The sequence below is a fragment of the Sander vitreus genome, chromosome 3 (assembly GCF_031162955.1).
Source record: "Sander vitreus isolate 19-12246 chromosome 3, sanVit1, whole genome shotgun sequence".
In the NCBI taxonomy this organism is placed as follows: Eukaryota; Metazoa; Chordata; class Actinopteri; order Perciformes; family Percidae; genus Sander; species Sander vitreus.
The window spans coordinates 2,836,489-2,940,844 of record NC_135857.1 but is presented as its reverse complement, the minus strand read 5'-3'; the positions used below and the strand labels follow the sequence as shown (position 1 = coordinate 2,940,844).

Below are 104,356 nucleotides of genomic sequence, written 5' to 3'. Positions count from 1 at the left end.
TCTGGCTTTATTTTACAGTGAAAAAGCTGTAAAACTGCAACCCACCATTGAATCAAAATAAAACGTTCCTCTTATTTGTGAAATAGGCATGTGACCCGTTTCAACTCCACCCCTCAAAGAATCGGAATCGAGAATCGATGAGAACCGGAATCGAAAGGAAGAATTGGGATTGGAATCAGAATCGTTAAAATCCAAACGATGCCCAACCCTAGGCACAGTGGGTCCACTTTTTGGTTTACATTTAGCAGACTTGAAAAAAGAAAATCCCGCACTCCGCTCTGGATCTTGGCCGAGGTCCAGAGGGACCGAAACGTTAGTTTCTTCAATTAATGGTGATGCTGTAGCAAAAGCAGAGTGCGGGATTTTCCTTTTTTCAAGTCTGTGATATTTTCCAACGCAACTGCACAGAAGAATTGTTAAATGTGCAAATTGTTTCCAGTGGTTTACAGTGAGCACAATTGTATTTTCTTCACAAGTTCATAATCCTGAAATGAATGAGAGCGACCTCTGAACAGTTTGTAGCTTAGTGTACATTTGTTATGGCCTTGCATGTCTCTTTATAGAAGTCCTTATAAATAGCATTTTAACATAAAAGGGACTGATGCTCAATTGGATCAATAGGTATATTTATAGATTTACATACAGGTATGGCAGTGGTTACATCTGATTTTGAGCTTTTTTTAGTCAAATCTATCAGCCATTCCATTGACACTGCCTAATAACAGCTTCAAGCTAAAACATATGTTTCATCAAAAAACATACAATGTATTGAAAAATTATTTATTTGCAGACCACGCTGTGCTTCTGGTCTATGTTACAAATACTTACAGCACATACAGTATGCATTTTTTAACAGTAACCGTTCCCAAAACATCCAAATGGTATATTTATAGGTAATACATATGTATATACATACATACATACGTGTGCATTAAAAAAAAGCTCAGAACGCACTCAAAGCATTAGAGTGGACTAAAAGACACAGTACATTGATACAGTGTTAAACCTAAATCAGCAAGCAAATTGTGCACTGAAAAAAAAAAAAATGATACTTGGGGTAAACATTTCATGAAGGTATGATATTACAGGTTGCATAGAATTGTTTTTAATTTCAAAATAAAACTGCAAATAAACATGACATTTGTAAAGTAGTGACTGTGAAGTTAGCGTCTAGCATAGCATATACAGTAGTATGAGGTAATCAGATATTATGGCAATCCTGTGCCTGGATCTGGAAAAAAAAAAAAAATACATGGAAAGCTTGTATGATCTTCATCTTATGTGCACATTCACAATGTTCTAATGCAAACATGGCACATAAGTGTATTCTATATTAAAATCCCAATAACAAACAAGTTATACAGTTTGTAAAGCGAGGTTAAAAGCAAAATTAAAAAGGGAGATGAAATGATAGACGGTTTATGTCGGCACTGAGTAACAAGCATTGAAAAATAAATAAATGCATTTCAAACTAATGAGTCAGGGAGAGGAGAACAGTTCTGACAGCAATGAGGATGGTTGAGGGTAAAACATTGTATTCCCTTTAAGTGAAACCTGCTAAACTTGTTAGAAGATATTTCGAGGTTTGATAAAATGTAACAGCACAGTCAACACAACACTGCGTTGTGAGAGGGATCTGGGGTCCCAGCTATCGCTACTAAGCTGCAGGAGTCTACAGTTAGAAATGAAGCATACCTGTGATTGGAAATAGTTCCTGTTGGAAATAGTGGACCTGGAACTACTACTATACAACACTGTACAGACCAGCTGTCTTAAAAGTCAATCAACCACACACTCTAACAGTTTCACTTTTCTCATTTGCTTAAGTGCCACGTGGCAATTATAAGGTCTTAAAATCATCCAGTGTTTTAACAACTAAATATTAGGGGGGATTTAACAATAACAATAATTGGCCATTGATAAATATTATGTTTCATGGGATCCACTGTAAAACGCAAACTGCTTGAAATACAGTAGATCAGACACATTTGTCACAATTCCATTCAAATCAGCATTTAGACTTTTTTTTTTTTACAATGTCAAACAAAAATAAACGCATGCAAAAAGATGAGCACAATGTGAAAAATATTCTTTCACTTGCACGGATGTCTTACAAATCACACAGGACAAAAACGTAACATACATCATAAAACGTCAAAAAAGTGTGATTTCTTAGGCACGCACTGAATCTAAGGACAGGTCGCTATAAGAACAGACAGGTTTACCCAGTGTAAGCAAACTATGGACAGTATCTTGATGCAGCAAATCAAACATTGTTGACAACTACTACAGTATGCAAAATATCCGCCTGCTCTTCGTCTACTCAGTAAAACACCAAATGCCATTCAAGTTAAGAGGCATCAACTGTAGCACCTTTGGAAATGTAATAACACAGGTTTAGTTTTTTTTGGATCAAGTGGCATTAAAAGCAAATCAATAAGTGAGTGCTGACGACTTGACTAGTGCCTTGAAACAGCTGCTAACAAAGCCCGTCTCCTAGTTAGTGTCCAGACCACTCCCCGGCCGTGGGAGGGACGCAGTATTTCAAGTAGTATTTCTGAATAGAATCAAAGCTCTTGTTGCTTGTGTTGCTTCACACACAATCTTCGTTTTTTTTTTTTTTTTATCTAAATGTGAGGCACTTGCAAAACAAAAATATTAACTAAAGACTCTCAATGGTCAGTGTGTTTGTTAGACCTCGGAGCTGTCACTGAGGGCTTGGGTCACCATGGGCTCTGCGCTGCTGGAGCACTTGGGTACGCCTTTCTTCTCTCGCTTGGACCGGACCAGTAACACCACCACGATGACGACGAGCACCGTGAGGAGCAGCCCGACAAAGACGCCGATGATCAACACTAGTCTGTCGTCGCTGCTGTCTCTCTGCTGGAGCTCACGGGGGAGGATTCCTCTGGTGAAGATCTCCCTCTCTGGGCTGGTCCTCTGCTGGCTGCTGCGGTCCAACGCGATGTGGAGGATGTTGGTGCCGCGGTTGTTGCTCCGACCGATGTCCTCTATTATGTCTGGCACGTCGTCGGCTGATCTTCTGCTGCGATGTTGACCCTTTGGAAGCAGATTTGAGTGCTGGCTCATCACGTGGTACTCCAGGCTTCTCTTCCCTATGCCACGGTTGGCGTTGTCTCGAGAACGGACAGTGTAGATGGTGTGAATGTACCACTCTCTCCCTGCAGACACCTGGAAAAGAGCAACATTTTGTTATTTTTTTAAATGATACCCGTGGGTCATTTTTATGGCACATCTTTCGGCAGTAAGTCGGACTCATTTCAGGTGAGAGTTGGCCTCCGCCAGGGCTGCGCTTTGTCACCAATCCTGTTTGTAGTATTTATGGACAGGATATCGAGGCGTAGTCGTGGTGGAGAAGGGTTGCAGTTCGGTGGGCTGGGGATCTCATCGCTGCTTTTTGCAGATGATGTGGTCCTGATGGCATCATCGGCCTGTGACCTTCAGCACTCACTGGATCGGTTCGCAGCCGAGTGTGAAGCGGCTGGGATGAGGATCAGCACCTCTAAATCGGAGGCCATGGTTCTCAGCAGGAAACCGATGGAGTGCCTACTCCGGGTGTGGAATGAGTCCTTACCCCAAGTGAAGGAGTTCAAGTACCTTGGGGTCTTGTTCGCGAGTGAGGGGACAATGGAGCGGGAGATTGGTCGGAGAATCGGCACAGCAGGTGCGGTATTACATTCATTGTGACGTTGTCGTCGTTGTGACGAAAAGAGAGCTGAGCCAGAAGGCAAAGCTCTCAATCTACCGGTCAGTTTTTGTTCCTACCCTCACCTATGGTCATGAAGGCTGGGTCATGACCGAAAGAACAAGATCCAGGGTACAAGCGGCCGAAATGGGTTTCCTCAGGAGGGTAGCTGGCGTCTCCCTTAGAGATAGGGTGAGAAGCTCAGTTATCTGTGAGGAGCTCGGAGTAGAGCCGCTGCTCCTTTGCGTCGAAAGGAGCCAGTTGAGGTGGTTCGGGCATCTGGTAAGGATGCCCCCTGGGAACCCCTAGGGAGGTGTTCCAGGCACGTCCAGCTGGGAGGAGGCCTCGGGGGAGACCCAGGACTAGGTGGAGGGATTATATCTCTAACCTGGCCTGGGAACGCCTCGGGATCCCCCAGTCGGAGCTGGTTAATGTGGCCCGGAAAGGGAAGTTTGGGGTCCCCTGCTGGAGCTGCTACCCCGCGACCCGACCCCGGATAAGCGGATGAAGATGGATGGATGGATGGACCTTCTGCAGGACACTTTTATTTTTATTTTAAGATAATTGTTTTGGGGCCTTTTTTCCCTTTATTAGACATTGACAGTGGATAGACTCGAAAGGGGGAGCGAGATGGGGGATGACCCGCTGCAAAGAACTCATGGGGCGAACGCTCTTACTGGGTGAGCTAGAGGCCACCTCCTGCAGGACACTTTTGTCACTGTTATAGCTTCACATGACTGGATGACTGTTTCAGATTGATGATAATCCAGAGACTTGACTTTAACTGCATGATCTCACAGATCCCACAGTAAAACGTTACATGCCTTCATAGGTAGCCTGGATCAACGGAAGTACATTTCCAGGATAAAGCCCGAAATCGGATGCCCCTCTCCTTCCGCTCTCTGTGTGTTACCGTTCTCAAACTCAGTTTGCTTCAGGAAACAACAACCTTCGAGCTGAAATCTACACACTGAAAACTTTTCAAGAAAATGTGAATAATGCAACAAGGCAGGCCTGCTTGGTTCTTTCTGTGAATGATTGTAAAGATTTACAAAGAATATGTTTACAACTTTTACTATCAAACTGGGACATTTTGGGAGCGATTAGTGGGATTGCTGTGGATGAAGTACACACGGAGATCCACTGGAAAGAGCCAATGAGGTTTTGAATGAAGATTGTGAATGGTTTAAAGAAATGCAAACAACCCAGAGTGTTTTTTTTTCTCCTATCCTGGATTAACCCGGTCTCACGCCAGTTCGTGAAATGGTCACGTTATTTAGATTTATTGATTCGTGTACAGGTCACAAATTTCTGGTTTATTTCGTGTACAGGTCACGATTTTCAAACGTGACCCTTCCACGAACTGCCATGACACTGGGCTGCTCTGGGGGATGCACCAACGGAGAAATGAAACGCCACACGCCGGCCACAACAACGGGACGGACCGCCACACGCGGGACGCGATCCCCAGGCGCAGGGACACGATCTGCGATCTCTGTGGCACGCAACAACGGGGACATGAAACGTGCCACACACCGGCCACAACAACGGGACGGTTGTGGTTAGGAAAAGAAGAACGCGGAAAGGAACTGCAACACGCGGGACGTGATCCCCGGTCTCCGTGGTGAAAGTCCTGTGCAACCTCCCTACACGGATTTTCGCTTTATCAATACTGCTCGCTACCGTAATCGTTCTGTGATCACGAAATAAGCTTCCCATTGAAATACATTACTTTAAAATTCATGCTCACCACACAAAAATAACGACATTAACGTGTTCAGTACACAAATCAATAGATTCAATAACGTGACCATTTCACGAACTGCCATGAGACTGGGTTGCCTAGATCATATGTGTGGTGTAGCCAGACCTTACTCCACAGCACTGTGGAGATTTAGCTGGCAATGCGAGACTACCTAAGAGGTAACTGGACTACTGTAATCACACAGTCTAAGTTACTCCGCCTCCTGCTAAGACAGCAACTCCATCACAACAGTATAAGTGTGGCACTATATACTACAATCACTGTTAGAAATGCAGCTATACTGTAGCTTCCCTTCATGGACCCATGTGTGTTGTGGTATTTCTTCTGTACTAGTGTATATCTGGCCAAACATATGATGCCACCTAAAAAATATACAGTGCAGTTACTGTACAATGGAGTTTAAAAGCAGAAAAGATTTTAGCCATTGGAAAACACTCATCAGGCCTTTAGACAGATTGATGCTGACCTTTACTTCTTTACAAGCCAAGAAACACAGACTCACTGACCAGAGGAAGCAATCTGGACTCCATGAAAGGGAGAGAGTCTAAGTCATACATACTGTATGATTGTGTGATCAGAGGCCATATAAAGGCCAGCCCACATGGTGATGGGATTGTTCACTCGCAATGAGGTAATAATGAGGACGCAGAAAGTGTCAGGTCAGTGAGTCTTTTCTCTCATCTCAAAACTTTTAAGGTCACTGTTACGTAGGGATTTGTATTTTGAGAGTAGACCCCGCAACTTTTGCTCCCCCCTTGGCCTTTGTTGACGGCAGCAGGCTGTGCTGATCCAGTGTGTATAGTTGGTAGGTTTTTACTCCTTTTTTCCTCAAAAGGGAGTGTGTTGGTCTGTGCTTTGGTTTTGTTTTCAATTTAGTCTTGTTTTGTCATTAACTTACGCTGTTGTTCTGTTTCATCGTTAATCTGCATCTGCCTGACCTGTCAAGCTCACTTTTGTTTTGGTCTTTATTTGGTCATTACAATCTTTGTTTTCTTTTTTTAACTAATTGTACAGAATTTTATTACAAGCGCCTCCCTCCCGTCCGTCCGTCCTTCCTTCCTTCCTTCCTTCCTTCCTTCCGTCCGTCCTTCCTTCCTTCCTTCCTTCAGTTATTCAAACATCAATGGTTACTCTCTGCTTTCTAAGGACGTTGTTGTCACTTTGTGGGACTCTTATACTGACCTGGAAGAGAGCTGAGGAATCAATTCTGAACCCATCTGACCCAGGTTGTCTCACTAGGGCTAACGCGCCGGGGTCATCCATCGCCAGGAAGGCGTTAAAAGCTACATTGCCAAATGACCGGGCCTGGGTCTCTGGCTGGGCTTTGTCCTGGAGTGAGAAGATGACACAGGAAGGAATAATTCGGTTTGAATGGACACAAACGCACATGTGACATGATGACAGATATCATTTTGTTACTTACAATTATCTTGAATCTGTAGAGTAGTGATGGAGCATCCGCCAGACAGCCAAACTCAAAGTTGCTGGGGTTGTATTTAGGGACATATCCATCAGCTCCAGTACACAGAAACACTTTCTCTATGTTACAAATAAAGGAGTCGCCCAAGTTCTGCACTGGATCCACCATCACTCGGCCGTAAATTGTATCCCCTGAGGGAAGAGAAATACAGTTTCCATCACTGCAAAACACATGTAACACATCACATGTGCACAAACTGGATGGTGTAATTAAAAGTTGTAATATAAAATATTTCAATATGTACACTTATGCAGATCTCTCAAATGATTTTATTTTGCTCAGACAACACTATTGAGAACAAAAGCCCAGCTAAAACTACTATCTCAATTTTGGCATGATGAGTGTTCCACACTCATTTGGACCGCAGCTTCAAAAACTTTCAAGATCTTGTTGAGAGAAATAAACTTCAGGCTCTCGTAAATAGCTTCTTTTGGGAAAAGACATGGAAGTGGTGAAGTGGTCAAAATTACACTTCATGGAACCCTCATTTTCATTTCAATGTTATAATGTTGGGTCAGGAATAATAATGGGGAACATTTCTGCTAAATCAACACATCACACAGGGACTTCTTTTTTGATCTGTAGGATAATCTGTAGAAGGAGCTAAGCAATAAACCACACCCATAGCCATCCATTCGATGTCAATAACTATTTGGGCCCTGTTTGTTTGTGGTTTTTTTTTTGTCATCCACAAACCTTCGAGAGCAGTGGACATTTTCTGACTGCATGTTATTGCCTTACCTTGTGAGAAAGCAGTATCACTCTCCTGACCAAAGCCCATGGAGCCGTCTGACAGCCAGAGCGTCCGCTTAGAGAGTAAGATCATCTGCGTGTTCAGACTGAATTCAGCCGCCACGGGGTCACTAACCTAGAAACCCATACACGACAAACACACACAAACCATATTTAGAGACAAAGCCAATATAGACAGCACATACACTATGTCCGATCAATATGATTGACATTTGAAGACAATGCTCAAAAGTCTAAATTCACTATCTTGCTTGCATTTGCAAATACTTCCAATATTCTCAATATTCATATTCTGGATAACCAGACCAACACCTTTGTAAAGCTGTAACCAGCAAGGTGCTCACTTTTCTACATGTTATATAATTGTCAGTGGGGTACTTTTCTTTACTTTTTTTTTTACTTTTAGTCAGACAAAATAAGAAATGTATCACTTCTGTCTTTATTTCTGGCACTTTATTGGCAAACACATGAATGAATTTAGCCAGGAATTATCACTATAGATGGTGTTTTGATGCTGGGGTGATTATATGTTAGCGTCAGCATCAGGAGCTGGACACGTTGCACTGCAGGTGCAGCTAAATGGATTTAAATGGGGCTGTTGATTAGAGATGTGTTCCTGTCAGCGTCAGTGAGAAGAGTTGCAGTGTTACTGGAATTGTTGGGACTTTATAAATTATAGAGTGTGGTCTAGACCTACTCGATCTGTAAAGTGTCTCGAGATAACTCTTGTTATGATTTGATACTATAAATAAAAGTGAACTGAATTGTTATGAGTAGTTGATTAGATGGAGTGAACCAGGAGGGAGTTTCCTCTCAGATGTTTCAAGTGATGTGATAACAGAGAGACGCAAGAAAATACAGGAAGCTACAGCTACAGCTTACAGGAAGTAATGAATGAAGGAGAATTTAACAAGTTTAATTTTAGGTTGACAAGTCTTTCATTAATTCACCCACTCCTTCATTCATGACTTCCTGTAAGAGACATTTGGGTTAATGTTTTTTATTCGTGTTTGCTTCAAACCTCCCACCACTGGGGGCAGTGTTCCACTGTCCATCAGACAGAAGGTATTGTACAGTCCCTCCAGAAAAACGGGATCATGCGATCGCATAAATCAATGCATAATCAGCCAAAGTCTGCACATTTACCACGCAAAATACGCGGGGTTTGCATGATTTCATAATGCCCGCATTTTCGTTGCAAAAAAGTCCCATATATCTTAGCAGAACGTTGAAAAATGTTGCGTTTACTTCACACAAGAGCAGCCATTTTTCCCTGTTGCCATGGGAACGTTATGAAGTGACGTAATCACGCGACGTGAACATCATCGAGAAGCTGTAAACCCCGCGATGAAGCCACGATGAAACCGCAGTTTTTGCAAGTTCCCGCAATTTCATCGCATAAAATTGCATAAATATCCCGCATATTCCATCGCATTTTTTAAGAAAACGGGCCGCATAATAAAGGATTTTTGCCGCAACAATCATAAACATTTTTTCTGGAAGGACTGATTGTAATCAGGAGGTAACTGCACACAAGTGTGACTGACTCTGGAACTCTCACACTGGTTTTTGACCATGCAGTAATGACAGTAGGTGAATGTTACCTTATGTTTGTCTATGATTGGATAGATTAGACAGATAAACAAATAAACTGGCTGTACTGCTGATTACGAACAATAAGAAATGAAACCGCCTTTGTGTTGAAAACCCTGCACATTTGATCGATACACGTTGTTAAATTCTTAATTACCATTAGTGTAGCTGAAATAAAATGTTATCAATCTTAAAAACCCTTGCAAAGTCAAACCTCTGGTGCACTTGAGCCATGTCATGTGGACATTTTGGTTGGATTATGTGGCCTTGTTTTGAGTTGGACATTCAAGTGGACATTCAAGTGGACATTATAGTTATTTTCTTGCACATCATATGGAATTAAGGGGAGACGCTACAAGCAAAACCATAATTTTTCAATTTTGAGTTTTGGGCTATTTTGCTTCCATAACATGTCTTCTTTCAGACTGGTGGCAGAAAACATCCCAAATACACGTCAGGGTTTATTTTACTACACTTGGTCTACTTGCGCCTGTAGATTTCTCCTAAATTCACCAAAAGTTAGCATTAGATAACTCCTTATTTGCATATTTTTAAAATTGAATGTACAAAAACATTGTCTTTATGTGAGTTAACTGGTAAAGATTCATTGTGATATCTGTTGAGTGACAAAAAGAGATCCAAAATTCCCTCTGTAAAGTCTTTGACTCTAATATGTCAACAAAACGAAACAAGAATTTTAAACCTGGCTTCATCCAATGTTCACATTTCTGGTCTGTAAATGTATGCAAATGAGCGCATATTTAGCAAGAAAATGCCTCATTTGGACATTTAAACATAACATTTTAGAAAACTTGTAATACAAAAAAATATTGTCCTTGTGTAAGTAATCAACTTTTCAAAAATGTTCTCTCTTGACCAGGTCTTGGTATCACAGTAGCTCTTGAATTGTAGTTAGGGTTAGGTTAATCTGATTGTTAAAAAATGGCAGAGCCTCACAATGTATCTTTAAGTTCATGTTAATTCTAGAAAAAAAGATGCTCCGTTTCTTTCAGAATGCTGGTTGTGCTGACTACATTTCCTCACGATGATCAACAAACCTTCCTACTTTTCCCTCTGTAATTTTAGACAAGGCGAGGTCACCTGCTGAAAGCGGATGTCCATGTCGAAGGTCAGAGGCTCTCTGGGGTTGCAGACAGGAGGGATGGTGTACTCCAGGCTGGGAGGGGACGTGCAGGGGACCAGCTTCACTGTGTACGTCCCAGAGTAGTCACGCACCTGAGAAGGGAAAATATGTTTGCTAAGAATTAGGTGTAAAAACAATTAAACTGGAAAATAGGTCTGCACGATATGAGGATACTATCTAATTGCGATTATTTTGACTGATATTGCGATTGCGATATGATTCACGATATTGGAGGGAATGATCATTTTTGTATCATTATTCTCATTTTCATTTTCATTCATTGAAAAAAAAAATGGGGAGTCTGCTCTGTATTTTCTAATGCACAAGAGGCATGATCAACGGGCATAGGTCAAATGACTCTGTACGCAATTGGATAGTCCTTCAACCAATCAGACCAACGATCCGGGGGACGTAACAGCGACAGCAGCATCAACGGGTTGCTGCCAAGGAGTGCTGCACTTCGGTGGCCGGCTTGTTGAATGTAAACAAAAAGCTGCTTGGTCGCTTCTCTATCGTCATCGTGTTAAACCCACCAATAGCGCGCCAGGTGGATAAGCCAGTTTGTGATTGGTTCCCGCAAATTTGTAACAGAAGCAGGATAGATAAACATACAGGTTTCCAGCCTGAGCTGCAGGGAGAAATCAAATCGCCAGCAGATCGGGCTGGGTTTACCCAGTCTAATTGCACCCCCACCCCCCCTGCGATTTAGATATTGGACTAGTTCATATTGCGATTAATTGTGCAGCCCTACTGGAAAACAAAAACATTTTTTACTCACAGCAAAATCTGAGACAAATGTCCACTGCTGGATGGGCTGGTTGTAGGTTGGCTCATTCCTCACAAGACTGAGGTTAAAGGTCAACCCAGGGTGGTCCGGACACATGACCATGGAGGTGAGTGGTGAAGCTGATGGAAAAATACATCAGTTAAAGAATATGTAGATTTAAGATTCAAAAACTTTGTCTATTCAAGATCAGTTGCAAGTTAAAATAGTTTAAAAAAAAACAAGACATAACTGACAGACAAATACTGTACTCTTGAAAAATAGGAAAAATGAACATATATATGAACTACTTTACCATCTTATTAACCTGTGCCATATTAACGCCTCCCTCATGAGTGATGTAGCCTATTTCATCTTTTTATTACTGCATGTTACCTGCTATGCATGGTTGAATGGTGCTCGGGTCTGTGTTGCATGGCTGTGTTTTGATGCTTGCATGGCTTCTTATACTGAATGTGGATACTGTTGATGTGTAACTGTGCTAATGTCTTGCTGCTTCCTGTAGAAATGGCTTACTTATTTGGTGCTCTAGCTGTCTGTATGGTGTCTTGTTGACTACTGTCTGTATAGTTTAACCTGTACTAGTGTCTTGCTGCTTCCTGCTGCTCTGGTCTAAAATCATCCGGCCAAAGGACTACAGTTGAAAATTAGCCGGCTGGCTAACACTGGCACATTTACAGAAATGTTAATTAATGTGTGTTGTCCTTTATAAAATAAAGAATAAGAATGATTTTGAAGAGAATTATAGTATAGCTTGAAATACATTGTCACAGGTAATAGCCAGACATTTAAAAGCTGAGTAAACCCAACATATTCTATCACTTTCAACAATTATTTTTGTTATAAACAATTATGAGTTGTTATACAGCAGCATCTTATAAACGATCATATTTCAAATGTTAAACACAACTGTGCATCCCTTCTATATGACAACCCTTACCTGCATGAGCAAACACAAACAGGCCTCTGAATCGAGCCTCAGTGCGGAAGTTGACTACTAGTCGTCCCTGGCCATTTATACGCATGCTAGTTGGGTACATGGCACCTGCAAAGACAATCACAGGCGGCTTTAATTTGGCTCCTTAACTCATTTACAATCCCACATTTAGTCAACATAACACATTTTGAAGTAGTCCTCAATTTTATATCACAAAACCACTGCTCAGGTCTTACCTTGCAGCTCAGCCTCTGGTGGGCTACCGATACCGTCCCTCCATAAGATGGCAGTGTCGTACACAAAAGTGAGCCTCAGCTCTGACTGTAAATCAAAGTGCTGCCATCCTCCTGCTCCTACAGGGGAGTGGAAGACATAGGACACATGGAGTGGGACTCGTAGGGTCACATAGGACTGGACCAGATTCAACACCTGCAGTGAAAAGCAACATGTTTTAGAGTGTAAGAGCAAAAACATTAAATCATATTTCACAGATTAATTTAGCTTTGTTATAAAGGTATGAGGAGGAAAACAGCAAGACACCCTGAATAAAGTGCATGTACAATACCTCTAAAGATAAACAATATTCTACCATCATGGCTGATTTAAGCAAGGTGTTATCTGAATAGAGCATCAGTCCATGGATTAATTGGACTTGGCAACTCATGTATTAGCAAACCCAAAGCCCACTTTCCTGGGATATCATGCTGATAATGGTAACTTCAAGTAGGCGTCAGTAAGTTCACTTGATGTTTTATAACATCCTGAATGAAGTGCAATACCTCTGGAGATAAATATTCTACAATTATGGCTGATTTGAGTTCTGTTGTGAGTAGTGCTTCAGTCCACGGATTGATCGGAACTTCAAGTAGGCTTCAGTAGTTCACCTTATGTTCTATAGCTGTAAGAATTAATATATTTTCTAGTACTTTTCTAAGTACTGCAGTTTTTTCAATTTCAATTGCAAATCTATTGTATGTATTGCTGTAAATGGTTAACATAAAAAACAAACACAGAATGGCCTACATTTATATTTGTTGGGGATATTGAAGTGCTCCAAACTTCCCATCTCTAAAACAGCTGCCCTAAAATGGTTAAAGGATTCCAAGTGGTGAAAGTGGTCCGAGGGAGAACTCTCTGGTATCTGCACTTTGCTCTGACCTGTGAGAGCCTGCACCGGCTCTGTGTTCATGTGGAGACGTGCCTATGCCTCTGGGCGCTGAGCGATCAGGCAAATAATTTGTAGAATGGCCTTCTGACACATCCTACTAGGCCTTAATAGATTCCTATGGTCCTGTTAAGCTTGGGCACTAAGCCCTCCGCTATGACATGACACTGGCCCCCGGCCTGCACAGAGCTGTCTTCCCTCTGCCACTTAGAGGAGCACTCAGGTCACAGGGCACCCACAAACAAAGGCACTTTCTTTTCCCATTGATCCTGCCTTACATATCCTGAAACTGAACCTGTGATGTCTACGTCTATGCGTCTACAGTACATACCGTCTTTTGCTCTGTTCAGTAACCATAGCAACACATTCTACATACAGTTATGTGCAAGACCTGAATGTACGCCATTCTCCCAAGAAGAGTTTTTTTGATTGCTAGATGTGTGTTCTTCAGGAATGACTTTTATGTCTGTCAGGGGTCAGCAACTTCAGGCACGAGTGCCACCATTAGCTTAACCAATGGCACACATGCATCAAGTGCACAAGAGAGGTTTTTGGAAATGTTCCAATCTGCATGCGAAATGACCTCTTTCACAGCCATTGGCAGGAGCACAGCCTGTTACTATGGTAGTATGATTGACTCTTTCCCATCCGCATTTTTTGCGAAGACCCGTCCTACTCTGCCTCTGATTGGCTAGTACACGTTGCCTTCTTCACAGAATGCGGCACAAAAAAGATAACACTGCCTGAGCGGGCTCCGAATATGATGGCAGGTTGCCGACCCCCGCAAGTAGTCCGAGGGTCAAAACCATTCATCTCTTTTATAACTTTCCGTTATTTTCTTTTATAAATGATTGGATTATCTCTGATCAATACGGCCAGTAAGATAGTGCTCACAATTTATTGTAAAGTATGTGAATTATTGATTTAACCTCAAGGTAAAGTTAATATTGCTTTGCATGCAGCAATCTTGCTTACTTGTAAAGACATGTGTATTACTACCACATTCTCATCATGTTACATCATGTAGCTACTGGCAACACAGTTCCACTTGTTGAGAAAGGCTGTTATCACCTGGGTGATGTCTTTGTTATTAAATGAACCTGAAGCCATGTAAAATGAGAAACTCCATTAAAATAACAAACCAATTTACACTCCTATAGCTGTATATCTACAGAGCCAAAATATACTAGCGAGTGCTGTAGGGCTTGAATTAATAATCCTCAGTGGGGAGCGTAGCGGAGGTTTTCACCATGCAGTGCCTTGTGCACTCTTACGGCCTTTATATCAACACTCTACTCTAATTAACTGCAAGTCACCTAACAGTGGGTTTCCAAGGTGAATGCAAATGTTGAAGGCTGCAAGGTTTGTGTGCCAGGACACAGAGGGCTTTAAGATATTCTTCCTTCCAGCTCCATGTATCTCAGCTGCTGCTACAATTAGCACATTGTACACGTAGCAGAACAGGTTAATGCAGATTGTTTTGAGGCTGCTGGTTATTGACTCGCCATTTTGACAAGACAAGTAACTGGTCTTGAGGTCAGGAGTTGAAGAGAGCACGGTGTCGGGTTAGTGATTACTACAGGGCAACACGGGTCTCCAGACAATAATGGATGACTTCTCCACAGGTGTATATTTACTTTAGGATCTTTAAAGGAAAACCAAGTAGGCAGAAGCAGGGTTTTAAAATGCCTGTAAATGATTAATTGGGATTGAAAATCCAGGAGGATTTTGAAATGAAAATGGGACCAGAAAAGACCAGAAACTGCTGAGTCCACATCGTCAAAGGGGTCTGCTGCTTTATTGAACTCATTGCTCCTCATGTCTAGAGACGACAAAAGGGGTCAGAGGTGAGCTAAAGCTCAAAGGTGGGGCTGCGTACCTGTCCATCAGTCCCAATGGTGCCTCCACAGTCACTGAGCAGCTCAGACATGTCGTAGTAGCTGGTGAATTCCCACAAACACGCCTCCAAGTTGAGGTTTCTGTAGAACCGTAGTGTACTGGATCCCCTGAGGAAAGTGCTGTATTGGTAAGAGGCCGTCTCGCCGATCACTTCTGGATTTTTGGTGGCTTCAGTGAGGAAGCCGTAGCGAGTCTTGACCTCGGCGTAGTCCAACAAATTGGAGCAGCGATGGTTGCCAACACGGGTACCGTCGGGGCTCAGCGTGAGCTCGAAGTTGGACAGGGCTCGGGTGGACACTACAGGCAACATACCTGAGGAAGGATACACATATGGCAGGCAGAAAAGTAAAGCATAGAAATGTTAGAAAAACTAACTGAAGTACCTTTTTTTCCGATTGCTAATATGTACTGGTTCAAAACTAATGTCACATTGTCAAAACTCTTCGCAGTCAGCGAAACAAAAGTCTGTGTGGACCAAACTGTGACTGATTTTTCAGGGCTTTCACGCAAAATGCATTCAGTGACCACATTTCTCAAAATCTATGAACCCTATGAACCTTGTTCCATATACTTTAGTACAGTTAATAAAGTGAAAAGGTGTTTTTTTTATTCTTTAATGAAATACTGATTTATGTGAAAAATCATTCAGTCAGTGTGTTATGAGCGACGATATTTGTTTTCCGAGTGAGAGGTGTTGCCAGTGTTTTGGTCCAACGGGCTTATTTTGAGACAAGTATGAAGTGTTTTGTTGGTTTGAGTGAGTTTTGGAGGTGAGTTTAACTGTTTGGCCAAGATACATGTTGGTTATGCTGACTGTATGATGAAGAGTTTTGAAAAAGTGGCTCCATGTTGGACTGATGCTTGTTAGTGACGACCGTAAACTGTAAAAGACGTTGGTTAATGAGAGACATATGGAACCAAGACTTTCCCGTCCCTGCTCGAGAGGGGTTTCAAACCAACAACCTGCGTCCAAGTGATATTTCCACTGATGAAAACTATTCTGGACAATTAATCTGCTGTTCTCACCATCAATGTGGGGCATGGTGACGGTTAGTTTGATGAGATTGGGGTGATCTGTGTCTTCTGTTCCAGTGTACCGCAACTTGGCAGAGAAGGGCTCGGCCCCCACTGTACCGGCGACACGAGGCTGGCACATTCCTGCAACCACGCCATACACAAACAAACATCAAACGTTTTGTTCCCGCTAACTATCTTCCACAGAAATTTCTTTCATGTTTCAATTTTCTGTCGGGGAAAGCAGAATACAGCCAGCAGCAGCTTATCGCCTTTTTCATGAGAGAGAATAAACACTTCAAGCTAGAGAGTGAGCTGCACTCACCCTCGTCCACGCTGATGGACACTATGGGGCTACTGAGCTCCAGACCCTCATCCCCGTTAGTGTTCACGCCCCTGGCGGCACACTGGACCCTGGAGCCAGCCTGAAAGTACACTGAATCCAGAGTGATGAGCTTGGAGGAGGTGAAGAAGGTATCAAAGTCAACTTCCCTCATCGGGCTGGTGACGCCATCGGGGCCGGTGGGGGCGCTGACGAGCCAACGATAACGAGTCAGGGTGTTGTTGATGTTCTCGCTTACACAGATGGAGCCTGTTTTGTCATAGTCTGGGTACTTGGGGTTACAGGCCTGGAAAAGAGACAGAATAAATGATGCTTGTGAGTGAAATGCACCCAGAAAATGACTGCATTACTCTTGATGATCCCTCAAGGTAGCTGATAATTGAGTAAAGTGGGCACATCAGCTAAATACTACCTCATTAACAGTATTTACCTGTAAAGCTGCACTGACAGAAAGTCTTGCTAAATGAATCATTAGCAGAGTAAATGACTGAAAAGTATGCTCCTAAGTATTCATTGGACTATCACTTGGGACATACAGTGACACAAATGACAGGGTATCCAGCCACAGGGAGAGAGTCGGCAGTCCTGTCGATGTCATCGTAGTGCAGCAGAGACACCACTCTGGGCACCGAGGGGAATGTGACATCTGCCATGCTGTTGGTCTCCTCGATGTAGATTATGGCTTTGCTCATCTGTTGATTGACAAGCAAGGGCAATTGGGAGGATGTTCATGGAGAAGGTAGTTGCACACTTGACATTAAATGATATGTTAATTTGGTGTAATTTTCACCTTTGTCTCCGCCACCATGTTTTCATCAGGCTTCAGGTGCACAGTGAACGCCTCCCGCATTTCTCTGACACTGTCGTATAAAATCTCCACGTCCACATAGTGCTCTGTGTCACCCTCTTTGAAGACAATTTCTGCAGAGAAAGGAGAGATATGATCAATATTTTGTGAGCATATTTCAAATAAATGCTGTTCTGAGAAAAGTGCTAGTGTTATTTACCTTCAGATATGGGATGGTAGTCCTCCCCAGAGGTAGCAGATCCGTCCTTGGTGTGAACTCGGACAACAGAGACCTTGGAGGTGTCTCCAATACGCAGCACTGGGATCTTCACCACAGACACTTGGCCGCTGTTCTTTGGCTCATTCACACTGAATTTGGTCTCTCCAAACCTAATAATTGCCTCTGGGAAATCATAACATATAGTTTCAATCATGCTGGTAAACTGTAACTCTAACATTACAGCATACCACATAACCCTGTAAAAGCCCCTGTGTGTGCAACTTTCAGTATTTGTTGCGCCAGGGGTGATATCATAAAAGACACTATGGCAGATCTTTGGAAACAGAAACACACAGATCAAACAAATTGTCCAATTTTTTTGTGCAAACTAAATGTATGCCATTGGGATAATTTAAAAGCCACACATATTTTTCAGTTAATCTGGCTGATTAGACCTCTTCCCATGACAGTGTTAGTGTCTATAGACTGATTGATTGACATCTTCCTGAGTCTCCTGTTAGCTCTGTTGCATCTGTTAGGACAGGACAAATGACAGCTTTACCATTCTTATTGGTAGAAAGGATTTGTGACCTAATAAATGCCCATCTGAGCCAGGCCCACCTGCAACCTGAGCAGAGGTCTAATCAGCCAGAATAACTGAAATCAGCTGTGTGGGTGTTCAGAGGCTTTAAAACATGTTCTACTTGTGTAAATGTTCTGCACATGGGGCACAAACAGAACTATTGCAAGGGACAATGTATAACCGTAAAACAAAGCATTCTTACTGTCTGCATTGTCTTTTATCTTGATCAGCGTTTCATTCTGCCTTCCAATAGATGCTCCGAACGGAGATTCACTCTTGGGGCTTCCCAACACAAGACGGAGCTCTTCCTCTTCCTCATGTTCTGTGTCATCAACTAGTACCAGTAGACAAGGCTTTTCAATCTCTCCTGAGAAGAGAGAGAAGGAAAAACAGCTATTGGATGACATGTCCTTGTAACTGAATTGGACAAGTAAAGATCAACACAACCCATGCAAAGGGACGTGTGCTAGGTTTTACTACAGCACCTGGTAAGAAGGTGATGATGGAACCATCTGTGTTGGGCCTCTCATTGAAGTCCATCATGACCTGGGCTGTCCCCTGCCGACTGTAACAGCGTACTGTGGACTTGTAGCTGATATCTCCACTACGGTATACAGTAGCTGAGATCTGCCCTGCATTCTCATCGCCCACATACACAGCATCACGGAACTGCACCTTTGGCACTAGAAGAACATAATTAAACCCAGTATGAATAATACAGTGTAAACATCTTTAATCGAGAAGTGTACCCTGTTTAAATGAATTTTGATTACAGCCAAGATTTTTTTTTAACTCACAGTCTGAAACTGAGTCATTGATGAGGATGGTAGTCTTGCTCGGCTCCCCGAGGATCCCATTCATGGGCATCCGGAGTACCAGTTCAAACTTCTCTGGCCCCTCCAGCACCGGCTGGCCCAGGTCATCCAGGATGGTCACACGAAACGTCTGCATGGTGACCCCCGGTGCGAAGTCCAGATTCCGACTGATTCCAACGTAATCCACACCAGCTGCTCCACAGCACAATATAGGTCAGGAATGTTTCAAAGAACATAGTGCTTATGGGATATAGTGGATACAATACAAACGGACTACAGGACTTGATCTCATTTCGACAGCAGTTCTCATGTTACTTCATAATTCCTTTGTGAATGTCAGGCAGCGAGCAAGATGAAAGGCTAAACCATGTGTGCTGACAAATTGACGCGATCTATCTCATGGTTGATAGCCATGAACAGTTGGAATTTGTTGCGTGATTAAAAGGAGAGCTGCGAGAAATTGGATATCTCCCCGAGCGCTAACAGGTTATTCATTTGCCATTCTTTGAAGAGTCTTGAGTATTGAGAGCTCACCCTTTGCCCGCAGGCTTTTCTCATGTACTTCTGACCCAGTTATGTGCATACGTGTGGGCTTGCATTTCCACTACTCTGCATATGATTAGATGCTAGTTATTATTACAGTTATCAGGGGGCAAGAGCAGAGATGTTAAGAATCTGTACAAGAGGGAGAAGAAGACTGCCCGGGGGCTAGAGATAACAGAGGCTGTAGGGAAGGCTCGAGGAGATATAGCCACCAGTCATATATATCAGATGCCTAGAAGGCATAGGCCCAACAGAAAATGCCCTGACTTCTCTCCCCCTAACCTTAAACAATGTTTACATTCCTCAGTTCATCCACCTAACATTGTGAGAGTGACAGGGTGATGACTTAAGTCTATTGTTTCCTGTGGTTTACATTTCTCTAAGCGCTAACTAGCCAAATCTGTCAGAGAACGGCGCCTCGCGGAGACACGTACCCTCAGCCGAGACAGGATCTGTCTTTCTGGAGCGCACTGTGACGGTTCCACCTTTGGAAAGATCGGTCCCCGTCCTCCATACCTGCACCTCCACGAAGCCATCACTCTCATCCACGTGGTAGTCAGTGTTGCCAAAGTAGAAGATGGGAGCTGGGAAGAACAACAAAGCAAGGAGTGAAAGAGATGAGGAAAAAGCACATGGGAGGATGTAATCCATAATCATCTTTAAGCTGTTTCACAATAACCGGATACTCGACCAGCCTGTTGAAATTGCTGAGTTGAATCTATAATAGCCAGCGTACTCTGTGAGATTACCTCCGATTACAGGAGAAATTGAGAGAATGTTTCCATCGCAAACGTCAGAAGGTACTCAACACTGTAATTGTAGCCCTTAAAACAACACTTTCTAACTTCCTTTTGGGAGGGGGGATTTCTACATCTGTATTGATTCATTGATTCTTAAAAGATGAAAAGGAACCTGAAGGCAGAGCTGAGTTTGGTTCTGGGGGAGCTGATTTTGAAAATGAATGGTCTGAGAGGCAGACAGGAGGCCTGACAGGAGGTCTGGGGGATGTAGAGCTCGGTGTGCCAGCCCAGGCCTGCCTGACTGCAATTAGTATTTCTATGAGCTGAGATTCCACTGCAGCCAAACTCACCCACTATTTTTCTATTTAACCCTTTCAGAGTCTGTTTTCTCTCATTTCATGCTGCTTGTGAAACGGTTGCTTGAGGGACCTCTCTGTATACGAGGTGCAGTCAGCGACTGTAACACTGTAAGAACTGCCATCACAAAGAGACAATTTAACTGCAGGGAGTCAGTCCCTGACAGCCATACAGAAATAACTTGAGCAGCCACAAGCTGAAACCATTTCGAAAGAGAAGCAGTTTTTAGTTACAAAATGCATACATTCTCATAATTGTTCAAATACATCGTTGTTATGATAAGTAATAGGAACAAGTCACGGCTGAGCAGGAAAAACATTGCGCTTTTGAAAGCAACTGTGACCGAATAATGAATAAATTAAGTGAATAACGATGGCCATGGGCAGAGTTGTGGTTTCCATGACAATGGAACTCTGCATCAACAAAACGATACTTAGCTGCTTCTCATCACACAGTGAGGAGGGTGGGGATGTGGAACTGAGCAATAACTGCTTGGAACAAAAACAAATGCATACTGTTGTAACTGTGTGATGATAATGTTATCTAATGAAACCAAAATACAAGAGCAGGAAAAAATAAAGGGATTCAGTGTCAACAGTGCTGCCAGGCACAATTAGTGATCAAGAAAAATGTGTTTATTATTTTGCACTGTGTCATTATTCTTCCAAGTAATCTGAGTCTCATATGATATTGCATATTTTGTTGCAGTCTGCCTTGTAACAGCTCTATATTAACAAGATAAGACACGTTCTAAAAGGGAAACAGTCTTTGTAGGCAAAGCCTTTTGTGGTTCTCAGAGGAGCCACCTCTGTGGTTAAAGTAATATTTCCCCTAAGAGCAAGCAAAGGACAGCAAACTTTTACGCTTTAATCTGTCCTGAGAGCACAGCCGGGACAATGAGTGCTGCATCAAGAGGCTTGAAGCTGCCAGAATTTCTCCCCACAGAGAAACCAAACAAAGATGGTTTTGGCTGCCTGCACAGGCTCCCCAACAGGAGGAGTAATCAGATCTACTAGCCGGAGGACGGCAGCCAGGAACTCAGACCCTGTTGTACTAGTCCAGTAATCAGATAAGGTTTGTGAAGCAGACAAACAGTGAGCTTCAAAGAGCTACGGCCCATTAACTGAAAGGTAAACCACTGGCTCCTGGGCTCCATCAGCCCAGCCAGCAGCAGCCTTCTATGCCATACAGTCCATCTAGGGTTACCTCAATGGAAATGGAGATGATCCAGATTTAGACCTAGCTATTTTGTACTTATGTAAGGTGTAATCACTTTCATTTCTTCCAAAAAAAACAACTAATTTAACTGATTTATAAGATTTGATTGTATATAGTTAATACATGACTTGTTAGGACTGTCATTGAGTAGCTTAACCACTCACTTTTCTTCTTAGAAATTCAAAATACGAAACCTACAGTAAGTCAGCTTTACGTGTAGTCATTATGTCGGACAATTTGTTGTGCAATATGCCATAATAGCAAAGCCAAACACAGGCAGTATCTTCACTGTCGCATATGTGTGAACATAGAATAAAATCAGAGGCACAAGGCGAGGCACAGGCATCCCAAAGGGGACTGTTACACTCCCACTGACTGCTTGATTCTACTTGAACTTTGTATGACATTCCCACAGCACTAAGTGGCTTCTCTAATGGTGAGCTCTAAGTGAGCCCTGGCAAATGTTCCTCTGCACTGTGTGCAAAAGCATAAAAAGCAGCTCCATATTCAATACAGAATAATCTACAACGTTAACCGTTGATGACTGTGAGAAACATTTGAATTTTCAAAGGAGGCTCTGGATTGAGTGTCTTAAAGCTGTTGATTAAAGTCAGCACCTTTCTGCTTAAGTACTTTGGACATCTGTTTATATCAGAATGAATGGAAATCCAGGTGAGACATAATGACAGGGTTTGTGGGTTCCCCCTTATTTCATCCTCATCCAGGATATACTGCACACGCACAGAAACCGCCCATCTTTAAAACAGCTCCTAATCATACCTTCAGAACCAGAGGAAAATTTACAGGAAACTGACACAAGACTATAAAAACACGAGTGAAGACCTGCTGTACAAGCATTCTCATGTCTTACAGCCCCAACCACCAAAACATTTTCCCGGAAGCAAAGTCAATATCAAACAGCAATTATCTTTGCAAGAAAAGACAAGTTTCTCCGAACCCATGGTAGCCAAACGTGGAAACTGTGTGGACGTTTATGTGCAGATGGTCTGCCGCTGGGAAAATAGCAGGTATTCTGTGGATAGCAGCTGTCCATGCATGCTACTGTAGAATGCCTGGACCGCTTGTAAACTTTGCAGTCTTAAGTGCCAAGTTACCAGAAGATTTACCTTTTTTATACAGAAAACAGGGAAACATAACTAGGGTTGCACAATTAAACACAATTTTATTGAAATCGCAATATGGACTAGTGCAATATCCAAATCGCAGGGGGGGGCGCAATATTTATTAAAGGCAAAGTATGTGTCAAACCATTCTGAATGTAGTATTGTGGTGCTGCAGAGACGTCCGGGCCTACAAATCCTATCCTACAGACTAAAGGAGAACATCTTTGTTTGGTACAGATTCTTGCAAAAGTCACACTACATGACTATAGTAAATTTTTATTTGTGGGAGGGAATGATCCAATAAATGTATCATTCCCTCCAATATCGTGACTCATATTGCAATCGCAACATCAGTCAAAATAATCGCAATTTGACATTTTCCTCATATCGTGCAGCCCTAAACATAACTCATGTCCCTCTTGTAAAAACTGTCAACATTAGCAATAAGCTTGGCAAAAACACATTTTCAGCAGCAGCTCCATAGTATCGTGTATCTATTTTGCATTAGTTGGAGGTGTCGGTGTGTGTGTATGGTGTTGAGAAGAAGACAGAAACAAGGGTGTGAAAGGCTATTAGGCTATTAGGCAACATAATACAACCAGCTATAACCTTTTGCATACATAGTTTCCCACTAATCACCATAGTCCTCATGTTTACTGCCGTTATTTCGATTCTGTTCACCAGTCCTGTTGTGTCCTTACTTGTTATCTTGAGTTCTTGGCCTCTTTTTATCTTTTTTACTTGATTCCTTGTCTTTATTGTTTGTTTTTACGGTAGAGACTTTCTACCCCTTTGTCCTCTCCACTTTAGTTGTCTCTGACATTAGCCACTTCTACATCGGAGTGTCTACACATCCACATGCCTCCTCCTCCGGTAGTGGGCCCAGAGCTAAACGACCTGCTTGGTGCCTTTTTTTAAACCCATTCCTCCCAATCTCTGTACACGGTGTGTGGTATTCCTATGCTGACAAACACCCTTATCATGTCAGTTTATACTTTGGTGTAGTAGTGCATATTTTTAAACACATTTTCAATAAATTAAATTAGCACAAGACCAGGTGACACACATAGGGTCTAAGGTTTACAGAGCCCATGATCTTTACCGCCTTGGTAATGTAGCCAAGTGTCACCAGCTGATCATTTGTACCTGGGTTTGCTGGGTTTTTACTGAGCAAACAACCTGAACAAGCAGTAGGGATCGAAGGTGCAGGAGGCAGACAATGATCCCTCCCGACCGTCGCACCTGTGTAGCCTGACAATTGTTTGTTGGAGGTCTTGAACAGCTGGAGGCACAGCTGTTGGGAACTGAACCTGCATGGATCTCTGTGACTGTGGACAAATATTGTAACTTTACACTACCTATATATGCCCAACAACGTGTTTCTTTGCTTGCATTCTCAGTGTAGCAACTGCATCTTGTGAGGCACACACAAACACACTGTGTACCATGAAATGAGTGTCATCCATCAAAAAGTCTAATATATCATATATGCCAAGGTAACTATCCCTTAAATATCTGCTTATATTATAGTATTGCTGGAAATGTTATTAATCAATTAGCAAAAGTGCTTTGGCAGTATTTGATTTAAAGGAATTTTGCATCAATGTGATGAAGTACTACTGAAGTACCAACTGATTATTTTAATTGTAAATGGTTTTCTTAATTGAACTTTCATACTGACAATGCAGCAAGCAGTGATTGAATATCACTGATCACTGATTTAATGACTGCAATTCTAAGGATTAACATAAGGCATATAGACTTAAACAGGCATTTCAAGTCAAAACAAATTCCACTACTCAATTATGGGTTTATACATAGGGGGACATTAAGCAAATTAACTCAATTTAATACTATTAAATGGTTTGTTTCTGAAGAAATGATGTAGACCCAGATATGTAAAAAGGGAAAAGTCTGAAGACCACCCAGTGGGATTTTCTTGGTTTGGTTACACTTACTGTCTGAGATCAGTTGCCAACAATGTTCCTTCAGAGGCAGAAATAACAATTCCTGTGCCATGTTAGAGCCTGATGGTTTTCATTTCAAACTGAGCTAATTTTTAATACACTCACTCTCTCTCTCCCTCTCCCTCTCTCTCCCTCTCCCTCTCTCTCTCTCTCTCTCTCTCTCCCTCTCTCTCTCTCCCTCTCTCTCCCTCTCTCTCTCTCTCTCTCTCTCTCTCTCTCTCTCTCTCTCTCTCTCTCTCTCTCTCTCTCTCCCTCTCTCTCTCTCTCCCTCTCTCTCTCTCTCTCTCTCTCTCCCTCTCCCTCTCTCTCCCTCTCTCCCTCTCCCTCTCCCTCTCTCTCTCTCTCTCTCTCTCTCTCTCTCTCTCTCTCTCTCTCTCTCTCTCTCTCTCTCTCTCTCTCTCTCCCTCTCTCTCTCTCTCCCTCTCTCTCTCTCTCTCTCTCTCTCTCTCTCTCTCTCTCTCTCTCTCTCTCTCTCTCTCCCTCTCCCTCTCTCTCCCTCTCTCCCTCTCCCTCTCCCTCTCTCTGTCTCTGCGGGTGAAGGTGTGCTAATTAGTGAAATGAATGTTTTGTTTGGAAAGAACATTTCTTCTCTTCCATGGCACAGTTACAAAACTGGTTATTACTGCAGTAAACTTCAACTAATTTAGTTATCAAAGCTATAAACATTCTCAATATAGATTCCCATAACTTGTAACGGTAACATCAGACATTTGGCAGACAATACGAGCTCCGCCTCCTACTGCACTTGTGTGGTTTCTTGCACGTGCTCGTACCTACGTAGGTGGCCACACAAGGTGCATGTTTGCACCGAGCAGGGAGTAGGGAGTGCATACATTAGTGCCCTGTGGCTTCTTATTTCATCATATTGTGCTACTCTGGTTTGCTGGCTTGAAAAGAAGACATATTGCTGACATGTTTTTTTGCTGATATTAGTAGTGTGTGTTTCTAAACTATTTGAGCCCACAGTTCGGTGAAAGCCCTCCTGGGGAGCCCCTGCATAGAGCATAGACCTCAGGCAGGCAGGCCCAGGTGCTCGGCCAGGCACCGACTCCTTCCTCCCATGTACACCCAGCTACTGCTGCAAGAGGGATGACAAAGAAGGATGTGATGCCCCCATTTGCCTCCCTTTCCACATATACTGGAGTGAATTTAGGAAAGAAACCTGGAGTATGTATGTACTTACATTCAATACCAAGCCAGGATAGCTAATAAATCTCCTGCTGCCGTTCTACTCGGCGTCTCCAGACAGGAGATTGGTCTTGTACTGCTTGCCTCAGAGCTATTTACCATTTACTTTGCCATCAGTACTCTATACATTTCATTATCACCTCCTTCAGGGAGACGTGAAGGCTTGGCACCACCTTATTCCCCCCCCACCCCTCCCTCTCTTCACGTTCCAATTATTCAGTGGGTGCAGGCAACCTAAACACCTCGTACCCCTATGTGTTTGTGTGTGTGTGTGTGTGTGTGTGTGTGTGTGTTCAGCAGTCAAACTGATGTCAGGTACTCGTGTCATTATAATAAGGAACCAAGCTGTCGGACAACAGCTCCAGGCATTGCATGTCTCAACGTCACTGAAAGTCTTGACAACAGTAAGAATCACAATTTGACAAAAACAACAAAACGCACACAATGAATGTTTCCACGAAAGGAGGCTGTAGTCTGGCCCTTACAATCATGCTGTATGAGGCAATGGGCACCCTTATGAGTGTGGTGCTTTCTGACAACGGATATGCATAAGAAGATATTGATTCAGTCACTCAGCCACCCTGACAAAGCCAGAGGTTCAGATAACACGATTGCAGATAAAGCAGAAATAACGCCGAGTACAGACTGCTAACGTTGGTTGTCAGTCGGAGTCAAGTTAATCCTATAATGCACTGAGCCTTCTTTTCTCCTCTTTCTGTGTGATAATACGACTGACGAGATCTAATGTAGGCAAATGCCTGTCAGGAAGTCTCCTTGGAGATATGCAGAGCAAGAACGTTTCTTAGTATATTTTATAAAGAATTGACTTTTCAAGCTACAAAAATGTGATTACGCAGGCAAGTCATTGTTTCTAACAGTTACTCACTGGCTGACTCTACGAACCAGAGGCAATCATAAAAAAAGAGTTTGCCTTCCAACACTATGAAAAAGCAGCAATGCATAAACCTGAAGATGCTATGTAGGCTATTAATAACTGAAAACTGTGCCCCACTGAAGGAGTAGTTTCTTAAACCATTAACCCTTTACCTTTGTTTTTCTGAGACTACTTCTAAAGCAATCTGCAAGTTGGCTAATCTTATCTAGTACTTCCTAATATGTATGTACTTTATTTGTCAGCCTCCCTGTTTCTCAAACAGCCTTGACCCTTATCCTAAATGTAAATGACAAGCAACCGTATGTGACAGTCAGACAGTCGTAGCAAGACATTAATCAATAACTTCTCCGAACAATGAGCTCTCTGGCAGTTGTAAAGACACGCATGACTTACACCGTTAGAGTCAGAGCCATCCATAATTGGAAATGTAATAACTGCAGTGGTAAGAGGCTGAATGCCGGAGGACCGACTGTTGTACATCCTATTAAAAACCTGTGTCTCAGTAGCTGCCTTGGCAGTGTGGAGTCAATACTGAGGAGCAGCGGAGGTCAGAAGGCCCTGTACTCACTCTCAGGTTACACCGGGCGGACGCTGCTACAGTCAGAAAACATTCCAGCCACGTAACCTCCGCCCTCCTAAAGCTGGTCAAATCCACTAGAAGTGTGTTTGCCTTGAATCTCACGGGAATATAAGAGGAGAATTACCTGTTACACAACCTGGAAACTGCTGCTGACAAGACATCCTCAGCACAGGTTCATGGACACATGATTCAAATCCTTATGGCTATGATATGATCTAAAAAAAATGATTGTAGAATAATGTTCTTACTATTTGCAGATAAATATAATAATAATGTAAAAGGTTTCCATAAGAGATGATGTATGCTTATTTAGCTGAAGCCATAACTATAAGATAGTTAGGGTTACAGTGGCCTCGAGCAAAGTACATTGAGAAATTCTAACAATGAAACAGGAGCAGAATGTACCGCTTCGAGTGAGAGCAAATGAGGATGAGACATAATACAGTGGCCCCCACCCTGGCAAGTGTTGTGTAAAGATAGCAGTCCCTGTGACCATCGTCACTGACCACAAACAACAACCTTTGTTTCAGGTTGGACGTTGGTCATTATCTAACTGGATCAGTGCTATGCTGTGCTCAAATCCAGATATTCTTTTACTTTAGTTAACATTAAAGTCAATGACATTTTCAGCAGCATGTAATGGGACTGCCTCCTGCCAGAAGACTCTAATTTTCAGTAATTTGAGCAGTTGGAGAAGCTAACTTACTTCAATTACATTATTCATTTCCCAATGGTCATGATTTTCCGTACTTAAACCAAGCAATTAGATAACGGAATGCTGAATTGAATATTGCACCATCACCCCAATAATATAGCATGAAATGGTTTTGATTCAAGAAAAAAAACAGACAGCAATCATGCCGGGTTTTTTTCAGCTCGTGTTGCCTGGCTGCGATCACAGACTGCAGTGCTTCCGGAGATCGTCAGAGCGATAGGGAACTAAGGAATGGCCGTCAGGTGTTGGGAAACAAAGAGGCGTCAGGAAGATATGGGAGACTATCAGCCCTCCAGCCTAAGCCTGCAGATACGAGATAAAGGCTTCGCCTCCAGGAAGGAGGCTCGCACACTCAAACGCTTGCTCTCCGAGGCATTGTCAAGCAAGCACAAACGCACACAGAAGAAAAAACACCAACACGCATTTCACATGCACACAAACATATCTGCCATGCGTCTGCCCACCTGCCCAACTGTTTCAATTACTCTTAAAAACATTTCGCACTTTTTTCAAAACTTTTTCAAAACAAATTTTCAGCCATTTGAGCTACCAGCCATAACATATACACAAATACTCTAGCACCTCAAGCTAAATCCAATAAAAGCCCTTCTTGCCAAGAAACACATTGCCTTTTGTTGGAGGCTTTAATCAAAATTGAAAAACCTTACGTCTCTAAATGCCACGAAGTGATTCAATAATCAAAGCCCTTTAATTCATTGTACCTGCACAGACTAGATGGCACCATACTGCATTCCATTTCACACTTATGATCAGTGAAATGTCATCTTACCGTCTTCCATATCGGGAATGATTGTGATTCTAGCTGCGGGGAACTCTAAGCCCAGACGGCCCCCCATGGGCATGCTGAGGGTGACATTGAAGCTTTCCTCGTCTTCATACAGGGAGTCATCAATGATAACAACCCGGCAGGATTTCTCCACCTCTCCCTTGTCAAAGCGCAGGATGCTGCGATGGTCCTCAGGCCTGGAGATGTAATCAGAGTAGGACAGCACTGTGGTGGGGACCGTGCCTGTGGCCGAAACTGAGCGGGCAGAAAACAGGATTAAAGAAAGCAAAGTTAATGATCCAGACTCTGCCATAATACAGTGTGTTTTTCACATGACAAATCAATACATGAATGTGGTTTTCTTTTCCCCCGAAATTGTTTTTCACGAGCAACGTGCGTGCGTGTGTGTGTGTGTGTGTGTGTGTGTGTGTGTGTGCGGGTACGTCTGTGTGTCCGAGTGTCCGGTTGTCTTTTAAATACCTCAACAACCCTTCATCTGATCTACTTCACACTTGGTGGGTTAATTGCTGGGTGCCCAATGAACTTGGTGTTTGGAATTTGGAGCAGTTTGGACATTGTTGATATGAATAACCTGTGAACAAAACTAAGCTACCGCACAATAGGTTGAGGAAAAAGAAGAAGAAAAAACAGTGACCTATGTGCGGTGGCGGGGCTTCGGGGCTTAACGGCTTTCAGTCAACGTCTTCCGAAGCACTGCTGCCCCGGATTAATACGCCTATTTGTAAATGAATACCTCCATATTTCACCTGCGTGTTTCTGACTGCTGGATATAGCCTTACTGACCTTTACAACTGAACCTTTCTTCACTTCCCTCAACCGGCACAAGCAGAAATCCTTCAGGTTAGGAACGTAGTCACTCTGCCTGCTCAAATTGTAAGTTTGCCAACGAAATTACCTTATATAACACTAATAACGTTACCGCTGGCAAAATACCTACGCTAATTAAAACCATGCTTTTAATGTTACTTTATAAGATCCTATGTCCACTTAAAGGGGAACTATGCAGCTTTTTTAGCTTAATTTACCTTAACTGAACAGCTTCGGGGTCATTGGAATGGTTATATAACTTTTTTTTAGTTGAATGGTGGTCGTCTTGCTCCCCCCTAGCGCCTGTGAGCGGAAAAACCACCTTTGCAACTTTCGGCCGGCGAGCCGGCGGCCTCAGCATCAGGAAGTAACGCGTGATATCAGGTCTCGCGATGTAACGAATTGCTTCACGGAACTGTACACATACGCCCATTCAGGAACCGGCTAACAAGGTAGCGATGGAGTTCTTCACACTATCATCACGGCTGAGCCGGCAAAAAAGAAACAGAAAGCTAGGAAAGCATTGTCGGAGGAACAGAGAAAGAAGAAACGGCAGACTGACCGAGAGAGGAGTCAGACACAAGTAAACATAGGAGCTGCCAAATATCTATTCCGAACCTGTAGGGGGGGGCTCTATAGAGAAACCTGCGAGCGAAAAGCCAGAAAACAGCCAAGAAATGGCCAAAACTGCATAGTGCCCCTTACAACTCCAAGGCATAGTTCTTGTGTTACCTTGCTGAGTGTAGCAGATGACCATGAGCTCCTGACTGGCATCTCCACTCCTGTGCACTGGGATAAGGAGCTCACCAATGTCCTCCTCTATGTTGTATGCAGCTGAGGGTATGAAAACTGTTGACTCTGTACATGAGACAAAATCAACCACATTAGATCATTACTTTGACATGCGTTAATATTGTTGGAGTTAATTACCTTTTATGTTAAATCTTATCTAAATTTTGGTACGAGGAAATCGCTTGTGTGTTATCGGTGTTCTGGCATATTGAATGTGATAAATTGAATGTCAAGTGAATTGAACTGAATGATCAGAGATGGAGAAAAGGAAAAAGCTTCAAAGAGGATGTGACAGTTTTTGCGATCATAACCTTTAATACACATGCTTGTAGGCGTTGCAGCTTACACACTGGGACCAATGACGGCTCTCATTAAAGCTCCTCTGATGGTGCTTCCATCACATTTAATCAAAACCCATCTACTGTTTATTCATCTGCAGCAAATATTCCAACCCAGTCGGCTTACAGCGATACACAGAATAACAGAGACGTGAATGCGGAAAAATGTTATCTGTAACAATGCTGTTTAGGAAAAGGGTAAGGAATCCATGTGTACAAATCAGCGTCTCACACACTTTCATGTAAGAAGTCTAGTTGCCCACCTAAATTGGCTAGAATAAAAAGGTGTGTTAATTCGGTTTGCATGCAGAGACGCATTAAACAATTTGTTTTGTAACTCAACAGTTTTACTGGCAGCTCTCCATCTCTTTGTGTCCTTCCTTCTCTGAGCTGCACATGACAACCAGAAAGGTAATGAGCTTTCAACATTTCAGCCCTGAAATCCACCGAGCTCAGACAGAGGCTTTGTCTGCCTCTCAGTGAGCATCATGGTCAGCCACATTCACACGGTTATGACCCGTCTTTTTCCCTCCTGAGGACCAGGATGATGTGGCCACTCTTCACTTCTTGATTCAAACGCTAAGCTCATTTCAGTCTGAGCCACTTTAGCCTGTCTGGTGTGAAATCATTTATTTTTCACATTTTCATGGTGGCAGCCCCTGGGCTATTCTATTATTCCGCTCTCAGTGAAAAGAAACAAAAAAAATACATTTTTGCCTTTAGCCTTCAGAGTATATTTGACCTTGCAAGGCCAAAATCTTTCAAACTTTTGAACCAGTAAACAGTATAATGATATGATAATGGACATATGGCTGTAGGAATACAATGTCTGTTCAAGGCATAAGGAAAACAAATATATAAATTCACATCTTGCAGAGAGATAGCTGCCAGTTTTGTTGATTGCCCTCCAGAGACAGGTGTTTTGGCCAACAATGTTCCAACTAAACTTGATAATTAGCATACATCGTTGACAGCAAATTCTTCCCTTTCACCCAATGAAGCCCTATGGGATGAGGAGGATAATTATCCATATTTATACGTCGGTACAGTAACTAAGCTCTATCACAGTCAAGCTGTTTCCACTGCTCATCTGCTCTTGTAGAGCTCATTTCAGATGCAAGGGCGGTCAGCTTGGTTATCTCCATATATCCTTTTCACCTTGTTTATCTACAATTGTGGAAAGAAAAATACTGCCCATAAACATGGTTTGCTTTTTACTCATTATTTAGCTGTTTCCATAATTAAGGTTAGGTTCAGGATGTTGTTAGCTCTCAAAGCATTCAGTCTTCATGTAAATATATTTTGTATTTAAAATATTGAGCTCTGATGCCCTCAGAAGATAGACAGAAGCATTTAGCCAGAACATGATTACAGCTGAGATGAGGGCAAAATGATATCTCTATATCTGAAATCTCTGCTGCTAGACAAAGATTCACCTTTAGGATCACAGAAAAGAGTGCACTTTGCAAGAAATGCACTTAAAATGCAGTGCATTCCTTAAGATATTCAGTGCATTCCTTAAGATGTAGCCTATTTTAATGACTTAATGATATTGTTTTATACTTTCCCTAAAGTGCATTGCCTTCTTTCTCTGCCTTTACAGATTTGTCATGTTCTAATGTACCGAGAAAGCACATGCATGTGTTATTTGTTGCTGGCACTTAAAGTAGCCAACTAGTTTATCACGGGTGTGCCGGCCATTGAGGCTGCGCCCGCTCTTCAAAATATAACTGACATCCTCATCCCTTTCTACAATGGATTTCTTTCTGTATGATTGTTGAACATCTGTGCAAAACAATGTCACATGATTTAAGGCACCCAACATCAAACGCTAAACAATATTTCACATAGCTGGAAAATGTTCTGCTACGAACTCAAACTCTATTGTAGCTCCACTTATGACCTGAGTGTGTTGCATTATAGGCAATAACCCCCCCCCCAAAATGCAAAAAGCAAAGTACCTTGCCAATTTTGTTTTAGATTTTATTTTTTACGAAGGAACGTATTTTAAACGTCAGCACAATCAACATTCTAAGCAAGATAAATAAATATAAACGTGTCATTACTGACCATCGTCAGGGTCCAGGATCTCCACAGTAGCGAGCTGTGGGAATTCAAGGGCTGCCATCACCGGTTCAGACAGAACGATCTGGAAGGTCTCTGACACTTCATACTCGCTATCTGACAGGATCCGGACCTTCCAGGTGGCCTTGGTCTGGCCTGGGTTGAACTGCACCTGTTTCTGAGATTTCCCCTGGAAATCTTTGTCCTTTTCTGCAGTGCCATCCGTTGTGCCTATACCTTTAGGAATGACATGGAGAAAAAAAAGAGTTATTATTATAAAAATCAGGTAACGTATGCTACACCTGTGAAAATACCAAACATCAGGCATATCAGAGAATGTATCACCTTGGTCAGTTTTTAGTACCGGCAACCATTAATATTATTTTTTCACATATACAAGCACTTTTCTTGAAAGTATGTGCATTCTGTGAATCCTAATATGTGTAACTATGAAGGATCATAGTTAAACAGACCATCAATCAGTCAATTAAAAAGATGCAATTAAACTCCTGTCTTTCATCGGAAAAAGTCACGTCCCAGTTGGTCTAACACGACAATATCTGCCCATCTTCTGGCTGCAGTTTCCCACCCCGTCAAATGGCCATGGTGGGAATAAAGCCAATTAACCCTTATGTCCGCCTTGTTATGTTGCAGCAGCAGTGGATTGGAGGCTGACCTTCGGCATGCGAGCTGTTTGATGGGGCTACAGTCTCTATAGCTGTGACACTGGCAGGGTTCCTGTCGAGCAGGAGCACTGAGAGCAGCTGAAATGTCACACAGCCTCTCCATTGTCTTTGCTAACTGGCCACGCAACAAGCAGCACGGGTCTGGCAGTCAATAGAAAGAGCATGGCTGCATACCCTAAGGCAATCCTGTAGGCTTCCAAAAATGTAGGAAATATTAAATAAATTAAGCATGAGTATGAGCACCATAACAGGAATAAAACAAATAAATAAATGCTGTTTGTTTACAACCCAGGAAGGAAGAAAGAGAAGAGAAAAACTGAAGTATTCAAAAGACCACAGACTGAGAAATGCATGAGTTTTGGCTTTTAGGAAAATTACCATTCTTCTCTTTGATGAATATAAAAAACGTGGGCTTTGATATGCAAGTACAGACAGAAGGAGAAGGCCCCTGCACATATGTGCTGAGATAAAATGGTCAAGTTCAATGGAGCTTGAAAAATCAGCAGTGTTCAAAGACTAGCTAGGAGAGGAGAGGTATGATTTGCTCTTAACTCTCGTGCACAATGCCTGGATTGGATGGTCCAGATCACTCACTCACTCACTCACTCGGAGGCTTTGCAGCAGGTGGGCTCGCTGTAGCCTCCAAACTGGTGACACCTGCACTGTGCACATTGACCAGTGAACCACCAGTGGGCTCCTCTGATCAGTGTTCACTCAGGCAGGGCTGGGCAAGAGGAGCTATCCCCAGTCTTCATGAGAAGGTACTGGCCTAGGATCAGTCACTATCGCATCCCACCGCTGAGGCAGATGGGAGGCTTGAATTGTCAGACTTCTCACATTTATGCTTATTTTGAAAGAATCCGGGCCAGCTGCGTCGAGGAGTAAACCTCTATAGTTTGCTGCTTTTGCTCTCCTGTCCTTAAAGCAGCAGAAAAAAAGAGGGAAAATCCAAATGATCACTGTGAGAAAGTAATGAACGCTCTTGTTTTACCTTTAGTGAGACAGGATATCTGTATTTAGTTGTGTACCTGCAGGGGGAATACTGCAGAGATGTTTTGAAGCGTGTGAAAAAATAATCTGTCCGGATTAATTATTTTTTAGGTAACATGTTTCTCACTGAAACCCAAATTAATTATTAAAAATTCAAACATACTCATACTCATGTTACGTCCCAAAAGTGGCAGAAAAAAAGGCAAAAGGTTTTGGCAGGTGAAATACAAGAAGACATTAATCTAATAGCACACCAAAACCATTTTCTGTTCAATCTTTAAATTAGGTCTGCAAATGTTTTTCTTGGCAAGAAATTGGAAAAACTATATTTCCAAAGCCATTTAATAAGACTGACAGAAAGAAAAGAGTGGTGCATAATCAAAGAATCAATGTCTGAAGATGTATACATGTACTCACTTAGTGTAATGAGAAATGGACAACATATTAGCTTTCACCACTTGTGCATTTAGAAAGAGAAACTTTATTGGTATCCTTTGAGGGCGCCGTAAAGCCCAATTTAAATTGCAGTTTCTTTTGTGTGCTTTCGGTCACCGGCATGGAGAGGTACATCACCCTCCCTCATCCATTATCATTCTCCTTCATGCTGCCTCAATCATAAGAAAACTTCACTCTGAACAGCTATGGTTTGGCCTTAAAAGCACACAACACTAATGTTGGATGTTATGAAAATGCGAGGCATGTTTTCTCTGGGCACTCAACACAGAGTGCATCCAAGGTTCAATGTAGCACTTCTTTAATTTATAATGCAGCCATTAATAAAACAGTAGCGATGCTGCAGAAAATCAAAACAAAGGACAATTATGTGATTGCTCCTCATCAACCTCTTTATACAAGATATACTATTTTGTTGTTTAATATTAATTTGCAAAGAGATTACTGTGGGGTCATCACAAAGGCATTTCAGTTTTTTATTTTCAGTTTCTTTTGTTCGTGTACCAACATAAACAACAAATATTAAGTGTGTTCTTGTTATCACAGTTACTTACTTCTCACTGTGGATTATTATCGTCTAAATCTGCCGGCATATCTGTAGAGTGTGATGATCTGCCTTGAGATGTGTATTTTTAATTTGAGTGGCAGAGATTGCGCATATACGTATACTGTGCAGTGCGAGGCACTATAAAGGTCAGCAACATTTGCACATCACCTCCGAGATGTTAGTCTGACACCCTGGGGCATACAAATATAAAGTTGACGGTAGAGCCAATGATCCCGTGGGTTTTGGCCTTTAACATCAGCTCATTTTAATGACACCTCATATTTATGGACAGAATACATGGCGGCACTAAAAAAGGCCAACGGTGCCAGCAGTTAAAATTCCTGCCACTCATAAATGCGTACAGCAGCTTGTATTTTTAAAACAGTATTAACAGTTATTGTCTGTTTAGTTCCGGCCAGTAACATTCCTAGAACTAACATTTGGAATGGTGTCTTTTAATGGACACTAACTTTATGTGACCTCTCTTCTGTGCGCATGCGGTCCTTGAGGGATTGTCCTGTGCTATTGTGTGATTGGAACGTAAATACTGACCGGAGGAGACAGGTGAAAGGTCTAGACCTGTGTAGTCTCGCTTTGCCCGACCCTCCTCCAAAGCGCGCCGAAGGAGGGTCTGGCTACTCCACATAGCATTCGGGGATGGGAGGAAAACATGCTGGTTTATTGGCATTTTTTTAAACCAATCACAATCGTCATGGGCGGTGAAAAGCGCCGCACAGAGCCGTTGCAAAATAGTCGTGTGAAAGAAAACTCCGATTGGACAGATAGTCTAGCTAGCTGTCCGGATTTACCCTGCAGAGATCTGAGGAGCAGTTAACCATAGTCCTCACAAATCCACTGAATTTAAAGTTCCAAACAAAAAAGCGGAAGGAAACAGAAAATACATGCAGGAGCAATCCCTGAAGTGGAAGGTCAAGGATATAGACTACGACCTGTGTGACCCTAAAGGGTGTCTAGGCCAGCCTTAGACTTGTCCTAAAATATATCAAAGTTTGCAAATCTGTGCACTGTGTGGGCTGTGGGAGCTTGTCTAAAAGTAAAACCGATAGTAGGTGTCCAAAGAATTAAAAAGACAGAACACAAACGACTTGAAGGGAATCAATATCTTCTGACAAGGAGTGTATGTTTTTCATTTTGTTATTTTGAGTTTGAGTGTTAGCTATCAGGATACCTGTCAGCAGGTTCACTCAAAGTTGGTGTAAGTTAGTTCCTGAGCAAAGTAATAAGTTAGATTATGGTGTGGAGGAATATGTCCAGTATGTCACTACAACACAAAAATATGTACATATTTTCTTGTGATCTGCTTACCTTAAAGAAAGAAATCTGGCACATGTATCTGGTCCTTTTATATTTCTTTCTCACTCCTTCCTTTTATTTTGTAGTATCCATGTAATATGTTTCATAGATTATTTTATATTTATTTATTTTCTTATTGATTTTTGTTGTTGGTGCAGATCTACGTCCAGATCAAGATAAAGATCCACATTTAAGTTAATATAAAATAGAAATGTCTGAACAAATGAAAAGGCTGTCCGCTTATCAGTGCTGTCTAAACTTTAGTAATGATCAGGGCCACACATAATTCCGGACATTTTCTACAGATTTTCCGCAGATAAAAAAATAAATAAAAAATAATACTAAGAATGTTAACACATCTCCACGTCAAGCGGAAAAAACATTCCGCTAAATTCCGCTGATTTTCTTTCTGGATCACCGTCAAAAACTCTGCAGATTGGGTCTGGTAACGATCATTGATATCACCCTGGACGGAATTATTACTACAAGTGACTCGATGAAATCAAAGGCAGTGTCTGCTTACTAACGAAGGAGGTCTCCCCCAGGTAGCCTCGCCGTTTCAGCACCACCTCCAGGAACTTGACCTCTTCGTCCACCACGTAGTGTTGCTTCTCTAAAGAGATCCAAGCCCAGTTCAGACGGTACTGCTGGTTCTTCAGTTGGTTGCCTCCTGCAAACAAATACAGTTGAAAGAGTTAAAGGAACTTGAAATGGCTCCTTAGAAATCAGCAAGGAAAAGTCAAATAGGCTCACTGTTAATTAATAATCTAAAACATCTTTTGAAAATTACCATAGCTATTTGTTTCTGGGGTGGCACAGGAATTTTCAACACCTCATTAGAATCATTTCTCGTTAACCTTTAGGACTTTATGACTCCGAGCCAGCACTCAGTGGGAGGTATGAGGGGTGCGCAGCCCTTATGCAAAATGTATAGTTTGTGCCGTCTAATTGCGTCATTCCTAATTAAGATAAAAGGGGTCCGTTTCCTGTCCGAACTGGGTCATTTTATCCTTGCCCTTTGAAGTTGGATTCAAAGGCCGAGGCTACAGTCCTGGAGGGCATCGCGGCTACCGTTTGACCATAAAGACTCAAAGCAGAGCCACATACACCGGCATCAAACACAGACTGACAAAAACGTTGCAAAGATGTACTCACACTGACTCCTACAGAAACCACAACACACTTTAATTTTAATTTCTAGAGCACTGAGTAGCAGTCCAAATAATTATCCACTGATTCCTAGAAATCAGCAGGTGTCCACCAGACTGCACAGTGAGAGCTGCTGCCTGCTGCTGCAGATGACTGAGCCACTAGACAGCTGGCAGTTCTGAAAGTGGTGGTATAAAAGCAAAACTGCCGGGAGGGTGCAGACCCATTGTTCAGAGGTTTCAGTGTGTTGCTGTTGTTTGTGTTAGGCGCGACTGAGAGTCTCTACCCTGCCCCACCCTTGTGGTTATGCTCAGTAAATCTGTTAGGTCCAGCTGACCGCTCCACTGTGTCCATTTCCTTCCTCGATGGTCACAGTGAGATCCATACACATTCACCCTGTGTGTTTTATTATGCGTGAGGGTGCATGCATTTACGCGTTTCTGTGTCTTAAGTGTGTGTGTGTGCACATGTGAAATGTCCTCTGGACTTGTTCAAAGCTTTTTCCTTTGGTCTAATAGTGTACATATTTCCTCGCACAGAGTAAAATTGTGTCTCAATGCCCGTACATCAATGCTTTTTGACAATATCGAGCCATAACTGGGACAAAGTCAGCGTGACACACAAGAAAAACGGGGCGCACAATGTGTGTCTCCCCCCCTCTCCGCCCGTCTCACACAAAACCAACAACTTAATTAAATCAGTGAGATGATTAAAGTTGACTAATCCATAATAAACACATAGGGGTACTTTGACGTTTTCTACCAGATAGAGGACTTAAAGTTGTGAAGACGTATGAATGTGGTGAGATGCTATAGAAACATGATTTTCCCTAATTCATCTTTGTAGCTCTGGTTTGCCGCAATAATGGGCTTTGTCAAAAATGCTGGAAAGAAGAAGAAAACAGAAGAGCAATGCCGCTGTTCCTTGAACTCGTAGATTCAGGTCAGAGTGAACTTCAGACAGACTCGGTGATGTCGACACTGAGCTGTAATTGGGACAAAAAGCGGCAGAAACTGTGGAGCTTGAGCAGAAATGAGACGAGAAACTGTTCAATTTTCTCTCTCCTGCAAAGTGAACTAAATGTTTGAATCTTTTAGATGTATACATTTTATGAAATTCTCATTAACACAGAATTTCTTTGTATTGGAAAATGGGCTTTTATTTCTCCTTTAGAGACACCACTTCATCGATGGTTTAGTCTCTGATTTATGACTCAAAGCATTGTTTCCTTCACAATTCCTACTATGAGAAGAATTTGTCTCAGTATTTCTATGAAAGTCAATATGGTCCTGTGATGACTTTTTTCTCAAATGTCTATAGTTGGTGTTTGTCTGCTCAGGCATCGGTCCCTGTTAATGTGCACAACCCATAATAATAATTTGCATCATAAACAGCATGAAAACTATCATAGGAGACATGCACTGAATGCAGTAGGCTCGTTCGAGATGAGCCAGGTCTGAGCAGAATCGATCATCGGCGATCGCCGCCCAATGCATGCTGGGTAGATTTGTGTCCAACTTGATCCCGACTTGCTCTGACATCATGCACGCGTGGGCAACGATAACCTCACGAGATCAAGGCGGCCGCAGTTCTGAGACGCAGGCAGCGCAGTTGCTTTTCACCGACTTCAAGACCCACGGCATGCTGGGAAACGCCAGCCTCTCAGCTGATCTAACAGCTGATTGGTTCAGAATAGACTCAACATGATGACGTTTTATATAAACTTTTTATTGATTTTGAATTGGAGGGATTTGAACTGCTATCTGTCTGATGTAAAGGCTCATTCTGCACAGATTACCTGTTATGTGGCTGATAGTTATGTTTAGAAGTCAGAGAGACTAAATCCACTCAGATTACGGATCATCTACAGTCTGTTAATAAAAATCAGCAACAGATCGCATGTAGAGTATTTTGAGAGCTACTCTGTCATAATTAAAACAACTGGAGACTGTGTAGGAGCTGATATATGGGTCGATAACATTTGATTAAATAGCAATCAGACCACAGTGTTTCTGTGACTTCCTGTTCAGCCTGAAGGCTGCTGGAATCAGCTGGAAACTGTCCGACTTGACAGCAGATTTTTGTCACCGCCCCCGACTGCTGCTGCCTGCTCTCGTCCACTTTACAGGTGAGGCGCAGCTCATCTCGAACGAGCCTAATTACAGCAGGAAAAGGTCTGATGTAATAAAATGACACACAATTCAATCTGAAACCTAAAATGCTGTGTGCAAAGAAAACACATTTTGTAGGGTGAACAATTTTTGGCAGATCACTGTGTGCTTAAAGCAACAAATGTTGCAAATGTGAAGGTTGACTGGTAAAAGGAGAACACGTGTGCTTTGTATGAAAAAGTCTCAAGTGATACATTTTATAACTCGTACATTCTTGAGGTCTACCACAGTGTGAGATTTTTGCTTCCTGTGTGTTCCACATCATTCTTCTGGAGACAGGTGACCTGTGTATGACAGGACCTCCCTACTCCATTTGGATTAAAGCCAGCCGCATGGCATGCATGCCACTGGTAAACACTGCATGTGTGATCTCTGAGTCGTGAAGGAAACCGTTCTCCGCTGAGGTAATGGAAACAGAGAAGGTCTTGGCTATTTATCTAACTTCACACGCTGGCATAGGCTTTGTAATAGCTATAACACGCGGAAACCCTTGAGCTCAAGCATAATTGATACAAATCGAGAATATAAATGATATGAATCCTCATCTCTCTACAATCAAACACACTCGGGCAGGGACATTTCAGAACTGGTTATTGGTGGGGATTTATCCCAGATACCTCATACATTTCAATAAAAGCATGAAATGGTTACATTTTGCATAATTACTGACTGAAGAAGATTATGATGAAGAAACAGCCTACACGTCAAGCTAAGCCTCAAAGAGGCAGCTCTCCCTTTCAAGATGAATCCCGTTAAACACATGTTTGCTTTTAACAGTATTCACAAACAGAAACAGGCTCTATTAATTATTCATTTTTTCATATCTAAGATCTGAGGACGATACATCCAGCAGCGTTTTCAAATCTCAGAAAAAAAAGTCATTTATGTTCACAGTTTATACTACGTACAATCCCACCGTGACATGAGTAAATATTTATATTGGGCTTAAAGTCCGCGCAAAGCTGCAGTGTGGCCTTCAGGGACCCGGGGAGTGGAGGTGCTTGTTTCCAGAGGACCACTTCACTCCTCCAGATTTCTTTCTAATTAAGATAAGCAGGGGTTGGAGTAAGTCCACTTCAAAGAGGCCCCAAGGAAAACAGCAGAGTTAATCTTTAACCAGCGCTCACAGTACCGAGACAGAATTTAGTGAACAATATTGGTTTCTCTGATGTTCACTCTTTGCACTGCTATGCAGTTTAGTGCAGAAACATACATCATTTGCAGTGACTACATTACATAAGACAAGGTACATTATATTAGACTGTATTTCTACTTCATATCCATATTCTCATTAAATGCATATGGTAATAGCAGGAATCCTACAAATCCCAGTGGCTAGTCATCTTAAATTATTGGACTGCCTGCCTGCACTCTGTCTTGTTGGGTTCTAGTAAACCTTTTAACACTCGTAGTGTAGTCTCTCTAAATAATAGTGTCAACTTTAGTGTCAGCCTGTACTATATTTAAACCACTAAACCCTAACCAGCCTTGTACATGAACCTTTGCACAAAAGAAACCTTTGATGTGTGATGAGGGATGGAAGCCTTTTAAGGGAGGCCAAAGAGTGTAAGAGAGACTGGAATGTGCCAACTTAATGCACTCTGTCTTGTTGGTTTCTAGTACGGCTGCACGATATGAGGGAAATATGCGATATGCGATAACGGTGTTGAATATCGCGATAACGATATTACTTGCGATAAATGAACCGATATTAAAATGTACTCAGTTCTGCCTTTCTGCTGCCTTCAGTATACTGCTAAAATACAACATGCTTGTTGTATAAAAAAAAACGATTTCCAATATTATTTTATTGAACAAATTAAAGATAGAAATGAACACAAAAGGCACCATTTACAAAAGAAAATAAAAAAAAAATAATAATTTAAAGTGCAGTTTTCTACCAAAACTCTCTTTCAACTAACTAAAAGAATTCCTGAGTGTCTTTCACGATGCGTTTATTGCACAGTTAATAACACAATTAACCGATTTAAAAAATAAATTAAAAAACAGATTACTATACAGCACTAAATTCTAGTAAAGTTTTTAGCACTTTAGCACTCTCTAAATAATAGGATCAACAAAGTGTCAACCTCTACTTTTTTAACCACTTAACCATAACCAGCCTTGGTTCATGAACCTTTTTACAAAAGACGTTGTACAGTTCATGTAGTTTCACTTCTTAACACAAGTTGTGTCCACTCACACAGTGAGTGATGTGTGTAGATGTGTGATGAGGGACAGAAGCCTTTTGAGAGAGGCCAAAGAATGCGAGAGACTGGGCTGTGCCAACTTAGTGCCCCTGGCTCCTCCCAGCATACATGTTGCAGACTGCCCTTATTTGGTCACCGTGAAGCATCGTGGGGCCGCGATGCCCCATGGACCCTCATCTGTTCATTCAACCAGGCAGACAGACAGGCGGCCCTTTGCCCACAGAGCCAGCCCCACACTGATTAGGCAGGGTAAATTGGGATGAGCACACAATACATCTAAAAATACTTAATGATCATGTACTGCAAATGGACTTTGTGTGCTAACAGTTTCCACGATGTGCAATAACTGTATTCCACTGCAGCATAAAGTGACAAGCGACATACTACAGAGATAGATTGGGGACCAGCAAAGTGCTCACAGGCACCAGATTTTAGTTTGGTTTTAGGCATATGATTTATATATAAGGAATCCTCTTATATGCCATTCAAACAGACCACACTGGAAGATGTATGTAAAAAACAATTGGTCAGATCTCCATGAAATTTCCTGAGGTTGTTCATGATCCCCAGAGGATGAACCATTTAGAACACTCCATGATGTTTCCCTTAGCAAACCTGTAGCAATATTTACTTAAAGCCCCACAAGCAGTAAGGCTCAAATTCTAGAACTGTCACAATATCATTCCATCTTCCACTTTAATATTGTAGTGTTTGATGAACATTGCCATGTCTAGGGGCCGTTAGTGGGTCTTTAGTATTTGAATGTGGTGCATTTGAAATGATGCTGTAGTAGTAGATGCTGCTTTCAGGACAAGGAATAAGACACAAAATGGCTGGAGAAAAATCAGCTGACTTTACTTAAGTTGGTAAATAATCAATAGCAAATACTGTTCTAAAGAAAATCTGTGATGAAGCTTCAAAGAAAATACTAGAACTGCAAGCAGTTATGATGGGGCCCAAGCCACCCACGCCAGTTGCCCCGGGGAGCGAGTGAAAGCGGAACCCGAAGCCGGGCGGCTGGGAGGCAAACGTCGGTAAATATCGAGAGGCGCGAGCCGCGACGTCTGCGGTACAACGCCGTTGCAAACGTAGCGGTCAACACTTCACCTCCATGCATATACAGACTACCTTTAACAATGATATACGGATAGGATAAAAGATAGATGAAAAGTTCAACGGACACGTTACCGCGATCAGCTTCGTGGGAAATTAAGAATCAATGCCACCGACATAACCAATCACACTATGACAGACTCTCCACTTAGCACCAACTGCAATGTTTAACTGTAAATGAATGTAGCCTACTGGCAGTCTGGCACACGTGGGTGCTCAGTATTTTCATCGGCGCCTATGAATGGTGTTGATTTTGGATTGAAAAAGTGAGAGAAAAAAGTTGCATTCGTCCACTGAAGGTTGTAGAAACTTTGTCAGGTGGCTTAAGAAGTTTGTTTATTGTAAAAAACCAAAGGAGCACGCAAAACCAAAACCTAACGGTAGGAGGCAAACATCAGTAAATATTGAGAAGTGTGAGCTGCAAAGTCTGTGGTACATTCCCATTGCAAATATGGCGTTAACATAGAGTAAAAGGACCAAAACTCGTCTACGTTGATTATAGCGCCCCCCTAATGGCCGATCTTCGCCAAATTTGGTACAGAGCCTCAGAGCGTTTTTTTTCGTGTTGATTGCATTTACTGTGGCAGAGATATTGCAATTGCAAATTTCCCATTTAAATGCATTGCGTTATTGGCCAAAACAAATAAACGTTGCTTATAGCGCCCCCTAAAGGCCAATCTTTGCCAAATTTGGTACAGAAAAAAAAAATTATAGCGCCACCTAGTGGTCCACATGTGTAATTTTTGGTAGGTGTGGTCCATGACCCATTGTACATCTACCCTGTTAATTTAAAGTTGTTCACGTTAGTGTAAGTAGTACATTTAGACGTGCCACGCCCACTTTGACCCCTCAGTACCCCACTCTAGGGTTGACCTCAGGAGTGGCCCTAGATGGTACCCATCAAATTTTGTAAAAATTGGATGAGCGGTTCATGAGATATAAACTTTTTGTACTTGTAGCGCCCCCTAGTGGCCAATTTTTGTAAACCGCGTGGGTGACCTTCAGAGTGTCATGGTAAACAAGAATCTAAAGTTTGGCGTCTATTTTGGTCGCGATATGGCAAAGTTGGTGTTTTCATAGTTAGCTACACAAATTTGTTTAGTTTTTTTGTCCGGCCCATCTGAGGATGCTACCTGCCAAATTTCGTGTCGATCGGTCGCACAGTCTAGAGGAGTTCGAAAAAGTAGGTTTTTTGATAAATCGCGATTTTTCACGCATAAAAGTTTAGGTGGAAATGGGCGTGGCCTATATCAGGAGATTCAGTTGGATCCAGGGAACGCGTGGATGCATGTCTTTTGAATGTCCGGTGTACGGTGTGGGAGTTATAGGGCCAAATGCGGGTTTTTTTTCTGCTATAGCGCCACCTAGTGGTGGAAGTGGGTGAATTGTTACGCCTGAGGTCCTTGTGGAGTTCTGGACCATTCCTGAAAATGCCAACCCCCCACCATGTATGGTTTAGGCTGTAGTCGGAGTTTTAGGCGGAGAAGAATAATAAAAATCAGTAGAAAACAATAGGGTTCTACAGCCCTGCTGTGTGAACAGCATAGCTTTGCTATTGCCCGTTCTTGCAGACTTGGGCTTGGACCCCTAATTATATCATCAAACTTATATTGACTCTATTAAATGAGTTGTCTCTGGGTTCTATAATGTACCAGACAATACCAGCATACTTTTCACCTCTCCAATTAAGGGAAAAGGAATAGGATAATCCTGTTGAAAGAAAGAAAGCAGATGGTAGAGCAGAGAGAGAGAGAGAGTGCGATGTGGTCTAATCACCCTAAGCCTTGTATCAGCAGTAACAAGTTGGCCGTGACTTGAGAGATTTAGAATTGTTATGATTTCACAGGCCCTAAACCCTTTTCTACAAGAACAGCCTTTCAGGGAAGTGGTCTGCCATAAATGTGGCCGCTCCAAAGGGTCCATACTGGCTGCTGTCGCCTCTGTGTCCGCTCTAACACATTGGTCACTCTGAGGCGACATTCGAGGGGCCTGAAAGAAAGGCCAAAGGCACTTCTGAACAAAAGTGCTGGGTCAGAGAGCCAGAGGCTTAAAGCAAGCGAGGCTTTGCTCTCAGCAGGGAAAGTTCTTTGAGATTACCATATGAACCACAACTATAGACGTGATTTAATTCTCAGTGCTCTTTCAAAATTTGGAATACAATGGATGGAATTACCTTTTTTTCTTAAACCTTCAATGACCATATCATGAAAAAACCATTTGCTATAGCTGTTTAGAAGGTGTTTAGAAATGCCATAACCAAGAGGCATTAATGTTTTACACCGTTGCTCAGAAATATGACTTCCTGTTCATTTCTATAGGAACCTAGTTATCTTGTTATGTTGGCTGTGATGAAATTACATGTACAATACAATTTTCGAGGCTTTTAGGATCATATTTTCACCACTCTCGGGCTGTAGAAATGCGTCACATTAGTCATTATATTCTTCCTCTTGTTCAGCCTTATGCACTAAGATTGATAAACTATTACTTCAACTGCTCAGAGTCAGTAGATAACAGTGATGGCTGGATGGGCACACAGGCTGAATAGTTCATGAGAACAAGAGCAATTTTTAAAATGCTGCACCATTAACCAACATTCACCGAAAGTCATTTAAAGCAAAGCATTTCACTTATTAGTTTATGAATTAAAGGGACAATACAGCAATTTTCAAACATATCTCTATCTCTCTGAATGAGGGGTAACGTGTGAAAAAGCCTGCAGTTCTTTCTACTGTTCTCTGTGTCCCTGGGGCTCAGCCGGCCGCAGCTGCCAAATCTGCCAAGCTACTTCAGGTAGGTGGTAGTGAAAAGACGTAAGGCTTTAGTGCGTAACTTTTTTAAATTAATGAACGTCCTTTACATTCAAGCTATTGCCAAATGACCACACAACTCTCTCTGGATTTCTCAGTATGGCTGTGTTCAGAACATTGTGTCGTCCAGCGACTTTAACGCGCAGAAACACGTGTGAAGATAACGACCTCTTCTGAAGAGTCCATCATGTTTTTTTAATCCTCCGTGTCCTCCTTGGCTACTAGCAACTGCGTAGCGGAGGGGTGGGGGGTGCGCGATCACAGAAGGCTTGCGTCATGTGGACGTGCCAACAGTGTTGCTGTCATTACTTAGAATTTCTTATTGCTTAAACTAAAAAGAATTTGGTTCGTTTTATTTATTCTCTGTCCCGTTCAAATGAGGAGTGTTTTATGAGTTAACAAGGTAACGTTTATTAATCTCGTCTTGGTTAGGTGACAAACTTAAATACACAAGGTGTGCGTTTGTATTTTTCTGTTTAGGTGTAAGAATATTTTCTTTCTTAAAGAGTTTATGCCGCTCGTGCGCTATAAATCCTGGTACATGTAGGCACAGCTGTTAGGGCTCTGCGAGCAGGAGAACTCGCTTTCTCAATTAATATAGCACACACTGGGGAATGTATTTCTTCAATAGACTACACGTCTACATTAAAAGTGGGCAGAATTTTCCTTAATGTGCCTTTTATGACACAGAAAAGGTGCATCAGTGTTCTTATAAATGTCCTCCACAGTGTGGTTGACAGCAAAAAGACATTTTAAGCAAAGCAACAACCTTCATCCTGTTCCCACACTTTCTGTTTTTGATTCCAAATTGCAGCATAAGGTTGTTGTGGAAACTGCTCCGTGACTTTCTTGCTGTCACAATAGGAGCCCCCTCGCCTGTGTGGAAAGGCAGTGAGGAATTCCCAGAGCTCTTATTTCAAATGGGGCTCCTTTATGTGTGGCCCAGGAGAGAATAGTATCAGAGGAAGTACTGTACAGTGTGATCGCAGGGAAAGGTCACTCCTGTCCTGGGACTCTGCTTCACGCTCTAGTGTCCTCACACACTGCCACAAATGACATCATTTGTCATCCGCTACAGAAAACACTTGACACAAACGCACACATTGGCTGGAGAGATACATTCTTTTAAAGTTATTGAGGGACATTCAAAATGAATTTGTTAAAAAAAACAATATTGTATGAATCAATGTGTGCAGATTTTAAAAAAAATTTATCCAAACAGCAGCGAGAAAAACAACTCAATACAGTACCCTTTGGATACTTGCTGAGGTTACTATTTCTCTCTGTGTAGAAATTACTACATACAAGTAAAAATCATGGATTTTTAATTATAATCCTATTAGCCTCGCCCAGAAATAGTAGTTGAAAAATAATCTTTCCGAACACCTTAAGGATTAGCAAGCAGGCCAACTCTGGATGTACAACTCTGCAGAAGATCTGCTCTGTCGCGGGTTGGTGATTTCCAATCAGGGGGCACATGGTGTCCTGCCAAGCACCCAGGGTCAGGACTTATCCCTGATCATGGCTACATCATTAGGGCTGGAAAAACAGGCTGTTCAGACTTGGGTGGGCACAAGTTATTTCCTTCCATTTGGTTAAGCTACAATCATTAACAAGATCATTATTTATATTAACATAATTTGGAAATATATAGAACTAATCTTCACCTCTCCATGGAACACATACTTTATGGTGCATTATAATTCCATTCAGACTGTAAGGAGCCTTTTGTTGTAAGGCCTTGTTCAGCAGAATAATTATTGCACCTGAAAACTGAAAAGATGAAAAGTCTAACTCTCTCCTGCATCCCTCCACAAGCGAGTACACAAATCAATTGGTTTTCAGAATCCAAAAGAAGTATGCAAGTTTCTGCTAAGGGCTTTGATTGTTTCGATTGTGTAGGTGAGGTTCAGACAAAGTATTCCTTGATTGCCCTTGGATGGCATTCCTGCCTGTCAAAGAGGATGCAGCCTCGAGTGTCTTAATTAACAATCAGCCACACGGTTTAGAGAGTTAAAGCCTGAACTCGCAATTGCAGGGTTAACAACAAAGGCTGAATCAGCGGCTGCAGGGCTTTCTTCACCATTCACTTGTAAAGGTCATAGTGGATTTAAAATTGAGAGTTTCTCCCTCATTACCAGTCAATTATGAACTGTATGAATGCCCTGACAGCCATGAGGCAAACGCTGCTGAAGTAGCTTTGGCAAATCTGTGACCAACTGAAAAAGATACAGTAAGAGCCATAAGGGTAAACCGGCTTCTCATTACAACATCTTTATGAATAAGTTGTAAAAACAGAAAAACAACAACAACAAAAAACATGTTACACTCCTTTTGGGCTAATCTTGAAAAACAAACACACATTTTCAAGTCATGTCACACACTTCCTGATTGAAGGGACGAGCTCATGGAGACAAACAAACCTGTTTCCATCCCAGGAGCTGAAAGGCTTGCATTGTTACAAGTGCATATGTTAAATATAACTATCCAATGGCGCTGGTGACTGAATAGAAAAGCGCCTCGAGTGAAAAAACAAAGGGGGATACAAGGGAAAGTGTGAAAATGTGAGATAAAACAAAGGAACATAAGGATGCAGGATGAAGGGACTTGACAAAGAGAGGGGGACGTGCTTTTTCTTGACCCTTGAATGCACAGTGTTTGCTCTCTTGTCAGATCGAATAATGGTGGACTGTTTGCTGAAAGCAGCAGTGTGAGGCCATAGAATATAAAACCCCATCCCAGTCCCACAGACTCATGAGCTCCATACTAATAGAGTGGGGTGTTTGTCGAGGCTGTTCTCAGGGCCTCCATTGGTTTCATTTATAATATGTTTCAGCTGCATTTCACAGTTATTACTTGCAAATCCTCACGTGTAGAAAGGCTTTTGCCTGAGAGGTAAATGCTCCCTGAGAAACAGGAATGGTAATTCCTAAAGAAGTGTTAAATTACTCTTGGTTTTTGTTTATGATTGGTGAAACAAAACCCTTCAAGTAGAACTGTGCAAACCTGCACGTTGAAGATAAGCATGCTAGTCTGCATTCATGAAAAGGGAGGAGAAAATGTCTTTGGATTTAGTGTTGTTTTTGTCTCCTCCTTGTAATATTGAACAGAAGATTAGTCTGTGCATGGAAATAAACCAGGGTTCAGAAATATATACAGGTATGTTAAAGGAAGATTATTTTTATAGCTTGCAAAATTCCATTTAGACCTTTTGCTGCAAATTCAGACACTGGTAGTTGCAGGGATGGATTCTGTGACGTTGTGGGTATAGCGGTGGCCATGCAAATTACATTCAGAAACGTATTTGTGTGCAGCGATTGTATGTACATTACTCTTGCATCATTTACATGTAGTATATTCAGTCCAATCGTCCAATCATATCTCATTTTAAAATATAAAATATATGAGTGCAATACAGTGCATTGTGCATGTGGAAGTACAGCCTTCTAGTTAGCTAAGCAATTATACATTTGTAGAGCTGCAAAGATTAATCGATTAATAGATGAGTTGTTAAATATTGAATGAATTATCAACTATTTTTTATAATCATTTATTTGGTTTGAGTCATTTTTTATGACAAAATTCTAAATCCAGCTTCTTAAATGTGAATATCTTCTAGTTTCTTCTCTCCTCTGTGACAGTAAACTGAATATGCATCATAACTCGGACCCCCTCCATCCACCACATCACTCCTGTCCTCCAACAGCTCCACTGACTCCCGGTCCAGTTCCGTATCCAATTCAAAGTCCTCCTGTTTACATTCAAGGCCATCCACAACCTTGCCCCTCCCCCATATTTGTCTGCTCTCCTCCAGGTTCCCACTCCCTCCCGTTCCCTCAGATCCTCTTCCTCCATACACCTGTCTGCCCCTCCGCCCGTCTCACCACCATGCGGAGCAGAGCATTCAGCCGCTCCGCGCCCCTTGACCTTGACTGCCAAGAACGGCCCCTTTAAATAAAATGTATTATTATTATTATTAATATCTTTGAGTTGTGGACAAAACAAGACATTTGAGGACGTCATCTTGGGCTTTGGGAAACACTGATCCACATTTTTCGACCGATTTATCGACCATGAAAATAAATCGTTGGTTGCAGGCCTATACCTTTGCAACAGATTACGAGAGATTACGCACAGACGCCTGAGATGGCTGGGACATGTGTTGAGGATGGAGCAGGACAGCATCACAAAAGTTGTCTTAAGATGGACATCACCTGGCAAAAGAAAACCTGGGAGGCCCAAAACCACCTGGCGCAGAAGAGCTGGAACAGATGAACCTGTCATGGGGAGAGGCAAAACATGCTGCCAGGGACGGAATGCAATGGAGAGGGCTCATTGAAGCCTTATGTCCCATAGGGGACGAAGAGGAGTAAGTAAGTAAGTAAGTATACCTTTGCAATGCAAAACAAAGCCCATCATAGGTAGCATAATCATTTGGGCAAACTATTGCCATATATTTAGATTTTGAATATAAGCTACACTAGTGCAACGGTTGAACAGAAAACGGATTGTTATACATGACATACTGTAGTTATTACAATTATTTAACATTTCCAACACTATGTCCTGGTTAGCGGCTAAATGCTGTCATAGATTATACTAATAAATAGCCGACACTGCATTGAACTGTTAGAGCCTATACTGACTGCAAAGTTTAAGCCCAAAACGTGAACTGACTATAATATTTCAACCTTTACAGTCATTATCTTTATTGTCCCCAGAGGGAGATTTGGTTTGCAGCCAGGTAACTTAAGCAGTCACACATCATTTAAAAACCCATCCGTTAAAAAACAACATTAACACTAGCAGTATATGTGTCACATCCACCGTTCAGTGTAATATCAACACTGAACCCAGTCTAGCTTACTAATATAGCAACAGTCCTTAGAATTGGTATACCTTAGTTCCTGCAGGTCTATGTTAGTAAATTAAGTGTTCCATCTAATGCTTTATTGATCCCCAGGTGGTAAATTAGGTGTTACACCTCCAACTTGACAAATGGCATTATGTCACATACAGAGAGGCTTTACATCATCAAGTGGCTATTCCATTGGCAGTTCTGATAAGCAACCAATGATGTTGTATCAGCAGTCATTATTTAACAATACAAAGGCAGCAAGAAATCAGTTGGTCAAATAAATGGCAAAGAAATCTCCAAAGACACCAAATAAACGGTGTCAGTGCTTAATGTAGATTGTCAGTCATGAAGTTTAAAAGTATTTAATATGGCGCAGGGAACAATGTTGAAACTGATGACAGCATTGAAGAGCAGAAGTGCTCACACGTTCAAGCTCACTGATAGAGAGGTGGTGATAACAACTATGATAGTTCCAAAATAGACCTAACACTTTTTAACCACAAAATTGGATAAAATGTGTCAAAAATTAACAGATTCAAAAAGCTGCTCTCTCTGTTGGGCTGTGATTCAGAGACCATGGGCGTTCAAAGTGAACACAAAGATGCACGACCCGCTGTAAGGAGCACAACACCTGGACCCCTGAGGAATGGAATAAAGTAATACAATGTGATGAGTTCTATCTCACAGACACGGAACACTATTAGATCTGAAGGACAAAAGCTAAATGTCAAAGGGGATAAACATGAGAGGCGTGCAGAAGTTGCATCGTTGCCTACAGCTCTATCTGTGACATATTAACTTACGCGCAATCAATGCCCTTAAAAAAATTATCAACTCTTCCTTATAAGGTAAATTAAGTGTGAATTAAATCTGTTAGCTGAATATCCCACAGGGCCCCAATAACACTGAATGCTCCCTCCCTGTAATGTCACAAAATGTGCTGAAAAAAGCTTGTGCATATGACTCACTGACCAATGATAGCCTTTTGTGGTAATTGTATTAGCTTCTTCTAATTACTAAATGAGCAAAATGTAACCGCTGTATCAGATTGCCCAGTGGTCTAGACCTGCACCCTGTGGCCTATCTTTGTCTCCCTCTTCCCATTTAATATGTAACCCTTCACTCCAAGCCTATGTCCTGGAAAACCAAGATAAGCCCAGGCATGGTCGAGTTAATTTCAGGCAGCAAGACATTCCTCCCTATTCTTCATGGGGGAAGGGTTGATCTGAGCTCTGGACATTTCCCTGGTTGTTCCAGATATGGTTTTTAGTTATTTGTTATGTCCCTCTTAGCAAAAAATCTATCAAAAAATAAAAAAGATGAGTCTATACAAATATCAAAATAATTTCTATTGTATGTAGTATTCAATGTTTTTTAAACCAAGAACCCCTTAACTGAAAGAGAGACAGAGACGGGACCCCCTACTACATATATTGTATAAAGTAGCATATTAAACTGGGCCTACAATAACGTGTAGGGCGCATAAAGCCTTTATACATACCTTTTTTTTGCATAGAATACTAAGCTATTAAAATAATAATTGTTGGCATGATTTTATAATCACGTTTTAATGGTAAACATACATGTGGCACAGTGAATCCTTAGAATTAACTGGATCTGTGGATGGCTATCATAGTGACCTTACCTATAGGTCAGTAAGCAGTGGGGATTTATATTTGCTAATATGTTGGATTCATCTTAAAACAAAAACAAAAATTAACAATAATTTGGAGGCCCCCTTGCATTCCTGTTGAATATCCCTGATGTAGATGATGGTGCACACCCGAAGGGCTCAACTACTACATTTGAGCCCTCACAACTTGTCAACACAGGTGGTGTTTAGAGTGCGAATGCACATCAGCACATTCATGCCATCGCCACAGGCGACAGGAAGCAGCTTGACGCCTTGCCCCGACCAACACTGGGACCAACAGAGCACTTCTGTCTATCATCTCTTCTCACTGCTATTCCCTCCCATTTCTCAACAAGACAACTTCTCATATCCTGCTTATCAGGCTCCACTTATGGAAGGAAGCAGGTGGAGGTGGTAAGGGTGAGAGGGGGTTGACCCACAAATGAAATCCCTAAAGGATTTCGTCTGCACCTTTTCTGAGATGAGAGCCCTCTCAAGACTCCAATCTCATCCATGTTTATAGGGAGAATATAAAATGCAAACCGTCTCAAGGGAGTTTGCTTCAAACCGTGTAACATGTTCAATTCCCCTACTGTATATATTTTCTTGGCATACTGAAATGCTGATGATATCAAAAGGAAAGGCTGTGTTTTTCCCTGGCTGACATCGCGGCAGTCTAATCAAAAGAGACAACAGCTTGAAATCAAAGACAAAGCCATTATCAATTAAACTGTAGTTGACGCCCAGCATCTAGATGCAACATTTGAGCAGTGCCAGCTTCATCTCTGATTATGGGATCATGCAGTCGGCCTTGAGATGGATAGATGTTGGGTTGATTTGTGTGTGTGACTGTGTATGTGTGTGAATATTTGTGCATTCAAAGTGTCTAAAAAGGAGCCCTGCACTGGGCTCCAATCCAGAAATCCAGGCTAAGCTAGAGAGAGTTGTGACACTACAGAGCCTTAGCCCAGCTGTCAGAGGCTTATCCTGCAGCAGGGCTGAGAGGAGCAGCTCCGACCCACTGCTGGGATTCAGGGGCCAAAAACACATTATCCAGAGTGATTTTGCAAAATTGTGCAAAAGCTCTGCTACAGTGAAAAGAGAGATGTCACAGCAGCGACTGTGGCATCACTCGGAGTTCCTGCTGTTTTTTGGATTACCTGATTTCTCAGGACACACTCTCATTAAATGGTTTGATATGTTATGGCCAAAGCTCAAAAAACATTGCTAAACATTTCAGTTTCCTATCCCATTTTACACATGTATCTTCTCCTGTTGCCATTGCAAGAAAGCTATATGTAGTTTATATATGTATTCATTGGGTTTTCTGGAGTTGAAGGGACTTCTGACTAGAGCCCGACCGATATATTGGCGGGCCGATATTATCGGCCGATATTAGACATTTTCCAAACTATCGGTATCAGCATTTATAATGGCTGATAAATGCATATTTAAAAAATAAAATAAAAACAGACGAAACACCCTTCAACCCTTCAGTGTTGGCGTTGCATAGTTTGTCCACCAGAGGGCGCTCTACAAACTCCCTGTTGGCATCACTCATGTTTAACCCTTTAAGTTTCATATCTTAAGTTTGTATTTTTATGCATTTTATTTATCAGAACTTTAATATATTTGATGTTCCTCTGTTCTGTTGTGACAATAAAACAAACAAGTTTATTTTTAAACTGCATTATCATATTATTTTAGTGAGCACTCATAAATAACTACAAATAACTAATAAAATCTGTTTATGTTTTGTTACGCGTTTCTGGATTTTTTTTAAAATTATATATCGGCCGATATATTGGAATATCGGATTTATAAATCACCAAATATTTGTATCGATATTGGCCTTAAACATCCATTATCGGTCGGGCTCTACTCCAGACTGTCAAAACTCAAAACTGAACACAAACGTCAGCCTGCAAGCTTTTTCCACAAAAGAAGGATTTTCTACAAACTAATTGCTTGAACACCCCCAGTTCTGCTAGAGTGATATCCTAAGGCAGGTATGACGACACATATCATCATCTAGGGAACAAGCCTGGGCCTGGGGTTTCTATACTTTTGGGAATTTGCCTTTGCTTTGTTAACCTCAGCTCCACACACTGACTCTGGCAGCATATTAAGACTCATCAAGCAGGGTTTCCCTTCTGTTTCATCAGTGTGAAAGCTACCATCACTACCAGAATGAAAAATATATAAGATGCTCTTGCTCTTCAAAATTATTATCATTAATACATTTAGGACTCTTATTTTCTGTCCCAGCAGACACATCTCAAACAATAAGATGCTCTTCTGACTAAACACGGACTAACTGTTAGTAATCCAACAAACTTGAGCCAAGGAAATCCAAGGAAATAGACAGAAAACCCCTTCATTGTCTAATTCAATGCATAATTCATAACATAAGAATAAAACCTCTCAACGGCATGTTTTGGTTTACGTGCCTTGTAGAATAAGCCAACCATTAATAATGGATTTTTTTAATCTTTAAGAAAATTAATGTCTCATACCCTCAGCGAAGACCACAGGTTCCCCCTTGTTTGTTTAGCCACTGCAGCACTCTCCACGTACTGTATGCCTTTTCTTTACTTCTCTGCTTTTCACACACACATTAAAGGAAAATAAATCTGGGATGCTGGGATTTAAGCATTGCACATATACCTGCAATGTAGACCGGTGTGAAAATGATAAGTCACAGTTAGCGACTAAGGACATAAGGGACTAGTGAGATCACTCTTCATTTAAAACGCTTCATCTAAATCCTCTCTGTAATTCAGTGTTGTTTACCCCCAATGTGAAGCAGCTGTTAGCCAGGAAAGGCACCTCTAATCAACCCCCAGATGTTTTTTATCACAAAACATTTTCCACAACAATTAAAAGGACTACCTAATATTTTATTGGCTGCGGCACAGATGGACTGTGAGGAAAACCCCTAAAAATCCCTTTTAAAAACTCAACAACTGGGCCGCCTTTTCCTGAAACTCCCATACTTGTATGTATGTGATTCAGACTTTAGGTCCCAAGGACAGAGGAATATTATACCCCCCAGGAAAAGTGTAGGGAAGACATTTTCATTAATAACAGGATAGCAACACACAGCGAAACTGCAGAGTCATCACCTGCACTGTGATGGGGATATTATAACTTACACAAAGTCGATATTACCCTCACAACTGCATGTGAGTGCATGTCCCCCCTTACTTTTGTTGTGCTGTAGCACGCTATGGGGAGAAAGATAATCCCTCCGAACCTGGGATTAGTCAGGAGGGGAGACAAGGGAGATGGATTTAAGTATGCACTCAGTGTCACAAGCGATTACACACCGATAACACGGAAGATGTAGGAGATCTACACAGCAGATGTTACAGCGGGCCGAAATGGTTCGGAGGATTTATTAGGTCGAGGGTTCTCACGGGGACCTGAACTTATCTTGTTGCACGAGGCAGAAATAACAAACAATACACGCTTGTTGAAGAGGGCGCTGCAGACTTACATTGGCTAACTTAAAAAGAAAAGAAAAAAAAGTCCTCTCTGTTTCAGAGGCTACCATGTTAAGAAAAAAAAGTTCCAGTCAGGAATTTTACCCATTCATGTATACATCTGAAATATAGTTGTTCTGTACTCTATGCACATACTAAACAAATCTCACAAGTCAAATGGGAAACTCAAAGAAACTTTGGACATAGCTGTGGAGTTGGAGCATCAGGAGTAGCATGTGTTTATGAACTCAACAATCAATGATCTTTTGCTGCCTCTTTGTAGCTCAGTGAAAGAAAAAAAAAATGAGATGGTAGTGAGTGCCTGGAATGAAAAACAAAGACCACAGCAGTGTGTCTGTCAGTAGCAAACATCCCTGATGCTGACTGACTGGCTGGAGGCAGACAGGGATTCTGCTCCACAAATAATAGCCTGGGAATGCCACGGCTCGTGTGTGCTCAGGTAAGCTCACCTGAATGCACCCAAATCCCCAGGAGACAAGGGGAGACAAGGGGAGACCTGGAGTCCACCGAAACAGAGGAATTAAGAGACTTAGAATGACAGAGCAGCACCCTCCTTGGCACACACGGACACACAAACATCCAGATACCAGTCGTGTTCTAAACATGACACTTTCTAAGTGATTAAAACGGTTTCTGGCCAACGCCTCTGTTTGTGACTTTGCTTAGCTGTGGGGGGTGTTTCTCCAAAACAGTAAACAAACACAAATGAATATGTGTAATTTCAGTCCTCTGTAATTACTTACTCAAAGCCTTGACAAAAAAGCGAGACAAACAAGCGGCTCTGAGTGAATAAGCTGTTATCTCCTATAAAGGCACACAGTGCAAGATTTCTGAAATGGAAAAAAAAAAAAAAGTACAGTATAATTTTGATGTAATTTCAATATTAAGTTTGTTCTACCAAATCAGAGTTAAAAGTAGCAGCGTTTTAGTCACACAGTGAGAATCCTTTTATTGTGACACATACTAATTAAAAAATATGATAAGCATTTTGGGATGCAGCCTAATTGCCATGTTATTATTTGTGGTAAAAAGCCCGCTGGTGTCTTTACGTAGCCAAGTTAATTGAGTGAAACAGCAACTTCTCAAGTCTAAATTGCATAATTTATCCATCTTTACAAAATAATTTCCTGAGAGTTATTCTTTTTAGCAGTTCTTATAAAATGATAAATATTTGGCCACTTAAAGCAAATGTCATCATTGCAGCCAATATTCACATACTGTAGAACTGTGCTGAACAATGGACAAGAGTAGGTCAGGTCCAACATAGATTTTAATTTGGGCTCTGAACACTCCCATGTTTAAATGACACACAAAAAGAACTCGGGAGCCAAGACTGTGCGCTGCACCAAGACAATCCATCTCTCAGAGAAACTATGATTTCAGCTTCAAAAGCTAAATCAACTGTGTGGTCAAACTGCCATAAGTATTTGGATTAAGCGTAATGAATGGCCTGGCACTTTCCAGTCATTCTCCCAGCGCAAAAAAAAACATGCCAAGAGTAAATTAGTGCCCTGCCCTGTAATGAGTGCAGGTTGTAAGTCACTTTATTTTTGGATTGACAATGGAGCCAGCACAAATCCTATAACAATCACTTGTGTGGGGCACTGATCTCAGTACAGTAAGCTCATAATTGAGCAGAGGAAAAGTGACAACAGATCATGTTAGTGGCTTCAACTAGTGCTGAGACGATGAGTCGATTTATAAATTAGGCAACCAACAGAAAATTAATCTACAGTAGGAATGACACTTATAAATTCTTGAAACAATCTATCGGACAAAATCTTGTAAAGTTTAATGTTCTCTGCTTCGCAAATGTGAAGATTTGCTGCAACATAATTGAAAATCAACTGAATAGCTTTGTGTTTAGTCAGACGAAACAAGTAAATTGAAGGCCTCACTTTGTGCTACATTGTGATTTTTCACTATTTTCGTCCATTTCATAGATTAAATGATTTTATTTTTTTAAGAAGAAAACATCATACTCAATAGCTCCAGCCCTGGTTTCAATCCTGCCTATTGGTATTGTAGGCCTATATTGTATGTAACGTAAACACAATGACCAGCACCCTAAAGTACACACGTATGCGGAAACATTCAGCTGCAAAAATTAATTAGCAGTCATACATATACTCAAAGCAACCTCCTGCAATCCCACTGAGCAGCTGCAACATTAAAGTAACTTTTCCACAAGTGCAGTTGGTAAATTTCCCAGTGAACTTAAAGGGAGAAGGAGAATGTTTTCCACTGCTGAACATGACATAGTGCAGCTGTGTGCCAGTGTAGACCATTCAGCTCCTCCACACGACTGTTCAAAGAGCTGGAGGCTCTGTCTGGGGATTTAAGGCAGCCACCAGCACAGCTTAAATCTTTTTCTTTTTTTTTGCAGTGCAGTATGTGTGTGGATGGGTCATCCAAAAAGACTCTATCAATTTGTCAAGCCATTTAGATGCCACTATAAATTCCAATTCCCATGTCATAGAATGACATTTTAGAGATATACGATATGTCTGACCATTGCAAGTTTTGTTAGAGCACATAACTATGATTGAGGACAGAACAAGACACATGCTGTTTTAAATCAACTTATCAAGTCTAAAGGTAATGTAAAATATTGTAGGGAGTGCTGGAAAAAAAAAATGTAATTGCCAGTTCTGGAAGGTAAACTACCAGTGTAGGATTCAAGTACGTATGTCATCAAGCATCAAGCATGCTGGAAAGACAGAGAATGTGACAGAGGGAGAGAAGTCCCGAGAGATCCATGACAAATAACCCAATAAGAGACAATAATAAAGGGACCAGCGGAACCTCACTCAACAACAAAAGAGCTCTGTATGGACTTGGCATTTGCCAGCAGCTCAGGTAAAGCACTTTTGTTCAGCATCACGGCCTGATAAGGAGTTGTCCCCTGCATTTTAGTCATCACTCATTAGCACCCCATCCACCTGTTGGCATTGATGTTAACCTGTCTATTATTCTGCTGAAGCCACCGATTAGTCCCGAGTCGAGAGATGAGAAAATGTGTACTGGGGCCCTCTGAGGTGCTTGTGGGAAAAGAGGGCCCCTAATAGAGAGGTCCTTTGTGCTCACTCATCACAGCTGAAGGGTAGCAGAAAGGACACACTGTCAGGCACACTGTTTCTGCTAATCGGCAACACCGGCATGATTGCCTCAAACCATTCACTGAGCCTGTGCCTGATTTCATATCTGCAGTGGAAGGAAGGTCTTCGCTAATTGTTCTACTAATTACTTACTTGCTAAATCAATCATAACTTTTCCAAATAAGGCTGCCCTTGCATGGAAAAGAAATAATGGTGGATCATAGGTGGGGTGCTGTAAGACTCATACCTGAAGTATACTGCGCAGTAAGAAACGTGAATGTTCAGATAAAAGGTTCATACGCATGGAGGCTCTGACTTTCAGATTTTTTGGCAGAACTATTGGTTGAAAGTGAATCAACAGAGCATGACATAAGCAAAAGTTATCTATCAATAGTATATTTTTCTTCCCGTTTTGTTCACTGCATGCATATTTCATCATTTACTCATGCTGAAATAAGAAACCGTGCAGTTATTCTGTAAATTTCTCCTATCTGTGCACACAGCTTTTGCTTAGTAATTCTGCCCATTATGAAGCACATGCAAGCTTTTCCTTTCCCTTCTTAAAGAAATCCAAGTCTCTTAAATTTAAACTTGAGACAGTGTATCAAAATTCAATATTTCAGCCCCAAAGGTTTGCATCTTAATAGTGTGCTTACCACACAGTGTAATTTTAAGTAAAGTAACTTACCACTGTCCTCAATGGAGAAATAGAAGACGTCATTTGTAGCGTTGTCGCCATCCCTCAGAACATAGCATATGTTCATGTCGTTAATTTCAGCTGGAAAAGAGATACATTTGCATTAATATCCATGATATCCTACTAATAAAAGTTGACATCAGTTATTTGGCTGAAATGACGAGTGGGAAATTATGTCCAATTTGTTCCTGAAAAACTATTCGTCAACAATTCCTCCTGAGCCCTTACAAGCAGGCTGAGGCTGTGTGATGAATTGTGCCCACTGCATAGTGCCGGGGGAATCTGAAAGGAGAAACTGCCTGGTTACATGGGGTGTATATCTATTTAGACTCCTGAATGACACAGAACATAAAGAAAAGCTTGATTGTTGGGACTCCATCCCAGTGGTCTGTTTGTTATCCTGATAGTGTGGTGCTAGATAGGGTTCTTTATAGTCCTGGATGTGGAAGATTGTGGCGTTTACAGCCCTTGCATTCTTCAACATTTGATGTCAAAACATTTCCCTTCAAAGGGACCGATGCATAAAAATGCATAGCCATGATTTTCAAATGCCCAGGAGCATCTTTATTTACTGTCTGTTTATTTTTGTGAGAACTCTTGAAATATTGAACAGGCCTCTTGGGGAAAGCATCTCACAGTGACTCAGTAAAATAAAGCAGGAGATACATGGTTATTAATTGATGCAACTACCCTGATATTTAGCATTTACCAAGATTTATCAAGACCCTGCTCTGGTCTGCTTAAAATATAACTTCTGTACTCATGTTTGCAAAGTTATTGGTCTGCTGTGCGCCAGGCTACCATGCCACCTATCAATCACTATGTCCGTAATCCCCTTTCCTTCTGTTACAAAATATGACTCCGGCAATGTACAAATTACCATCAGTTTGCTCCCAAAGTGAAATACACAGGGCACTGTTGGAAAAATGCACTCCTCTAGTGAGATCTGATCAGCCTGAGGCACTGGCATACTTCATCTCTGTAAATAGGCAGTCTCTTGAGCGAAAACAAAAACCTTGTGTTTGAACTCTTTCCAGGCTTCACAGGGGAGTACATTTAGCAGAGTGAGTGAATGTAAAATGAGAGTGGGCTCAAGAGAATTAAAAATGGTCTCCAATGTGAGTCCTTGCAGTATGTTACAAATCTAACAGAATGTCACAGGATTGCACAGCTGTGACACTGATAGTGAAAGGTGTATATTTTAATTACACTGTACATGTGAAAGCCCAACTAGGGACCAAAGTTGAAAATGAGTTATAGCTATTAGAGCTGCAAAGATTAATCGATTCATCGATCAGTTGTCAACTATTAAATGAATCGCTAATTATTTTGATAATCGATTCATTTTTAATGAGTCATTTTTCATGAAAAAAAAGTGTCAATTCTCTGATTGCAGCTTGTTGAATGTGAATATTTTCTAGTTCCTTCTCTCCTCTGTGACAGTAAACTCAATATCTTTGAGACATTTGAGGACGTCATCTTGGGCTTTGGGGAACACTGATTGACATTTGTCACTATTTTCTGACATTTTATAGACCAAATAACTAATCGATTAATCGAGAAAAAAATCGACAGATTAATCAAAAATGAAAATAAATCGTTAGTTGCAGCCCTAATAGCTATAAACTCTCTGTTCTGTCAATTGTATGCTCTGTATTGGAACTATTTTAAAATTGCATCGTCCCTATCAAATAACAATATTATAATATATAACCCTATTGAACAACATTCAAATTGAAATCAGCAGCTATTTTACCTTGTGTGAAGGTGGTGATAGTGGCGTTTCCTTTGCCGAGGTTGATCAGGTAGCCATGTTCTGGGGCACTAGTGATCCTGAAGGCCACAGAATTCTGAATGCTGTCTCTGTCCTCTGCTTTAAGGGTCTTACTGGTGATCACAAACCCCAGGTGACCAGTCTCTAGAACCCGCAATGTCGGGGCCCCCTTGTTCATCACAATCTGGGGCACCCCATTATCCACCGGGAGGACAGTAATCTTCATCATTTGGGGCTTTCGGGTCTCAAATACTGTGTCGGGGAAAATGTAGAAGTCCATGTGAGTGCCATCAGTGACGGTGAAGGAGAAGCTGTCCTCTGCACTCTCTGTGCCATCATGCTTGTAGCTGATCATGTTCTCATTCAGGTCCTGCTTTGTGAAAGAGGTGACAGGCCGGCTGTTGTTAAAGAGCAGGCGACCATGAACTGGGATTTGAGTGACTGTGAACTTTAAGAGGCGGTCGATGGTGTCTCGGTCCTCCACTGTTAGCTCAAAAGGCGTGATGAGTTTGTTCTCTCCTTCGGTTACCACCAGGCCGTGTATTGTCACCACGGGCTTTTTATTGTCCACGTCCGTGATGGAGATGCGGAAAGTGCGGAACACAGGGTTGTAGCCATCAGTCACTTCAAATTCAAAGCTATCCATTTTCACTTCGTCATCAGAAGTGTGGATGTAGTAGACTTTGTTGCCAGCCAGCTGGAGCTGTGTGAAGGATGAGATGGGCATCCCAGGTGTGTCTGTGCACTCCAGGTGTCCTCTCGTGGGAGCTCTGGTGATTGTAAAAACCAAGTGTTCGTCTGGGCTGTTGAGGTCGCTGGTGCTGAGCAGGTCTGTTGTCAGGGTAACCCTGCCACCCTCTTTAAGGGAGACACCTTTACTGATCACGTCTGGGAAAACCATGTCGATGCCACCCACTGTCACGTAGAAGTATCTGTCAATCAAAGGGTTGATGCCATCTGTCACATCAAATTTGATGAGGTCTCGAATCCCCTCTTGCCCGTTATGGGTGTACACAATTAAACCCTGATCCACTTCACTTTGTGTAAAGTTCATTCCAACTGTGATGTTTTGTAAAGTCCCAGAGGGTGTTGCCCTCTGTAAATATCCCTGACCAGGCCCATAGCGGATAATGTATGTTAGCGTGTCATCCTCAGAGTCCAGATCCGTGGCTTTTAAAACATCGCTGTTTATGACTTTCACATCACCTATCTCAATTTCAAGGCCGTCATTGATTGCCATCCTCGGGGTCTCGTCGTCCACAGGGATAATCATAACTATTACTGTTTTCTCTACACTGAACTTTCCGTCGGTGAGAACAATATCAAAGCTGTCCTCTGTGGTCTCTGAGTCATCATGCTCATAAACAATGCTGGAGGCCTCTCTGATCTGATCCAAGGTGAAGTTTGAGACAGGGATAGTGCCGGTAGTGAGCTGATTGAGAATAAATCCATGCTTGGGGGGTTTAGTAATAATGAATGTGAGCTGATCCGAGGGGAGATCTGCATCAGCGCCATTTAGAATGGGAGTGTCTATGACTATGTTCATGCCCTCCATAACTACAAACTCTCTCATGTAAATCTCAGGCTTTTCATCATTAGAGGGGATTATGGAGATAGGGAAAAAGTGCCTTTCAGAGAAATTGATGCCATCAGAGCATCTGAACGTAAACCTGTCCTCCACTGGCTCGACTCCTCTGTGAATGCTTTGAACATAGTTAATGTGATTCTGTCTGATGTCCTTGATGGTCAAAGCGCTAATAGCTGTCCCGGACCTGGATTTCTCTGAGCCGGGGGCAGGGGAGATATTTTCCACGTACCCTGAAGTCGGCTGTACAATGATTGTACAAAGGAGGTCATCGTTGGAGGTGTCTGCATCATCAGCGCTTATATGAAGAATTTGAATGACATTCTTCTCTCCCTCAATAACAGTGAACTGAGGCCCCACAAAGACCTCTGGAGCCTGGCTGTCCAGGGGAAGAATAGTTACATGCACTCTGACACCTGTGATCTTATTTCCCCCTACAGTCCACTCATCAGACATGTCTGTCAATGTGAGATTAAAAAAGTCCTCCTTTGTGGTCAAACCTATCTCCCCGCTGGTATGAGCATAGACCACAAAGCCGTTAATGATATCAGCTTGGGTGAATGTGCCAGATTGGACGCCTTTCACCAGAATGTCACCCAATGATGGTGGGTCCTCCACAATGAACGTCAGTCGGAGGTCATCCGTGTCCTCATCTCTTCCCTGAATGACATTACTTGTGATTTCTGTTGCTCCATTTTCCAGTACATCTATGTAGGAGCCAATTGTGCCAGCTGGGAGACTGATAGTTGGAGTCTCATCATCAATTGGCTTCACTGTAATCTTTATAGTAATTGGGACAATGTGGACGCCATCGCTGACATCTATTTGTATCGAATCAACTGTTGATTCATCTCCATTATGGATGTATGAGATTCTGTCATTTCCAATATCCTCGAGGCTGAAAGTGTCTCCTCTTGTCATGTCAGTGAATGTGAACTGGATCTGGCCATGCAGTGGAGGCTGGGTAATAGTGAAGGATATCTGTTTGTTGTCTGTGTCTGTGTCTGAGGTGTCCAGCTCAGCACTTGTAATGATATGTGTGCCGCGTTCAAGCACAGTAAATCCAGAGTTGGTTATTTGAGGCGGCTTGTTGTCTACAGGCTTTAAAAATATAGTAAAAACTCCTTCTACAATATTTCCAGAAACATCCTCCACAGTGTACCGGAACTGCAAAACATGACTGGTAATTCCTAGCTCTAGATCAGGAGGTTTGTAAGCTATTTTATGGTGGTTAATTTGCGCCTGAGTGAAAACTGTGACTTCAGTGTTTGGCTTTTCAGTTAATACCAGAGCTCCCAATACAACAGGGCTATTCTCATCTGTATCGGTCGGTGGCTGGATGATTGTGTATTTGAGATCCCGATCCTCTGAGTCCAGGTCAGTGTAACGGAGGAATTTCTTTCGGAAGTACGTAAGCTGATACTCGTGCACAGTCATTTGCAGAGTCGTGCCAGGGTACAGTTCAGGAGGGACGTCGTCAACAGGGAGAATTCTGATAATGAACGAGCTCTCACCTGATTGGTTTGGTGGGTCATTGTCATCCTGAACTCGAAACACAAACTGATCCATGACTGTGCTGACGCTGTGAGGCCCAATGTGCTTGTAAAACACTTTGCTATCTGTAATATCCTGCTGCAGCCATTCAGTCACTGCTTTCTCATACAATTCATCCTCTGTATTAAACTTCCAGGTCGATGGGTCCTCTGGGGCCTCAGACTGACGCAGCAACACCTGCCCAATTGTGGAAAATGGAAGCTCTATTGTGAATTTTATTGAAGAATCCTCTGAGTCAATGTCTGCTGCACTGAGCATGAGTGAGGAGATTGGCATCATTTGGTTTTTTAATAAAACCAAACCAGTGTTGGCGTTGATTATGGGAGGCTCGTCGTCAGTTGGCACAACAGTGATGGGAAACAGAAACTCCACCTCATTTGTGCCATCTGTCATTCTGAAAATAATATTATCACTGTATGTGTCACTGCCATCATGTTGATAAATGACTGCTCCGGCGTCGAGGTCAGCCGGAGTGAAAAATTTCCTCCTCAAACCCAGAACAGTTAATTCTCCATGCCTCAGCCCATCGATAACAGTGATTTTGACTTTGTCTAAACTGTCCTCGTCGCTGATTTCCAGATTCTGTGAGCTGGACAGAGGCCTGGACTGACCCTCGTACAGTAACTGGCCAGTATTCCTAGTCACAACAGGGGCCAAGGTGTTCATAGGCTTTACAACAATCATGAAAGCAAAAGGGTCTGACACAGCCCCCTCTGAGTCCACAACCTCAAACTCAATCTGGAAAATCCGCTCAGTGTCTGAATCCACAGCAGGGGGTTTGTAGGCGATTTTCAAGTCTTTGAGGTCTCCTTGGTAAAATGAGGTTATTGGTAAATTCCTATCATCTGTGCTCACTATGTAGCCCTCCTCAAAGGACAGAGGGGATGTGATGTTGAAAATTAATTCGTCAGGATTAGACTCAACATCCTCCGCAGCCAGCATGTCCATGGTTATCGCTGTCATTACAAACTGGTCTACTTCCATCATCATCATTGCAACAAAGCTGGGTTTGGGACCTGTGTTCTCCTCTCCATCTTTAATCCTCACTAGAATTTGGAAAAACTCCTGCTTGAGCAAATTGCCTTCCTTATCATGCAACTCCACAAGCATTGGAATGTAATCTCGGTTTGGTGACTTCAAAGCAAAAGTGTGCTGATAGCGGATGTCCATTTTAATAAACTCATCACAGTCCACCATTGTTCCAAGGCTATCCCCAGTCACAAGTTTCCCATACCTGGGCAGCACGCTGCCACTGGAGAGAGAGGCGATTTTGCATTGATGTACGCTATTATCATAGGTGAATTCTAAAATTCTTCTATCGATTGGGTTACTTGTACCGAGCAGTTTCTCGACAGTGAGTGGCATGTTTTTGGTCAGCACTTCGAGCTGTGTGAAGATGACTTCCACCTCCATCATAAACGGGATTATAATGGTATCCGTTTGGGTGTCGTACCTGAGTTGTAATCTCACTCTATCCCTCGGAGGACTCCTGGAGCCAAAGTGAGAATACTTCACGTCGTTGGGGCCAAATTCACACGGAAACTTTTTCGGAGACAGGTGTCCAGGCCTTTGAGACAAGGGATCATTGTCCAGGACCGTTATGATGCATCTATCGCCGGGCTGAACTTGGATAACCAAATCGTTGATGGGATCAATGAAGACTGATCTCCCGAAAGGCACGCGGATCCCATTATTTGCAACCAATATCGTGTCCTCTGACAGCTCGGACCTCAAGGCGTACGATAATCCATAGCTGTCAAAGACCTGCGCGACTGCATCACCTGTCAGAATCACCGCTAGCAGAACAAAAGCAGCGGCAGTCCCGTGCAGATGCGGGGGAATAATCCAAGCCATTTGGAGTGTGGAACCGCAACGGAGACACGTTGAACTTTGCGCATACACCCTTCTGAACTTAGTAGCCTACGGTTAAAGTTGCAAGAATATAAAACCAGAGTTGGACAATATCACGCACCTATGGGCACTACTGTGCACCATTCTCCCCCAGCAGCTGTACACTGATAACATAAACTTCATACTCCTGCTTTGCTGGAGTAAGGACAGTTACGCCCTCCTCTCAGCCCATTGGTCAATATCTCCGCTGGAATGCGTTTGTCAGCTTTTAAATGGATGTGGCTCATGTCATTCTGGGCACACAAAACGATGCCGCGTGCGCTGCACCTCATCAGGTTGGATAAGGGTGAGAACGAAAAATGAAGGAGGCGATGTTTGGGCAGAAGGCAATGTTTATAGCATGCGTTATGGCCAGGACAGTTCAATGGAAATTATGTTCGAATGATTTCATGTTACGCTGTAATCTCACCTACATTTGTGCTCTGGTCAAAGCTACAGTATTCAGTCACTCCATGGAGCAGACTAGTCGTAACAACAAGGGAAAGCAATGAAAAGTACAGCTGTATAAAAGAGTCTTCACTGATGATCTAACTGGAGAAAAGCTTTGTCTCCCTCTCGTGGTTGGCGCTGCTGAGGAGGGAGGGAGGATGCTCCACACACCCTTCATTACCAGCAGCTTTCACACACTACTCTCGATGTTATGCACATTTTTCCCCTTCTTCTTGGAAACCAGATCCGTCATGAAACTCTTAGGTCAAACAGAATAGGCATCGCATGCACAGTGCCACTACAGTAGGCTACATTTGATGTGTACTGTTTGACAAGGGACCCACAATGGAGTAAAGTCCCTATAGCAGCTTTTGAATGTGCTGTATAAGGTGGTATGGTGTGTATGCAGTCACACACAGAGCTGATGGAGAGGAAGCACTGCAGGAATTGAACTCTGTCCACTGTCTTGCAATGCAGCCACAAAACAGCTCATTTTGACAGATTTTACCCTTCAAAATAGCCCACAAAACACTTTTAAAGCATGATTCAAAAGTTCTATTTATTATGAGTCGTGCAGTGACATTGTCCTATTTCCTGCTCTGCTGCTCTCTCATCACACAAGTCCTCCAGGTGACAGACACTTCCCCCAGCAGAGCATTCTCCTCTGACTCCTGACAAGCCCAGTCATGATCCTGCCTCTCTCTGCGCCTCTCATCTGCTCAACCAGCGTTGATTAAGTGGACACCCACGCAGGCATTGTGCAGCACAGCAGGGCAGGTTCAAATGACTCAATTATATTACATGTTGGTAGGATTTTGGCACGGTGAGCAACACTGCACATCCACATAAGAGGTAGATATTTTAGAATTAGAAGGTCATTATTAAGGCTGCCAATCAATTAAAATATTTAATCGTGATTAATCGCATGATTGTCCATAGTTAACTCGTAATGAATCGCAAATTAATCACTTTTTTATTGTTCTAAATGTACTTTAAAGGGGATTTTTTTTTTGTATATGCTCAAGTGGTATTTTAAGACTTGACGTACTCTGGAGGTAACTCAGTTCACATCGACAATACATGCAAATAACTCTAGTCTTGTCCAGAGAACCACCTGGAAGGGCTTTGAAACTCAACTTGCCATTCAAAAGACCCTTTTACTTTATCTATTTCTGCTCAAGGAAGTTTGTCTCTGCTAGCCATCCACAATGTTACTGCTGCATCGCCTCCTGATTTCCCAAACTACGGAGCGGCCCAAGGTCTAAATCACAGAACGTGCGTCAAAAAATGAGTGGCATTAAAAGATATTTGTGTTCACTCGTTATTATCGCACTCATTTTGACAGCCCTAGTTAATATATGTGTCTATGGGAAGTCTGAGAATGTTGAAGGGACAGAGGGCCATGCAAAATCTTACAGTGTATCATTGCAAGGCTCCTATATGATGTTTGTAGGCCTACTGTTTTCACATTAAATTAAAATGTCAGTAATTCAACTGTGGTATTCATTGCTTCAAAGCTGCAGACCCAGCTGTTCTGGTCTGTTTGATTTACTCCACAGCCTTTGTATGTATTAGATGTGCACACATATGCTCCCCTGTCAATGTGTAGCATCCCTAGAGCTGTTGCCTGGAAGAATTTGACATCAACTGTACTCAGTCCCCTCTGATCCCTTTTAGATGCTTTTCATTCCATCCACAAATTAGTGGGTGCATCCAGTGTGTCTGCACCTACCTATTGTTAATGACATACAAACCGTCTCACAGCTGGCATGTGTTGAAATCAGTACACAGTAGCTGCCATAACAAACCGTGCAGTTGAGTTGGACTGGACACTGTTGACAGTGTCCAATTATAAATATAGCCAAGCAAACTGCAGGGCAAAGCCCCTAGGCATTGACAGCTCCTAGTTACAGGAGAAAATGAAAAAGAAGATGAATAGAACTTTTTTGACAGCAGCGATGGCAGTGAGGGAATTGGTTCATACCCAAACCTTCAGGCTTATTTTCGAGGCAAGGGGAAGTTTGATGATATTCTGTTATATCGCATTTATATCAAATTTATTGTAAATGACCAATCCTTCTTGGAAGACAGAAGTGTTGGTCTGTAAAGGAAGTGAGGATGCCATCTGCACTCCTGATGTGCAGGTGATTTATTGTGGGGTAAAGACGCACATGGTGCAGGTGGGGACATACTGCAGTTCAGCTCACTTTTGAATACCATTTTTAAATGTTTATCTGAATAACAAAAGATGAGTTTAGGTTGCACATTCATTAAAGGTTTTTTTACTGCTGAACACTGACAAGAAAATAATTTTTCTTTGTAGCAGTTAGCGCCTAGACACTCACTTTGTTTTGCTAAGTGATGACTGGTGACAGCTAAATATGCTTATACCAGCAGTCCAAAGACTGTCTAAAAGAAAACAGTACAGCATATTTACGTGAGATGCACCCATAATCTAAAAATATCCCTTTTTGCCTGCTGTTTACAGAAAGACTGACTTTCAATTTTCTCTCAGCTGAATGCCCTGCCTTATCATCACTACAGTACACACACAACGACAGGCCAAACACTGGAAATGACACCACTGTCATTGTACCGGAGTTAACAGAGATATGCATCATTTAAGATGCCTTGAGCTCTGAGAAGTGACATCAAGTTAACCTAAAACATGGATAATGAGGTGCTGCTGGATGAACCATCTGTGTGTTCAGTGCCGAAATCTGCAGCCAAGCAACTATCTGTATAATGTCTTTATTACTGCAACATTAACAACTATTTGTATTGCTCTGCTATTCTGGGGTGACAAAGGCTCTATGGAACTATGGCTGACAAAAATGTGTGTGTGTGTGTGTGTGTGTGTGTGTGTGTGTGTGTGTGTGTGTGTGTGTGTGTGTGTGTGTGTGTTCTTGCTTAACTATATTCATGGGGTCCAAAAACCGGGAATACAGTATACTTGTGGGGTCCGGACAGCTTTGTGGGGCCGAAATGCTGGACCCCACAAGTTTAAAGGGCTGTTTGAGGGTTAAGACCTGGTTTTAGGATTAGGGTTAGAATTAGGTTATGGTTAGGGTGAGGGTAAGGGTTAAGGTTAGGCATTTAGTTTTAGTTAGTTTGGTTAGGGTAAGGGGCTAGAGAATGCATTATGTCAATGACGGGTCCCCACAAAGATAGTGAAATGCACAATGTGTGTGTGTGTGTGTGTGTGTGTGTGTGTGTGTGTGTGTGTGTGTGTGTGTGTGTGTTAAATTAAACAATACATTTAGTATGATATGATCTGATATGATATGTCATGCCATCCCATAAGTAATTTCATCCTCAGCTTCCAGTCCAATGTCCACACACAACATACTGTACTCTACTTTGCACAAAATAAAGAATAAAGAAAACCTATTACAGCAGCCACAACACAATAGTGTAACCCATAAATTGTCCAACTAGAAGTAAACATTTCATACATAAAACAGAACTACAGCCACAGGAAAATAAAAAAATAACAGGGAATGTCACTTCCAGACAGAGAATCATCGAAACAAAGCTGTCTTCGTTTTAGCCCATGCTCGTTCTAAAAAGTCTGCAAATTAAAATGCTTTATGTTCATACATGTTCATGGTAAATACAATTTTCCATATCAGACATGCTTTCTGGATAATGTGAATTTACAGCAAACAATTCAAGCTCCAAATACTTTTGATAGTTGTCTCCGTTGGCGTCACCCCACTGTTTGTGTCAGTGTTGCTAAAGTGACTCCATTCTAACAGTTCCTTGGACTTATCAGGGCTGTTTCTGTTGGTGGCTATACCCTGGAGACAATACAACCCCGGCCTCACTGATCTCATTAAGGCTATTTTAGTTCATTATGTCTCTGTCAGGGACAATTCTTTTGATGGTTGAAGCTGGAATGGTGGCAGCATCCACTCTGAAGTCCTCCACTATAAATGTAAATTGTGAAACCCATAGAAACACAACGCAGAGCCAACCGGCAGCCAAATCCATCTTCCCCAGTTTATATTACTCTTGGGATGCTACAGATCTAAAAAGGTAGCGGAAGCAGTTGAGTTTAATCATTTTCTTTACTTGTGCTTCCAAATTCCCCAGGTGTGTGTGTCCCATGTATTAAAACTATAATGTATGGCCAGAGCAATCATACTGCTTAGAAAACAAGTTGAGGCTTATTTAGGATTATTTACAGCCTGCTTTTAACAAAGATTCATCGCTGTGCTTTGCAGAAAACATAGAAGACAAAAATAGATTTATCAAAAGAAGAGGAAGAACAAGTTCTGATAATGGGGACACACATCTCTCTCTCTCTCTGTGTGTGTGTGTGTGTGTGTGTGTGTGTGTGTGTGTGTGTGTGTGTGTGTGTGTGTGTCAGATATTTGTTGGGTGACCATACAGATTTTTTTTTTATGTTTGTGTTTTTTTAATGTTATCTGTTGGTTGTTGGAGCAGACAATGCAAGACAATGTTCTGTGTGAACAGACAGTAAAGTTGTATCTTATCTCTCTTATTATAATAGCAGTAAATTGTGAAATGAAGCTGCACAAACTGCATCATGGGAAACACCTCACATCCTCTTTACGACCTCCTGGTCAAACAGCGGAGCCCTTTCAGTAAGTAACATATGTTCTAAACGTGATACTGGGTTGGTTCTAAAATAATTGGTCTCCCCACTCCCAATCTGCCAGCCTTCTTTGACGCCGCTACCGCTCGCAGAGAGCTGACCATAGCCCACAACCCCTGCCAGCCCTTAAACCCATGATTCACCCTCTTCCCCTCTGGCCGCATATACAGACAACCAATGCTGCAAAAAAAAAAAAAGCCTGCTTTAGGAGGAGTTTTGCACTAATAGCCATAACTGCTTTAAAGAGCGCTATACAGTTTCTTTAAATAGCCTGTCCATACCATGTTCTGAATGTTATTTCTGTGTACAGACTGTGAAAACAAATGTCCTCTCTAGAGGAAAATAAAGAATGACTCTGAATCAGGAGAGATTGATTCAGCTCTGCTGTGACAATGACCACTACAGGAGGTGTATAACCAGTCCCCTCTGTGTCAGGACAGGGGGGGTCCCCCTAACAGACTATGACGGATACCAACACATCTTTCAACACCTTTAAATGATCTAATCCAGAACTGTACTTCAACTTTACAGTATAATTTACACTTCATTTTGCACTACTAAATTAAAGGTAACAACCGAAACAAATACAATACATACATTCTCTATTGTGGTTTCTGATTAATCTTGCATAATGATTTCTGTGTTAAAAGACAACTCTCAAATCATATAAGTAGCATACCTTTTAAACCCATTTCTGTCTACCAGCAGGCTAACATATTTAAATTGAGGATTGGTTCTTTTTCCATTTTCATCATGCAACTATGCAACTCTATTTTTATTTTACAATTGATAGTCTATAGTTAAAAAAACATCAACAACAATCTAACAACATTTGAAATCTATTATTGAAATGTATCATTTCATGTAAAAGGCTGAGTTATGTTAGTTTTGATGACACTAAAGTATGTATCTATGCTGTCCCAAAATGCTATATTTAAATGAATTCCTGTATAAATGTATTGTTTTACATGCATTCAGTGTAGATCCCAACTGATATATTGGCGGGCCGATATTATCGGCCGATATTAGGCATTTTCCAAACAATCGGTATCGGCATTTATAATGGCCGATAAATGAATATTTAAAAAATAAAATAAAAACAGACGAGTGTTGGCGTTGCATAGTTTGTCCACCAGAGGGCGCTCTACAACCTCCCTGTTGGCAACACTTAGTTTGTTATTGTGTTTTTTTTCAAAGGACTTTAAATTTCATATCTTAACCCTTGGGTTGTCCTTCGGGTCCCCGGGACCCGTTCAGTTTATTTGACGTTTTTGCATTAGCCTGGCGTTGAGCTTCGGGTCCCCCGGTGACCCTCACGTACTACGTGATGTCATTTCACGTGAACTGGCATGGGGGAGTCCCAGAGACCCGTGCTGCGATCGAACGCGTTTGGACAGGCTAATACAAAATGTAAATAAATTAACCAAGTCCCCATGACACGAAGGACAATACAAGGTTTAAGTTTGTTTTTTTATACATTTTATTTATCAGAACTTTAATATATTTTGATGTTCCTCTGTTCTGTTGAGACAATAAAACAAACAAGTTTATTTTTAAACTGCATTATCATATTATTTCAGTGAGGACTCATAAATACCTACAAATAACTAATGTTAGGGAACTCTGTTTATGTTTTGTTATGCATTTCTGATTTTTTTTTTTAAATATACAGTATATCGGCCGATATATCGGAAGATCGATTTTTTATATATTTTTTATATTTTTAAAAATACAGAACAGACAAACACAATTGAACAAGAACAACAACCCTCTCCCACCCCCCACCCCCTGCGGTCTCGAGGAAAGAAAACAAACAAATAAACAAAAACAAAATCAGGAATCCCACCTTGCCTAGTCACTCTCCTCTACTTCTTGTGATGCTGAGGTCATTAGGACTGATACTTGAGCTGCTGCGTTTTTCCACAGGTCTATAGTCGATGATTTGGCTTTGTTAATCTTTGCTGTAGAGAGCTCAAGCATAACTATGTCTAGAAAATACGCCAACCACTGTTTTATACAAAGCGAGTGTTGGGGGAGCCAGCGTTCAGCTTTCATTTTCTTGGTCACGGTTGATCCAGCTAGCCAAATTTTCTTCTGTCTCCCAAGCCAGACTGATCTCACTAAGTGGCGTATGTATGACACGCCAATTCGTATGCTATTTTTGCGTGTTATCAAGACGCATAATCGTTTAGCGTGTTTATCAACGCCATTTAGCCTCCATTTACCTACATTACATGTGAATTATCGCCGTAGCGAGTAGTATGAAATGATGGAGGTTATTTGGGGTGGCGGATGGGTAAAACACAGGACTTTCACCTGGGAGAGCCAGCATCACGTGTGGCGTTTATCAATGTTTTTTTTGGCAACGCTACGTGGCGTGTATGTTTACATCCACTGTATACAGGGTAGACATACACGCAGATAGCTCAAAATGCGTACAGGTAACACACCATTTGGCTTTAGGAAAGTGGTGTGTATGTTTACGCAAAGTCATGATGCCATGTTGCCCAAGCAGGTGTAATTTAGAGTTGTCATTAAGTAACAAAACAACTGGGTCAGTAGGAATTCAACATCCTATCACATCAGATATTATTGATGTTGTTTTATTCCAAAACTCATGTACCTGTTTGAATATCAGATTCGGTCGGGCTCTAATTCTATGTCTGCCACAACCTACGATCAAGTGTTGTAACACACAGTCTGTGCTGGTACCAAATCAAGTTTCTGTCTGTGTGAGACATTAATTGCTTGATGTTGTTGGACTCTTGTAAGGAGACCATGTTGCAGAGAGATTTTAATGAAGTACGATGTGTAATGCTGTGCCCAAAAGCCTGTAACAACAACAATTGTAGGGGCAGCAGGGCTGTCAAAACTGCCTTCATTATATTTGAACTAACCTGACTGATATGCTGGTAGTTAAGGACACAAGTGAAGGCCAACCAGCAGACATTTAACCTTTCATCCGTAACTGGAAACTGCGTCTTTGACTTCAGACTTTTATGTTATTAAAACCTCTAAATCTTGGGCTTCCTGTGGAGGTGTGGTCGCCTACAGGCCAAAGGTCACATCATTTAATTGCAGGACTTCCTTCTCCTGATGAGTTTTTAAGCTGAAAGGCATTTAACGTGTTTGCCCTCCCTGCGGGCTGAACTCATTTATACTGCGCAAAAAGAAAGAGGAATGAGAATTCACCTGGGGGGAGTCACTGTGTGCCATCTGCACGTTACATCATCAGCAGAAACACTTTATTAGGAGATTTACGGTTGATTATTATAAAGCAAAGGTGCAAATTGAACTAAGAGGAAATTTGTTTAAATAAAAATAAGTCCAGCAACAAACAGAAATAGTGCAATTAAGGCAATGTAATTCTAGAAATTTGAAATCATGATAATCCCCAAATATCTCCATTAAATTAAATTTAAGGATTTAATCGTCTTGAGTGTAAACTTAAACCTTATTTAGTTATACAGCGCCTTTCATGCAAAGTTGCAATACAAGGTGCCTAACAATACCAGGAAAATATATAGATATGGAGTCCCTAAGGGGACATGACATGACTTTTTGTTTTTCTTGTGCACACGAGAAACTTTCTGGTGCGCATGCAAAAGTATCTCGTGCTCACAAGAAACCAATCTAAGGCTAGCAAAATGATGCTAACAAAGTACTGCTAATGCTATGTGGCTAAAGTTAATGTTTCACATTCACAGCATGAAATCAGTTAAAGGGGAACTATGCCGTTTTTTTAGCTTAATTTACCTTAACTGAACAGCGTCGGAGTCATTGGAATGGTTATATGACTTTTTTTAGTTGAATGGTGGTCGTCTTGCTCCCCCCTAGCGCCTGTGAGCGGAAAAACCACCTTTGCAACTTTCGGCCGGCGAGCCGGCGGCCTCAGCATCAGGAAGTAACGCGTGATATCAGGTCTCGCGATGTAACGAATTGCTTCACGGCACTGCACACATACACCCATTCAGGAACCGGCTAACAAGGTAGCGATGGAGTTCTTCACACTATCATCATGGCTGAGCCGGCAAAAAAGAAACAGAAAGCTAGGAAAGCATTGTCGGAGGAACAGAGAAAGAAGAAACGGCAGACTGACCGAGAGAGGAGTCAGACACGAGTAAACATAGGAGCTGCCAAATATCTATTCTGAAGCTGTAGGGGGGGGGCTCTATAGAGAAACCTGCCAGCAAAAAGCCAGAAAACAGCCAAGAAATGGCCCAAACTGCATAGCGCCCGTTTAACATTTGCCTCATCATCTTTAAGTGTGTTGATGACACTATCAGGTACATTTAGTTGCGTTTTCAGGAAGATGAATACCTCCTCCTCGGCAGACATTCTGACTGCTACTCAGATTGGTTTGCAGAAAAAAACTAATTCCTGTGTCCCTTTAGGGGCTCCTTAAAACTATGATACAATGAAAATACAACAATACAAGAAAAATATAACAATACAATGAAAATACAACAATACAATGAAAATACAACTATGCATTGAAGTGTGAGGGACTTGCTGTAACAGCTACATATTCTTGCCATTCCTATTTGCTGCAATTTATCCTCCTCAACCCTTTTGAGTTTTGAGTTTCTGCTGATCTGAATGTGTTCTCTTTCTACTCAGTTTGATGTTTGATCTATAGTTAGGGACTTAGTCAGCAACAATATCATAGATGAAACAGACTGCATTCACTAGATGCTCATGAAAAAGCTGCACACACTGCACATGTGGGGACAGTAATGCTTTCTCTTGGACTGCATTTCAGTGTTCTCATTGTTTTGTTATTATCAAGATTTATTCTTTAGAAAAGGAGCAAGTACAAGTAAATTGTGTTGGATTTACTCTGACATTAAGAAATGTACTGCCTCGGAGTGACAGCTTCTATGTGGGTGCCAATTGTTCCAATAGTCTGGGGAATGTCTCAAATATTTCTAAATCCCCCTGACAAGCTGTAATTGACTTAATCTTTCCATTAGCCCCAAGTAGCCAAAGTCAGCTGTCAACTGTTGGAGTTAACTGTTGTAACAAGGTGCTTTTTATGCTTTCCTGATGGATGTGAGTTTTAGCTATGAGAGGTCATTTTTAACCCCCAACCCCACAGCACTGCACACAAACATACACACATTTCCCCCGCTGACAGCTTTAATAAGCACCAGCACACAAACTGACAAACTCTTGTTCATTTTTGTCAGGTGATGGTGTGTTGCTGATCTTATTGAGTTTGGTAAATACACCTGCAGACAGACATAAACAGAACCTGTAACCTCTATGCATCTTTACCCCTCCACAGGAAGCAAACTCAGATGACAAATCCCTCCTAAGTATTTGGAGACAAACCGTATACTGCCTAAGTTTGCTGCCTGTTTATTTTTATTTTATTTCCAGAAAGCAATCTATAGTATTCAAACATGAACATTTTGCACCGTTTAAATTCCCACAGCTGTGAATATCATGTACAGTACCATATACTTCACTGCCACTGCCAGAAGATGGCAACACCACATTGTGTTGCAAAGTAAACACTTTATGTTTTGCGTCATGAATGTATGTATCATATTATGACAGCTACATGAAGTTAGAAGACTTATACCAAAGAATAATACATAATTGACTGAGGATTTCAGTTATCATCTCTGTTTTTAGGTTAAAGATGTTTCATGTTAATAATACAACTAATGCTGTAATTGTATAATCAGATCTTATTAACCAATATTAATCAAGTTAAATATCAAGACATTAAATTCACCACAATAAAGTCAGAGAGGAATAGTTATCACAACTTTAACGAGGGCTAAAGAAACTGTAAGTCCACTTTGAATTGGTGTATCACATTTTCAGTTACATACATAGTAGTGTAAACATATTATTATCCTGTACAATCAGATCTTGCCCTAAGTGGGAATAATAACCATTATTTAACAATAATGATACAACATTGATGATTTTCAGATGTGTTCAATTTGGTTCAACTTGTCAGTTGAGCTACTGTAACTGTGTTGTCTCACTACTGACAAACTGGCAGGCCTAATTAGTTCAAGACCTTATCTAATGACTTTGAATGTCTGCTGCCAGCTTGACTATTGCATCAGTGTTCATTTTTAGAAGCGGGGTCGAAACCTGGCCGATACACACTATATCTAATTGACAGAGAGCTGGTCTGCAATGCCCGATGAGTTCTGCACGCAGTTGCCTAGCAAAAACTGACGGCCTCCTGTGAAGTCAAACCAGCCGTGCAAAGCGCACAACACTGCATTTGGAAAATGCATTAATTTCACCAATAAATAGTTGACATGTTTCTTGCACAAGTATGCAAGCTATTTGTTAAGAGCTCACATAAATGAAGTAAATTCTGCTGAAGAGACTCAACAAAGCCAGTTATAACTTAGACTGATTTTATTTGAAATGTCACACAAACACTATTAGAGTGCTTGCAACGTCATGTTGGAATGTAAATGTTTAAATGCAAAAATGAGGGATTACTCTCTGGCTGTGTGATGAAAACACATTCTATCTCATTTGACAGAATTAACATGAATCATTCTGCCTGCAGTGCTTAGTAATACGAGTGATATTGTGCATAACATAAACATTCTCCAGTTAATATTAAATCATGCCGCTGTAAATGTCTTCAGTAACTGAGCAGCGTATACACCAGAAACCTGATTAAAAGTTAACCAGTGAGAATTCACACACTTTGTTCTAAGTGTTCTTCAGTTTTCATTGCATAATATATGCAGATTAAAGACATAAACCCCAAGTGCCGGCACAATGAAGTGAGAGTCATTGCATACTTAAGAACAGTAAAAACAGTGATCATCACGCCAGGAACTGGGTCAGAGGACTCTTTGGCAATAGCAAACATCATTAACAAACATGTGGCCCAGATTTTCAAACCCTCACTAAACATAAACCTTTGTAGGAAGTTTGTATGCTTCTCAAACAGCCTCGGAGAGCCTTCTTAGGAAATGTTTTTCCTTAAAGCGTAACTCTCGCCAAAATGCAACCTAGGGTCTTTTTGTGAAAATACCTGAGTCAAACCTTCGTTTAAAAGCATAATTAGGATGGAAGCGCCACTTTTAAAGTGCCCATATTATGCTCATTTTCAGGTTCATAATTGTATTTAGAGGTTATATCAGAATAGGTTTACATGGTTTAATTTTCAAAAAACACCATATTTCTGTTGTACTGCACATTGCTGCAGCTCCTCTTTTCACCCTGTGTGTTGAGCTCTCTGTTTTAGCTACAGAGTGAGACATCTCACTTCTATCCCGTCTTTGTTGGGAGTCACACATGCACAATAGCTAGGTAAGGACTAGCTAGCTACTACTACTAGCTAGCTAGCAGCAGCGCTAGCAGACGAGGGACATGTAAGTAGTTTTATACAATTTCTTTTGTAGATTAGGGTGAAGTTGTGTGTGTTGTAGCAGTGTTTTGCTAGCGCAGCTGCTAGCGCCGCTAGCAGTTAGCCACCTCGTTCTCAGTGGCAAAACACTGCTACAATCAGTGTTGGGAAGGATACTTTCAAAACGTATTCTGTTACAGAATACAGAATACATGCCCAAAAATGTAATTTGTAACGTATTCCGTTACGTTACTCAATCTGAGTAACGTATTCTGAATACTTGGATTACTTCCACATTGAATTGCATTATATGCGGCCATCATATAACTACAGCTTACTAAACAGGCCTATTCTGGTGTGTTCTTCTGTTCCAACTGGCTGAATGTGTACCTGAACAAGCAGCTAGATTGTTGTATTTGTAGTCCCGAACTGCATACTACAAAAATCTAACCGCAGTCTAAGCTACCACAAGCTAATTTTAGCTAACATGCTAGCATGTCAAACGGGCCCAGTCAGTCTTACAACGGCTCTGGAGCTAGTAAATCAGCACACAGGAGAATGTAAAGTCGCACGTCAACTATAAAAGAGCAAGGTGACCAGTAAAACTACAGCAGACGACCATTTCCTTGGTTAATAACAAATAAAAAACTTACTTTAAGATGCTTCTTCAGGTTGGAGGTGGAGTAATTTGGATGCTGAAAGGAGGTTGGTTGCTGGCACTCCACAGTTATATTTCGTTCTCCCTGTTCTTTCTTTAATGTGAAATGCTGTTTGAATTTCCAAGATAGAAACGCATTCCTGTCCTGGCTCTGTTGTGCCGGTTCCAACTCCATTGTGACTGATCACGCAAATAGCTAATTTTTTCGTTTCCATATTAGGGCTTCTGGGAAATGCATGGAGTTGCCTTAATTTATTCAGAGAGTGAATAAACTCGTGAAACAGAGAAGTATCGTCATATAATCCATTGATTTCAACAATGTAACTGTATTCTAAATACCAACTATTTAAATTGTAACTGTAACGGAATACAGTTACTCATTATTTGTATTCTGAATACATAACTCCGGTACATGTATTCCGTTACTCCACCAGCCAACACAGGCTACAACACATGAGTTCACCCTAATCTACAAAAGAAATTGTATAGAACTACTTACACGTCCCTGTTCTCAAAACAGCATGGATGTTTGTATGCGTGTGGAAGCACCAGAGACACAAAATAACACCCAAAATGAGAACATTGTTTATGTTCACAGAGTTTACTAAAAAGAAAGGTCTCTCAGCAACTCACGTTAGCGGTTGTTATTTACACTATCCGCCATTTTCTCAGTCAAAAAGAGTCAATCTCCGAATGCGAATGAATGGACTCCATAGGAGGAAATGTCATTCTTATATGAGGCTCCTTTTTCAACTACAAGGTCAATATTGTTTTTCACTAATGACAAAACAACAAATTATCCGTGCATTTATATGGAACTAATCTTTGAGCTGTCCATCTCTACTCTCCTCCCTGTTACGTTGCATTAGTAGAAGAAAAGACCCTAGGTTGCATTTTGGCGAGAGTTACACTTTAACAGGGGAAAGAGTCAGTGGTTTTTCCAGGTCATAAATATAGAGCTGCCACCAAAGAGCAGATAAGACAGACAGTAATAAAAATAAAATCCCATTAGTAGTCTGGTGGCCTTACAAATCTGTGCACTAATTGAGGCTCATCAGGAAATCTTCCTCTGCCCTCTAGTGGCAAGTGAGTTCTGTAATTAATGGAGGGAATCACAGTGTTATTACAGTATTTCTGAATTGCTAAAACACCAATCCATTTGCAAAACCAAAGTTGCAAGTGTACAAACCACTTTATTGATTGAATCACACAGTTTGCAGAACTTTAAACACTTCTCATGTGGTTAGACATAACTAGCAAATTGGAATCACTCTTTGTGCAAAACTGTAAACACATTGTCATTCACAAAGCACATGTAGCATTGTGGTGCACTTCAACTCAAAATGGCACAACACAGCCCCCAAAAGTGAAACACAAGCAACACACTGTTGTCATCGGTAACACACAAGCACTCAAAATTGAACACACCTGTTTCAAATCAGTAATGTGTTGCACCTAATCAGTAATCAGGATATAAAGCCATGTCAAATCCAAATGGCATGTGTGATTTTCACAATGGAGGGCAGGAGACAAGGACAAGGACAAGGACAAGGACAAGGACAAGGACAAGGACAAGGACAAGAAGGAAGTGGAAGTGAAGGGGAAGAGGACGAGGAAGAAGAGGACGAGGCGACAGAGGAGAAGGAAAAGACGGAGGAGGAGGAGGAAGAGGAGGAGGAGGAGGAAGAGGAGGAGGAGGAAGAAGAAGACGAAGACGAAGAAGACGAAGAAGAAGAAGAACAAGAGCCATCATTTCCAATGAAATTAGAGCAACAATCATCCACCATGTTCTGGTTCATGGAATGAGTATGAGGGAAGCAGGACTACGTGTTCAACCAAATATAAGCAGGTTCTCTGTGGCCTCCATTGTCAGGACATTCGGAGAAGAGAACAGGTAAGTGTACTATTATTTGTGGTCCCTCAAACTTACAGTACAGTATGTACAGTTGTGGAATGTCTCAGTATATTACTGTAACATCTCTAAAAACTGGGCCTTTTCTTGCAGTGATATACTTGTATAATAGTATTTTGTATTGTACATATTTGGTGACATTTCAATGCATTAGGCCTGTCTGTACAATTCTAACAAGAGGTTTTATTTGCTAGAATTGAAAGACTGCCACATGTCGGTGGAAGGAGAGGTATGTTCTCACAACAGCAGGAGACCATTATTGTCAATATGGTCCTTCAAAATCTCATTCATCTGCGTGAAATACAGCAGCGAGTTGAGGAAGACCACGTGAATTTTGAAGGAATCGGCAGTGTGAGTCTCTCCACAATTGACCGTGTCCTGAAACGCAACCTGATAAGTCTCAGACAAGCCTACAGAGTACCATTTGAGAGGAATTCTGAAAGGGTAAAAGAGCTACGATATCAATATGTACAAGTAATCATGTCCAGAGATTATACAGCACTATTGAGTTACTGTACATCTTTACTGTGTTGCCTGTAATGCAGCACATGTATACAGAGGCATGAAGCTTGGAATGCTATGTCATTTATGTTATTTCAAAAATAAATTTTTGTTCATTTCTATAGAGACTGTTTCAACTGCATTCCATGGAGAGGCCTCAGGAGTGCATCCTCTTGGATGAAGCTGGCTTCAATCTCACCAAGAGGAGAAGGAGAGGCTGCAACATGATTGAGGTCCTGTGGCCTGACCATGCCCAGAGGCATGATGCTGAGGCAGAATGATTCCAAGACATTGCTTGCTATCGATGTGCTTGTGTGTGGGGGGCATTTGGTTCAGGGACTGTGCCTTTCTGGGTTTATCAACAGAGCTGAGACATTATCAAAGGATCGACACAAATAAGGCTTTGAAAGAGTAATATACACAAGGAAGGTGCCAAAATAACGGGTATTAGTTGCATTACAGATTGTCTGGAACAGGAAATGAGATCCAATACAGGTGACATTCTGCAGTCTGATGTCAGCAGCATCAGTTCTCCCCTGAAGAAGGTATCAAAAATAAAATGACTGAGCTGATCATACAGTGTTATATTAACTTGAATTGACAGGACATTGTTATGGGGAAATTCAACCAAGAAACTTTAAAACATTAATATTCAAAAGGTGGCCACATCATGACCCTGTTTATTTGGAATAAATAGAAATTAGACACTACTGAATTCTCCTCAGGGCAAAGAAATGTACAGCAGCTGCTTCGACTGCGTACTGAAAAGAATCAAGGGACAAAAAGGAATGATATAGCACCATCTGCTTGTATTGTAACAGATCTTTTTAAATGCCACTTATGAACCTATTGATCATTTTTATCTTCGTTGAACAGTAACATTAGAATTTCAGCCTGAATCGTTAACGGTTGAATGAATTATTTCACTCATTTGAATCATTTTTACACTATTTTCATTATTTGTTTTACCTATGAAGAAAACATGACTGTTTTGTTTATAAGTCATTCCTTTATAATATTCAAAAGACACATTTTGCAAAGAAAAAACACAAAACACAAAGAATTCAATTTCTTTATTCTCCATTTAGCATCTTCAATGGATGCGATTGCCAATATCGCATATTCAGTTAAGGAACTGGTCTTACATCTGTTACTGTTCCAAACAAAACAGGGCCAATGTAAGTAGCTATACATACTTTGTTGGCCAGGGTGCTATTTCAGTTAAGAAATAAAACTGTATTAAATAAAAGTTGACAAATGGAATAAATAATCTAAAGGAATAATACCTCAGAAGATAGAAAAACATGACATGGTCTATGCAGCCTATTTAACTGTCCAAAACTGGTCGTAATTGACATAAAAAATAAATGCATTAACTTAAAGTGGTCCCATTTGAACCGACCCACAGCTGCCAGAGCTCAGAATCAGGAAGCTGTTATGTCTTATTAATGTGAAGATGTCTACAAATTCTCATTTATGGAGTAACTGCAACTTTTCTCTTTAGAAGTCCATTTCTGTGGATTATAACAGGATTATTCTCAATTTACTGTGGTCTAAAAGATTTTACTGACTTTTTCTTCGTCTTGTTTTATGTCACTCTGGTAGGCCTATGTGACCACTTTCTTCAAATCCACGTGTCCCATCTGCCTTAAGAGAGAAAAACTAAGTCATGGATTGAGAGGAGCTCCTTCATATCTCACGTCAAACTAACCAATAGTGCAGTAAGCTGTATGGAGTCGCATTATATGCTATTTCTCATTTTGGCAATAAAGTACTTCCGACATCTTTTCCTGGATGTCACTTATGGTTCACAGTTCAAACATGCACATTTGTGATGACCCTTTTGGGACATGTTTATCTTCATATTCATATTCATTCTCACACATACAATATCCCTACATGTTTTCACTTTATCTTTTAGACCATCCACTGACATCTCTTCTTTTTGTCCTTCCTCACACCAGGTTATGCCAAAAGTGTGCTTTTAACTGTTTTACAAAATGTAATGACTGAGTGAGTTGTGTTTTAAAGTGATGTTGTGTAAAACATCACTTTTGGGTTTCGGGTTTCAGTCGGGATAATGAGAGCCTTTTGGTCCAGCTGTGTAAAACCATGATAACCCATGAGCAGCTTTTGATGTTTACAATTTTTTTCTTGCTTTGACACAGCAGTCAACTCAAACTCCACATTTTTTCAAAACAGTTAACACACAGGCTGAAACAGTGGCACTCATGGTCAAAATGATACATTTTGTTTGCAAAAGGCTCTAACTGCCAAAACATTTCAAATATGCAACGAAAGAAAATGTTGCCTTCAAACAACACAACTTGCAAACAAGTGTATGAGCTCTTCCAATCAACCATTACACAGTGGACAACAAAATACTAAATACAGCACTCTCAAATCCCAGGGGGGTCGGGGGGTCAGGACAACCCCCCCCCCTGCCCCCCACATCTAATGGTTGTCCCCCCCTAGAAATATCATTAAAACCATGCTGTTTATTGTAAATAACATAATGATGTATACTTAAAATATCTGTGTAAGTAGTAAAACAATACAAACCCCAAAAAAAGCTTTTTAAGTTTAGAAACATGTTGAGTCCCCCCTCCCTTGCCTCACAGTGGTTTGGTCCACTGCCTGCTGTACGTCAGGATCTGCACTAGACTCACAGTCCCATCAGGTAGTGACAGGAGTGTAGTGAGTAGGCGGTTCAAGGCTGTTTTATTCACATTAAACATCGGATGAAGTTCTTCTTTTCTCAAATAGAAATGATGCTGAGTAATTAATGAATTAGTCATGACAAAAAAGTTTGCTATGTTAGTGTAATATAATGTAACATTACCTAGCTTATAGCTTGTTGGATAGAAATGCACCCACTACAACTAACGTTACCACGGCGATAAGCCTAACGTTATGTGTGTGAACTGACATTAGGGTTAATATTGAAGATCTACAGTTGTGTTTTGCTGAATATGAAGTTAAGTGGCTGATCAGTTAAATATATATCCTCTGTCCCAGAAGAAACCTAATATTTATGTGGAGGACGCAAGATCATTTCAGAATTATAATATGACCGCGTGGTGAACCTATGAACCTAACTCATATTTAGACATCTGACGTTAAAGATTTGTGTTGTTGTTAAAAATGACAGAGAAAAGAAAAACAGACATAAGATCCTTTTTCAGTACCCCAAAACGCCAAATAAGTACAATAAGTCCTCATATCAAGACAATTTGGTAACATCTTTATAAGAATGGGTGCTTATGGAAATACTAACGTCACTATGTCACAGGCAAAGGAGACAGAAAGCACTGAGGAACAGGGAGACCAGGGACAGTCAGGTGTAGAGTCTCAGGGAGACCAGGGACAGTCAGGTGGAGAGTCTCAGGTAAGGAACAGGGAGACCAGGGACAGTCAGGTGGAGAGTCTCAGGTAAGGAACAGGGAGACCAGGGACATTCAGGTGGAGAGTCTCAGGTAAGGAACAGGGAGACCAGGGACAGTCTGGTGTAGAGTCTCAGGGAGACCAGGGACAGTCAGGTGTAGAGTCTCAGGTAAGGAACAGGGAGACCAGGGACATTCAGGTGGAGAGTCTCAGGTAAGTGTGTTGAGCTCAGTTCATATTTGTGGAGGTGTGTGTCTGTCAGGGTGAGCAGATGAGCTTCACCAGTGGCTCACTAATTTACATTATGATCAGCTAATTTAACAAGTGTACAAAAGCATTGTATTTCTTTTATATGGGGACACTTTTTCAAAATAAGTCATTATGTTTTAAGGTATTTTTGTGGCTGATTTTAAAGAAGAATATTTCGTTCAATTTAGTCAGCTTTTTCACTGAATCAAGAGAAACACTGAAAAGAAGGATAATGGTACAGTCTCCATGCTACACTAATGATAGTATTAAGGCTTTCATCTTTGTACACATGTCCTCTACGAGTATAATTGTGGCTGAATTATGTGTGTCCCCTTCAAAAATTGCTCTTCAGAAATTTTGTTTATTATTATTATTTACTGTTAGATCACATTTACGCCTATGACTCAGTGTGAATCAGTGCACCATTGCCTGTCACTGTAGCCTATTACTGTACGTAGCTTTCATGCCAGGGACATTTGTTGTCATATTTGCCTTCTTGCAAAGAATTGGATACAGAATCAGAAATGCTTTGATGCAAATTTTATTGATTGCACTGATCCTTATTTTGAAACTGTGGCTGAAAACTGAAATACTGTAAATATGACAAAAAAATACATGTAAACCAAAATAAAATCTATTAGAGTATAAGAAATTAAGAAAATAAAAATAAAATCTATTACAGTAAAGTATAAACATCTATTACTGTAGAGTACAAGAAATAGCCACTATTGATACTCAGTCTCTTCTGTCTTTGACCTCTTCCATCCATGTTGGCAGAGAACAACACAGACGCTGCACCTTTAAGGCCTGCAGACTGATTGCTAATTGAAGATTTGTGTGAAGGAGCGTCAAACAGGAGCTTCAGTGATGTCATACTGATGTAGGTAGTTCCTAATAGTTCGGAACAGATGGTTTCTGTTTGGTTACCATAGCTAAAACAATGGAGTTTGGACTGCTTGAATGACATCTGTGTTAACTGTTCTGCAAAAGGGTGGAGGAAATGTGTCAATCCAATGAGAAAGGGTTAACACATTTGCAAGAGGTTTCTTCTGCTCTGCTGAGACAGTGATGATGAAAACCGAGTGGATCCCAGTTTCTTTAAGCAGGTCAAAGCAATCAAGAAAAACTGTAAAAAGGTTTCACAATCCCTTCATGATGTATATGAAAAGTCCATTTACATTTTGTGTCTGTTCATAACATATTCTCCCACTGTACTGCTGGATAATGGTGCTGGCATATTAGTAAATGTACGAAGATTGCAGATTGCCTTGCAGATGTCTCATGAGGATTGTGGTGTGATAATAGCTGCAGTGATAATCATATACCACAAATCCGGTAAGTGAGCGATTCTGTGGATTGAAAGGGTAAAATGTAGCTTACTGCTTCCTCACAGACAAATACAGTATCTGACAAAATCACACAAATTTCTCCAGAGCCCACATAACACATAATTGCAATGACAAATTACAAAGAAAACTGAATATGAACTCACAGTCAGGTGTGTCTACAATTGTACAAATGCAGACAATTGTGTGTAGTGTTTTGAAAAAAGTGTGTTTTAGAACTGCAATTTGAGTGTAAAGCAGGAATTGTGCTTGTAGTTTAGCAGAATTGGTTCAGGGGGTTGGTGCATGAGTTACATGCTGTGGTCATTGTGTCTCAAGTACCAATTGAGAAAAACTGTAATGTCAAATCAAAATGAACAAAAATTCTCACTTTTGATATTGTATTATCTTAAGTTTATATATTTTAGATGACTATGCCTATCTAAATTGTAATGAAATGTGTAATTAGATATTGGTCTAATGAGTTTTAATTTGTCAAACCTGCAAGACTGCACCCAATGGTGTAAAAATGAATTAACATACTTCTTCAGCATTAAAAAAAAACTGCTCTTTCAATGGGATCACAACAAAATGGAAAGCTTAAAACATGAAAGCATGATTTGTTCAAAGTGTCATTAACAAACGTTTCCCTAGACAGACTTAAACATCAGCTGTATCTTTAAGGGGAGGGGGGTGGGGCATTAAGATGTCTTTTGTTCGTTTTGCCTTTGGATGTGGAAGAGATGGGTTGGAAAAGAGGTTTCTCAGCAACTGCATGCTCACACTAGCCAGCTAAAGACTTTGCTGGCACAGTGTGATTGGCGCAGCCACAGGTGCCACCACAATCCAAGGAAATCTGAGACACTAGAAAACATAAGGACACTGGGGAAGTAACATGATAACATGCATTAATGAGACATGAATGTGTCCCGATGGAGAGAGAGAGAGAAGAGAGAGGAGCCGACTTTAGTCAGTACCCACTTTAGCACCTAAACACTGCAGACTACATTTTCCCTACAGCCTCCTTTCTCATGCATTTCAGGTCAGGCTGCATATTTCACAAGTCCCAGGTGCCCTTCTAAACTGAAACATTGTTTTCATTCTCTAGGTGCCCCGGTCCGATGAGAAACCTATAGGCCTAACCATAAATACTCTAATAGTGACTGGGGCCTTTATTGACCTCAACTGCACAAGGTACCAAGCCTTATTTGAAACAGACAAAGCCTATATTAGAGACAGGCCTTTATTTCTAATTCCCTCTACTCTTTGTAAATGTGCACATATTTAGTATGAAACCTCTTCTGATCTGCTCCCATGTGCCCTGTTAAATTTATGTTACTGCATTATGCTGTTAATACAAGCTCAACACTTCCTGTATCCATTTTAGCTTAAAAGCCTCTAGCATTCAGTGGACAGAACCCTTCATTCCTAACATGGCTTTATTGTGAAACATTTGCAGGACCGCGTTTGGAAAATTCAGTCACTGGCAAGGTAGCTAAATAGCTACATACCATGTGGCCCTATAACTACAAGTACAGCTTGGCTACATCAATACACATATGTGACAGATGGAATAATGGGCCTCCTGTACCAGCAAGTCAAGTAGTACATTGAATGGCCTATTTAGAATTTTCGTATTGTAACATTTGAGCATATTTAGTTAATATCATATTTTATGGCTCTAATGTTTACTGCAACAATCGTCGTCGTATTTTTGTGTTATCTTAAGTTTTATACTCCTTAAGTCATCCATAATACCTGTAAGAGTAGTAGGCTAGTTACCTGAGGGCTCCAGCAGGGGGAGCGTATCTGTTGAGCTATGGCAAGGGGCAAGGGACATCTGACTTCCTCCCTCCAGGCAGTAACCAAGGGGGAAAGCTTCTCCTCACAGCGCGTAGCTCCTACGTCACCATTTTGATGCTAACAAGCACTCACCCGACGTTAGCATTCCATTGACTCCCATTCATTTTGACATCACTTTGACAGTGAATAACTTTACATCTGAAGCGTTTAAAGACTCTATTTGTCCATTGTTTATTTCTAAAGAAACACAACAATGTATAAAAGGCTCCATTACCTTGTAGCTCACGTTATGGCTCCGTAGCAGACGTTTTTATAAAAATAGGCTAACGATTGTGTCATAACCACGAGACTTACTGTCACATAGTAGAGGAATTACCGTATAGTACAGGAGAAGCTCGCAGGCAGTTTCAACTTACATTAGCTGTTTAAGTGTAATTACTAATGTTAACTATCATTTTAGTGATCAATAATGAGCCTGTGTCTATGTTATCTCCTTACATATACCTACGCTCTCCGTCTCTGCAAGACTCAGAATGATTGAGATTTCTCTTGGCACAGCTACCAGAAGACTTCCAACTTTCAGACAGGTTGCTCACGGCACATTTGCACGGGATCTGTTGGTCCATTATATACTGTCTGTGGCAGTAACTGTACATACATAGACAGTAAAATAAATGGACCAACAGATCCCGTGTCTCTGGACGGAGACCAGTGAAGGATATTAGAAGTACTTTTCCGGTGAGCGCTGAGCGTTACTGCGCAGCCTCCAACTGAGAGAGACAACGTCGATGTGACGTGAGCAAAAAAACACACTTTTTAGATTTGTGAAAGCTTTATTGTCTTTATTAGAACCACATGTAGACCACATAGACCAGGTCCAGATCCAAAACCACTACACCTAGACTTGTCAAATCTGGACCAAATTATCCTAGAGAGGCTAAAGATTCTTAAAGTGCCCATATTATGAAAAAATCACTTTTTCTGGGATTTGGGGTGTTATGTTGTGTCTGTGGTGCTTCCACACGCATACAAACTTTGAAAAAAAAACTTCCATGCTGTTCTGAGTGAGATACGGTTTCTGAATGTGTCCTGCCTTCAGTCTCTGGGTGAGCTGCACCCGGCTTTCTACGTCACTAGCTGAGACGAGGGGCCTAGGGGGCTAACCGTTAGCTCGTTCTCAATGGCAAAAATGGAGAGAAACAGCTAGCTAGAAATTGTGAGCTTACCTAGCTACTGCGCATGTGTGACTGCCAACAAAGATGTTACAGAAGTTGAGAGGTCTCACTCTGTAGCTAAAACAGAGACCTGAACACAGGGTGAAAAGAGGAGCTGTAGCAATGTGCAGTACAACAAACATATGGTGTTTTTTGAAAATTAAACCATGTAAACCTATTCTGATACAATCTCAAATTACAATTATGAACCTGAAAATTAGCATAATATGGCCACTTTAAAAACATAGTTTCATATTTGTGAAAGCTTTATTCTATTTTAGAAAATGCAATAAAGGGAGATTTCACAGTTTCACATGTTTTCATGTGTACATTTGAAAAAAAACTGTGAAATCTCCCTTTATTGCATTCTCATAAAGACAATAAAGCTTTCACAAATCTAAAAGTGTGTTTTAGACATAATTAATAATGTACCTTAATGACAAACATGCTTTCAATACAGTAAGAGGTTAAAAAACAGAGGATCAGTCACTCAGCAATGTAAATTATGTTTCCCTAGTGAATCCGACGCTGTGAATCGAAAGCTAACTTCAGCTTTAAAGGTCCAGTGTGTAACGTTTGTAGTTGTTCATTATCAAAATCTGTGCTGCCCGTTCACAAACTTGTCGTTTTTCATGAATATTGACCACCACCATCAATTTCAAGTATTCCTATTAGCTTGGAATTTTACATTTGCGCTTGCATGAACTGGGGTAGACGCTCCATAATGATGCGCCATCTTGAAATACGTTAGGGACATACAGGACATACTGCTCTGCCTTTCACGTTTTCGACTCACAGCTGCTGCTTGCTCGTAGCTTCCTGGCCCCAGCAAGTTTGAAGAAGGAAACATGGAGGACCACAAGTATTCAAAATCCAAATTTCAGGAACAGGAGTCTTCTTCTTTGCCTAGAAAAAGAAAAAGGAGATTGAAAAGAGCAAGAGACCGGCGTCATCAGAAAAAAGAGTGAACATTGGAGCTGCTTTGGACGCACACACCAAATCCCAACTAGTTAAAGTGGCCATATTATGCTCATTTTCAGGTTCATAATTGTAATTTGAGATTGTATCAGAATAGGTTTACATGGTTTAATTTTCAAAAAACACCATATTGTTGTTGTACTGCACATTGCTACAGCTCCTCTTTTCACCCTGTGTTCAGGTCTCTGTTTTAGCTACAGAGTGAGACCTCTCAACTTCTGTAACATCTTTGTTGGCAGTCGCACATGCGCAGTAGCTAGGTAAGCTCACAATTTCTAGCTAGCTGTTTCTCTCCATTTTTGCCATTGAGAACGAGCTAACGGTTAGCCCCCTAGGCCCCTCGTCTCAGCTAGTGACGTAGAAAGCCGGGTGCAGCTCACCCGGAGACTGAAGGCAGGACACATTCAGAAACCGTATCTCACTCAGAACAGCATGGAAGTTTTTTTTCAAAGTTTGTATGTGTGTGGAAGCACCACAGACACAACATAACACCCCAAATCCCAGAAAAAGTGATTTTTTTCATAATATGGGCACTTTAATTATCCTCCGGACCGCTGCAGTCTCTTTTTCTTTCTCTCTCCTTTCCGTCGGGTGGCGCGCGTGCCCGCTCGTGGTGTGAAGCGTGTGTCCACGCCACTCTCCGACATGAATTCATTCACGAACTCCAACAACGACGGCTGACAGACGGCCTTTTGTACACCTTCGCTTTTTGAAGCGTGAAGGCTACCGTAGCTGCAATACTGCTTGGCGAGAGAGAGTTGATTGCGATATATGATCTCAACGCTAGATGGGAGTAATTCTTACACAATGTAGCTTTAAAGCAACACTATGTAACTTTTCCCGCTTCGGTACAGGTTGTCTCATGCCACCTGGGAATAACAGGGACCGCCCCCATGATTACGTTGTTTTTCCGACTGCCAGCGCCACATGGTCGTGATGCGTGTTCTTCTTCTTCTGTTATATTGGCGTTTGGCATAACAACTTGTTACATGACTGCCACCAACGTAGCCTAGAGCATCAGGTGTGTGAAAACATGGAGGCCACAATAACAAAAGATTTGCTGCTGTTTTCTTATACGAGCATAGAAACAGCACATGGACAGGTGTTTGTTTGTGTTATCTGCAGGACATCCAACAGGAAAGGACACGGATAAGGTTGTTTTTTTTTATACATGGGCCTATTTATGAATAATTTGAAACATGTTATGTCTGTGTATGTTTCTTGGCAGAGGCATTGAAATATGTTCAGTGAACCAAAGTCGCCTTCATCAAACGTCAGTTGTCAACAACGCGTCACCAACTGGGAAACTCGGTTAGCAAAATCCACCCCCGGTTTCCCACCTCTGATTCCCACAGGAAGGGACGTGAATGATGACGTTTTCACTCGGAAAAATGTTTTTCCGATGTCTATGAACGCAGCATTAGTTTCCCTTAAAGTTCCCCTTAACTGCCAAGATCGGTCTAATCGCCAAATAAATGTTTCTATTCTGCACTTTTTGTCAATAAATTAATTGTATTACTCTTTCAATTAAGTCTCTTCTGATTGAAATAAATGTCACTTTAAATATCTAAATTAATTTACCCTGAGCCACAGTGGAAATGTCACAATAAATAGCATCATGCAACACACATGAGAATTGCTTTAGTGCATGCGTCTCCAGATGTGAATTTTCACTTTAAAAAACGCCATGGAAAGGACACTACTTTAACATGACATGACATCACGTGACAGCTGCCCTTACAGCATTAATAAAAAAAAGTTTTATGGGAAACCACTACCCCAACTTCAACTTAATTCCCTTTGATACAGCAACCCGAAGTGAAAATGGGCGGTGATTGCTGAAGATGCGTGTTCTGCCGATGAGTTTTGAGCGCGCAGTTTAGTGCGACAGGATACATTTGGTTTTCATCTGATCCGACGTCGCGTTTATTTTGCAGAGACATATAGGATCAGTAGCCTACTATTACCTTAACGCCCATACAGACGAGAGAGCGAAAGGGCTGAGCAGGGGATTGCATGACACATGCCAATAAGTTACGGTGTCTCCAGTGGATACTTTGATAAGATGAGGATCAGAGCACGCAAGTTTTCTTTCTGACAGCCGCATCCGCTGCTTCTCCGTCGAGTGGCTTTGGAGTAAATCACAACTGTAAAGCAACAGGAGAAAGGTAAAGTTTCAGTGTTTATTTTGCACATAATTATTTTGGGTTTGTTATTTCGATTTGTTATAGGCTTAATGTATGTGATTTAGCACGCTTCTAACAACAATTCCTCTTATAGTCATTTGCTGTGAACTGTTACTTTACTTCATTTTAAACATGTTTCAGATTATGTTAAACTGTTCTAGATTTGCACAGGAAGAGTGTTTTCATTTGAACAGTGACGTGTTTTATTAATAATTTGAATGGAAAAACATGAATACATCTTATTTGGCCAAATATATGTCCTAGAATTATAAATTAAATGAATTTATTTGAATTATTTTCCTTTTTGAAATTTTTACTCATTGCATTTTTCAAATGTTTGTATAAAAGATCAGTTTTGTCACACTCAGTGTCTGAAAATCACAGCATAACACTGAAACTTGATTCCCATATTTCTCCCAGTCTTGTGATTTCTCATCCATTCTCAGTTGAGACTGGGATGCTGTTGCAGCGATGTCACAGCTGTATTACAGAAAAACGGACAACTCCTCATACAGGGACCGCATCCCTCTGCGGATCGTGCGGGCCGAGTCTGAGCTCTCTGCCCTGGAGAAGGCCTACCTGGGGGCTGTTGAGAAGGGGGACTATGCCAGTGTGAAACAAGCCCTGGTGGAGGCTGAGATCTACTTCAGGATCAACATCAACTGCATCGACCCCCTGGGGCGCACAGCGCTGCTCATTGCCATAGACAATGAGAACCTGGAGATCATTGACCTGCTGCTCAGCTATAATGTATATGTGGGGGATGCCCTGCTGCATGCCATCCGGAAAGGAGTGGTGGGGGCCGTGGAGCTGCTGCTCAACCACAAGAAGCCCCGTGGGGAAAAACAGGTAGATCCATGGTAACATCCCATAACATTTTAAACAGTTTACATTCTGCACTCAACCCATTTGGCCCTCATTTTATTGAATGCTGAACAGCTATTTTGTATATATTTGTTTCTGTTTCTGTATATATTGTTTAGTATTATTAATGTTCAACATGTTTGTTTGTTTATGTATGCACCAATCACCAAGGCAAATCCCACGTAAGTGTAACTTACTGTGGCAATAGTTGCTTTTCTGATTCTAATAAGTTTATATTTCCACATGTTTCCCTTTGAGACTTCTAAAGTTATTGTTTATTGCTAACCTTTCTTGCCTCAGTCAATTACATTTTATTCATTATTTTGTATTGAACTTGTTTACAAAGGTTTCTGAGCCTCTTTGCTTCTACACAGAATATGAAACAACCTTCCCATACAATTATGCCTCATGTGATTACTGTACTGTGCGTTTGTATTTCATACAAACCGGTGTACGGGGTTTCCAGAAGCCTTTGTCGAGATAATGACATCACTGAACATGGTTACATTTGGGCAGAAGAGTCCTGGTGCCTCACTGTCAGCTACTAATTCCAGTCAGGCTTACTTTATGAAGTGGTTTCCCCTATGTAATACTTTCTTAGGTAGCTCCTACTCATACAGTCTGTGTGAATTGCAAATGCATGCATGTCCACGGCTGGACAGAAAAAAAGCAGTCAAGTACAGTATGTGATGCCTTTAATCTACTTCAGTGATACCCATTGTTAGCTGTCCTGTTTGGCAACAAGTGAAACATCGTTGCAGATTTATAAGATAACTAATATCAGTTAATATTGAGTTATGTCTTTCATCTTCTGTGAATCAATTAATTAAGGGCAAAATTCTCAAACGATCAAACCTTTTTTTTTTTACATTGTATTGTACTGTATAATATGCTACAGTTCAGTTTGTTTTTATTACTTCCAGCAGTGTTTTAAAGGAACACGCCGACTTATTGGGACTTTGTCTTATTCCCCGTATCCCCCAGAGTTAGATAAGTCCATACATACCCTTCTCATCTCCGTACGTGTTGTAACTGACGCACCCACTGGGGTGCAGTCTGCCATTGTATCTCAGGGACGCCATCAGAATCACATGAACACCACTGGTAGGAGGACTACATTTAAAGGAACACGCCGACTTATTGGGACTTTAGTTTATTCACCGTGTCCCCCAGAGTTAGATAAGTCCATACATACCCTTCTCATCTCCGTGCGTGTCGTAACTCTGTCTGACGCAGCCACCGCTAGCCTAGCTTAGCACAGATCCTGGAGGTAACCGGCTCCATCTTGCCTACTGCTCCCAATAAGTGACAAAATAACACCAACATGTTCCTATTTACATGTTGGGATTTGTATAGTCACAGTGTGTACAAATAACAAGGTCACATGAACAGTAGGCTAGATGGAGCCGGTTACCTCCAGGATCTGTGCTAAGCTAGGCTAGCGGTGGCTGCGTCAGACAGAGTTACGACACGCACGGAGATGAGAAGGGTATGTATGGACTTATCTAACTCTGGGGGACACGGTGAATAAACTAAAGTCCCAATAAGTCGGCGTGTTCCTTTAAATGTAGTCCTCCTACCAGTGGTGTTCATGTGATTCTGATGGCGTCCCTGAGATACAATGGCAGACTGCACCCTGCTCTCCTAGACTAGACTACAGCAGTTTAGAAAACAAATTTGTAGATTCTGGTAACATGCCTGCCTTTCATTAACACCAGCACTAGCTGGACACCAAAAGATGGCCCAATATTACCGTTTAGGTCAATGTTATGTCAGATTGAATTAAATGGCTTCAGCATTGAGAGGTTTTCAGTAATGTTATTCTTTAGTCTAAAACTGATAGATAAAGAAAATAAGTAGTTATGTGCTTTCCTCTGTTCTTAGTTTCAGACATGAAAAAAACATGCTGCTGTGGGTCATTTGGCCACAGTTTTTACAACAATAAGTCATTCCCCACTGTTTGGGTAGCATTGAACGTGAAAAGGAGGAAAAAGGACAAAGGGTGTATGCAGTTGCTTCCAACCAGGAAGATGTTTTGAGGCCAGCTGAACCACAAGCCATTAGCTGTGTGCTTGTTGTTAGATAAGAAATGAAAGACGGATGAAATCAGACCCATTGAAACCAGTTGGTGCAGCTCCTATAAGGGGTTTAAAAAGCAGTGTTCTTTTGTGAACTGATGAAATAAGAGTGTATACCGTAAATTGATTCTGTTTAATGTCATGTTCATTTGTGTTCCTCTCTTGGCTTCCTGAAAAGGTCCCACCAATTCTACTCGACAGACAGTTTTCCGACTTCACCCCAGACATCACTCCAATCATCCTTGCAGCCCACACCAACAACTATGAGATCATCAAACTGCTCGTGCAGCGAGGTGTTTCCGTACCTCAGCCACATGCTGTGCGCTGCAACTGCATGGAGTGTGTGTCCAGTTCAGACGTGGACAGCCTACGCCACTCGCGCTCTCGCCTGAACATCTACAAGGCCCTTGCCAGCCCGTCCCTGATCGCTCTCTCCAGCGAGGATCCTTTCCTCACGGCCTTTCAGCTCAGCTGGGAGCTGAAGGAGCTCAGCAGAGTAGAGAATGAGTTCAAGTCAGAGTATGAGGAGCTGTCCCATATGTGTAAACAATTTGCAAAGGACCTCTTGGACCAGACCCGAAGCTCTAAAGAGTTAGAAATAATACTCAACTACCGTGATGACATGAACCCTCTGCTGGATGAGACCACTAATGATCTGGCCCGACTGAAGCTGGCTATCAAATTTTGCCAGAAAGAGGTAAGCTCTTTGGTGATTATGATCCCCTTTTGGCCCACAGCAGTACAATACCAATGTGTCTTGGTCTAATACTGGTACACATACAGACATACAGAGAACTGATAGGGTTTTACAATATATTGACATTCGTGCAACAAGTACAACAAGGAATAAGAATTACATTGGTTGAACAACATGGACAGGATAACAAGAATGGTGCCAAGACGAGTTGTAAATGGCCTGAGATGGGTGGAGATGTCCTCGGGGAGTTTAGAACAACATATAATTGCCAGCCGGGCTCTTAGCAATGCATTACAGTAGCACTCTCAGACAATCCCATGACAATTAGATAATCGGGGATAATGATGGCCATTTCCTTGAAACACATACTCATAATATTTTAATTAGGGAGGGAACATTTTACTGTCTTTTAACATCATCTTTGGAGTTTTTATCCCCCGGATGCAGTGCCAACTTTCTGTCATTCATTGTGAAATAGAGCCACTAATAATTTACAAATTGTATTTACACAGTGGTATTGACAAAATAAGATTTGTCAAAGTTGTTTTACATAAATCCAGCCACAATTTTAGTATTACTTACTAAGTTTATCATGAATTGTATCTGTAAATGTATAATATACTTTGCATGGATTTTTGCTTAACACGGCAACAGGAAACAACAATAAGGGCTGGTTAAAATTTGGTCTTAATAATGGACGGTATAAAATAGGTCTCAATTAATCACATTTAGAAAAGAAAAAAAATGAGTTGTCTTATTTCACTTTATAGTGGGAGGACAGGAAATGTGGCATTATTTTTTTTGCATGCAGTGTTTTGGCTATTTTCTTTATGACACAAACCGTTGGCAATGTGAGAATGAAAGCTCAGTGTGACTGTTAGCAGCCCTGTGTGTCATAACTGGTCTCCGTGGCAAAAGATTTTACAGCTGAACTCCAAGGGCTCAGTGGCTATTTGTTTGATCACAGATGGGTGATTTACACAAGATTTCTTCTGTCGATTTTAGACTACATTTTACATTAATCATCTACTACCTACGCTGCTACTACTAGTACTACTACTACTACTTCCAATAATAATCTAAGCAATAATAATGAACACAGACTTATCTGCAGTAAGATTTTACTTTCTTGGGACCTGAATGCTCAACTTGACTCAAACTGAAATGTTATCAGTTTTTAACCAGTAAAGTCATCAGCAATAATAAATACGACAACTTCATCTTGTGTATTTAAGTGTTTGGCCTGTTTAACCTGGAGGATGGCTGAATCAAGACAAATCAATGAACTTGATAAAACAAACAGCCCCCATTTGTGCTCATGTTTTAAGAAACGGTAATATTTGCCCCACTATTATTTTTGTGCTTGCTCGTGTATTTAGTTTGTGCATTGTGATGAGAATAGAGTTTTTAATTTCATGGAAAATATTGATGATTGTTTACGAATGCCTTTTGCATTGTACTTATAAATTATAAGAATCAGTGTGTTATTCCTTCCCCATATTATCATCAGTGGATTTGCTAGTTTTAAACTTTAACAACTAGCCATTAACTTTAGTCATTGTGATTATAATATCTATGATGTCCTGAAGTTCCTGAAGAACATAATAGCAACAAACCACACCTTTTTATTGTTCTATGAGCTAGGGCCACTAAACACATAGTTTTACCCTGACGCCCTTCTGTTAGAGCAGGTGGGAGAACATTTGTATTTGGAAGGAGAAGTATCTAGTCTGAGGTAGGACTGCCTTTTGTAGCATACATTTCATGGACCTTTTCTGTTGCAAATGTGTAAGTAGAATGTGTTAAAGATGAGATTTGTTCTCTGGTCTGTGAAAGACACATTTAGGAAAAACCATGTAGAGTTTCTAAAGACACATAATGCCACATGACCAAAGAGCTCGGTTTGTTGCTGTTTATACAGTCTGCTGCAGTGTAGCATGACGCTGAATGGTGGCTTGTTAAAATATCTAGTTGCTGTGTAATTAGGTTTTTCTGTGTGCAATATGCATGTAAGGAAACATAAACTGCTAATGCTATCTTAACAGCGTTAAAGTATTTTCTGTGGAACTGATTTAGATTATGTTCAAATAAACTAATTACATTTTAACTAATTAAAAAGTTTTTAATTATCTTAATTAATAGCCTCAATAGAATAGAAAGCCTTTTTGTCTATTGTCATTGTAATGAATACAACAAATTACTGTAGGAGTGCTTCTCCTTAACAGTGCAATAAAAGACACAGGAAGAACATCACAATGACAAAACCAAAGCTACTGTGATTTGTGCTACAATAAGAGTTTGTATAGCCCTATTATAAATGTAAGCAATACACAGGTAAAGATGTAATTTATCACTAGAATAAAAGTATAAATACGTGTAAACATTTCACTGTTGTGGATAATTATTGCATTAGAGTAAGATTAAACGTAGATGTATAATTACATGTTAACAAACATTTCACTGTGATTTTTGCATTTGAATAAAAGTGTACATAAGATTGTAAATACAAGTAAACATTTGTAGGGATGTGGTCTAGGATAAGTGAAGTTATTGCACTACTATTAATGTAATGATTGCGCGAGATCCAGTATGTTAGCCCTTGAAAGGACGGTAAACCAACATATTGCCTGTAAGGGTCATTCTATGTTTGTAGGCGTTGATTGTGGTTATGGCCCAGGGAAAGAAACAGTGTTTAGGTCTGGTGGTCTGTGCTTTGATAGATCTGTAGGCATGCCAGATGGCAACAGGATAAACGGGGTGTCCTGGATGGGAGGAGTCCTTTAAAATGTGTTTGGCTCTGCTGAGGCCACAAGATGGGAAGATGTCTTTCAGGGAGGGCAGAGGGCAGCCGATGATATCTGTGCAGTATTGATGAACCTCTGAAGAGCTCTCCTTTTGGCTGCAGAAAGGCGGCAGACTGTTTTTCCTGCGCACTTTCAGGAAGTGTAGTCGCTTGCTGAGCCTTCTTAACAGCCGCCATGGTGTTTAAAATTTGATGATGGTGTTGTTGGGTTGGGGTGCAGTCATGGGTGTAAAGAGCATAGAGTAGTGGGCCCAGTACACAGCCTTGGAGAGCCGGTGCTGAGCATGAAGGTGGAGGAGAGGTGGGGGCCAAGTTTAACAATTTTAGGCAGTTAGGGGATGCTAGCTTTAATGTGTTGTAAAACCAGTCTCTCAAAACAGTTCATCAGTGTTTCCCACACATAGACTAATTTGTGGCAGTGCGCCATACAATCAACACCGGCCGCCACATATTGCGTTTCGTTATTAATGTTAAAAGCTGCATTTTTTTTCCCTGCTCTGTCCGTCTCTCTGTCACTCACGTGTCTCTCTCACGTAGGCTACACACACACACACACACACACGCACACACACACACACACACACACACACACACACACACACACAGCCCCTACCCTCCGTGCACACAGCGTCTGTCTCCATAAAAACGAGAGAAGACAGCTGGCGAAACTCACAAGTTCACAAAGGTTGGTATCTCGTGAACACCTTTACACAATCACACATTAAAAAGTGCTATAAAAATATTTGATATTCTGAATACAATGTTGTCAGTGTGTTAATGTTGGAGTCCCGACCCGACTCTTAGCAAACAAGCGATTGCGCCTGCTTTAGGAAGTTAACTAGTCGCAAGTTTGCGGTAAAATGCAGTTGGGTTGTCGAGGTCAAAACACTATATGTAGCAGCTGTGAATCAAATAAACTTATTATAAATATCATGTCATTTTTTTACTCTTACACTGAAGGTTTGCTGCTTCAATCCAGATGAGTATTGAAAAGTAGTTTCCGCCACTGAAAAAGGCACGTGTTGAGGATGAGGACCAGCCTGAACCAGAGGTATCAGTCTGAAACAGCTGAACAGTCCGACCAGTGTAATTAGTTATGTTATTAATTTGTTTATAATATTTTCAGGCTTCAACCAGTGCTGCTCAAGCAGAAAGACAGGGTCAGGGAGGGAAAGAGAGAGATTTGTTAGGCATTAAAGAAAGAGTAGGAGAGAAGGACAGCATCCAACAGCGTGTCCTCCTCAGTTTTTAATACTTGACGCCCCTCTGTCAGCATGTCTCCTTCACCCCCCCCTCCCCTCGCGCCACAAATTGCTTTCTAATCTGTGGGAAACACTGGTTCATGACTACTGAAGTGAGTGTGTTCTGTCTGTAGTCATTAAGACTAGCGATGGTTGGCTTTTTGAGGGCGGGGATGATGATGGCCGACTTTATGCAGGGTTGGATTGTGGCTTGTGTCAGATAGTGCTGGGTACCGAATTCAATACTTTTTTAGGCATCAACTGAATTGCCTCTAAAGTATTGAGTATCGAAAAATGCCTTGTCATTTAATACCAAATTTCAATACCTAAGGAGTAAATCTCATCAGCGTCAGTGAGCCAATAAGCATGCAGCATGCTTCTACCAAGATCTAATAATGCTGGTGTTTGGCTCTACGACATTACACATCGTAGGGCCACGCAGGAAAAACTCTATGTTACGCACAGAGACAGGGCTCACGTAGTAGGAGTGAAAATATAAATAAAAAGATTTGTGCTGTGACGTATAATGTTGTATAATTGGTATTATAAAGTATCATTAAGGAACCGGTATTGGAATCTGTACCGGTATCGAACATTTTTTAACGATACCCAGCCCTAGTGTTATGGAAATATCTTAGTGTGGACCCCTGAGACCTGGTTAGCACATCAAGTACTTTCCCGGGGAGTACTCCGTCAGGCTTAGCAGCCTTCCTGGATCCACCCACATGAGCACACGTCTCACTTCGTGTTCTTGTAGAGTGAATATGTTGGCGCTGGAGGCTGGTGGAGGCAGTGTGTCTATGTTTTTGCCTCAAAGGGAGCAAAGAAACAGTTCAGTTCCTCTGCCAGCTAAGCAGCGATTCCCTGCCACACCAACCCTGGGTCATTGAGATGGTCCTCGAGTTTTCTCTTGTAGGCCTCCTTGGCAGCTTTGATGCCTCCCCTCGGGTCGGCTCTGATAGTGGTGTACAGGTCCCTATCACCGGACCTCAAGGTCTCTGATGTTGGAAGCTGAACAGTTGGGAAGTGTCTGGAGTTTGCTTGTCGTCCAGGTATTCTGGTTGGGAAAGACCCGCATGCACTTGTCAACAGAGACATTTTCATTGCAGCTCTTGATGTAGTACAGAACAGTTTCTGTGTATGTCTCCAAGTCCTGTTGTTGGAATATATTCCATTCTGTTCTTGCAAAGCAGTCCTGTAGCTGAGAAAGTGCTCCCTCAGGCCAGGTTTTAATAGTCTTTGTCCTCCTGAGGGGGTTGTATGCTGGGATAAGGAGCACTGAGAGGTGATCAGCCCAGCCTAGGTGTGGGTGGGATACGTGCGACCCTATATGCATGCTCTATATATGTATACTCTATACCAGGGGTCAGCAACCTTAGGCACGTGTGCCAACCAATGGCATACTAGCAATAAGCGTGCAAGAGAGTATTTTGTAAATGTTTCAATCCGCATGCCGAAAGACCTCTTCCACAGCCATTGGCAGTAGTTTAAGTGATCTGTCCCCATCCGCATTCCGTGAATACCCGCCCTACTCTGCCTCTGATTGGCTAGTACTCGTTGCCTTCCTTATAGAATGTTACGCAAAGGAAAAAAAATAACACTGCCTAAGCGGGCTCGGTAGATGATTGCAGGCTTAATGCTGATATGGCACACTGATTAACAAGAACATTTTAAAACGGCACTTCAAAACAAAAAGAGATTGCTCTACACAGTATGCCTTCATTTTGGATATGCCTTAGAACAGAATTATTACTTTGAAGGGGAGGGTGATGTGACATGTGAATGGGGCTATTTTCACCTTCCAAAAACCTTCCACAGACAAAATCTGCTGTTGCCAGGTGCAACCTTTAGCCTCCAGTCATGTTATGGCAAGTCAACATCTCACAAGGACAGATAGACAGAAAGCATTCAAGATGTCAGAGTCTGCATTAATAGATGACCTCATCACCCACAATTTAATACCATATACTACCCTAATGGGGATCCATTTGGCCATAACTAGGTTAAGATGAAATTAACTTCAATCACCATCTGCAGATGTCCAGCAGATATTTATATCAAATCCCAGTCAATCACTTCTTAACATAGGATTAGAGAACACTAAAGACATGTTTGCCCTCTTAAAACATTTGTCTTGCATGCTTACAAGATAAAAGTATGCTATTAATTTGTATCTCACAAGTAACATGTAGTGTTTTTACAACTCTTGTGATTGGATGTTAGCTAAGTTGTGCTAACACATAAGTTAGACAACATAAGCTATTGGTTTGCTGCATATATGCATTATTTCATTAGTGTCTTGCCTCTCTCTTTCTGTCCAATGGGATGAAGAATGTCGAAGCATGTTTTTTCCATCCCCAAGTGTTTCCCTTGCTGTGGGTTATCGGCGGGAGGCGGTCTTGGCAGTTTTTGTCATTGTAACGTCATACCTGGGAGAGTTTGAGACTGCAGGGAAATCAATCCATGTTACATCTGTGTAAAGGAGAGTCTTTGGTCCAGGCATTTCCCAAATGTCTGCTGCTACTCCCTGTACAAATTACTGGTGTAAATGTATATTAGACAAATGCTATGTGCAGACATGGGGCATACCTGGGGAGGGCTGTTGTATCTGATTAGCAACTGAAAATCCTTGTACATGTGTTTGTTCAATGTCCTCAGTTGGAGGGTTTCCTGAAGGATGGTTTTAGAGACTTAAAGAAGGTTCTACATGTCAGGTTGTTTAACAAAAAATGATATCTTGTCTAAAATATGGCCACTCCAACATAGACAAGACGCCACAACAAAGTAATACAAAAAAAATGATCCAGTGGTGTAAGCAATTTGTCAGCAGTTTTGTTACTTGCATTTCGTGAAACATGTTTATTTAAAGGCATAATAAGTTATATATTTCT

General features: G+C 41.4%; 2 protein-coding genes across 4 annotated transcripts in view; one reads left to right on the top strand and one right to left on the bottom strand.

Moving 5' to 3' along the window:
* Positions 1-766: 766 nt before the first annotated feature.
* On the bottom strand, positions 767-67,282 carry LOC144515061 (FRAS1-related extracellular matrix protein 2-like). Its single transcript, XM_078245710.1, has 24 exons — positions 62,116-67,282; positions 60,351-60,440; positions 37,638-37,784; positions 33,131-33,361; positions 30,663-30,788; positions 29,106-29,357; positions 19,966-20,115; positions 18,971-19,180; positions 18,659-18,856; positions 18,376-18,540; positions 17,591-17,773; positions 17,374-17,504; positions 17,120-17,275; positions 16,566-16,869; positions 16,253-16,384; positions 15,207-15,538; positions 12,399-12,591; positions 12,166-12,270; positions 11,220-11,347; positions 10,399-10,533; positions 7,693-7,819; positions 6,895-7,082; positions 6,654-6,800; positions 767-3,192 (listed from the first exon to the last, which is right to left on the bottom strand). Exons 1-24 carry the CDS (start codon positions 67,124-67,126, stop codon positions 2,692-2,694), a joined length of 9,342 nt encoding a protein of 3,113 aa, XP_078101836.1. The 5' UTR covers positions 67,127-67,282; the 3' UTR covers positions 767-2,691.
* A 26,146-nt stretch (positions 67,283-93,428) lies between these two features.
* Positions 93,429-104,356, top strand: part of LOC144515030 (short transient receptor potential channel 4-like) — a 17,034-nt gene continuing 6,106 nt past the window's right edge. The window contains exons 1-3 of one of the 3 annotated variants that reach the window (XM_078245706.1): positions 93,429-93,764; positions 94,203-94,631; positions 96,903-97,421. In XM_078245706.1, coding sequence (XP_078101832.1) covers positions 94,254-94,631; positions 96,903-97,421 — 897 coding nt within the window. In that variant the 5' untranslated portion in view covers positions 93,429-93,764; positions 94,203-94,253. The remainder of the gene's footprint in view (positions 93,765-94,202; positions 94,632-96,902; positions 97,422-104,356) is intronic. The other 2 variants (XM_078245704.1, XM_078245702.1) reach the window with 2 other exon arrangements.

Excerpts from the sequence above, each read along its gene's own strand:
- LOC144515061 (XM_078245710.1), bottom strand. The coding sequence starts at position 67,126 with ATGGCTTGGATTATTCCCCCGCATCTGCACGGGACTGCCGCTGCTTTT. Across the intron at positions 16,385-16,565 it reads GTCCATCAGCGTGGACGAGG|GAATGTGCCAGCCTCGTGTC; the intron begins GTGAGTGCAGCT and ends GCGTGGTTGCAG. Across the intron at positions 11,348-12,165 it reads GTTTGTGTTTGCTCATGCAG|CTTCACCACTCACCTCCATG; the intron begins GTAAGGGTTGTC and ends TTTTTCCATCAG.